At 38.1% G+C, this 144,179-nt stretch overlaps 1 protein-coding gene across 2 annotated transcripts; it reads left to right on the plus strand.

Moving 5' to 3' along the window:
• The first annotated feature begins 33,326 nt into the window (after positions 1–33,326).
• Positions 33,327–102,345, plus strand: LOC131074281 (bifunctional monothiol glutaredoxin-S16, chloroplastic). 2 transcript variants are annotated; one of them, XM_058010866.2, is made up of 2 exons: positions 33,327–33,951; positions 101,779–102,345. In XM_058010866.2, exons 1-2 carry the CDS (start codon positions 33,523–33,525, stop codon positions 102,295–102,297), a joined length of 948 nt encoding a protein of 315 aa, XP_057866849.2. In that variant the 5' UTR covers positions 33,327–33,522; the 3' UTR covers positions 102,298–102,345. The 2 variants fall into 2 exon arrangements, with proteins under 2 accessions (XP_057866849.2, XP_057866850.2); XM_058010867.2 differs by lacking the exon at positions 101,779–102,345 and adding an exon at positions 35,033–35,907 and having other exon boundaries at positions 33,337–33,951.
• The last annotated feature ends 41,834 nt before the right edge of the window (positions 102,346–144,179 follow it).

A 144,179-nucleotide genomic window follows, 5' to 3' on the forward strand; every position in this document is an offset into this window, starting at 1 on the left:
ATCATGAAGTATCTGTCACCTTGAATGCTTCTTGTTCTTATTGGTCCACATAGGTCTGTATGAACCAAATCTAACAAGTGCTCTGCTGAGAAGGACTTGCTCTTGAAAGTTGAAGAAGTCATCTTTCCTAGTTGACATTCTTTACAAAGAGCATTAACTGGTTTGTCTAGCTGAGGCAAACCTCTTACTGTCTTAGACTTGCTTACTTTAATAATATTGTCAAAATTTATATGACAAAATCTCCTATGCCAAAGCCAGATTTCATCTATTTTTGCAATCAAATAGTTGCTAACTTTAGGATTGAGCTGAAATAGATTACCTTTAGTCTATTTCCTGGCTGCAATCAATTCACCTTTGTTGTCAAAGATTTTGCATATACCATTTCTAAACTCTAGTGGGTAACCTCTATCACTAAGTTGTGCCACACTTAAAAGATTGTGCTTTAGGCCTTCAACCCAATAGACATCATCAGTGCTGCTCTTCCCATTAAGAGAAATAACTCCCTTACCTTTTGCCATACAGGGTGAGTCATTGCCAAATCTGACAACACTACCATCAAATTCCTTCATGGAAAGAAATTTGCTCTGATCATCGGTCATATGATGTGAACCACTACTATCAATGATCCAATCATCAGAGTTATCCATTCTGGATACTAGTGCCTTCTGATATGATACTTCTTCCTTAATTGCTACAAACACAATATCTTCACTAGCATCATCATCAGATTCATCATCAGTAATACCACTGTCAATAGCTACAAGAAAATCCCTCTTGCCTTTACCCTTGTACTTCTTAAATTTGTCTCTCTTGTAATCATTTTTGCCATTAGGGTAGTTTGTTGCTATATGACCAATCTTGTTGCATGTAAAACATTTTAAAGTTAGCTTACCTCTATATTTACCAGTGCCTCTAGGCAGACGTTTTGCCAACAATGCTTCAAGTTCCACTAAGTTGTCTTCATTATCAGCATCTCTGCTAGATCTAGATTCATAACTATGGCTAGTATCTCTACTTCTTCTCACATATAGGTTAGAGATAGAAGCTCTAAATGCAGATTATGATCTTTGTACACTACCATCATAGCCATTTAGTTCAAAAGTAGTAAGTTTGCCAATAATAGAGTCAAGAGTTACCTTTGTCTTGTCAATGTATTTCAGCTCCTGAATAGCTACAACTCGGATAGCATAGATCGGTAGTAGGGTTCTCAGTACCTTACTGATTATTGTGGCATCTTCCACTTTCCCTCCTGCACTCTTTATCTCGCCAATTATCTCTTTGATCCTTTGACCATATTGTTGGATGTTCTCACCTTCAGACATTCTCATGTCGTCAAACTTGCCTCTTAAACTCTCTTCTTTAGCAATCTTGACATGCTCATCACCGCTATAGATATCTTCAAGTTTCTTCCATACTTCATATGCAGTTGCATGACCATGAGCATCTACACATTCAACATCAAACAAAGAACTGATAATAGCTTCTAATGCCTGGTGATTTTCTTGTTGTTCTTTCTTCTGATCATCAGTTAGGGGTCCAGTAGGTGTATTATACTTATGTTCTATATGATCCCAATACTAACTACCAAGACTCTTAATGTAAATCTTCATTCTATCACTCCATATTATATAGTTATCTTTGTTAAACTTCAGACCTTCTTTCTTCATCATGATCTACAAGATCTTTTCCTCAAGCTATTAGGCTTTTAGATTAAGAGGACCTGAGAAGCTCTAATACCAATTGATGGTATAATGAAAGAATAAGTATCCGGTAGAATACTGAGAGGGGGGGGGGTGAATCAGTATATTGAAAAACTGATACAAAGTTCCCAAACTCAAACTCAGTCAAGATCAATATTCATAGGAATACTTGACATTAACCGGTTTAACTGTTATGACAACTTTAACAGTAAACACCTTCAATCTTGTAAACATCAACAATGTTTAATCATAACTCAACATATTCATCTCTCAATGCGTATACTTAACATGCCTTATCAAAAGTTAATCAAATCAACAAATAAGATCACAGCCACAAAAGCATTCACCACTTGACACAAATGTTTATACGTGGAAAACCCAAATAGGTAAAAACCATGATGAGATGAGACTCACAAGGATAGCTATCTGAACTCTTTCGAAGTTCACCCTGTTAGGAGCCAAAGCCTATTAAAGATTTACAATAAGTCCTGTTAAGAACTAATTTCAGTTAGGAATCATCTGGTTAAGGGATTTACAAATATGCCTTGTTAGAAGAACAATACCCTGTTAGGAGTAATCTCGTTGGAGGATTTAAGAATCCAAGCTAATGGACCACCTTGTTAGAGGATTTAATGAGTAACCAAGCTTGTTAGAGCTTACCCGATTAAGGGATTTTACTTTTTTTGTAATTGTTAGAAAACAACAGGTTTTCTTGATCTGTCTGAGTAGCACTATCTTTGCTTGATTAGATCCTTCTAAGCTTCAATCAGCCTTCACTCAAAGTGCAGATCCATTTAGTGGTTGGGAAACCACACACTCAACAAGTTTTATATCAACCTTGCCAACAACCTTTACAAACAACTTCATCGACCTTAAATACAAATCAATTAGGTTGGTAACACAACAAAAACCTAATTCTCATCATTGAGATTACAAACAAGTCGGTTCAATCTTGACCATTAGAAATTATAACAATCTCTTCACATTCTTCAAGACAATTCCAACCGCTACATGATCATCACTCCATTGGATTTTGTAACTCATCACACGTTGTACATTAAATGCAATCTACTTTTCTCCTTCCCTAGACAATAAGCAAGCGTGCCAAACCAATTTGAATTTATCCTCATACAATGATCACACGTGCCTCCATCATTACCACTCATCAGATAATGAACCAACAAACTTGATCAATTAGGGTTTAACAGCTGATAGGGTTTACCGATTACATTACATAGAAAGGTTTAACCCTTCACACTAGTTAAACTCACAAACTTTACCTACATCGGTTACAACATCTTGTACAACTCTCTTCTTACCGGTTACTAGCCAATATCAAAAATAACAATATCAACAATAACATGAATACCTTTTACCGGTTTAATTGACATCAATGACAACATATCATTAATGCAATCTCTTATGCAAAATGCCAACACACACACACCCCCCCCCCCCCCTCTCAGTGTTCTTGGATTCCAACAATTGGTATCAAAGCCTTGTGCCTCAGAGGAACTTTAACAGCTTGAGGAAGATCCTGAATTCGGAATCCATGGATATGAGTTTGGAGAAGGAACTTGAGGTAGCACTTGAAGATTATGATGATGAAAGGATGAAGAACTTGAAGTTACAAGATGAATTGAACTCTTCTCAGAAATTCATTCTTGTCCTAGAGGAGAGGTTGTCAACTGTTTAGGCCAAGAGGAAGGAACTTTTGCAGAACAAGGATAATGATGAGAAAGATGCCCTTAATGAGAGATGTATGAAGATGAGTCAGGAGAACATGGTTATGAGGAATGAAATGCAAGCTATAACTATGAGGATGTCAAAAGAGATTGAGGACCAGAAGAAAAAGGAAGAAAATCTTGTTTTATCTCTAAAAACAAATTTGAAGAATGTGGTAGGTTGGTTCATGAAAATGATATGCTGAGAACCGATTTAGCACAATCCCAGAGTAATGAACAAGAACTTGAGAGACAAATGATAATTTTGAGAGATCTGGCCATTGCAAGTGAGTATAAAGAAAAATTCAAGATCAGTTTAGCACAACTTGATGAATTATTAAAAAGACAAAGACAGAATGGAGATTCCAGTGGACTTGGATTTGAACAAGGACAGAGTTCTGAGCTGCAAATGAAGATCAAAACCGGCAAGGCAATTTAATGCTTATAAATTTAATGGTAGATGCTTTGTTTGTAATAAATTTGGTCAGATGGCTAGGCAATGCAGAAATAGAGCAAATCAGAACCTTGATTCTACTCTCGGATAATGTTATAAATGCAATAAGTATGGTCATAAGATAGAAGATTGCAAAATGAATGTTAAATGTTATGCATGTGGAAACTTTGGACATATGGCTAATCAATGCAGGTCAAGCAATTACACTGGTTTTAGCAAAGCAATTAAAAAGAACAATGTTACATGTTATGCATGCAATGAGGTTGGACATATTGCTAAGTTTTGTAGAAGCAGAAATCCACCGGTTGGTAATAATGGATCAAATGAGAAAGGAAAAGAGAAGGTTAATGAAATTCGGCAAGATCATACCCAGAGATGGGTCAGGAAGTCAGAAGAATAATCAGTAGATGGAAATGCACTAGTTACTCAACCGGTAGAGGAGGTTGCTCCTGCATCGACAGGAAACTCATCTAAGGCAGGTGCCTTAGGGGTAGGCAAAAATCATGAAGATAGTGCATGTGCCCCGGGAAGAGGTTCAGGAAGATGTTCCAGACATTGAAGATGCTTATCCAACATGGAGATGTTTGATCAAGATCCGATATCTTCTACGGGAAGTCATTCATATCAATGACCAATTAGGGTTTCTTGGAGGTTAACAGGATGAATTCACTTCATTTCTGATCACTTTGCATTCAAAGTGATTCAAAGGAAGTATAAGGAGATTCAGTGCAATCGATATCATCTTGAGCAATTTGAAGAGCTCTTTAGGGTTTTTCACCGGCACCTATTCACGGGTATTTATCTTTCATTATGGAAGCAGGATCATCATCTGTACCCATGTTTATTGCAAATCCTACTGTTGTTGAGGTCAAGGACCGTCCTAGGCCAATTTTCAAGCGATATCCTCATATCACTACACTAGACGACTCGATTGGAGCTTTTTCCCGTGTCCCGAAAGGAGTCGTGTATGTTGAAGATGTCATAGCTTACATTCACTGTCATATTGAGGATTTGGGAATGAGTGATATTAAGAGCATGTACATGAGTGAGTTAATGGGAGATTCTGGAAAGATTAAGCCTGAATACTAGCATATTGAGGATCTAGGGTTTACCGACATTATGGATATTTCAGAATTTGAAGATGAGATTGTTAGATATGTTTTGAGTAGAGTACATGGAGAATCTATCTGGTTGGATAGATCATATAAGATTTTGAAGGAGGCCATCAGGGCAATCATTAGTTTACCATAGGTTAAACAACGTCCCGAGAAGAAGGTTTCTAATGATCAGGTCACCAAGATCACTGGCACAACATCTGACAAGCGATCAATGAGGATTAGTACTATCACCGATAGAGATATCAGATTTGGAAGCATGGTCATTGGTTACAAGGTAACACAATCAAACCGACTGAATTCTATTCCTAGCTCCTGCATTTATGCAACTCGTAAAATGATGAGGGAGAATGAGAAGTTAGATCTATGTGACTAGATGTTGGATGAATTATTGATTAACCTAGGAAAGATCAAAGGAGAGAAGAAAGAACATTCTAGTATGGTAACCTAATTGTTTGTTTAATATTGTTTTTCATCAATGAGACTCCCAGTTTTGGGAAGAGACAATGGGCATTCGATATCTCGATAGGGAGGCAAATCAAACAATCAATTGCTACATTGGGTAGTCAGAGAGATGACAAAGTGTGGGGTTACTTTAAGGCATTTCAAAAGACTATGAATTCCTAATCACATTGCTGAGAAGTACTCAACCGAGATATGCTTCATGGTCAAGACAAATAAAACCTTGATGGAAGTTGTAAAGCCTCAGAAGATTTGGATTGAGGAAATGGGTTATGAAGTTGATGCACAAATTCTAGATGCTTATGCACAGATGCTAATTGATACACCTATAGATGAAACTGTAAAAACCTTTGGTACTGCTAAACAGAAAAAGCAAGAGGTTGAAACTGAGTTCAATCGAAAGAGAGGGAGAAGCAGGAGGGCAAGGCAAGTAAATTTGTTGAAAAGGTTTCACAGGATATCAAAGCATTAATTGATGTTGTTACGTAGAAAGGAAGGAAGAGGAAAGAGACATAAATATTCATTGAGCCAATTGCAGCAAAATCTGGATCTAATGATGACACACCCTTGGCATTCAAAAGGGTATTAAGGAGGAAAACTGAAGAGACTAAGGTAGAAGCAAAGAAGCAACTGGTTAGGATAGTTACTATCTGGGTAATGGCACAGAAAAGAGCACCAAAAGAAACACCTTTAGCCCCATCTAGTACTAGAAGAAGGATGACACTGATCTTGCACTTGAATTTGGTAATGTAACTATCATTCCACCCAATACTTGTGCAGAATTAGTTGATGAAATCACTAAATATGGTATGTTGAAGAATATCCAATTTTATTATGAACATTTAGATAATGATGAATAGAGAGAAGTAAAGGAAGCAGTTTTGTTGTATTTGGATATTTATAAGAAAGCTTTGTTAGAAATTGAAAACCAAATACCAGCACAGTTATATGACATATTAGATGTTAGAAGATTATTAGCAATGGAAGAGAACGAGCATATAAAGATTCAGGAGTTGTTATCTGTTTGTGTTTCCATTACTCCAAAGGAGATGGACAAGACACTTGAGGTTGTAGATAGAAAGATCTTTCACAACAAGCATAGAATAATTAGTCTTATGTTAGGTAGGGTCAATCAGATAATCAAGGAGACCCACAAGGCATGGGTTAAGTTCTTTGAAGAAAACCATGGTTTTTATACTTCACTGGAACCTAAGACAGATACTGCAGACATCTTGGTTGAAGGGAAAGGTAAAGGTATTGTGGGTACTTCACCCTCAATTTTGAAAAACATTAAGATAATAGATATAGAACCCCTAGTAGAGACTAATGTACATGCAAATGTTGAGATATCGACAGAATCAGAAAGTGTAAAGATTGAAAATGTACAGGTTACTAATATTGAGGACAATAGTCCTTTGGATCAGAATGTACAGGATGAGGACATAGTTCCTAGGGAGGAACCGACAGTTACTAAGATTGCACCAAGTGGCGAAGCCACCGGTGCAAGTGAGGAAGCTTTAAAATTTAAACCATCAGAGGAGGAGAAAGGGGAATCTGACAGGGAACTGATAGTTAGTCCATCATTGTTGTCAATTGGCACCTCGCAGGTTGAAAAGAAAAGCATAACCAAGATGAGTTCTACTGAACTCGTGATGATGGTTGCATAGAAAATGATGAAGGAAGGATCAATGGATAAAGGTGTTATTGATCAGTCTATCACTATCTTGCATAGACTTGTCCCAGAGTGAAAATTTAACAAAGATGCGAGCCCATCCGATAAGCTTAAGGTAATCACAAAGCACATTTCGAAGAACTTTTAGTATTTTCAGCAGATATCAAACCGACAGGCATTGGAGATATTTACACAGCCTAAGAGAGGTACATTTGATCAAATGATTGAGTCAAAGAGAAAGGCGATTAATGATAAGTTGAAATTAATTGATAATTGATTGAGGCAGTATACTAATATTTATAGAGCATGTTGTAACATAGGTTTACTTACAACTGAGACAAATAAAAGGATTAAGGATATTCAAGAAGAGATTGTAGGTATAGTTAATTCTTTTGATGGATCAAATTGTTTAACTACATCTATAGATGGTCAAATTTTGGTTTTGGAAGCCCAAGTTTTAGCTCTTGAGAGGGAAAAAGATAAAATCACGAGGAGAGCTCGCGGTCTTAGAGGATTGGTGAGTCCTCGGTTGGATTCATTAAGTGTACATAAGAAGGAATGTATAGATATGGTTGGTAAGCCCACACCCACAGAGCTAAATGAGAAAGAGTCATATGCTAAATGGACTTGAATCTATTTCTGGCACTCTCAAATCAGGTTGGGATACCTATCTAGAGCTTTTGGAGAAGGCCTGTCTGAAAATTTTCAAATATATTCAGCTCCGGTAAGGTATTTTGGGACATTCTTGGTATAGTCTTTTATTCTTCGTCCCTGTTTCGGTATTTTTTTGGAGTTTTGATGGCATTGATGTCAAAGGGGGAGTATAGGTGAAAAATATTCTAGAGGTATGGAGTATTTTGTTTAGGGGGAGATATTCAGCTCAGGGGGAGCAGGCTTAGGATGAAACCGATAAATGGAAACCATGATCATTTTTCACATGAGTATTGCCATCAATGCCAAAGGGGGAGATTGTTGGCAATTGACACTCAATTGGTTGGTTTCAATATGTTGTCATTGATAGCAACATGACAACTATTGGCATTGTGTTGTCATTGATGTCAACTGGTATAGCATAAAGCAGTACAACTGGTATGGGAGAATAGTTGGTATGTTGTTAGTGTTACTGTGGATAGTGAAGCCACTAGGTAGGCATGTTGGGGTAACCGATTTACATATTAGTATTGGGAAGAAGGAACAAGTTTGTGAGTATGCATTTTGATGCTAAATAAGCATGATAAGGGAAGTGACCAGTGAGTGATGTGAACCAGAAAGCATGACCGGTAGAGCTCACTGCGGTATGATCTAGTGAAAGGTTAGTAGTGCAACCGATATGCTAGTATGAGGTCAACTAACAGGACTCCCACCGAAAAAGAGAAAGTGTTGATAGAGTGTGTGTTGCTTCAGCAAGCAAAGATGACATGTGGAAAAGGTACTTGGACATATGTCAAGTTGGAGATGTATCCTCTCTTCAGTGTAGTCACATCATTACCGACAGGTGACATAGATCTTCCTCCATCGATGTTTAGTTGTTGATGTGCAGTTGTCTATTCCTCCTTTCCGGTAAATGGTAATACTTTGCCTATCCCACAACATACATGACATACATCATGACTCTTCAGGATAAGTTAGTCAGAGTAGGCAAAGGCAGGTGATTGGATGCATAGACCGGATGACCAAAGTGGAAGATGAGGAAGCCTCTAGAGTTTGAGATCAGAGATGTGCACCGAAATAACATGAGAAGACATGATGTGCTACCAAGGCAGAGAAGGAAGAGTTAAGATGGTGAGTTTGCCTCCTTGGCAAACCAATTGAGAGGAGAACTAGTCAAATGAAAATGAGGCTCTGCAGTTGCACACATGGAGTTACCGGTATGCAGATGGAAAGTGGTGTTGCCACAGATGCATAATGGATGGAGATAGTTGGCATGAAGATATTATGCACACTACTAGTATGAAGGTAGAAAAATGCAAATTGGTAAACGTACAAGGAGAATACTAACATATAGCCAAATATATAGAGAGACAAAGGTGAAGTGTTCTCAGTCTGATGGGGATGCACCTAATGTGTCCTCCAAGAGTGCTGCTGAAATCCAACATGGTTGATGACCGGGCTGACAAGATCCATTGACACAAGGAAGGAGAAGGCAAGGAGGTTAACCGGTAGGTAAAAAGGGACCGATAGTATGAAGCATACACCGGTTGTGTGATATTAGTCGGTGACCATGTTGGTTCGACATAGTGAGCTAAGGTGGATGTCGATAAAGGTACTAAGAGAAGACATACCAGCAGGGTTACTAAAGAATCGGTAGGGTTAAATGTCTAGTAGGTGTGCACCAGTTGAGTGTTTGGTCAGTGATCCTATCTAAACTAACGCAGAGGTCTAAGCTGAGATGGATATCGACAGGGATGCCACGTGGAGCTAAAGTGGCAATCTTGCAAAGGTCGGTGAAGTGTTGTGACGGTGAGGTTGTTGCAGAATTGGTTGACATTTAATATTGATTGTGACTGTTATGGGTCAAGTTGCAGAGGGGTTGCGGCTCGAGGCACGACGTATGAGATCAGAACTGTGGAGTGCACTGATTGATGTAGGATGTCTGGATACATATCAAAGTAGGTGAAGTAAACTATCAAACCATTTATGACGATTGACCAAAAGATGAGCCGACAGATTGCTAAAGATGGAAGGCATGCACTGGAAGGCACGATGTTGGCAGTGATGTACAGGCAATCATCTCTGAGACATGATTTGAGGAGATTTGATTGGATATGGTATGGCTCATTGGTCCAAGAAGAAACCCTAATCGCGCCAGTGTTCGAATTGGTGTTTTGGCAAGAAAACCTAGATATATGTATGCAGACCAAAGACCAGGGTATGATGATGCTGCAGGCTGAATGTTGAAGTGTGGAGTGTGAAAAAACAACAAAGAACCAACCACCCAGTGACTTCATAAAAGATCATATAAACTATGTGTTGGAGATGCAACTGGTGAGAGAGTACTAGCTGGTAAAGTCAAGGCCACAAGAAAAGAAGGATTTTAGCATGAATGCCAGATGAATGGTGAAGAAGAAAAGGTAGTGAACCGACAGTAAAAGATAGAAGTTGACAAGATAAAGGCGAACCGACATAGCAGAAATAGAGAAGGGGTAACCAATAGAGCAGAACCAGTAAGGCAACAACAAAAGAGTGTAGCAGAGAACATAAGACAAAGAGCTGTAGAGAGGCAGAGTGATAGGAAGAGGAAAGATCTGGTAAAGAAGAAAAGGAGTTATACCAGCAGGGTGAAGTGTATGCAGTGGTTGCAAGATTCACTTGTAACAGGTTATTACTTTTGTAATTAATGATATACATTGTAGATCACTAAGTTGGTTCTCGGTGTTGTAGCTCCTTTGGGTTGGTGCCCATAAACTATCAGGGGTTGGTGCTCCTTGGGTTGGTGCCCTAAAATTGTAATACATTGATTTTACTATGATGCTGAATTGGAGCAGTAATCTCCAACAACATTTCTCATCGATGTTTTTCCCATCTTGGGCTTTCCTCATATATACTGGTGTTATGGGATGTGCCCTTGTGTATACATGCATTTGCATTATCTTAATTTATCTTACCAATAGACCCACTAGGTATTAGGATGATAATCGGTATTCACACATGGGGTATATAAAGAGAAAAAGATTTAGAACCACTGATTCACCCCCCTCTTAGTGGTGCATTGTGTCTAACAACAACATGACAACATGTTATGACTTCATATTTTTGTTTAGTAGTGTATCGGCACCGGCACTGACACCGGTAGGTTGGACGAAATTCTTTGGTTACCGGTAATACAGGCCAACATGGTTTATATTCAGGTTATCGGTATTGGAGGTCGACATCATTTGGGAAGATCCGACATCAACAATTGTTTTTGATATTCATGTATTTATGTTATTGAGCCAACATGTATATTCATATTGTAATTATCTTTGTAAGCCGACATAAGGCATGATGAATTTTAAAGGGTATATAGGTCAGTTGAATAGATCATTTTGTATATATGAAAGGATATGAATATGTAATAATGTAATGGAGATGCGAAATATATGAGAGAAATCATGAATGTGAGGATATTTATGCAAGAGGATATTCTGGTAAGGGTTTAGGGTTTCAAACCGGAACAGACAGAGCTTAACCAGAATTGCATTCAAGCATATAAGATTCTATCATTGCAGTTCAATCATTTCTCCAGATTGTAGTCTGGATTTGTATGTAGTCAGTGAGGCTCCTTTTGTGATTGAGTAGTGTGCTCTAGGCTGTAAGCCTTCCTGCAAGTGCAGGCCCCCTATATTTTATAATATCTCTTCAATGGCCAGTGGATTGATATTGTGGGTCACAAATTCCACTGTGGTTTTTTATCTTTGAGGTTTTCCACGTATAATTCTCCATGTTATGGTACTCATTTGTGTGATTGGCTTATTGGTTGCTTTACTTCTTTCAATCTTATATGTACCGATATACCGGTTTGTGAATGCATGTTTTAATAAGGTTAAAATTGATCATTCTGGTAGAACATTGATTCACCCCCCCCCCCCCCCCCCCCCCACTCTCTCAGTGTTCTTGGATTCCAACATTGATATGTCCTCTTTGTAACTGGACTTCTCCATTCAATGTTCTAGCATAAGGAAAATTTTCTAGAATAGCAGGATTGTTTGTGTTTGTCATACTATAGAGGATTTGGAGCTGGACAGATGCATATTTGGATTTACCAAACATTTTTAGTCCATATAAAGAACTAAACACTCCCTAATAGTTTAATGAGCCATATTTTACTTTTGTACTTGACTTATCTCGAGCAACAACTGTAAGATTAGGGAAATAGGTGAAATAAACATGGTTCTTTGTTAATCTAGACAAACTTGACAATTGACAGCCATGATTGTAATCTACTTGCCTTCAATCACAGAGTGCTAAGTATGATACATGCCTAATATTTTCAGGAACTAATGACCCAATAGTGACTTGAATGGCAACAAAATGAATAAAATTTACATCTTTAAGTTGTCTAATATATTCTATTTCTTCAACTGAAAAAATGGACAACATCTTGGTTTGGAATGTTTGTTGGGGATCATATTCTAATGTTACTCAACAATTTTCATGCGAGGCACAACAAAATGCTTAAATGTAGACCTTGAAATAAAATTTGCTTAAAGGATTTGGGTTCAAAGCACTCTTCTTATAGACAAATTCTACTTTTAACTGAGGGGGTTTATAGATGCTTACTTGTTGTTCAATTGTATCTTTTGAAGTATTGATTTCTCGAATATCTTCTTCGATCATCAAGTCTCCAACCATTGGTTGGATGGGTGGAATATCGAATAATCCTTCCATGCTTGCTTCATTGACACATTCAACATCATCTTGGGTAGCAAATCTCTAGAACTCAGCGATTTCCTTTAAAGAGTGAGAAGTTAGGATAATCTAGAGACACTTACATGGATTTTACAAGAGAGATAAGTGGACTTTCAGAGTCACAAATGAACTGAGAAAAGAGGCTATTTAGTGGTTTTATTGTCTTAAACCCTAGTTCTCAATTTTCCCCACATTACAGATATAAGGATTTTTTCACAGATAAATGATGTTATATATTGATTAATGATTTGTGTGTTTTTGTATTTTCAATGTAAATAATTATGAGTTTTGTTAGATGCAAGTGCATACCATGTATTTGGGAGTTCATTTGTATGATGTGGTCAGTGATGTCAATTATATCGAGATAGATTTCCATGCATACTAGTATATTATAGATGTATTATGTGGTGTGTGTATTTATTATCAATGGCTTTAACTTTTTTTTCTTCAATTACAATCCATGATTATTTTAATGCATATTGATGCTCTGCTAAATGGACAAGGTTAGCAAATGACAAACAACACAAGACACAAGAAATCGTTAGTGTTAGTCAATCAAAAACTAATCTAAACAGGCATATCAAAAGAGATACTAAAATCATGAAAGCATATTTAACTAAAGAAGCAAATATGATGAAGCATCTCCAAATACCTCCTAACATGCTCTTAGCTTCTTCTCCTTTGTTCCTCTCCTCTCCAAGTTCCAAAATAGTGTAGCTCTCAGCAGCTTTTTGCACTATGGATGCTTATGGAGGATTGAGATTTGGGTATTTTGCTCAAAATGTAAAATGAAAAGCTAAAATACTAGATGCTATTAAAATGATTGATTTTAACTAAAATAACAAGATTTTAGTTTGCTATGCTAAATGCTCTCTAAAATGCCTATAGGTTAAATGCATACAAGTTTTCAGGATCTGGATTATGAAGAAATGGGCTCTATTTATAGGAAAAATGGAGCAATGGATGGTTGAGATTAAGTAATCTCAACAAGGGTCAGGATTGAATGATTTCAAATCCATGTGAGGGATTTCAACCCAATCCCAGGATGACAAGTGTTAATGTGAGATAGGTTGAGAGGAGAGGGAATAAGCATTAAATGCTTGACATGACTTTGGGAGTTAAAGTCAAGGTTAGTTGAATGAATAAACTCTTTATTCAAAGAATAAAGCTTTTATCCAATGGATAAACTCTTCTGCAAATGTAAAATTGAGAACAATAGCGCTAAAGTATCAATTTGCGAAGGTGCTAAATTGAGAACAAAAACGCAAGAGAATGACCTATGTGTCAATTAAAACATTCAAAAGTTAGTAGTCTTCAAAATGATTGCTCTTTAATTCATGTCAGGTTCACCAAATGATGTCATAGAAATGGGGACAAGGCAACAACAAAGTTCAATGTTAATAAGTTAGTTTCAACCATAAAAACAAAACAAAGAACTAAAAACCATTCCAAACATATCAAAAGAGATTTCAAAAAGCATAAAAGAAGTTTAACAAAATAAAAGAAAGGAGAAGAGCCTCCCTAAGATGCTTCCATGATGCCTTTCGATACTTCTCCTTTGTTTCTCCCCTCTCCAAGTCCCAAATGAGTGTAGCTCTCAACTTTTAGCACTAGCCATGAATGCCATATGGAGATTCAAAATGGTTGAATATGATAAGCAAATGCTATGCAACTGTAGATAGTGATGCTATGAAAAAGCTCTATGCTAATACCAGTATAACAACAATACTCTAATGCTTCTTTCTTTGTTTGAGGAGAAGGGTTCTATTTATAGAAGAAATGGGGAAATGAAGGGTTAAGATTGAACAATCTTAACAAGGGTTAGGATTGAAAGATATTCAATCCATGTGAGACTTTCAACCCAATCCCATGTTGACAAGTGTCACCATGAGGAGGCTTGAGAGGAGAGATAAAGAGCATTAAATGCTTGAGGGGACATGATGGTTACCATAGTCAAAGAAATAAATGCTTTGAAGAGACACATGGGTTACATGAGGGTTAAGTTAGGGGTCAAAGTCCTTAACCATGGGTGCAAGCGGAATTAGACATTAATGGTCATGTAAGAGCCATAAGTGGTTTGGAAGACTTTAGAGGTTAATTTGTTGAACACACAAAGCATTAATTGCTTTTCAAAGACTTTGGAGTCTTTGAGAAGTGACTCCAATTTGCTTAGGAATGTGACAATATTTAGGGGATGGATTAGGCTAATTAGGAAGGGGTTAGAAGAATCTAGAAGGGGATTAGATTTTGCAAGTGGATTTGGTGGGTGAGGGAAAATAGGATTTTATTAAAATAAAAATTCATTTCTTCCAATAAATGTGTGCAAGTTGCATTTGTAGGAAAATGCAAGTGGGGGGGATAATGATTTAAATAAATGTTTTTATTTAATTTATTTAAAAGAGGAATGGGGGGATTTAATTAAATAAATAGATTTTATTTATTTAATTGATTTGAATTTGATTTAATGAATTAATTAAAATAAATTGAATAATTTATTTAATTAATAGAAGAATGTTTGGGAATAAATTAATTAAATATTAATTTAATTAACTGATGGCTAGTGGATTTTTGAATCACATAAATAGCATTTATTTATTTAATTAAGCTGGACAGATTTGTGTGACTACACATATAATGAATGTAAAAGGAATGCGAATAAACCAATGGGATTCAATTCAAAGATATTAATATGGGTGTTTTAATATAATCTTAATCTAGTCATAAAATAATTAAGATATATCTATTTGCTTACCAATATAGCCACATACCCAATCCTAGTCTGACCTTAGATAATTTTGTTAATACTCCATAAATGTTACACATGATGTTGTATTATATTTCAAGTGTTTACAAATGATTAATGTTTATTTGTACATGTGTTGAGTGTTTGAAAGTGTTTCAAAAAGTTCTTGAATAGATTTACATGTAAATGATATTTTTGGAGTATCTAAAAAGGTTAATTTCATATCATTAGGTTTTAATTGGCTATGGATATGTCATTTAAGTTGGACATATATTGTCATTGATGTCAAAAGTGTGATGAAAAAAGAGTGTCAAGGAATTATCAACAAGTTGTGGTCATTGATGTCAAGTATCTGGAAGAATACAATTACTTCTCATGTCATATTAGACCTATTTGTGGTGCATTTTGAGTTGTCCTAGTATTATGGATTGTTGTGGAGATGGAATTAGTTGAAACATGTCTATAATTTTTTTTTGCATCTATTCATGTTGGAAGAAGTGATATGAAAGTTTGATCCAAAATGTTTAAGGTGAGTTACCTAGATATTGAGCTTAGTCTAGTAACCTATTTTGATCAGCATGCTTCACAACAGAGAGTTATGTCCTATAGTTTAGAAGGAGGATATGTCCACACATAATTCATCATTATCTAGAGTTACTTAGTGTTGGTGTGTAGAGGTATGCATGTTTGAAGTGACATAAATGTTATTGTGCTAGGGAATTACCAATTGTAAATTTAACATGATACGCCAGTAGTTTCTGGTGTCTGCCCCTCAAAGGTAGCATGCAAATGAACATTGGGATTAGATTAGGATACATTGGGAATAATATGGTGTGCTATATCTTATAGAGTAGCATGTGGACTATTGGACCTAGCCTATTACACCTTTGGACATGTTTGGTTGAGGAGTAGTTTTGTGGCTGACTTGTAAATATTATTTCTATGTTTTGGGTTGACATATGATTGTAATTGTAATTGTAACACATAAATAGTTATCCTAGTTTCATTTATAAATTTACTTTTGAGGATGCAAGTTATTATCATGTAAATATGAGGGTGATGTCATGTCATTTTAATTTGCATGTGCTAATATCAAAATATCATACGCTATGTGTGAGAGCATTTGGAGGTTGATCAAATCTAGTGGAAGCTAATTGATTAGATATGAAGGTCCTCAAATTATATTTTTGTATTTTGGTAAGACTATTGTCTTACGCTCTGAGTTGTATTTTAGATATTTGTGTCTCTAGTTTGCAATATATTTTGGATGGATATGATATGAGATCCCAAAAAGTCCCTCAATGAATCAGATTGGTAAGAAATTTTGTGAAAACAATGCCAAGGCTATGAATTCTATTATATGTGGTTTAAGTAATTCTAAGTATGTGAAAATTGTGCATTCCAAAACAACTAAGGATGTATGGGTCAAATTGCATACAATATACGAAGGAGATGAGAAGGTCATAGAAGTGAAACTTCAAACTTGTAGAGCTTAGTTTGAAAGCCTAAAGATGAAGAATGATGAAAAATGTGTAGCATTTATGCTTTGTGTTGATGAGATAGTTTGTTCTATTATAGAACTTGGTGAAGAACTAAAGGAAGCATTAATTGCAAATATGATACTTAGATCCCTATGACCAACATTTGATCCTAAGGTGGCTACAATTGAAGAAGATAAATATTTGAACAATTTGACTATAGATGAGTTGCATGGGTCCCTGACTGCTTATGAGATGATTTTTGACAATGACAAATCCTCAAGGAAGGAGGTTGCTTTCAAGGTGTCTAAGAAGAAATATGAGTTAGATTCTAATATGAATCTGATCTAAAAGAAGCAAACTTTGTCAAAATATTGCAAAGAGGTGCTAGTAAGTAAGGATAAGTTATCTTTCAAATGTTTCAATAGTGGTGAGACACGAAATTTTATGGTTAAATATCCCTATAAAGATTCTAACAATGAAGATCAATAGAATGGGAAGAATCCTTTTAATAAGAAGAATTTTAATAAGAATCAAAAAAGTTTATTTGTAAATGAGGATAGTGGATCATCTAAAGAAGAAGAAGATCAAGGAACTTCCAGGAATGATGGTGAAAGAGCTCTATTCCTGGAAATGGAGAATCTTGTTGGCAATACCAGAATGAAGTCCAAAGATTATGATGATGATTAGGTTGATCTTGTTGAAGAGTTGCTTTATGTTGGTAAAGAGATAAATATATTAAATAAAAGGATTGTTGAAGAAGTGAATGTTATTGAAAATTTACTCAGAAAGTGTAAAAGGTAGAAAGAATAATCATTGAATTAAAGGTTGAAATAGAAGAAGCAAAAACAATTGTAGTGTTGATAGAGAGACTGCTAAATAGAGAAAGGGATTGTAAAAGGATAGAGGTAGAAATTGTTGCCTTAAGAAAGGACCTTGACAAAGGAAATAATCAATTAAAACTGAAATTTGGAAAGAGTACAAGATGTTGGATTATATTATTGGAAGTCAGAGGTCATTGCATATCAAAATCGACATTAGTTTTACTAAAGAACAAAATGAACAGAGTGTTGAACAATCTACGAAGACAATAGTAGTGAATCTAGAATAAAAAGGATCTAAAATTTTAAAGGCTAAACAAGTTGTGACAACTGAACAGAGTAAAATGATGGATGTGTTAGACAACTCAGATAACCAGTGGACAACTGAGAGGGGGGGGTGAATTAGTTGTCAACAGATTATAGAACTTCAAGCATTAAAACCTTATTACCAGAATAGAAGATATAGCAGTTAAGCACAAATATAAGCCTTAGAACATTTACCAACCATGCACAAAAGATAACACCAAGATTTGTATGTGTAAAACCCGATAAAAGGAAAAACCACTGTGAGAAGCCTACCCACAGTCAGATAATACTTTTGCAGTAAGTATGTGATTACAAAAAGAGGGCCCCGCACATGTAGGAAGGCCAACAGCCTAGAGCGCACTGCTCATCATAAAAGGAGCCTCACTGACTACAAAAGTAATCCAGACTGTAATCCGGAAAGAAGAGTGAACTGCAAAAATAACATCTCCTATGCCTGAGTATAGTTCCAATTAAGCTCAATACTGGAGGTCTTAAACCTCTCTTACAAACCCAATTCGATCACCTATTATCGACCACAACATTTGTATATGATTACAACCTTATTTGCACACAGATAATTGCATATCCCATAACCATAACTGTGACCACAATCTACAAAGAGATCTTACATGATATATATACCAACCCATGACCTAAACAATTAGGTCGGCCACCAAAAAGATAATACAATAAATTCACAACATAAACCCGCAATCCGATGATCATCTAAGTCGGCGTGAGACTGAAACAATATGAACCAATCAATAAATCCAACCGGTAACACATCGGGAGCATCATCCAACACATTACATAAACCAGTCCATAACCTAACATAATAAGACCAGACCCAAAGTAGGTCGCCATAAACAAATCCAACACCACCAATCATCATGAAAACAAATAAGATAATCAACAACATCCCGCGAGCCATCTAGAAGCCGCGCCAACCCCACTTATCAAGTGAATAAAAATATATTTAACAAAGCTCTACCAGTAAAACCCTTATCGGTGACCAAAAGGCTTACTAGAATAAATGATAGCTTTCGAGTCATCAAATCCTGAACCAACAGATCATGATACGCATCTGAATAGCATGAATGACGGATCCAAACCAATTCCACAAAACCAAAGCATACCAGAGCATACCGGATCAATATCATAATCTAATCACTCTATCGGAAGCTGGTAAACAACCAAAATAGCTAGTGTTGACATCAATGACAAAACGTCAATGCAACACATAATCAATTCCTCCAAGTTTCCAACAATCTCCCCCTTTGGCATTGATGACAACACTAGATGTGAAAAACATCCAAGTGCCAAGAAATGTCAAACAAGTCTCCCCCAATGGAAGGTAGCCAACAAACTCCCCTTGTGAATGATATCTTTGTTAGGCTCTGATCTCTCTCAGTTTTTCACATGTATATCTCTCCCCCTTTGACATCAATGCCAAAATATGACATAAATATCAAAGATAAGTCATAAATCCTCTAAACCACACAACTGACTACTCCCCCTGAGTAGTAGCACCACCACATCAATTCGGAATGAATAATTGCTTTGTAAATACATACCAGATTGATGTCAATCAACATCACTCAAGTCTCTACTGGAGGGGCAGAAACTTCCAATCTATCTCTGAAGTACTCAAACGATTTCTTAACCAGAGGTTTAGTGAAAATGTCTACATAAACCAGTCTGACTTCATTTACTTCCACCTTCTCCTTCAGAAAGTTGTACTTGATAGATATGTGCTTTGTTGTAGAATGAAATACCAGTTTCTTTGATATATCAATAGCAGCAGAGTTATCACAATGAATAACTACCGATTCATTACAGTCTACCCTTATATCCTTCAACATTTGCTTCATCCATAGGACTTGTGTATAGTTAGTAGTTGCAGTAACATACTCAGCTTCAACAATAGATAAAGAGGTACATGACTTCTTCTTGTTAATCCATGAAACTGATGGTATGATGAATCAATAAGGATCTGGTAAACTACTGAGAAGGGGGGGGGGGTGAATTAGTAGACAACAAACTGACATAAAATTTTCACCAAACAAAACAACCTCTCAAGTCAAACTCAGAACTAACAAATTGCAATATCACAGTCAAGTAAACCGGTTGACTATAAAACAACTCTGAAACTCACAAAACCTTTTAACCAAAACATCCAAATACTTTACTGACAAAAGTAAAAGCTCATTTCAGATTGTTGTCGATCATCATATCACATCTAAGTGGATTTAGTAGTGTTAGAATATTTAATCTTTACTTAGCTTAGGTTTATTTTTATTTAGTTTAGGATATTCCTTTGGAATTCCTACATGTAATTTGTCCTCTAGTACATGTGTGAGGACAAGTCATTTCTTTTATTTTCCTTTATTAAGGAATATTAGATTTCCTCCATAAGAGGATGTGGACACGTGGCACACATATTTTATGAATGGTGGCATTCATAGATTTGGGAGTTACTTTGTAACTCCTCTCCTCATCTCTATTTAAGAGATGTCTCCTCTCTCATTTCTTCTTAATGACAATATTGTAAAGAGCTTCTTGCTCTCTCTCTCTCTCTCTCTCTCTCTCTCTCTCTCTCTCTCTCTCATTTTTAGGCATTGCCTCATTCATAATATCACAAGGGGTTTTTCTTTGCTTTTCCCTTTTCAAAAGTTCTTGTGCCTCCTTCTTCACATTTGGGTGATGCTCCAAGGTTATTGCTTTTCTCTTGGTAACAATTACTTCATCATAAACTTTCTTGGATTAATTTTCCTTTCCTTGCTCTTTTATTTCCTTTCAAGTTGTTAAGCAAATTAACCATATCAAACATAACCACAAAAACATTCACCACTTGACACAATGATTTTGATGTGGAAACCCAAATGGGAAAAACCACGGTGGGGATGAATACCCACAAGTATTCTGAACTCTTCTAAAGTTCACCCTGTTAGGAGCCAAGCATGTTAAAGCTTTACAATAAGTCTTGTTAAGAACAGATCTTGTTAGGGACCACCCGGTTAAGGGATTGACTATAATGCCCTATTAGAAGCAATACCCTGTTAGGAGTAACCTCGGTAGAGGATTTGAAATCCAAGCTAATGGATCACTTGGTTAGAGGATTTAGATAACACTAAGCTTGTTAGAGCTTACCCAGTTAAGGAATTTGACTGTTGTATATTCTCACCTTCAGCCATCCGCATGTCATCAAATTTTCCTCTCAGACTCTCTTCTTTGGCAATCTTCACATGCTCATCACTGCTATAGATATCTTCAAGTTTATTCCACACCTCATATGCAATCTCCAAACCATAGAAATCAACATACTCTGAATCGGACAAAGAATTGATAATGACCTCCAATGCTTGATTATTTTCTTGTTGCTCTTTCTTTTGATCACCAGTCATAGTTCCACTAGGTGCAACATATTGAGTACCAACATGTTCCCAGTATTGACTTCCTAGACTCTTGATATAAATTTTCATTCTATCACTACATATTTTGTAGTTTTCCCTATTAAACTTCAAACCTTCTTTCTTCATCATGTTCTTCAAGATCTTTACCTCAAGTTGTTAGGCTTAGACCTTAGAGGACCTGAAACACTCTGATACCAATTAATGGTATGATGAATCAATAAGGATCTGGTAAACTGCTGAGAAGGGGGGGGGTGAATCAGTAGATAGAAAACTAACATAAACTTTTCACCAAACAAAACAACCTCTCAAGTCAAACTCAGAACTGACAAATTGCAATATCACAGTCAAGTAAACCAATTGACTGTCCTAACAGAATAACAGTAAAACAATTCTGAAACTCACAAAATTTTTTAGCCAAAACATCCAAATACTTCACTGACAAAAGTAAAAGCTCATTTTAGATTGTTGCCACTCATCATATCATATCTAAGTGGATTTAGCTGTTAAGAAAATTAACCATATCAAACATAACCACAAAAACATTCACCACTTGACACAATGATTTTGACGTGGAAACCTAAATGGGAAAAACCACAGTGGGGATGAATAACCACAAGTATTCTAAACTCTTCTGAAGTTCGCCCTGTTAGGATCCAATCTTGTTAAAGCTTTACAATAAGTCTTGTTAAGAATAGATCCTGTTAGGGACCACCCGGTTAAGGGATTGACTATAATGCCCTATTAGAAGCAATACCCTGTTAAGAGTAACCTCGGTAGAGGATTTGAAATCCAAGCTAATGGATCATCTGGTTAGAGGATTTAGATAACACTAAGCTTGTTAGAGCTAACCCGGTTAAGGGATTTAATTATTGTGATTGTTAGAGAACAACATGGGTTTGTTGATCTGGTGAATAGTACTACTCTGCTTGATCAGTTCCTTTTCATGCTCCTATCTGCCTTTATACATACTGCAGATACATCATCTGGTTTGGCAACCAATCACTCTTACATTCAACCAAAATTGCCAACACTACAACAAAACAACTCATCAACCTTATAAGCAAAACAATAGGTCGATAACACATCACAAACCTAAGATCTCATAGAGATTACAAACAAATCGGTTCAAGTATGACCGTTGGATTACATAACAATTATTGCACATCATTCAAGACAACCTCGACCGCTCCTTGATCACCGCTTCATCAAACACTATAACTCATCACACGATTTCCATTACATGCAATGAACTTGCTCATTCCCAAGATAAAACCGTTATCTCTACGCGCCAAAAACCATTTGAAACTCTTCTCATACAACATGCATACGTGGCATAATCATTACCACTCATCATTTGATCATAAACCAATACAACTGATTCACCAAGCTCCATCGGTTAGGGTTTAGCATATCAATAGGTAGGGTTTACCGGTTGATCTCACTTCTTCTCTAGTAATACCGATTTCCTTCACAAGCTCACTTATCGGTTGCAAAACAACATTATTACAACATCATTACTAGTTATAATTGACATCAATGACAACATAATAGTTCATCAATGCAATCTTCATGCAAATGCCAACAATCTCCCCATTTGGCATTGATGGCAATACAAGTATCAATACCCTTGATTGCTATGATTGTGAATAGGAATCCTGGTTTACATTTTACCATGTATTCTCCTTCAACTGAGTCTCCATGTCTTCAACTGGTAACTGGCTATACATCTTCTCTCTGTCAATCATATGGTTCTTCTCCCCATAATCATATAGTTCTCACAGTCAAGTAAAGCGGATGTGCTATTCCAGTCATCAACATCTTCAGCCCAATCTGCATCTGTATATGCACATAGTATAAAGTCATCATCTTTAGGATACCACAAACCATATTCACTTGTTCCCAATAAATACCTGAAAATCCTTTTCATCGCATTCTCATGATTCTCTCTAGGATCACTCTGATATCTTGATACAATACAAACTACATTCATTATATCTGGTCTAGTTTGAGTCAAATGTAACAAACCTCCAATCATAGACTTGTACCTTGTAGGATTTACCGGTGTTGATGTATCTTTCTTTGTCAATTTCTCACTTGTAACCATAGGAGTACCAACCAGTTTAGAATTTTTTATACCAAATTTATTCAACAACTCTCTAGCATACTTAGTTTGACAGATGAAAATACCTTTATCAGTTTGAGTAATTTGAAAACCTAAGAAAAATTTAATCTCCCCAATCATAGACATCTCAAATTCATTTTTCATGTTATCAAAGAATTCCATACACAACTTATCCTCGCCTCCAAAAATGATATCATCAACAAAGACCTCAACAATCAATATGTCATCATCAGTGATCTTATAATATAAATTGATGTCAATATTACCTTTAGTGAAACCAAGCTTCAAAATATATTTATCCAACCTTGCATACCAAGCTCTAGGGGCTTGTTTCAATCCATATAAATCTTTCCTTAACCTGCAAACCATGTTTTTGTCATCTGAAAGTGAAAATCCATCTGGTTGCTCAATGTAAACTTCCTCTTCAAGATCTCCATTCAAGAATGCACACTTGATTTCCATATGATAAACCTTGTAATTCTTATGGGCAACATAAGCAAGAAATAATCTCACAACTTCAATCCTAGCTACCGGAGCAAAGGTCTCATCATAATCAATTCCTTCCTTCTGAGAATATCCTTTGCAAACCAATCTAGCCTTATTCCTCACAACTTGTCCATCTTCATTCAATTTGTTCCTAAAAACCCATTTAGTTCCAATAACATTCTTATTTTTAGGCCGGAGAAATAAAGTCCATGTATTATTGTTTTCTATCTGATCTAATTCCTCTTCCATAGCTTTCATCCAACATTCATCCTTACATGCTTCAATTATAGATGTCGGTTCAACTTGAGAAATTAAACATACCTCATTAGCTGCCAGCCTTCTTCTTGTCATTACTCCTTTGTTCTTGTCTCCAATGATCTGATCTTCTGAATGATTCAACCTTACATACCTAGAAGTCTTCTGATTTTTTGTTCCTCTGCTCTGATACCAATTGTTAGACAACTCAGATAACAGGTGGACAACTGAGAGGAGTGGGTGAATCGGTTGTCAACAGATTATAGATCTTTAAGCATTAAAACCTTATTATCAAAAATAATAGACATAGCAGTTAAGCACAAATATAATCCTTAGAACATTTACCAACCATGTACAAAAGATAACACCAAGATTTGTACGTGGAAAACCTGGTAAAGGAAAAAACCACGGTGGGAATCCTACCCACAGCCAAATAATACTTTTGCAGTAAGTATGTGATTACAAAAAGAGGGGCCTACACATGCAGAAAGGCCAACAACCTAGAGTGCACTGCTCATCACAAAAGGAGCCTCACTGACTACAAAAGAAATCCAGACTACAATCCAAAAAGAAGAGTGAACTGCAAAAATAACATCTCCTATGCCTAAGTACAGTTCCGGTTAAGCTCAATACCAAAGGTCTTAAACCTCTCTTACAAACCCAATTCGATCACCTATGATCGATCACAACCTCTGCATAATATGATTACAACCTTGTTCGCACATAGATAATCACATATCCCATAACCATAACCGTGACCACAATCTACAAAGAGATCTTACATCATATATATACCAACCCGGGACCTAAACAATTAGGTCGGCCACCAAAAAGATAATACAATAAATTCAGAACATAAACTTGCAATCCGATAATCATCCAAGTCGACATGAGACCGAAACAATACGAGCCAATCAATAAATCCAACCGGTAACGCATCAAGAGCATCATCCAACACGTTACATAAACTGGTCCATAACCTAGCATAATAAGACCAGACCCAAAGTAGGTCGCCATAAACCAAATCCAACACTACCAATCATCAGGAACACGAACAAGATAACCATCAACATCTTGCGAGCCATCTAGAAGCCGCACCAACCCCACTTATCAAGTGCATCAAAAGATCTTCAACAAAGCTCTGTCGATAAAATCCTTACTAATGACCAAAAGGATTACTAAAATAAATGATAGCTTTTGAGTCATCAAATCCCAAAACAATTGATCGTGATATGCATTTGAATAGCATGAATGATAGATCCAAACAGAAGCACACCTGATCAATATCATAATCCAATCACTCTACCAAAACCTACTGGAAGCCGATAAACAACCAAAACAACTAGTGTTGACATTGTAGGATTTTGCCAAGATCAAGAGGCAATGGAAAGCACAAATAAGAGAGACAATAGAATGACAAGAACAAAACTGTATTCTCATCAATATGCAAAATGATCAACTGGATTCACCAATACAATGAATATAGGCCTGCTTATATAGGCAAGGCCATATGGATGTATGAGTACACAAATATGACATGTGGCTCAATGAGAAACAAGGGTAGGTAAGAAATACTAAGGGTAGGTAGGAGAAATAATATAATATTCCACAAGAGGTGGATGACCCACCGAATGTGGAGTGTAACAACAAAATAAGACCACAAAAGGTGGAATTTCTCCTACAAGCTCTATCCCTATGTGCACACGTCTCTAAGTGTCCCAAATCCAAACTATGAAGAGATGCATTATCCTAAGTTAACTTAAGTAAGTGTAATAATATCCAAAATGAATATTTATTTACACCAACACCCCCCCTTAAGTGCAACTTAGGGGAATGAAGACTCAAGTCAACAATGCAAGATGGGTCCTGGCTACAAGGCCATGATAGGTACCCATGTACAATATGCAAATGCAAGCAAAACTATGCAATGCAATCTCTCACAAATGGAGAAAGGGAGAAAACCCAGTGGGAAAAAACTCCCCCCCAAAAGAGAGATGAATGTACAAAAGACTCTCAAAGAAGAAGGACAAAACCTCAAAGAGGAAAGACTCCCCCCCATAAGAGAGGAAGGAGAAGTCAGCTGACCCCCCCTAATGACACATCCCGCACCCCCAAGAGAGCTCACAACTGCTGGAACTTACTCTCGGTGAAAGGTTTGGTGAATATGTCAGCAACCTACTATGCTGTAGGACAATACTACAAATCAATGACCTGCTCCTGGATGAGCTCTCAGATATAGTGCATATGAATCTCAATGTGTTTGGTCTACTGGTGCTAGACCGGGTTCTTCGAGATCGCAATAGCACTCTGATTGTCACAATGTAGAACTGTCGGTCGTGGAGTGGTGAATCCAAACTCTGTGAGGATCTGTTGGAGCCAAATGGTCTCAGTCGCTGCGTTAACAATGCCTCGATACTCAGCCTCAGTCGAAGAGAGAGCAATAGCATGTTGCTTCTTTCTTTACCAACAAATGGGGCCCGAACCAAGGTGAAAACTGTAACCAGAAGTAGACTTACGATCATCAAGATCGCCAACCCAATCGGAGTCTGTGTAACCAACCAAGCGAAGTCCTGTGCCTGCTGCATAGTGAATCCCATAGTGATGTGTACCTTGGATGTAATGAAGGATGCGTTTGGCGGCTTTCCAATGAAGCTCATGTGGTTCCTGCATGAAGCGGGAAACCATGCCAACTGCAAATGAAATATCAAGGCGTGTATGAGTCAAGTAGATGAGACTACCCACAAGCTGACAATACAAAGTGGCATCAACTGGTGGAGAAGAACACTGAGCCTCAAGCTTGACTCCTGAAAGAAAGGGAGTCTGGGCAGGCTTACAATCAACCATATGAAAGCGAGCAAGTAGATCAAGAGCATACTTGGGTTGCGATAGTGTAATCCCGGAAGGTGACTGTGAAATCTTGATCCCGAGAAAGTAGTGCAAAAGACCCAAGTCAGTCATAGCAAATCTGTCATGCAAAGCAGATTTGACCCTGCTAATGATGGATGAAGTACTCCCTGTAATGATCAAGTCATCAACATAGAGCACAAGTATCAAGTGAGAGGCATCCTGTCGCAAAATGTAGACATTCGGATCGAAATGACACCTGGTGAACCCTGCGGAGAGAAGAAAGGAATCCATCTTGGTGTACCAAGCCCTGGGGGCCTGCTTAAGGCCATAGAGAGATTTCCTTAGTCTGCAAACCAAGGAAGTATCCTGGATGAAACCTTGTGGCTGCTCCATATAAATCTCCTCATCAAGATCACCATGAAGAAAAGCACTCTTCACATCCATCTAATGTACAACCCAACCATGAGCTACAGCAATAGCAAGTGTCAAACGAATGGAGTTCATCTTGGCTACGGGTGCAAAGGTCTCAGTATAATCAACACCTGCAACCTGCGAGAAACCTTTCGCAACAAGTCGAGCCTTATACTTATCCACACTACCATCCGCTGCAAACTTGGTTCGATAGATCCACTTACATCGAACCATCTTTCTCCCCTTAGGGAGATGGACTAGATCCCATGTGTTGTTCCTCATCAAGGAACTATACTCTTCCTCCATAGCTTGGTCCCACTCAAGAACCCCTGATGCTTCCCTAAATGTCAGTGGATCGGAAGCGGTAGCAATGAATGCATGTGGAAGATCCTGATGTTGTGATCGAGTTCTCCGTGTATCTGAAGGATCCCCAATAAGAGAACCCGCAGACTCAAGTGTCTGTCGAGCCCAACGAGGTCTAGGTGGAGGTGGAGAACAAGGCTCCTCAACTGCAAGTGGACCCTGCAAAGGTGTTACCCTGCGAGTCGGAGTTGAAGGAGTCTCATCATCTGAATCACTAACATCACTATCCACAATGGAGGAAGGTGGAGGAGGTAGAGAGGCTAAGCTAGGAGAGCTTTCCTCAAAGTGAACACTCCTCTCAATGAACACCTCATGTGTCTCTAGATCCATCAATCTGTATGCCTTAACACCCTCATGATATCCAACAAATATGCAAGGCCGACTCTGAGGTTCCAGTGCCTTGCGTTTCTACGGAGGTATGCGAGCCCATGCTGGACACCCAAAGACTCTGAATTGTCTCACAATCGGTTTCCTACCAGCCCAAGCTTCAAAAGGAGTAATACCTTGCAAAGCTTTGTGAGGAACTCGATTCTGGATGTGTGTGGCACAACTGATAGCCTCTGCCCAAAAGGCGGGATCAAGAGAACGTGCATGTATCATACAGCTAGCCATTTCTTTGAGAGTTCTATTCTTGCGTTCTGCAACCCCGTTCTGCTGTGGAGTGTATGCTACAGAATGCTGAAGATCAATCCCCTCAAATGTACAAAAATCCTCAAGTCTTTTGTTCACATATTCCCTTCCATTATCTGTGCGAAGAATCTTGACCACTTTCCCTGATTGCTTCTCCACACAAGTCTTGAAGTCCTGAAATCTGTCAAATACTTCACTCTTATGAATGAGAAAGTAGACCCAAGTGAAGCGAGAGTAGTCATCAATGAAGGTAAGAACATAGCGGGCCTTACTAAATGAAGGTGCTGGAAATGGACCTGCTACATCGCTGTGAACAAGTTGAAGAACTTCCAAAGCTCTCCACGCTTTCCCCTTATCAAACTTCTCTTCGGGATGCTTGCCCATGGAACAACCTGAACATACACCCTCTGAAAAACTGATTCGAGGTAGACCTGTGACCATGTCTTTAGTGCGTAGCTGCTGAAGATAGCAGTAGTTGAGGTGACCAAACCGCTCATGCCATAGCTTACTTTCTAAATTTGAATGAGTAAGCAAGGCCCTAGAAGGTGAACTTGGCACAAAGTGGGAGAATGAATAAAGCCTTGAGTTGTCATTGACTTGTCCCACTGCTACCAAGGCATCATCATCAAGTTCCTTTACCACAACTGAATCTGGTGTAAACTCAACCTTTTTCCCATTCCCATAGTGAGTGATTTGGTAGATGGAGAGAAGATTGGTAGACAAGTTAGGAACATAGAGAACATTCTCAAATGTTCCATCATCCATGTCAACTGAACCTTTCCCTTCAACCTCTACTTGTGTATCATCACCTATGTAAATGTGAGGTACCTTAGGTGGCTCCAATGAAGAAAACTGCTCCTTTGTAGAACCCATGTGATATGAGGCACCCAAGTCAAGTATCCACTGCTGTGAAGAACCTGTTGTAGCCACAAATGCTTGCCCTTTTCCCTTAGACTGTGAGGAAGAGGAAGGAGATGAATCCTTCTTTGTGTAGGCGGATGGCAAGTTGATGTTGTTTTTCTTAAGAAGATTGGTTAACTCATCAACTTGCTTTGCGTGGCATCGATGCTCATCATGACCATACTTCTTGCAATATGCACAAGTTGGTTTATCCTTCTTAGGTGGTGTCCCCTTCTTGGAAGAGGATGAAAAATCGCCTTGTGATGGAGGGGATGATTGTCCTTTTTCCTAGTGTGGCTTAGACTTAGAGTGCTTCTTCTTCTTGTTGGACTCTTTGCCTTGACTTCCTTGATTCCCTTGATTAGCTACCAAAGCCTTGGACTTTGAAGACTTGAGAAACCCCATGTTCAACAACTTAGATTGTTCCAATATTAACATTTATGTGAAAGCATCAAATGAAGGCATAACATAAGAACTCCCCACTGTCAAACGATGAGTTTGGAAGCTAGACACAAATGCTGCATATTCTGGTGCAAGCTTGTCCAACAAGTTGAATATCAACTGAGCATCCTTTTTGTCAATTCCATAATCCTTAAGCTTTGCTCTTAGCTCATTTGATTTGGTGACATAATCTTGGATTGTATCAAAACTTTTGGGATCCAAGTTGGTGAGCTCATTGTCAATCTGATAACCTCTGATTTCATCAACTTGACCATACAATTTCTGAAACATATCCCAAGCCTCTTTGATTGTTTTACACTTCTCAATGTGAAAAATGAGGTCATCTGATACATACTTGCGTAAAGTTCCAAGAGCCATGCAATTCTTTGTGAGCCATTCTAATTGAGCATTTGGATCAGCCTTAGGATCAGGTGGTGCTGTTATTGTTCCATCTATGTAATGTGTGAGACCCTTTTCCATTAATTTACTCCATACTTTAATTTTCCATGATGCATAATTATGTGGAGTTAAAGGTGAAAATTTATTAGGACTCATTGCAACAAAAATGGAAAGAGCACAAAGAGAGGCACAATCACACAAGTCACCCCCCCAAATTCACTCAATCAAAGAACCCCCCCCCCAAAAAAAAGTGATGATTTGACACTTTATACTTAGTGCTTATACAATGGGCCACTTGCAAAAAATGGCAAAGTGGACTTCTGATAACAATTTTACAACTGCCTCAATAAGGCCAAAAGAGTCTCAAACTGAAAATGCAAGAGATCTAACTAAGATCCAAGCAATTTACAAGTACCTAATAGGCCAAATAAGACCAATATCTGAAAGTACAATTTCCACTCAAAATCTCTGAAATATGATCATAGATTATGAAAGTAGACGAAAAAATATGTACTTTAAAAAAAAATGGCACCTGAAAAGGAGGTCGTATGAGCTCAAACGAGGCCTTTGAAGTTGCAAAATTGAGGATTGGACAGGTACAGCTAAGAGAATCCAAAAATTTTGAAACACCTGTGCACCAAAATCAGAAAATAACCACACCACTGCGAAGATCACGAAATGTTAGCCCATTTCAAAAAAAATTGCACCAAAAAAGGAGCAAAAATGAGCAAGATATGGCCTTTCAAAGTTGGATTGCAAAACTGAAAAGCCCAATGGAGAGGGGTCAAATTTTTTTCAAAAAGCTGCTGATGTGGCGCTGACGTCAGCAATTCACAATCTTAAATTTGATGGCCGTATGACCGTTGTGAGAACTTCGCCTCCCTGCTGACTGGGCATCCGTACTGTACGGACTGCTGACTGGGCAGATGACTGTGCTGTTGTACGGATGCTGACATGGCACTATGCAGGTGTATGGTTTTGACCATGGGCCAGTGGCCGCCTGCCATGTGGCGGACGCGGGTCTGTCGGTTTTGGTGGTCGCCGGAGAGGAGGGAGCGGTCGGAGCCGAGGGGGCCGGCGGCGGGCCGGGAGCCGAGGTTGCCGGCGGCGGAAGACCTGGGCGCCGACGGAGGGAGACCTGGGCAGCGGCGGGTACATGGTAGCAGCGGCGGCGGGGCGCGGTGGAAGCCGAACTGGTGAGCGGGGCCCGAGGACGGGTACGGGCGGCGGCGGCTCCGACATCAGGTACGCCTGCGACCTGCAGCACACGCAGAGTACGGGGGGGTCTGCGGACCCCCAAAAAAAGCAAAATTTTTTTTTTTGATCGCTTTTTTTTTTTTCAAAAAATAATTTTTTGAAATTTTTTTTGAAATCCGTACGATAATAGCCAAAATGGGGAAAAAAAAATTTCTCACCAAAATAGGTCGACTTTATAGTCAAAATTTATGGAAACGGCCTCCTGGATTCAACGATGATGTCCAAATCGCTGTATGACACCCCCAAAAAATGAAGATCCAAATCCGAAAATAGAAGCCTCCAAAGTGTCTCCAAAAAACTGATCGATGAAGCCCCAATAGCTTTGATACCATGTAGGATTTTGCCAAGATCAAGAGGCAATGGAAAGCACAAATAAGAGAGACAATAGAATGACAAGAACAAAACTGTATTCTCATCAATATGCAAAATGATCAACTGGATTCACCAATACAATGAATATAGGCCTGCTTATATAGGCAAGGCCATATGGATGTATGAGCACACAAATATGACATGTGGCTCAATGAGAAACAAGGGTAGGTAGGAGAAATAATATAATATTCCACAAGAGGTGGATGACCCACCGAATGTGGAGTGTAATAGCAAAATAAGACCACAAAAGGTGAAATTTCTCCTACAAGCTCTAAACCTATGTGCACACTTCCCTAAGTGTCTCAAATCCAAACTACGAAGAGATGCATTATCCTAAGTTAACTTAAGTAAGTGTAATAATATCCAAAATGAATATTTATTTACACCAACAGACATCAATGACAAAACATCAATACAACACATGATCAATTCCTCCAAGTTGCCAACAGGATGATGGTTTCACTCAAGTCTAGATGGGCAATAGTAGATCCGGAAGCAAGCACTAAGAGGACAAGGTTTCAATACTAGGTTGAATCATTCTTATTCTAGTTATTATTTTAATTGCAAGCATTTTGGTCATAAGATCGTGGATTGTAGGAAAGGTTTGATGAGAAAGAATATTTTTGTTAATATAAATGTATTTGATGCATTATTTGATTTCAATGTCATTTTTCATAAGTGCAACAACTTTGGACACATTGCAAGAAATTTTAGAAGGAATTTTGTGAGCTATCTTATGCCCAAAATTAAGGGAAATAACACAATGAATCAAAGTAGTAATTATTTAAAGGTTTGGAATAAGAAATTGAAAGAATAGAAGACATAGAAGTTTCTAGTGGCTCACACTACACTTCCTGCCCAAAAGGAGAAGAATTTGTGGATCATAGACAATAGATGTTGAGTTCACGTGAATAAGACATTAGTAAGTTCATGAATTTCAAGAAGTTTGATGGAAGAGATTGTACCCTTGGTAACAAGTATGTTGCTAGAATAGGGCCGCGACTATTTTGGCTCCAAAATGGACCTTTTGTACAACGTGATAGCGACGTGTTAGTCAATTGCAACCGTTTATTGTAAAATCGACAGTGTAAAATGTGCGACTAACACACATGTTAGTCAATCCGTACTGCCGTTTGGCTATTCTGGCTCCAAAATGGACCTTTTGTACAGCGTGATAGCGACGTGTTAGTTAATCACAACCGTTTATTGTAAAATCGACAGTGTAAAATGTGCGACTAACACACATGTTAGTCAATCTGTACTACCGTTTTAGAGCCAGAATAGACACGTCCGCTAGAATAGTTGTTAAGGGTACTTTTAGTCTTGATGGTGATAGTACAATAACCTACAATGTCCTATATGTATAAATTTTAAACATAATAATAAATATAATAATTTTTTAAGTAAAATAATTAACAAACATAATATCTTTAAACGTATATTAACTGTATTCCTCTAAAATAGATGTATTAGTAGTATTTTAGATAGAATAATAAAAAATATTATTTATTCGTCCGAAGAAGATAGGCATAACAAATAATTTTTTCACAATACTTCCTTTTTTTAACAAAACTATAAAGAGAAGTACTGAAACTGGTTTATTCGCTAATCACCTTCTCCTCTTTGTCAAATCACCTGCTTCTCCTCGTCGATCCATTTAACGTTCACAATTTCTTGCACCCACAAACAAACTCCGTGTTTAGCTGTAGTAGTTTCTTTAGCCTTTCCGTAAGTCCCAAATCAGGACCTGCCTAGTTTCCTGTATGGCAACAATTACAGGGTTCAATGCCCACACTCCCTCTCTACACATTTTCAATGTCACACATGCAATGCTTTCTTCACCCACTTCTACAATCTCCGCGCTTGCAAAGAAACACCCACTTAATCATTCTCCCAAATTAAGCAACTCTCAACCAGCCCATTTCCGTGAAAAAACATGGAGTAGCGGAAAATATAGCAGCAAGAGGGAGGGCAAGATAATACTCTGTTCAATAAATAAGCTTGCAGAAACCGAGTCAATTCCTTTAGAAGAAAATCCAAGACATCTAGCTGAAAAGCTTCCATCTGCTACTGGTGTGTATGCCATGCATGATAAGAATGGAGAGCTTCAGTTCATCGGTATTTCTAGGATGGTTTCCAACAGTGTCCTCTCTCATATTCGAGATGTCCCAGAGCTATGCGGATCAGTAAAGGTACAGCTCCGTAACCTCCGTAAATTTTTAGTGCTCTAGTCTTAGTTCAAAACATATCTGTTAGGATAGCCTATAATTTTTTTCCATAATTTTTTTCGTTTCTCTATAGTCAGGGTCATAGATATACCCTGTGTATGCGTGCACATATAGAAGCAGATAGAAACATACACAATATTCAAAATATTTATGACATATGACCTAGGGGCCATAAAACCTAAACGCCTTAGAGGTGGTCGAGCCCATCTGTTGAGCTCGTCCTGAATGAATCTATGCCCTATATGGATGTATTCAGGACCATTGTATTGTAAGAGCTAATAGGCTTGACTTCCTTTTGACCTTCGTTGATGATTCCACTAGTTGAGGGTGTAGGCTTGTTTCAACTTGCGAGTTATCTTCTTATGCTTTTCACTATTATGTCTTAGAAGGTGTGAATTTTTATAGATGAATGAGTCTCATTCTTTTCTTGTCAATATTAAATTTTGAGGCCTCAACAGCAAGATATAGACATGTTTAGCTGCATGGGTGCTGCTACTGATAGTTCTACTTAGGGTTGATCTTCCGATACATTGAGCACAACAATTGCACTATGAGTCTGTTGGGTTTGACAATTTGTGTGGTTCTGGTTCATGCTAGTTGGAAGAAGGTAGGGCTTAGGCTTATCCTCTGCATGACACTAGGTTAACAAATAGGGCCAGGGTGTGTTCAGTGATTTAAAGCTTAGGGTGCTACGGTTGGCTTGCAGTTAGGTTCATTTTAATCTTTCCAAATACAGGGCAGCCCGATTCTGCTTTAATGTCAGATTCCAATGTGTTGGAAGCCAATAGTCTTGATAACTTTGACAACTTTACTTGATTCTATTTCATTAAAGAAGCCAGTTGGTGGTTCAGTTGGTCAGCATGTTTGATTCCTGTTGGATTCAATTGGGTATGTGCAATTACTAGGATCCAGAATGTGAAAATTTTAAAAAATTCAGATTATGTTACCTATGGCTCATAAAAAGTAGGATTTTTGGATCCTGGGATTTATTTGTAATGTAAAACTAGCATATTCGCCACCTCATTTTGCACCAGTTACTTTACAGATTGCTCTTGTTGATGCACCTGATCGTGCTGCTTTGACTGACGCATGGAAGCTTTGGATGGAGGAGCACATAGCTGTTAATGGAAAGGTTCCTCCTGGAAATGAATCTGGGAACAACACATGGGTAAAGAAGCAGAGACAAGCCAAGCCTGATCTTCGACTTACACCTGGTCAACATATGCAGCTAACGGTGCCTTTGGAGCAATTGATTGACAAATTAGTAAAGGAGAATGAGGTGGTAGTCTTTATTAAAGGTTCAAGAACTGCTCCGCAATGTGGTTTTTCTCACAAAGTCTTGACAATATTGAATGAGCAAGGAGTAGATTATGAGTCGGTTAATGTTTTTGATGAAGAGTACAATCCTGGATTAAGGGAGACTATGAAGGTATATAGTGGTTGGCCTACATTCCCTCAAGTGTTTGTTCGAGGAGAGTTGATAGGAGGTGCTGATATCTTATCTGAGATGGCAGAAAAAGGGGAACTCCAGGACCTTTTTAGGGTTAAGAAATAGAGAAAGAAGTTTTTATGTAAAATATTGGAAAAGAAGCATGCAAACAAGAGAGGGATTGCAATCGCTATGTTGAACAATAAGACATTTTGTTGTTTCGTGATCAGTTATTTCTCAAGCCGCGACAATCTTTTCCCTCAGTTTGCCAGTGTCTGCTACTAGCTACAGGGTGTAATAATTTAATTAACAGTACAGACTGCAGAAAAATGAAATGTCAGTGAATCCTAGATTTTTTACTAATGAGCACTTGGCATCTTAGGAGCACTTTTCTTCTCCATAAAAATATACTGCTAGTGAAGTGTTTATACTTATTGGATGATTTTATTTATAATAAAAAATGTAATAAAATGTTGATATGTAAGGTGAAATTATTCTTTCGTAAAATTTCTTTTATGAGGAATTGAATTCCAGAAGTTTTAATGTATGAAAGAGACTCACAGGGGATTCCAGTTATACACATTGAAGAGCACCGATTACAGTTATCTAATTTCAGTTAATGCATACACATTGTATATATGTTGCTGTGTTACATCTTCAAAGTTGAAAGCGTACAGGGAAAAATTGGCTTCTAGACTTTCGTTCTTCAAGCACAAGTAGTGTAGATTTGTACAGGAACCTTGATTTGTTAGTGGTTTGATTTTTTTTTTTCACCTTTCAAACACATTCTTTGGAGCTTTGGACTATTTAATAGGAAATGTGAATTGGGTGCAAGATGGCTCAAGACAATATCACTAATCTTATGAAACTTGTAGAAGCAGTTCTCATCGGTGGTTGGGAAATTTTTATCCCAAAAGGTTATTTGCCACAAACTCTTAGATTTCAAAATAATTTTCATGGAGGATAGTTGAAATTTGTACACCATTAAATCTGGGATTGTCAAAACTGATTTTATAATCTTCATACACATCAAGACTTTAAAAAAATCCTCCAAAAGATGCCAAAATTTATTTCTGTGTAGTTATCAGATTGAGCTTTCCACTGCCTCTGAGAAGAGCTCAAACAGAATGCTGATTCAGAATATAGTAGTGACATGGTTGTTAAATTTAAGCCTATGAATAGACTTAAAAATTTAAAAAAAATGGAAAGTGGTAGGAAGGAATCCTATTAACTTACTTTTAATGTGCTGTTTGTCTGTTGATTGGGATCTGCATGCTGAATGTGCATTACTTGGGTTGCTCTGCTGATTGCGTGCTGACAGGGTTAGCTTGAATAGCAAACATATGGCCTTGACACTCAGACACGTCTTGGCCAAATCAAACCATTTTTTTTGCATATTTTACATTTGTTTCCACCTAGGCCATAGGAACCAATCAGTCGGGTTAACACCCTGCTCTTGATCTCGAGCACCTTTCCATTGGCAGAGAGGGACACTACCAGCATGAGTGCTGGAAGCCTTTAAGATGTGTGCATTCCACCATAAAATGCTGAGATGCACCATGATATAGGTATAGAGTGAGTGAAGTATGCCACTCTACTGATTCATTGAGTGAAGTATGCCACTTTACTGATTCATTGACAGCAAGAAAGTATGCATGGTATACAACAGTAAACGAAATCCTGTTCATAACTATCAATTAGGTCTTAGATCATGTGATAGCAGATGGGTGTGGACTAGGACATCTGGCACTTAGAAAGTTGATTTAATCATTTGCCTCATAGATGTCGTCAAATCTTCTACTGAAGTAAGCATACCAAAACCCAAGAATATGTTTGTGGGGCTTGAACTTGTGATACTCAAGCAAGTGGCACATTACAGTGAAGTGGGTGGTTTATGTCATTAAAAGATTTGATCTGCTCTTGAGCACTTTCCGCGTACCTAGTGGCTGCCGATATGAATTTTTATGAGCCCTCGGGGTCTTAAAGTACAAAAATTTGAAATGCAAATTTGGGGCAAGAAAGAAGGAATATTATCTCAAGTAAATATGGATCACTGGTGATTTCTTGTAAGAAATCTAGAAATGTAACTGGATTTGTTCCATGATGAATTGAGGTATATTACTTCTTGTAGAAGCTTGATATTGTCAATACAAACAAAATCTTGTGCGAGAAGACCAATTTGAGCCCGATTCTCTTTGAATGAACTCTTCTTTGATCCTTGAGATACATAAAATGCAGATAAAAAATCAAAATATACCTTTTTCTTTTGAAACAATGATTGGATATCTCTTTATAAGAAAATCCTTTGGTGTACAGAATTGTGCCACAAAAGACATATTGGAGGTAATGTTGTTTTCACTGCTGGAATACAGCTGCAAACCTAGGGACAACCAAGTCCATATTGAACATTAAGTGAACTCCACAACCATAAGAAAGTATGATTGCCAGCTAGGTCTCAAAAGATACCCAAGGGAAGAAATATCTTTTGTAGTATTATTTATAGAAATAGAAAAAGAATGAATTGGATAAGATGGTACCATTCATGCATATGACACGAGGGAAGGCCAACCAAGTCAAGGTGCATATCCCAATCTTATATTATTATAAGTCTTATGTATAGGCCCTTGCCTACGCTTACTAACCCAAGTAGTCTCAACACACAAGGTACATAGTAAGGGTACAAGATGACATAACCTAAAGGTGTACCGCATACAATAGTAACTAAATGACACTTGTGAAGATGGGTTTTATATTGTAAAAGGCATTCTGAAAGAGACTGGTACATTTGTATTGAATGTTCCAAGCTCTAGGATGTTTATGGGATTGGAATTTCATCTGGAACTGCTTTTCTCTATTTAGAAACATGATTTGATAAACACAGTGGTTTTTATAATTCATAGGAAAGATCTAAAAACCGAAACTTTCTGAATTTGGAAAAAACTAGACTATTATACTATGTAATCCAGTAGATTAAGCGTTGTTTTCAATACCCTTATGATGATCAACTCCTAGTATCCTTATAAAGATGGACAAGACCAAATCTTAGTATCGAAATGTGGCAGGAAAACCAGCTAAATTAGCTTGACCCTGTTTGGATGAGAGAATTAAATTGCCCAAAAATATTTGGGCTTCATTTTTACACAAAGCAGCAGCTAGCTGAAAGTTATTCCTTGCCATAATCTTTTGAAAGATTTTCTTTTCAGCATTGTCCTGTGGAAGTGGGGATTATCAAAAAACGTAGAAGTCTAAACCATAATTGCAGTCAGAAGTGTTGCTGTTAGGCATATATTGAGGCTACAGAGCCAACCTTCCAATATGATGCAAAAGGGCTAAATAATGGCATGAAGATAATAATATGGCCAATATTCGGTTGCCTTGTTTCTGGAGGAGTTGGCTATGACATACCTGACTCAGAAGATATTCATGAGCTCTTAGTAGCCTTGTTTCTGGATATAATCAGTTTGCAATGATTCACTAAGTTGTTTGGATGTAAGGATACTGATTGTGTCAACCCTGTCTGGGCTTCCCGTTTATTTATGATTATGAAAGAAGAAATAGCACTGAATTGGGGTGATTCAATCTTTTTTAAAATTAATTTACAAAGACAGTTTAAGTCTGCTCAAAAAGGGGGATTTTTTATATGGCATGTTATTTAATTGATGCTATTTGTGCTGCTATGGAATTTGGTCCCAGTTTACCTTATTGGTCTTTTCAAAATTTTATATGCTCATAAGCATATAGTGTATTGGCAGTTAATTTGTGATAATTTCTATCCTACTATTTATATTGAAGTCTATGGAAAGCAAATGCCAAAAGAAATAGTAGAGGATTTGAGAAAATTTTGCGGGTTCATGGATTTACCTAGAATGCATAGTCATTAAAGTAAAAGGATGTCTTCAGGTGACACATGGATTGCTGACATAACTCTATCCTTTGTTTTTGGTTGTATTGAGAGTGGATAGACTTTATTTGAATGTTATGCCTGCAAGTTTTTTCCATTGGGACCTGGAGGCAAGAATAATGGAATTTTTAGTTCTTTTCCTACATGTTAGAAGGGCAGTTTAATTATGTGCATGAAGTATACCAAACTGATGACAAATTTAACCAATGTGCTTCGTATGATGATGATGTTGTTCAAAGGATCAAAGAAGCTAAAAGATATGTGATATGCTGTCACCATTCCTGCTACTAAACCAGGAGCAAGAAGAGAAAACAGATGAAGAGTAAGGGAGAATAAATCTATGCTAAAGAAGGAGGCTTTTGAAAATGCACTACTGGAATCTCTCCTTTCAAGAGATGATTATAATAACAATGCGTCTGTTCACAGGCTGGTAGAGTATGGTTAAAGTCTGGAAGATATGGAAGAGATTACATCTGACGAATTTAATTATCAACTACAATCTGAAGGAAAAGCTTTTGGGAACATTTATCAAATAAGAGATACTGCACCACATTTGTTTAAGCTTCAATCTTATATACAACATCTGTAAGGTCCAATGCCTCTCCCTATTGAAAATTCAATTGAGAAAAATTGCTGTATGTAGTATGAACTCCTGGAGCTATATCAAATTCTTGGATAATTCAGATGCAGGTTAAACAAGTTGGAGAAGTGGTAGCTATGGAAATAGAAGAAGACTTATTTTGGGTATCCAAGAAACAAGAGGGGAATCTATCACCTCAATTGGGAATGCTTTAAAGGATATAGTGGTTGATAAAATTCAAAGGTTGACAAAGTAAAATGATAATTTGCTTGAAAGAGGAGTCATATAAGTGCCCGCACATTTACTCCAGTCAGCTAAGACTAGCATAAAGTTTTTTTTTCAAAGTTGTCGTTGAGTAACAAGCTTTATCAGATGAATTGCTGGCCCTTGGTACAAACATAGATCACAAAGAAATGAAAATGAAAATGAAAAATGTGGATTATAAATTGGTTTGAATTTCTTCTGTTTTTAAATATGGTGGATTGACAAACCAAATGTTGCTGACAAAAGTGGAGTTGTATTGTTGTAAGATGTTAATTCATTTCCATCTGGGTGATATCAGTCTTCAGAGGAAATGGTTAAATTCTTTTTCTGATGCAAGCTTTCAGTTAATTTTGCATGCACAACATCGTCTAATTACCCTGGACCCAAGAGGGGAAATTAAAATAATGGAGTTCATGATGAAGGCAAATACTTGAGATGAGCAAATTAATTAAAATTTATAAACGATTCAATAAGTAGCTACAGACTTGATTGGTAGTGCCCCTTCTTTCTATGGCCACATTATGTGGGCTATGTCACTGGGATTTTCCCTTGGTTTTAGAAGCAGCCTCTATACATAAGTATGCCTTGTTAGGATTTGCACCAGGTACAGTCCAAAAGAGAGGTTCTTAACATCTGTAATTTCAGTGCAGAAGCTCTATAGTTTGAAAAGGGATGCATATGCATTATAGCATATAAAACTAGAGAAGATCATACATTTTGCAAAGCAAGACAAACTTTTCTAAACTATTTTATAGGACTGAAGGGTGATCAAGAGGTGACATGGTAAAATGGAGAAACAGAGAAATTTCTCTACAATCAAAGTAACAAAGAGGAAAACCTCATAGACTACAAGCATAGACACCAAAAGGGTTCTTGAAGCACACAAATTGCAGGCTTCCAGCTTTAGAAGAAAAAATGAACTGGTTTTATAAATAAGGAATCATTATTCATGATACATATAATAAGACTGTAAAATTGTTTTGCGAAACTCTATATCTTCAGTTTTTAGGTTATAAAGCAAGTTTTATATGTGACCATATGCTGCAAGGGCTTTGTGGTACCTATTTAATAATTTAGAACATAAAGGGCCTAAAAGTTTTAAGAGGAGTAAAATGACAGAAAATTACGTGACTGAGATTTTCTGAGTTTTGGGGCAGCAAAAATCTTTTCCAAATTTTGGAATGTCTTGGGATGGCTATCAAATAATATGAAAAATTAATATTTGCATTTATGAAGTACAAAGAAAAACAGAATTTACTTCAAAGACAAGATGCTTAATTTGTAATGGCATCCCATTGGTCGAGTAATTCATTTGATAATCATAGTATGATCTACATATCATCAATCAAAGTTACAAGCTTGAAACTAGGGGTTAGTTATCAGAGGTGAGAATTGCAAGTGATAGATTTAAAAATCCCAAGACAAGGAATGCAGAGCTGGTTTGAGCAGCAAGCCCAGAAATCAGAACCGTCATTAGATGGAAATCTTGGAAATGGCTCCTCATTGTTGCAAATGCTGGCTCAACTGCCTCTTGCAGTGGGACCCTGTTGACATGTATTTTGTACACTATCAAACACACAATAAAATACCCAAGGGTACCTTATCCTCTCTTGAGTAAAGCCTCTGAATGCTGAAGATATCGCGAGAAAGGATCAATCAGGGTGACTTCAAGGTTCTTCGTTGTAGGATCTCTACGTGTGGATAAGCACCAGTGGTCGTTGTGAATGCTGTTTCTTCAAGGGGCCTTACGTTTTCGAATTGCAGGAACAAAAATTTCCTAAAACTAACAAATTCTCAAAAAAGATCAAAAGATAGGGTTTGCAAGAGATGAATTCTAATCTAATCCTAAGAATGACTCAATGTAGGCTAGACTTGGTAAAATTCTACCAATTTCAGTATTGCCAAGGAATTACAACTCTACTGGAATTGATGCGATCTTCTAAGGTGATTAGTGATTTTTCAAATCATCAAGAATTATATACACTACCATAAAGGTACATATCAATAGTTCAATAATGATTGAAGGTTCAAGCAATCCAAATATCTCCAGTTGACCACACAAGGCGTCCTTACAATCAGTAAGAAGCTAGTGGTTTGGAACGTGAATCTCACCAAAGATCAAGCCCAACACTTAGTCCTTCAAACTAAAATGCTACTTCGATCGAGAATGATTCAAGAAAATAAACAACCATGAAAATAGCCACAAGAATTGCAATAAAACACCATAACTTCAATATTTTATTGATTTCAAAGCCAAAATGGACAACAATTGCTTGAAATTCTTTCTTCAATGCTCAATCTTGCTACAAAATAACTTTCTTCTCTCCAAAAGCTCTAATCTTCTAACTTCTAACCATCCAATCTCTAATATCTAAATTGCAAATGACAAAAAGAAAATGAGTGAGGGTATATATAGCATCCTCAATTACAATGAACGGCCCAGATCAAAAGAAGATCAACAGCTGAGATTCTGACACCTAAACCCTAATTAGGGTTTGTTACAAAAAGTTCCCCTTTTAGTTGAACATTATTAAATGCATAGCCAAATATTTAATTGGCACAAAAATCGAGGGAACATAGACCAATGAATAATTAAGATGCCACATCATTTTATAACAACCTCTCTTCTAGAACCTTATTCCCCTTCCAATGTTCTTTCTTAGCATATGCAATGAATCTGGACACAATTCCTTCAATCTCAGCAATAGGAATCTCGGGAAGATTCCTCATTCGTTCTTCCAAGTGGATAACCTGATCAAAGGCCTTGAGAAGAACCGTATCCCATCCAGGTTCGAGTTCTTTGATCTTCTCAATCAGGAGCATAGTAGCGAACATTAGATCCCGTTGCTCATCTGTGATGACATTCTCATCTTTGCAAAAGATGACCTTGACTCTTTCTTCCAACTCTTGAAGGTCCACATCTGTCTCAACTTCGATCCTCCTGCCAAGAATGGTACATAACATTTCAAACACCTTATCCTGAATTGGATGGATGACGCCCTCAACTTGATTGCATTTGGTGCTGATGTCCTCAAAAAGAACCTCTTTCATCTGGAGTAGAGTTGACCACTGAAGTAAATTATGAGCTCCTCCATCCATTATCTTTTCTTGTGCTAGGATCTTCCTTGGTGTTTGCCTGATTACTTGCAGAACAGGAATGATAACATCTCTAGTGTGAGCGAAAGCGGCTACCGTTATCATCAGGTTGTGGACGATCTCAAGGACCTGGATAGCTCGGTGGATTGTCTGCATCATTCTTGTTGCAAATTCAATGACAACTGTGTGGGATTTGTCAATCCAAGAGCTCATAAGCTGAACCAAGCTCTTGACTCTCTCTGCCTCGCCAACTGATTCAAGGGGAAGTGCTTGCACAGGAGACACTGCTGGATCTTGATGTCCCAAGGGCTGATTGAGATGGCTAAAGTAGCCTCTCCAAGCACCTCTCTCTCTCTCAAGCTTTCTATTCTTTTCCATTTCTTCCTTAAGCTTGTCTTTAAGTACTTCAAATGAATCGGTTGCCTCATCCAGTGCCTGCTCAGCATTGAGTGGACCAAGCTCAAATGTTTCTACATCATACTCTTCTGCGAGAATTTCACCTTCATACTTGTCCACTGTTGGTGTAGCTATCTGCAACTTCCTGGACCCTGTCTCATCTCTGATCACTTTCGACATCTTGGTGGCCTTCTTCTTCTCCGTTACTTCCTGAGAATTTCTTACAAGGCTCTCTAAGTCAATTACATTATCTTCATCCTCAATCACAATCACCCTTGTCAGTCTCTCCTTCAACCAATCTGGAATGGCGGATCTCGTCTCTCTAACTTGTATTTCTTTAGGCAATGGTTCGTCTTCTCGGAGAGGAGATGTCACTTCATCATCATTCTTGTCTTCATGTAGCTCATTGACTTGAGGAGATCGACTTGACGAATGCTGAGGTGCCTTCCCCTTTTCAGGTTTATCATTGTGTACCATTGACTCCATAGATTCATCCACCTCAGGCATCGTCATCTCTTGTCCTTCAACTTGACTTGTCCTTTTCTCATGTCGAGATGATGTACCTGATGAGCGATCTCGATTGGCCTCTTGCTTCTTCTTGGAGGGCTCCCTTTTCTCAGGTTGTTCTTTCCTCTTCGCGCCTCTAGGATGAGAATTGTCTTCGCTTGCGCTTGCTCCTCCTTCTGGTCTTTCCTCCAAAGTAAAAGTCATTGGTACGTTTTGCCTCTTAACTTTTGATGTTGTACATCCACCCATCTGCGAGTACATGACAAAACTGGAGCCATCAAAGCTCTCAAGTCTGTAATCTCAGGCTCGTTCCAATCTATCTTCACTGCTTTGTCTTCTCTGTCATAGGATGATTGGAGATGTCTGCCACTGTCTTGAGCTTGATCGGCCACTCTGTAAACTTTGCATTTCCTGATGAAATCTAAAGGTAATCTGGAATGCATCTTTCTTTTCACTTCTAAATCACTTGAGAGATTCATCCAAAAGTCTTCTACCTGAAATTCATGCTTGTACTTCATACCATATGTCTCTTCTATATACCCATAAGGATCAAAATTCTCCCTTAAGGCAAAGAACGTGAATGAATATGAGGCCAACTCCCTCTTTGCATCATCCAAGGCTAGGGCATTAGGACATACCTCAACTGAATTCCCCAATATGATGGGCACGGGAATTCCATTTCTATGCCTGTGTCTGAATGCCTTCGCATAGTCTGCCAACTGCCTAGTCACCTCAAGTAGCACTATCCTGTCTGTCGGATACCTCGGCAACATGTAGGGAGGTGAAGGACACCCATGAACTCTGATATAAGTAAACTTTTGAAACTGGATGAACCAAGCACCATACCTCTTTATAAGTTCTTGTGCATCCGGAGATAGTCGATTGTGAATCCCGCCTTGCAATATCCTAGTGATGTTCATCGTGAAGGTATCATTGACTAACTTGTAGTCACTTCTTGGTGGATGATGCAAATGAACACAAGAGTCACAAACTCTCACTTCTCCGGGTCCTCTTCCGATCACTCCTCTGTGAGTTAGTCCTGCATATTCGAAACTCCTGATCAAGGCATATATGACGTATGAGCTCATGTGAAATGACTTGGTAGGCTTTAGTCTTCTCAACTGTACGTCCGAGCAATGGCTAATAATTCTAGCCCAATGAATCGTTCCTTTTCCTTGAACTATCACTTGGATGAAGTAGAACATCCACTTCTCAAAATAGAAGGCTTGAGGAGCCCCTGTAACTCGATTGAGCAAAGTTATCAAATCTCTGTACTCCTCCTGGAAGTCGATCCTATGTGGTGTATTGGGAATCTTGCTCAGGCGAGGATGACTTTTGAGTAACCAATTCTTATTGATGATGCTCAAGCAAGTGTCTGGATCATCTTCATACATCGACCTGGCTCCTTCTAGGCTTTTGTAAATCATATCTTTATGCTCTGGAAGATGGAGAGCTTCACTTATAGCCTCCTCCGAAAGGTATGCCAAAGTGTTCCCTTCCTTGGATACGATTGATCTTGATTGTGGGTCATAATGGCAAGCACACTCGATCATCAGCTCATGGCACTGGACTGCTGGAGGGAAACCGGCCGCCTTGATGATGCCACTTTCAATTATTCTCTTTGCGACAGGTGATGGCTTGCCAATGTAAGGGACCTCTCGAAACTTCTTCACACTAAAGTTTCCCAAGTTGGTATCTCCAATGTTGCTCCACTTGGACACGATCTTGGTCTCCAATTCTTCATTCCTCTGATCTTCCTTCATGAGAGCTGGACGACTAGTAGATGCTCCTGCCTTTGGAGTCGCCATCTTGACACCTACACAACATTTCATAATGAGTAACATATTTTGAAGCGAGTAGCAATGAAGATTAAAAAGGAAGACAAAAGATATTAATTAGGAAACTTCATGATAAATCTTGAGTTATCATTTCCTAATTAACTACGCAATTTTCAAAAACTTAAAGTTCAAAGTTCAAAATTTCAACATTGGGACTAGGATGATCTCGCCATACCTCCACTTGAGAATTAATTCTAAAAAATGATGCAAAAAAAAGGTGAACTTTGGCTAGGCAAAATGTAGATCGAAGTCCTTCCTTTAGCAAAATGCGCCTCCTTTAGTCTTCACAAGCATCAACTCCACCACCTTTAGTCTTCAACACTTGAGGTAAATTCGCCCCAACTAGACCAGATTTCGCACCTCCTTCCTTGTTCTCCAAGTTCGCACTTGAAATAATGAGTGAATGATTGTTTAAAATTGCTCAAAACACCCCTATTATATAGGGCGTTCACCACTTCACCTCCCCATAGGCCGACTTGGCAAAATAGGCCAAAAAATAAATAAATTTGCAAAAAAAAAGAGAGGCCGACTGAATAAAATAAATAAAAATAAGCCTCTAAGCGCCCTATTTTCAATTTTAATTTCACAAAAATTAATTTTAAATGCCTTAATAATAAAAAATTCGATCTTTTGAGGCCCAAAATTAATTTATTAAATGCCATGCGCCTTTATTAAATGCCAATTTAATTAATTTTTTCAAATATTTCGAAGTTGGCAATTTTGGCATCTAATGCGATTTGGAGGATATTAATGTTGAAATAAGGTAAAAAATAATGAATGCCAATGACTTTGCTCTGGTCCCTTGGAGAGGGACAGGAGCGCTTTTCTCAATCTAGGCCTTGCATTCCTCATTTTCACGTTCAAAACTTCATCTAGGCATTTTAAAATGGCATTTTTGATTGGAGTCTTGAGTTTAATTTACTTGATCTTTAGAAGGGACGTGACTTTAAGACCTTTTCGCCCTGGACCCTGGGTGAGGGACAGGAGCGCTTTTTCACTTTTGTCCTCAATCCTTCATCTTTCATTTGTTGATTCTCGTTGTGGAGTAAGCAATGATCTCTTTCACTTGTTCCATGCATGCTTAACTTGTTACTGTAAGGCAAAATAGGCTCTCCCAAGATTTTCGCCCTGGTCCTCCAGTGAAGGACAGGAGCGCTTTTTGTATTTTAGGCTAAGATTCTCAAATTTTGAAGTCAAATCTTTGTTCACCATGCTTTAGAAGATCCTTCCCATCTCGCACAACCTTGCCTTAGCATAATCTCGGAGGGAAATTGTTGATTTCATAAAAATCGCCCTAGTCCTTCAGTGAGGGACAGGAGCGCTTTTGAGTCCATTGCACAAATTCTTGATCACATTAATCTTCAAATTACTCTCCAGGCGTAGAATATCACGTTTCACTACTTCTTGAGTCTTGGTAATAAAAATATCATTTCAAAATGCAAGGTAAATGGGCATACTTGGAGATTTCGCCCTGGTCCCTTGGAGAGGGACAGGAGCGCTTTTGCCAATTGTCATCGAAATTTGCAACTCTTGCATCTTAATTCCACCTCGAAGCATTTTAAACATTATTTCAAACTTGCGCCTTGACCTTGATTTGTCCAAACTTGGAGAGAAGAGCTAGATAATATGTTTTTCGCCTTGGTCCCTTGGTGAGGGACAAGAGCGCTTTTTGTAAATTCAAGCTTGTCTGTCCTTTGCTAGCTTTCCAAATTATCTTCAATGGGCTAATCATGTCTTCTTCCATTCATTTCAATCACAAACTTGCCTTGGCTTTGCAAGAAATTTACACTTTTTGGAAAATCGCTCTGGACCCTTGGAGAGGGACAGGAGCGCCTTTTTATTTCATGGAATATTTCCTTGTCTTTTAAACCCTCAATCGCGTCTAAGGCATAAAACATCATTCGTCCTTCCCATCCAAGTCAAGTTTTGCCATAAAATCTCAAACAAAGAGGAGAAACTTGAAAAAACGCCATGGTCCTTCAGTGAGGGACAGGAGCGCCTATTGTCACTTGGGTTGATTTACTCCTTTGTAGACCACTTAAATTATATTCAATGGACAAAACATGCTTCCCTTGACCTCTTCAAATCGTAAAATCACTTTAATCTTGCAAAAATAGTGCAAATTTGAAATTCAAGCTCCGGTCCTTCAGTGAGGAACCAGAGCGCTTTTGACCTTCTAGGCAAAAACTCCATCATTTCATTGTTTTCAATCAAGTCTGGATACTCTATCACGTTCATTTCGTCGTCCGCCATGCCTTTGATGTTTCAATTTGACCAAACAAGGCCAGGAATGACTCTGCTAAGTCCTTTCGCCCTGGTCCTTCAGTGAGGGACAGGAGCACTTTTCCACTTTATCCTTCAAAATTCATCATTTTCATGCCTTCAAAATCTTCAAAAGTATCAAGTCACGTTCGATCATCACTCCGGGAGACCCTGCACAAAACAAAATAGAAAAGTCAGTGACAAATATGCATTAAATAACATTTCGTCCTGGTCCCTTGGGGAGGGATTGGAGCGACTTTTTCCTTTCTGGCTAAAATATTCAAAATTTAAGTCTCGAAACATTTCACAATGCAGAGTTAGGTCATTTTCAAGGCCAGGAATCAGTTAGCAAGCCTCTCAAAACAAGAAATTGTACATAGAATAAATTTCGCCCTGGGCCTCCAGTGAAGGACAGGAGTGAAATCTCTATTTCAGGCATCATCTTGCCCCAAAAAAAAAATGATCAAAATTTACCTAGGCAAGAATACACAATTTCATCTTCAAAATGCTAACACTTAGACAAAATTTGAATTTTCCCTCAAAAAACCCTGACTAGACCTAACCTGAGACCTATCTGACCTTCCTGACAGGTTTACCTTACTTTGACAACCCCAATCTTCAGGAGGATGCTTAACAAATTCCAAAATTTGTCTGGACTCAGCTTGAATAATATCCAAAAGAAACCCCTAAGGTTTAGCCCTAGCCCAGACAGACCACTCACTCACTCAAAACCCTAAAAGCAGAGAGAAGAACAGGCAAAACAAAAGCGAAAAGAGGGGGTCCCCATTCTAATGGGGCAATGTGTGAAATGGTCACAACAGACCCCAACCATTCTTGGTTGCAGATCTTACTTCTCATCAATCTACTTTGGCTTCTTAGGCATTACAACCCAATGTGCCGCTGGGCATTCCTTCTATTCATGTGTCTAGTGATCAATGAGATGCAAGATACTTTGTACAAGAAGAAGATTCTTTGCTTTCCCAGCAGTAAGGCTATTTCTCTTAACATGCTATATAACATCTGATTCCTCTCCATAGAAGAGGAACTAGAAATTTGCAAGGGGAGGCAAAATGCAAGTTTATACAACAATCCTAGAGGCCCATGTAACTGCCACCAATTAACTAGCTTGTATCATGCTAATGAATGTCTTGCTATCTTTGCAAACTCTTTTATCCATCAAGTAAATCTGATTCACTTATAGCTTTGATTAACAAACTTTCTTCCTTGACACTACATTTTCTTTAAGGCCTTCAAGAAACCCTTCTAACTTTCTCGATATCAATTGGAACAACTCTACCATGCCTCTCCACATATCATTTCGGATTTCACTGCATATGTGGTCATGTGTGAAGGGGTGCTGGGCCTCTTCTGCCTCTGAATGATAGGATGGACACGCATGTGGTAGAACCTTTGTCACAGGGTTCGCTGAATTTTGCCCATGAAATTTGAAATTCAGCGAACTTCAAAGGATTGCTAAAAAAATGTTGAAATTCGCTTCAAATTCATACAGATTAAACAACATAGCTTTTTTTAACAATTACATTTGAAAAAAATGATTTCTATTGGCTTTTTTTCCCCGCTTCATAAGGGTTCGCAAATGTTTTTATCACCTTTCCAAGATTTTGCCTTTATCTGGGTTTTGATTAGTCTTTCCTGAAACTGCATCTTCACTATCACTATTACGTCAAAATTATATTTAATATTCACTATCTTTAATAATTGATTCTGCAATGTTTTGTATTGAGCTATTCAAAAGTTTCTCTCGGCATAGCTTGAAACCATAGGTTAAGTGAAAGTTTTATTATTATTAATTTAGGAATTATTATAATTAAACTTTAATATTTTAACATGTAATATAATTATATTTAAAGTTAAATATTTTTAATTATTAAATAATATTATATATGTTTAAAATATATTTATTTATTTTTTCGGTAAAAGGCCTAAGCCATATTTTATTAATTAATAAATATTATTACAATCTCCGCTCAATGTGGGCGCTAGTAGGAAAGAGCGGAGAGGAGAAAACCTCCGGCCTTGCCTGGGACCATAGGTCCAGTCAATTGACTATTTACATACAATCTTTAACAGATTCTACACTCTGGCTAATTAAAAGCCCTTCATAGATAGCAACCTAGTTCCTTGTTGCCATCTTTTACAAATTCTGCATTTTGGCTGATCAAAAAGCCCTCCATAGGTAGCATCCTAGTTCACTGTTGTATTTTAGTTCACTTCTGCCAAATTTCCTAGTTCACTGCTGCCATATTTGCCATCTTCTGATTATCCTGTAAAAACATGTTTTCAAAACAATCCTTCTGCAAAACCACTTTGTTAATTGTTAGTTCCAAAGATGAAGATCCAATATTATTTCTGCATACTTACCCTTGTTGGCCATACTATGAAAGATTACCCTGTCTACAATAATATTAGGGGTATAAACACTGGTCAGCAAAGGGATGATAATAACACAACCTATCTAGCCTATACTTCTTGCTCTTACCATGGTAGTCTAGACTTGTAAATGTTTTAAATGCTGAAGTGAACCAATATGCCAACTTTACTTAAGTACTCCCTGTTATTGTATTCTAGTATGTGCCTGATTCAAAACTTCACTTATTATATGATTTGAAACTGTCAACAAGTAAGTATCTATCCGTGTGATAAGAAGGTGGGATCAACGACATAGCGTTTACTATCGGAGGCATGGAAAAAAAGTTATCCCGATACTCGATGAGGTTATCAATAGAGCCTATGCCAATATTGGATGAAACGGATACTTGTTGGCTGAGTCATCAGGTCATCGGAAAGCACTATTCTATATTACCTCGATACTCGATGTGCTGGGTGGCCAAGGTAGTGTTGTCGACTGGATTAACTCCGATGAGGCGCTACAGTCATCAGGGTAACTTAAGCCATCGGGGAGAGATGTTTCAGGTTATGCCGATACCCGATGAGGAAGACAAGCCTGGCATAGAGAAGGAGGCTATCAGAGTGTTAAATGTTTAAAATATTATATGTAAAGTTTAAGATTATATATATAAGATTTAATATTATTTAATTTAGAAGTAATAAATTTAATTTTTATGGTTTTTTTTATTAAATATATAGTATATGTCATGTATATGATATTAAATTAATTTTTAATCTACACTGATTTTATATGTTTTTGTATGAACAAATCTAAACTTATCTATCAAAACTATTTTGATCATTTTGTGAATATTTTATTTCTATTTTAAAAAATTAAATTTATATAAGACGAATTCAATGTCTAATTTTTTACCCCTGTCGAACTTATCTGAATTTTATTGTTGCCAAACTCGAATTCGAATTCGAACCTTGTGACTTAGGGTAGAACTATTCTGTTAGGTCTCTCTCGCATATGGCAGCCTTTGTCTGACAGGTTGGGAATGTCAGAAGCTGTGTTAGATAATATTGAAAACAAAGAATACCATAAATGTGATGTATCTTAGATCTGACCAAAATGCATCATTGACCACCATCTCCTTCACCCACTTCTCTTGCTTTGTCTTGGATTTCCTGTTAATGTTTTAGCAACACAGAAATCTGAAACACAATACACACAATTTATCTTGGGAAAACCCTCCACTTGAGGGTGAAAAACCCAGCCCACTCAAAAATGAACTTTATTATATCTCTGAAAATGAATACAACTGTTGATAGTTTCAGATTACCATCAATCTCAATAAGATAAGTTTGATTCTCCACAAATCAATCTTGACAATGAAGTCAAATGATACATCTCTTATACATTCTATAAACCTTCATAACTCTAAAAATTCAGAACACAGAAAACATATAATATATCTGATCTGACAGACTACATACACAATATTCTCAACTTGCTACAGACAAACAAGAGAAGCCAACAATATATCTATACATCTGCCGAAGAAGAAGAGCAATGAATATAAAGAATCAGAATTGCAAGTGAAGAGACACCACGAAGGAAGAAGAAAAGACACCAACAGTTACATCTTCACCGACAGCCATATGGACATGAAGAGTCACTGGCAGAGAAGTGAAGAGACTCCATGGTGGAGAGGAAGAGTCACCGATAAGAAAGTGAAGAGACTCCACAGTGGAGAGGAGTTAGATATTATCTTAGATCTCTATCGCAGCTATAAATCTTCAACACTCCCTCTTAGCAAGAGAGAGATCTTCAAAATGTCATCACATGGCAAGTACACATAGCTGCAACCAAAATAATGTCAACAAAAAAAAATCTCATCACAAATTTTCTCAAATAAAAAACGTTATGTCAGCATAACAATATTCACCATAGCTACTCCTAGAGGGTGAATCAGAAAAACAAAAAATAAAGTCATGAAGTCACACACATGACTTCCACCATGGCTACTTCCAGAGGGTGGATCCACCATAGCTACTCCTAGAGGGTGGAACAAGGGATTTCACCTCGAATTTCTCTCGCAGAGAAGAACTCATTAACCAAGGGATTTCACCTCGAACTTCTCTCGCAGAGAAGAACTCATTAACAAGGGATTTCACCTCGAACTTCTCCCGCAGAGAAGAACTCATTAACAAGGGATTTCACCTCGAACTTCTCCATCACAGAGAAAAATGCATTAACCAAATTTTCATGATGACGTGGCTCCCTTTGAAGCTGAAATGTCAGGCTCTCTCTAAAACTGAAATGACAAGCTCCCTCTGAAGCTGAAAAACAAGCTCCCTCTGAAGCTGAAATCAATCTTCTGACCTCTTCGTCCAAGGTTACTTCTGATGATATGTCAGACTCCCTCTGAAGCACAGGATCTACCTTCAAGCGGTTAGGCTCTATAGAAGGAACCTTGCTCTGATACCATGTTAATGTTTTAGCAACACAAAAATCTGAAACACAATACACAAAATTTATCCTGGGAAAACCCTCCACTTGAGGGTGAAAAACCCAGCCCACTCAAAAATGAACTTTATTATATCTCTGAAAATGAATACAACTGTTGATAGTTTCAGATTACTATCAATCTCAATAAGATAAGTTTGATTCTCCACAAATCAGTCAAATGATACATCTCTTATACATTCTACAAACCTTCATAAGTTCAAAAATTCAGAACACAGAAAACATATAATATATCTGTTCTGATAGACTACATACACAATATTCTCAACTTGCTATAGACAAACGAGAGAAGCCAGCAATATATCTATACATCTGCTGAAGAAGAAGAGCAATGAATATAAAGAATCGGAATTGCAAGTGAAGAGACACCATGAAGGAAGAAGAAAAGACACCAACAGTTACATCTTCACCAACAGCCATATGGACGTGAAGAGTCACCGACAGCCACAACTACACCGTCAGCCACATAGACATGAAGAGTCACCGACAGAGAAGTGAAGAGACTCCATGGTGGAGAGGAAGAGTCACCGACAAGAAAGTGAAGAGACTCCACAGTGGAGAGGAGGAGTTAGATATTATCTTAGATCTCTATCGCAGCTATAAATCTTCAACACTTCCAACATCAAGTCCACTCTTGTTCATAATAATTGCTAAGGCTCTGACAACAAAGTATCCTCTCCAATAAAATGTAGGATGCAAATCTGATTTAACTAGTTTGAGGAATTCCTCCCTCAAAATGACCAAATGGTCTTAACAAGGTGTGGTGATTGCAAATAAACACTTGCAGCTCCCTTGCATTTGCCACAACCTTTTTGAACACTCAATTTTACTAGTGTTGTTGAGTGCATTGTTCATGCAAATCTGGTATGTAATAGTAATTTGAAGAATTCTTTCCACAAGGAGGACCAAAATTTTGTGCCAATAAGGTGTGGCAATCAAAAATGAATATTTGCATCTCCCTTGCATACATTACAACCTTCTTGACTACTTAATTTTACCAATGTTGTTAAGTGCATTGTTTATGTCATGGATATGACAAGGGTTCTAATAGATGTGCTTGTAGAAAAACTTATTTTTTCTCTCTTGCCTTGAATAGGTATGCTGCATTGACTGCTTGCACTGTATTGGAGGGACCTATTTTGACATTTTCACACATCGCCCCATTGCAAATGTGGACCCCCACTTTTTTCTGCTTTCTAGGTTAGTTGTTGCGTCTTTAGCTATTAACCTTGTGCTTGGAAGGGGTGTAGTATCTTAGGTGGCTAGGAGGTAATCGAGTCAAGTCTCTCTCTTTGGGATGGAGTGAGGTCAGTTAGTTCTCAAGGCTTATGAAGTGAATGATTCATGATGATCATTCCATTTGATCATCTTTTGCTTGCTTAAACGGAGATGAAATGCTAGATTTGGCTAAGGCAAACTTGTTTTAGAGAATCAATACTTTGAGAAGGATAGGCTAAAGTTCAAATCACCATGAAAAGTGCACAGGAGAAAGGGATTAAGTTAGTGAAATTGTTATTTTGGGATCACTTCTAGTTGAGCCCAAAATCAGCGAACTTTGCTTAGACACTTCCAGTTGAGCCCAAAATCAGTGAACTAACATTCCAGTTGGGCTCCAAATGTGCGAACTAAGCCTTGTGCATTTCCGTTGCTTGAAGACGATCACAATCTTGCTAGTACGTTGCCAAGAAGTTGTTACAACCCTAATCAATAGCAAGTCAAGGAAGCGAATGTGGTAGCAAGTTGATCAATCTATAATGAACCACTTCCAGTTGCCGTCAAGAAGTGCAAACTTCTTGTGATAGCTTAAATCGCGACCTTACCTTGACACTTCCGGTGCCCATTTGAATTTGCGATCTTCTACTTGCAACTTCCAATCAGGCTCTAAATGTGCGAACTATCATTTCCAGTATACCCTTGAAAGTGCGAACTAACACTTTCGATGCCCATCCAAATGTGCGAGCTATCATTTACCACTTCTAGTTGCTCCTTCAAAGCACGACCCATCACTTCCAGTGAGCAAGCAAATGCCCAATTTTTTCATCAACAATTTCTAGTACCCTTGCAAATCAGCGAACTTCTAGTACAGGCCCAAAAGCCCGACCTTTCACTTTAAGCACTTCCGTTACGCAAGCAAAGGCGCGAACTTTACCTTGACATTTCCTTCGCCTTCCACTTCCACTTCCTTCTATTTCCACTTCCTTCCACTTCCACTTCCACTTCCACTTCCTTTGCCATCTGAAACCAACATAAATCAGGCCTGAGGCACAAAATCAGACTCAAATTGATGAGAATTAAGTCAAAAGGAGAGAAATCAGACTCAAAATCGGATGTTTCCATGATCAGAAAATTCATTTCTAGATTTAGAGAAAGTAGTAGGAAGCTTGATTAAGTACTTTATGCAATGTCTTGATTCAAATTATGTTTGTTTCCAGGTGTGATGCAAGGGGGATGAACATGCAAAGGAACGTGAAGAGGGTCAAGACTTCAAGGCGTGGAAGGAATATCACTCACGTGCATGAGGGCTCATCAGCTCACATACAACATCAAGATTTAACCACATAAGCAAAGACAAGGGCCCAAGGATGGCATTGCAACACTTAAAGTCTCAAGCTCATACAAGGCAGCTGATGGGATCATCATCACAGACTATAAGGCAAAAGTAGGAGTCATCTACATCAAGGGGAGAACAAGAAAACTCCAGGCTTGGAATGAAGGATTTCCATTGCATGAAGAAGATAACATTATACAAGGAAGATCAAAAACACTCAAGGAAGAAATTTTGCACAATCTTGAATTTATAGAACACAGGTTTACTACTGAGAGGGGGGGCGTGAATTAGTAGTAAAGAAAACTTTATCTTATTATCCAAATTATTAAAAGCTCTTAAATTGAATCTTTATATGAAAGCATCAAACTAAAATCAAAAAAGATGCAACACACAATAAAACCAATGCACAAGAAGATACATGGAAACCCAAGATGGGAGAACCACGGTGAGAAATGTTGCTAGGATCTACCGTCCTAATCCAGCCTCACAGTTAAAATGATTTACAAACTTTTTGGGGCACCAACTCAAGGAATTACCAAATCCCTTCTGCTTAAGAGCACCAACTCTTACAATCTAAGCACCAACTCAGTGTCCTTAGGCACCGACCAAGGAATCTTACAAAATAAATTTTACTGATTTGCAGTTTGCAATTGTACAACCTCACAATTATAAAGATGTAAAAATAAGAACTATACAAACCGAATGATTTCACTCTTCAAATATTTTAGTTTGAATTAAACAGCATATCATTAACAATCTTTGGATAAACTTCCCACCAGCAACAGAAATCCTGTTTCACAATCTCAGATAAATTGTTAAGACTTTTATAGAAAATATTCTGCAAATATGTGAAAGATCCTGTTTATATCAACTTAGCACAAAGTAATCCGAACCACTGCTAATAGGCACATCAATACATACAACTGGTTTGATTCAAAACACACATCAAACTTGTTGACTTCTTCTGAAATTGATTGTCTACTTACAACACCTTCTGTGACTGTGTAATCACCACATCCTTTCTCTGTTTCCTGTAACAACTTCAATAAAACTTCTGTATCATGGGCACATATATGAATATAACCACCTTCCTTTTATACAGACTGATATAAAAGAACATTCTTCATGCTTCAATAAAGATATAATGCGGTGCTCATTGTTTTAAGGTTACGACTTAATATTTCCGGCTTTTCACGTGTTTCCACACTTTACAAAAAATATCACAGCTCATCTCAAACTTTAATCGACATAAATAAGAGCCTCTTATTCCTATTGATGTAGATGGTTGAGCAGTTAACCGTTTTAATAGTTACAACTGACTCGTAACTCCTTACTAACCATTGCTCTAAAATTACTTCTTCCAAAACAAACGAAAGCAAAGAAGAATGAAAGATTTGGTTTGTAATTTATTATGGTTACAACCGACATTGACATAATGAAACCGATGATTTGACTTAATATCACTGATCAATTTTTATTCTTTTCAATCAATGATTTTCGATAGGAATAAAAATCCAAGATTTCTATTGCTGTTCCATAAACAGTATTATCTACCTGATTTGAAAGGTGTAATGGGTGAAAAATTAGGGTTTCCACCACAAGAAGGATGAAAACCACTAATTTTTGCTTGGGGACTTATTACATTCAAAAGAGGGTTAGAATCCAATAGATTCGGTTACAAACTAGCAAGGATTAGGACTGAATACTAATTGGATTAATTAACCTCTTTTGTAAGTTGGATTGTTGAAATTAGGGTAAAGTGCTGGAAATGGGAATGAAAACACAGAAACAGTGAGCTATAGTCGTCGGATTGAGCCACACACTTGGATATGAGAAATATAAGCAGGTTCGGATCTGATCCTCGAAGGAGCTCCTAAAATGTCGGGACAGTGGTGCTTGTCGCCCTGGTCCTCCGAACTTTTCGCACTCCAATGGGGGATCAATTCATCACTGTAAATAATGCTAATTCTGAAGATCGCAGCTCCGTACTTGTTTCCTACACACAAAAAGAAGGGGGAATAGGTTGAGAATAGGTGTTTGCCTAAGTTAAACCCCGATTTAGGAATTAACCTTGATTGAAATATTGTAAATATTAAAATAAATAATGGAAAGATATACTTCAGATCTGCAATGATTGATAATGATGCTTCGCTTCTTGAATGTAATCACATATGTTGTATGAAATGGCATGAACATGACAAAACCCTAATCACACACACATGTTTGCATATGAATGATGTAATGTTGCTCCACAATTGATGAAGAACGCAGCCTTGAAGATCTTTAGAAATGCTTGATGATGAACACTTGAATGCTTGAATGCCTTGTAATTATAATTTTGCCCTTCTATCCCTGTATATCGAAATGAGAGGGGAAAGCCTCCTTATATACTTGTCGAAAAACATGTTAATTTTCCAACATAGGCTAACACAGGGCTAGGTTTCCCGCTCAAATTCGGAAATGTTAAAGGAGTTCAAAGTGGGGCCCAAATAGGGAGAACCAAGGCATGGCGCCATGGTCCCAATGAGGACCAAGGCGCCATGCCCTGGTCCTACCCCATTTTAGGGCCAGAACTAAGGGGCCATGTGGTGTATGAAGTGAAAATAAGGCAATATTTGCATGATGTAAGCATAATTAGGTCTTAATCAAGCATTGGGGGACAAACACTAAGGTGAGGGCCCCGAATGTGCACTAAATTGTAAGGGAGTACAATTTAGGACGCTACAAAAGGTAAACTGCAACAATATTCTGATTGTGTCAATTTAAAAAAAAAGATTTGATGCTATCATATGAGAATCACTGCACATAAGCTTAATACATAATTGCAACGATCTTGTGTAGATTAACGTGTACGCTTCTATAGGAGAAACATTTTTCATGCTGTGTGAACAGGTAACACAAAATCCAAAAACTTGTACAACTGAAATCAATACAAATTGTACAAGAAAGTAATAGATACAGTAATAAAATCTGCAATTACTTGACATAAATGACAAGATTCCTAACAATCTTCCCCTTTGGCATTGATGTCAACCTTCCAATCTCCAAACACTTGTTCAAATAGTAAATTGAAACCACCGCAAGTTTGAAACAACAACCCGAAGTCAATGTCAAATCTAAACATCCCAACTGAAACATCATCAAAATATCTGCAACAAATCAAATCTAAACATTCCAACTGAAACATCATCAAAGCAAGCATCTGAAATCAATGTCAAATCTGTCAAAAATCTGAACATTCCAATTGAAACAGATCAACCACTCCACATTTCTCCCCCTTTGACATCAATGACAAAGGGTAGGGTTGATGTGTTTTTTATGATCGCGTCTAACACAGAATAAAGTTGCCTAACGGTCACTTCACTCTCTCTTGATCAAAGTACGATTGCATGCTAAGATTGCAAGAAGTTCAAACAATCGACTCCAAGGTTCCTTCAATGTGTGGACGTGACTCAGTTGGCTGATGTGATTGCTGGTAATCCAAGGGGCCTTACGTGTGCATTGTTCTTTCACTTCTTTGCTGTGGCTGGAACTCCATCATTGGATATGGCAATTCTGCGATGCTATTGCTTCGAATGGACTAAAATGAACTGAAAGTAAAAGGGAAAGGGTTTAGAAGGATCTAAATCTACTCCTAAGGGCAGTGATAACAATGGATAGTGCTTTGGTGGACAGATTCCAAATAAACCAAGCTCTGCTTCGCCAAGATCAACTACAACTCTGCAAGAACTGGTGCAATCTTTTGGGGATGCTAGAGGATTTTCAAATCGAGAAAGTGCATTTGAATACCCAAAACGGTGCAATCCAAACGACTATCCACAATCGAACTTAGCACGAATTTAGGGGGCTCAGACTAACTTTACATTGCAACTTACAATCAGCAAGATGCAAAAAGTATGAACCAGGGAAATTCATCAAACACCATTACATTTTCCATTGAAGTCAAAGCATTATACTACTTCTACTCTAAGCAAGGAAGGTGAAACCATGCAAGCTTTAAAAAAATAATTGAAGTGGACACCATCAGAGAACAATGTCTCACTATTATTTTCTCAAAAACTTATCGCAACAATTTCATACAAAGCTCCCCTCCCCCTTACAAATGAGGGGGGTCATCCCTTTATATAGGCCTCAGGCCATGATTACATGCAAACCCTAATTAGGGTTTTCCCTAAAAGATTCTCCACTCAAGATGCAACAAGGTGGGAATCTCCAATTAATAACCCATCATGCCCATATACAATTAATTCAAAAGCGCCTAAAATAGCATCCATTGCGCATTAAATGCACCACCTCCTTCAAATTCGCCCAACATGCGTTGAATATTCATCCATGCAAAAATTACCCCATTATGTCATAAATGCTCCATCATTTCCACATGCGGCGGCTGCATGCAAAAGGAATCTGCCATAAATTCAACATGCAATGACCAGGTTGCCATTTGGTCAAATATTCCGGCAATGAATGTGCCACCATACTGCCATGCGTTCAATAGATCCTCGCCATGCAAATGGACTCTGCCGTCGTATATCCGCTCCTGCACATCTGGAATTGTTGGAGAGGGAAAATTCGATTCAGGAAGAATTTTCTTGAAGTCTCCTCAACTTTCCTTGCTTGAAGAAGGTTTTTCATCAATTCTGCACATTTCCTATTTTTTAGGAAAATTTCCAAATTAGGGTTCCACGGTCCAGGAGAGAGAAAATTCTCCTACGAATCCAAATCTGTAAAACTTTTGAAATTTGGATGTGATTTGATGCCCGAGAATGGATTTTTCAAATTCTTCCCTGGAGGGGAAATTTCTTGTTCAGTTCATCCCTGATTCCTTCCTTGCCTTAGAATTTTATGTTCAATTCATCCTTGGGTGTATTTCTTCCTTGCTTGGAATTTTGTCCCAAAGGAAGGAATTTCCAATACTTAGCCAAATTTTCATCTTTCTTGGAATTCTGTCCTGAAGGAAGGAATTTCCAACACTTAGCCAAATTTTCACATTTCCAAGAATTCCGTTGTGAAGGAAGGAATTTCCAACACTTAGCCAAATTTTCACCTTTTTCAGGAACTCTGTCATGAAGGAAGGAATTTCCAACACTTGATCAATTTTTCACCTTTCTTGGAATTATGTCCTGAAGGAAGGAATTTCCAATACTTAGTCAATTTTTCACCTTTCCTGGAATTATGTCCTGAAGGAAGGAATTTCCATTACTTTGTGAATTGTCCATGTCTCCTTTTCAACATCCCTATTTTTAGGGATCCTTCTAAAATTTAGGAGTCAGTTCATTGGATGGAGAATTCTGCCACGATTCCGAATCTATAAAATTTTCCACTCTGTCGAGACTCAGTGTCTAAAAATAGCAAATTCAAAAATTTGCCCGAGGGGAATTTTGTTTTTTTATTCCTCCTCGACTCCTTAGATTCCATGCCTTAGGCAAAATTTCAATTTTTTAGCTTGGGCGGAATTTTCATCATGTCCATGGATTCATGGATTTTTCCACTTGTGAATGCTTTCTTGAATTCAGCGCCCCAGCCCGGCCTTGGGCGCATTTTGGCTTTGTCCATGGACAGACGGATTTTTCCACTTGTGAATGGCATCTTGGTTTTGGCGCTCTAGTCCAACTTTGGGCGCATTTTCACTTTGTCCATGGATTGACGGATTTTTCCACCTGTGAATGGCATCTTGGTTTTGGCGCCCCAGTCCAGCCTTGGGCGCATTTTCACTTTGTCCATGGACTGGCGGATTTTCCCACTTGTGAATGCCTTCTTGGATTCAGCGCCCCAGTCCAGCCTTTGGCGCATTTTGGCTTTGTCCATGGATACATGGATTTTTTTCACAAGTTCCAAGCTCTTCGTCGGGATATAGATATGAAATATAACATTTAAGTATAAGTGATGCCACTTATACTTTAAGTTATATTTCATATATATTGTCAGGATGTTTGAGAGTGGTTTCAGGTCCATAGGAATCATAATGCAAATTCTGGATTTTGGAAGATCTTCCAAATTTCCAGACTTAGTCAAATTTCAGGCCATTTTCGGATCAGGATGACATTGGTGGATTGATGTGAATTTCTGGACTTGGATGATTTTGCATGCTTTCGTCTTCTGGAATAGGAGTTCCAAACCTAACCATTTTTTTGACCCAAATTGTCTGCCTTTTGACTCTTCCGGATTTAGAAATGGTCTTTAGGAATGTTCAGTCTTCAGCGTCTTCAGAGATATTCAGCTTTCAGTGTTTTCCTGTGAAGATCCTGCCAAAAATAGATTTTCCCAAATAGTAAGTGTTTCAAAATGTCAAGGTTTGGGCAAAATAGGTCAGAAAAGCACTTACTAAAAATAGAACTTACTAAAAATAGTAAGTTTAATTTTTGGCAAAATTAGACCAATCTGGGACTCAGTAAAATCCCTAAAAAATAGGAACTTTCTAAAAATAGAAAGTTGCTCCGTTTTGGCTCAAATTTTACTGGGAGGTTCCTTGAAGGGTCCTAATTCTAGTTGTATGTTCAGTTTTTCCAAAACCCTACCAGAAACCCCTAAAATTCACAAAACGAGTCCAAGACTTAGCCGAATTCGCTCAAACAAAAAGCAGATTTAATCAATATGACCCCCAAACACTTGCAAAGCAGAGAGATTGACAAGACTGCTGTGAAAAGACCACAAAAACGCAAGCCAAAAAACTGGGAGGGCCTAAAAAGAAGGGGGTCCCCATTTGCAATGGGGCGATGTGTGAAAACGTCACAACAGGTAGGGGACAAACAAGAAAAAAAAGCAACAAAATGTACTCCCCCTAAGAAGATGCTAATTTGTGATCAAAATTAGTTTAGCAAAGCCACTACCCCAAGCTGTGCACGAAGATGCTCAAAAGTTGTAGTAGGAAGAGGCTTTGTAAAAATATCGGCCAATTGATGCCTTGTAGAAACATACTCAAGACAAACTTTGTGATTTGCAACTCTCTCTCTCAAAAAGTGATTTTTATAGCAAAGTTTTAATTCTTGGACTCGCCATAGACTCAACAAACCAAAAAATTGGACTCGAACTCGGACTCGTGAAAGACTCGTAAGAAAAAACCTCACAGTTTTACAAAAAAACTATAAAGAAATTAATGCATTTAGAGAACATAAGAGCCATAATTGAAACATTACACATCATATGATCTCCAAACACTCAATATTTGAGATTTCATTATTCATACTCATAGTTTCAAACTCTAAAATGTATAATAGCAGCACAAGTTTATAAATGTTTTCAAAATTACATATGATGATATGTCCAACTCCAAATGTGAAAAACAACAATGAACAAACTAAAGAGAAGACTACATCTTCCTCTTTGTATTTCTCCTAATATAGCTCAATTTTTCAGGCCTTGAGCTAGAAGTAGTAGTAGTGGGTATTGTGGTATGTGAATGGTGAGATGATTCTTCTTCTAAATCAAAGTCCTCATCTTCATCCTCATCTTCATCCTCCATTTCATCCAATCTTGCTCCTTTTGCTTCTTCTGCTGCTCCTCTCTCTATTTCTGCAAGTTCTTCGGTAAAGAGGACATCATCACCATCATTTTGTTCATTCACGGTCCAATCACCATATGGATCAATTTCATCCAAGTCAATGGCCTCACGTGAAACATCCTCCACCTTTCTAGCTGGAAGGCGAAGGTTGTACCGAATGAAGACAAGATCATTGAGCCGCTTTTGTGTCAATCTATTTCTCTTCTTGTGTGAATGCTCTCAAATACACTCCAATTTCGTTCACACCCAGAAGCACTTCATAGCTGAGACAAAACACAGACGGATATCTTTTGAAGATTAGGTGTGCCAACACCATAATACTCCCCCATAAATCTCCAAAAAACATTTAGAAATATTAGAATTGAGAAAAAAATGTAACAATCAAGTTTGTAGTTTTTTTCTTGCAGTATTGAACTAAGTTACTAAATTTTTTACCTGGTTGTTGTTTTCCTCACCTATCAATTGCTAGTTGTGATGAGAAGAGTCTCCCCTCTGCACTCTTGTAGATCTTGAACAATGAACATTTCCAAATTCATAAATAGATAGTCAAAGTGTCAAACTCAAATTCAATAATGAACATTTCCAAATTCGTAAATAAAGATAGACTGATAGAGCAATTGCAAATGTCAACTCTCACCTCCAACTCATCAAGAACCTTGTCTCTCAACTCAGGATTAGGTACCTGTTGTCATTTTTATGACACTCTTGGTCCATCAGTAAGAACCGATCAGAGATATGTTCCATGGACCAGCGTTGCCCTAGCTGATCAAGGAGAAAACAATGAAATCATGAAGTATGGAGTGTTGTCTTGCCGGACCCCCCCAGGTTCCGAAGTTCCCTCTTCGTTTTCTTCTTTCCCAGAACTCCAGAACCCCGAGGTTCCGAAGTTCCTTCCCTTTGCTACCTCTCCTTTCTTTTCCCAGAACTTCAGAAACCCGAGTTTCTGAAGTTCCCCCCTTTCTTTCCCCTCCTCTTCTGTTCCCTGGAACTCCGGAACCCCGAGGTTCCGAAGTTCCTTTCTCTTCTTCTTTGCTTTCTCGGAACTTCGAAACCTCAAGGTTCCTTTCCCTTGCCTTCTCTGGAATCCCGGAACCTCGAGGTTTCGAAGTTCCCTCCTAGCCTTTCTTCCTTCCTTTCTATGGAACTCTAGAACCCCGAGGTTCTGAAGTTCTCTTCCTTTGCTTCCCTTCTTCCTTCCCGGAACTCCGGAACCCCGAGGTTCCGAAGTTCCTTCCTTAGCCCCTTTTTCAGTTCCTCGGAACTCCGGAACCTCGAGGTTCTGAAGTTCCCTGCTGCTCTCCTTTCTCCTTCCCGAAACCTCGGAACCCCGAGGTTTCGAAGTTCTTTCCTTGTCTTCCCCACTTCAGGAACCCGAGTTTCCGAAGTCCCCAAACTTCTTTTCGGCTAGAAACACTTCTGGATGGCGTGATCAACACTCAAAGCTTTAAATGCTCCGACAGCTTTGGCAGTTTATGCACCTAATTTTGTGGAGCCATAGGGGTGCATTTAATGTTTTTGGTAGGATTTTCCCACTTCGGGAACCTGAGTTTCCGAAATCCCCGAGACTTCTTTCCGGCTGACAACACTTCTGGATGGCGTGATCAACACTCAAAGCTTTAAATGCTCCAATAGCTTTGGCGATTTATGCACCTTCTTTTGTGGAGCCACAGGGGTGCATTTAATGTTTTTGGTAGGGTTTCCATTAGGAGAGGTACGGGGCCATGCTTGTTGTGGTGACTTATGTCATGTCTGCATACTCTGACTTTGGAAGGTCAGTCGATCCACCCTTCTCAGGGTTGCCTTTTCAGGGTATGGCTAGGTTGCTTGCATGCATAGAAGTCAAGTGCATGCACTTCCCTGCACTCCTAGACTGACATGCAGGGGTCATGATCACTCTTGTAACCATTTTTCTATATAAAGGCTGTTAAGCCTCATTGTAAAGGGTTCTCTCCCTGCTGGCTTGAGCTATTCTATGCTCTCTCACTTCTCTTGTATTATTCTGTATTTTGCAACTGTAAGTTGGCCATTGGCCTTATAATTAATTGAAATCACCATTCTTGCCTTCTTTCAAAATGCTGTGTATGTTTCCTTACCTTCATCATAGTTGTATGTTTTGTGGCTCTTCTCTCATTTATGTTGTGTTAACTTATTTCTGAGTGTGGCTTGTGGGAAACCTTCTCCCCTCTTGGCATTCAGCGAATTCTAATCTCCATACATGCGTTGGGGTCACTCATACAACTGAAGTTTGTGCATCTACTGGGTTTTTCAGTTGATTCTTTGTGTCATTTCGAGTAGGGAGAGAAACAATCTCTTCTTGGTGCATCATCTTTTGTTTTAAGCATTTCTCTCTTCCCTTTACCTCTGCGATTTGTTAGGATAGGCCTATTAGTTAGTTTTGAAGTGTTGAGTTGGTTCAACACCTGCACTTGGATTGAGAAGGAAGGCGACCTTCTCCGGAGATTCAACCCCCTTGCGTGAGGTCCCACATTTCGGGGTTGTTTCTATGTTTCACAAGGTTGCTGAGTTGATAGCCAGCAAGGGTGCGAGCTTTTGTGATAACAATTTTTGGCACGCTCGGTGGGACTTAGCTCGACATACATGCTAAGGATTCAATGCTAATTCTTAGTGTTTCAGCCTTTAGAGGTAGTCACCTTTGAAGCATTTGGGGACTTTGCTCAACAAGCCGAGTTTCTGTTCATGACTAGTTCCTAACTCTGGGACCCCGGAACCCCTAGGTTCCCAAGTCACCAACTCTGGAACCCCCAGGTTCCGAAGTTCGCAAGTCCAGAACCTCGGAACCCCCAGGTTCCGAAGTGCCTAAGTCCTCAACTCCGGAACCTTGAGGTTCCGAAGTCATGCAGTCCTAAGCCCAAGCCAACTGAAGGTTCGGTGTGTTCTTTAGTTCATCAAACCTTTGGAGGCAACATCTTTCAAGCACCCGACGACTCTGCAATCATTTGGTGGATCTGTGGTATGTTATTAGTCTCTGGTTGAGAGGGTCCGTTTGCTCTTCCAAGCGTTTTTTAAAAAAAGCTCCATCTCTTTCAAATACTTTAAAACGAGTTCATATCATGGGTGTAACTTCTATTCACCCACATCCTATGAGAATGCCAACCATTTTTCCCCTCCTTACCAACAGGACCGAACTAGGACTGCTCCTAGTTTCAACCCAAACAGTTTCACTTCGGTAGCAGGTGGGTACTTTTCTAATGCTTGCCACCCACCCACCCTTGCTCAGCCTTATTGGCAGCCCAACCAGCCCCAAGATGACGAAAAAAGGCAAATTGCAGAAATCAAAAGTGTGTTGCTTGATTTCACCAAGCAGTTGGAGGAGTTGAAGAGGCAACAAGAGTGGAATTTGCAGAAAGATCAACTTTGTTTATCAGGCTCAGCTTCAACAACAGTAGATGGGAGCCCAAAGACAACATAGGGAGTTCCTTGCAAGGCAGCTTGCCTCTGCTAGGAAGGAGGAAATTAAGCAACGAGTAGCCATAGAGATGGGGCTCATACAGGAGGAGTTTTCTGCCCCTAGGGTTCTTAAGTTTGAAATCCCAAGCTTCAGGCAGGGGAGACCTCCCAAGCTTTCAACTACCCGCCCTAGTTTTAAAATTCCAAGTTTCAAGGGAGCTCCAGCTGTTGTTATACAAGAGCCTCCTTCTCAGTGCCTTTTGCAAAACACCCCAGCACCTAGGCCCTTTCCTGATGCTATCTCCCTTTTTAAGGCCGGATGTGTTGTATGGAGGACGGATGGTTCCCATCGCCATCATGACGACGGGGTTCAATAAACCATTGGTGAGTCTTCATATGCTCTAAATGAGGGAGAATCGGCGATGTTGCAGGAGGATATTGAGAATAATTAGTTGCAGCGGCAGGTCATTGAACAAGAGGAGTGTGAAGGTAAAGAGGAGGCCACTGTCCTCTCATTTGACAATCTTCCTTTCTTTATTGATCATGAGGAGAAGGATATGTCTACACTTCCCTCGGTGGTAGCTCTGGAGCAACAAGCTAGTGTTGAGGAAGGCACAAGGGGCAATGGTTTTGCTGCAGATTGCATGGTGGATGGATCGTGCCATGAACCTGAGGTTGTTGCATTATGTTGCTTTGAGGAGGAAACAAAAACAAAGAGACAATCTGAAGATTTTAGATCTTCTTGTGAGGTGTCTCATAAACCTGAGATTTGTGCTGATGAGTTGGATATCAACACATGTGATTATGATGTATGTTGGTTCTCCCCTGTCCCTGAAAGTGATGATGTTGAATATGATGTCTTCATTCAAGGTGAAGATGTTTCTTTTGGCATTAGGGATATTGTGCCTAAGCTTGAATGTTTCACTTGGGACAACCATATCAAATATGATGACATTGAGCAACAACATGTTGGCCATGCCAACAGTCTTTTGGTTGCTCAACTTAAAGTATACCCGAGCTTCAAAGTTTCCAATTTGATGTGACATTTTTCAACAGGAGATGCGTACCACTAATCCACCTGAAAATCCTCCCACCACAGGATATGAAATTGTTCCAACCACGCAATATGGTCAAGCCATGATCGTTGAAACCTGCAGATATTCACAAGAAGAAATTAGTCAAGTGCAAAATGGGAGATTTCCTCCAGAGTCAGCCAATGGACCGATGGTACCACCAGGATCTCAATTTCCGCCAGCATCTGCAAATGGGCCTGTAGAGGATTCAGAGTATTATTTTCCACCATTGAACGACAGTGTCCTAGTAGAAGGAATAAAGGAAGTGTTTCATCAATCATCAGGAGGAGTGAACCAAAGAGTTTATCACAGGAATCAGAGGAATCCTGAACCTTTAACAACGTCGATCCCTCCAAACAATTTCTCAACTCCGCCGGATCCCCAAGCTAGTAACGTTCTAGAGTATCCGCAAAACACTCAAGAATACAGACAAAGAAATATTACACCTCCCGCAGGAAATGAAATGAAAAGATTGGCCGCCTTTGTGTTGGATGAACTCAAGAAAGTCAAAGTAAGTCTACCACTCTACGAGTTGCTCAAAGTGTCAGAAATCAAAGATGCAGTGATCAATAGTTTGAGTGAACCTAGTACAACAAGGTCAAATGTTCAAGCCACTATCAATGTGACTCAAGAGGAAGCCGACTCCCAAGAACAATCCGAACAAAATGAGTGCATGGTTCAAACTATAACCTTCCCAGCTAAAAAGGAAGACATTTTGGAAGGAAAAGTATTACTCAAAAGGGGCGAGACCAGGAAAGCTCAGCCTACAGTCAAAGAGAACCTCACCACTAACTTGGTTCTTCCCGAAAAGGAAGTCGCAATCAAGAAAGATGTGGTTAAAAAAGGAAAATCTACAAGCAAAGCCAGTCACTCGAAAGAGGAGAGCCCAACAAAGGATGATCATTCAAAGATTAATCAAGTCAAACATCAAGAATTAAGTGAGGAAACTTCGGTCCCTTCTCAAGGAAAGGACGAACCGGCACCATTCCTGTTATCAGTTAGGATATTTGGAAAATTATTACACAATTGCCTTTATGATTCCGGAGCCTCAAGCAATGTCATGCCCCTGGTTGTTTGTCAAAGACTTGGAATAACTCCCGCTCCTACTAAGAGGAAGGTCACTCAGCTTGACAAGACAGAAGTTCCAGTCATGGGAGAATTGAACAACATTCACATGCAATTGGCCGCAGATCCAAGAGTCCAAAATTTCATAGATATATCAGTAGTGGATATTCCAGATTCATATGGGATGCTCCTAAGTCGAGATTGGTCCCGAAAATTGAATGGATATGTATCGACCGATTTCGCACACATGTGGCTACCATGGAGAGGAGTCCCGAACCAGATTAAAATTGATAGCACCCCAAGGTTGAGGTTGATGATAACTGAATATGGGGAAGACAACGAAGTCCTATTTTTAGAATCCGACCTGGGAACGTACAAGCCCAAAGTGGAGGAAATCTTGATGATACAAAATATGCAAGATGAAGATACCCAACAAGAAGTCATGGAATCAACAGAGATAGTTATTGAAAGTGATCAAGGATCCGATCAAGAGGACGAAGGCATGTTTGAAAACTTCAGAAGGTTCGTACAAAGAAACATCCAGCAAAGTGTGCAACTTGGCAACCTAACCTCCGTCCGAGATTTGCTTCTTCCGAATTGGTGTAGAATTCACAATGCCGTCCACTCAGAATTATCTTGTGCTTTATGCCAGACCGCATTGGAGCAAGTAAACAAAAGAGTCCCACAGACACTACTTATGGAAGAAATTCAAGATTCAGAGAATGAAAGCTCTACTGAGACTGAGAGTTCTGTAGAAGATGAAGTTTCGTCCGACACATCAAATGAAAGTCGTGAAAGTCCAGAAACAGATAATCAAGAAAATCAAATATGGACATTAAGATTCGACGGATCTAAATCCAAACAAGGATCTGGAGCTGGATATGAATTGATTAGTCCAAAAGGAGAAACATACCTTGCCGCTCACAGATTGCAGTTCCCTTGCACCAACAACGTAGCAGAATATGAATCCTTGATTCATGGATTACTATTAGCCATCCAAAAAGGGGCGAAGATACTGCAAGTATATGGAGACTCAGAGATTGCAATAAGGCAAATCAGGAAGCAATATGTTTGCCATGACAAAAGATTAACCAAGTACAGGAATCGAGTCTGGGATCTAATTGAAAGTTTTGATGCTTTCAATATCAATTCTATATATAGACACTAGAATCAAGTGGCTAATTCCCTTGCACAGGCCGCCAGTTCATTAATTCCATTAGCAATGGAAGGATTGAAGAAGTTTACAATCGAGTTAATATCAGTTCCTTTAGTCCCAGATAACATTACCAATTTCCAAGTTTTCGAAGACGACAAGCACATACTAGACTTCCTAACCAACACGGACGTCTTCTTAACACAGATCATAGATGAAGATGAGGTGGGTGAAGCTGAGTTCGATGCTGAAGGAGTCCTGAACTTAAAGACAAACACTATTCCAAAAGGAATGGTAGAATTGGAAAGGATTTTTGATCCTGACAAGTTGAAAGAAAAGAAAAATCACAATGTAGAAGGCAATATGTGTGATGCAATCGATCTAGGTGATGAGACACAAGTTAAAAATGTCTTCATTGGAAAGTCCTGCACAGCGACTGAAAGAGATGGAATTCTGAAAAACATGAGGGACTTCCCAGATGTCATCGCATGGAGCTATGAAGATCTCAAGACCTACGACACTGCAATTATCACTCACACAATCCCGTTGAAGCCAGGAAGCAAGCCATTCAGGCAAAGACAAAGACCCGTTAACCCTTTGTTAGAACCACTGATATACCAAGAAGTAAAGAAGTTACTCACAGCCAAGATCATCTTCCCAGTAAGACATTCGACGTGGGTCGCCAACCTGGTACCTGTTAGAAAGAAAAATGGAGAGATCAGATTGTGTGTTGATTTTAGAAATCTCAACAGAGTGTCAGAGAAAGATAATTATCCGCTACCATCATTAGATGAAGTATTGCAGATCGTCAATGGATCGCAGATGATGTCCTTTCTAGATGGATATTCAGGATACAATCAAGTCCTAGTCGAACCTGAAGATCGACTGAAAACTGCTTTCACTACCAAATGGGGAACGTTTGCCTATAAAAGAATGCCTTTTGGACTCATAAATGCCGGGGCCACATTCCAGAGAGCTATGGATATCGCTTTCAGAGATTTAATTGGTAAATGCATTATTATATATATGGATGATATCACAGTTTTCTCCAGACAGAGAGAAGATCATGTGGACGACTTGAGAACAGTCTTCCAAAGATGCAGAAGATACGGTGTCTCCCTCAATCCGAAGAAATGCATATTTGGAGTCACAGAAGGAAAGCTTTTAGGACATGTCATTTCAGAGAAAGGGATATCTATCGATCCTGAAAGAGTGAAGGCCATATCTACTATCAATTTGCCAGCAAGTAAGAAAGAGCTCAAGTCATTTTTCGGCAAGATCAACTTCGTCCGAAAGTTCATTACCGGATTTGCCGAGATTGTCAGACCATTGAATGAAATGTTAAAGAAAGATGCAAAGGTTGAATGGACTCCACAAGCCAGAAGGGCATTTGAAGAAATAAAGGCTGCCATTTCAGAGGCACCAGTGTTGATCAGTCCAGATTATCTCAAGCCCTTCTATTTATATTCCTTCGCTTCTGATTACACTTGTGCCGCTATTCTGACCCAGAGAAGTGAAGAAAGGGATGAGAATCCAATTGCATTCATGAGCACCCCATTGAAAGATGCAGAACTTAGATACCCAAATATTGAAAAGCAAGCATACGCCCTAGTAAAGGCAGTGAAGAAATTCAGACATTACCTCCTGAGAGCCAAAATTTATGCAATAGTGCCCGATGCAGCCGTCAAGACTCTTCTCATGCAAAATGAATTAGGAGAAAGAAGAGGAAAGTGGGTCGCCATTATCCAAGAATTTGATATTGAGATCCAGCCCATGAAACTTGTCCGAGGACAAGCATTGGCTCAGACATTGGCAATTGATGGACCAGGATTAGTCCAGCAAGTTTATGAATTAGAAGATGTCACTCATGATGAATGGTACAAAGATATTGTGACATACTTGCTTAATCACAGATGTCCTGCTCATATGACACCTACACAAAAGAGAGCATTAAGATTAAAGTGTCAACATTACATGCTTCAAGGATCTGTTTTATACCACAAAAACTATGAAGGAGTATACCTGAGATGTGTTGGCAAAGATGAAGCAAAGCAGATAATTGAACATTTCCATTCCAAGTTTGGAACCGGACATGGAGCCAACCTCGCTACAGCTCACCAGATCCTAAGAGCAGGATATTACTGGCCTACGCTTTTTAAAGATACATTCAATCATATCAAGACTTGCCACACATGTCAAGTCGCAGCTTTTAGAAAAAGAAATCCTGCCATGCCATTGAATCCAGTGATTGAAGCCAGACCATTCGCCAAATGGGGAATGGACTTTATCGGTGTTATCAACCTCGCATCCTCAGCACAACACAAGTACATCATTACAGCTACAGATTATTGTACCAGATGGTCAGAGGCACAAGCACTTAAGGTTTGCTCTACTGAAGTTGTAATCAAGTTTCTAGAGGAGAACATAATCACAAGGTTTGGATGCCCTTATGCGTTGGTTTGCGACAATGGATCGACGTTCACATCATTGAGATTCTTAAATTGGGCTTTTGAGTACGGAATAACCCTCAAGTTTTCATCAAATTATTATCCTCAGGGTAATGGGTTAGCAGAATCCACAAACAAAAATTTGCTCAGCGTCATCAAGAAATTATTAGAGAGAAGTCCAAGAGAATGGCATACCCAGTTAAGATTTGCTTTATGGGCAGACAGAATCAGAACGAAGAACGCATTAGGCATTTCGCCTTATTTTTTGGTTTATGGCCAAGACCCAGTCTTCCCCATGCAACTCAGGATCCCGACTTTGAAATTTATTCAGGAGTACATGGAAGACACTGATGCAGTGCAGGCCAGATTGACACAGTTGATGAACCTGGAAGAAAAGAGAGACCAAGCATTAGAGAACTTTGCGAAACACCAAGGAGTGGTGAAGAGATGGTTTGATCGACAAGCAAGAGTCAAGGCATTTCGAATCTCAGATCTCGTCCTGTATTGGGACAAAGCACATGAAAAAAGAGGAGAACATGATAAGTTTGATAAGCTTTGGAAAGGCCCTTATCAAATTTCAGAGATATTGGGAGAAAACGCATTTAGGTTGCAGACTTTAACTGGAGAGGACATCCCGTTGCCTGTCAATGGGAGATATCTCAAACATTATTTCCAATCCTAAAATGCCAAGGCCTTCCCTTGTACATAGTTAGTTTAGTTTGCTTTCGTTGTTTCTCGTTTTCGTTTGTTTTGTTTCTCGTTTTGTTTTAGTCTAGGTGTTTTTTGTTTTAGGTTAGTTGTTTTGTCCTGAGGGGTATCCATTTGACAGTGGGTGATTTTGTTATGTAACGCTCTGACTTCCCACTAGATTGTTGGTTGCATTTGGAAAATCATGAAGTCTTTTGGAACAACAAAGGGAGTTTCTTTTTATGAAGCTTTGAGTCGGGACGTATTTGCATTGGAGTAGATTAGCTTATTGAACTCACGTATTTTGTCCTCCAGTTATTATATCTTCACACACTTATAATCTCCGAGTCATTATGGTTTACAAGCGAAGCTGTGATCAGTGAAAAATCTAAAGTCTAGCTTCAGCGCCACCGCAATCCTCAAACCCTAGTGAGTTTTCACTACTCACAAGCCAAAGGATTGACAGAACTGAAAAGTAGTATCAAACGAAAAGATGAAAAAATCAGAAAAATCAAAAGAAAAGAGATGAGCTAAAAGAAATATCAAAATTGGCTAAAGGGAATTTACGAGTAACTCCATCGGGGCTATAGACGCCCGACTGGCAATGGAGCAATGTTCGTGAGCTTGCGGCGATAACCTCGTCGGGACTATGGACGTCTGACTGGCAGCAAGGCTCTATCCAGGTTGCTCTTGGAGTTTAGACGAACTACGTAGCTTGTCACAGGGGAACCTGAAGACCATGATTGTCTTGTTGAGGGGAATTAACACATTTGCACACACATGGGTAACTGTGGACTTGATACTTTGTCTCAATATGATGGTCTCTTCTTGTAAGTGTTTCTTAACTCCTGGTTTTGTTGAGGGAGGTTTTCTGAGTTTTCCTTTGGAAAGATTGATTCCCAAATGTTTTGCAACATTTCTCAGTGGTGTCGCCAGATGTTGTGACCATTTCACACATCGCCCCATCGCAAATGGGGACCCCCTCTTTTCGCTTGTTTTCGTTCGTTTTTTGCTTTCGTTTTTAGGATTTTGTTAGTCAGTTCGTTGTCTGGATTTAGGGTCAAGCCTTAGGGTTTTAATCTCTGTCTTTTCAGGCCAGAATCCAGTCGTTTTTGAGGGCCTTTTGAGCTTCCTTTTCTAGGATGCAAATTTTGAATGCAATGAATTCGCCAGAATGGTCTAATTTTCAATTGGAATGTTGATGCAGAGCTTAAATTTGTCTAAGTGTTGAGAGCCAAATGTGAATTTTTGTCCGATTGAATATTTTGACCTTTTTGATTTTTGATCCTGGGCATTGGAAATGATTTGTTTTTGCCTTGTGAAGTGTTAAAATGTGTAAAATCATGTTATTTTGGCCTGTAGGAGCAAAATCACTCCTGTCCCTCAGTGAAGGACGGGAGCTCGTTTTCAAATATCTCATTATTCCTGCAGGGTCCAGACAAGTTTCGAGTTGGAAGTGATGGAGAACAACGAGATCTTTCCATTGAATATAAATTGAAGATTTTCATGAGCACAGAAATGCCTCCAGGAGGAAAATCGCTCCTGTCCCTCAGTGAAGGACCGGAGCTACAAATCAAATTTTGCCTTGTCCTTGCGAGATTTCGACGACTCGATGATTTGAAGACGTCCAAAGGGAGATGCTTTACCAAATGAATATAATTTGAGATGCAAAAATGGAGGAGAATGGTCCAGAATGCAAAGTTCGCTCCCGTCCCTCTCCCAGGGACCAGAGCGATGTCCTTCATTAGGCAAAATCCAGGCAAAAACCAAGGCAAGTTTACGTTCAAAAGCAAGAGAGAGCGTGAGATGAACTCATTGAATGCAAATTGAATATTTTGAAACGTCCACAAGGGTCCCAAAATGCCCAGTTCGCTCCTGTCCCTCAGGAAGGGACCAGAGCGATTTTTGGTATAAATGATTTTCTGGCTAAGTTACAAGCAATGTTAAGGCATGGACGAATGGAGTGGAGTATGACGAGTCCGTTGAATATAAATTTAGAACCTGACAAAGTGAAATAAGAGCCACAAAAGGAGGATCGCTCCTGTCCCTCAGGAAGGGACCAGGGCGATATAGTGAATATATTGCTTTTCACTCAAGTTTGAAACCGATCCAAGTCAAGACAAGGTGGCAAAGGACATTTCAAGGCGTCTTCATCAAGCACAGGCACTCGAAGGTCGTTATAATGGAGAGATTTGCACTCTAAGACCTAGATCGCTCTTGTCCCTCAGGAAGGGACCAGAGCGATGTTGGATATATTGGCCACTTCATGCAAGTTTTACGTAAGGACAAGATTTTGCAGGGTCTTAGAAGGTCCATGGTGCCTTTTGAAGATGGTATATGGAGATTTTGAACGTAAAATGATCATCATTTTGAACATGGAGACCATATCGCTCCTGTCCCTCTCCAAGGGACCAGGGCGATTTGCTTTGGACTCTTTATTTTGCTTCAAGTTCAAACTAAGTTAAGACTCACATCGCTCCTGTCCTTTGGACAAGGACCAGGGCGATCCCATCAAAAACACTCATGTTCCTTCAAAACGAGGCAAGGCGAGGATGGGCAAGGCAAAGGACGGCGTTTGGAAGACATCACAACAAGGATCGAAGTTAGAAGTTGCCAAGGTCAAGGAGAAAACATGGATCGCTCCTGTCCCTCTCCAAGGGACAAGGGCGATGATCCCTTTAAACGTCCAAACACGTCATGAAAACAAATGGAACGAGCGTAGAAGAAACAAGCAAAGATGTTATTCGCTTCACAATGAAAGATCGAAGGTCGAAGATGCATAGTGAGTGTGAAAATATGGAGATCGCTCCTGTCCCTCTCCAAGGGACCAGGGCGATAAACATCCAAAAGGCACCCATGAACGCATGCAAGATGATCTAATTCGGAGGACCCATTAAAATGATCGATATTGAACGTGGAGATGAAGGAGTTGAACGTAAAAAATGCAAAAATCACGACCAAATCATGGATCGCTCCTGTCCCTCTCCAAGGGACCAGGGCGATGAGGTACGTCCCTTTCATTTTCATAATGTTTTGGCGCCAAAATAAATATTTCAAATTTCCCTTAAATGCTAAGTTCGATAAAATTGAAAATCCATTTAAACTAGCATTTAATATGGCGTTAAACATTTATTAATTATTTTGCCTTTATTTAAAAAATCGAAATTTGCAAATTAAAAAACATAAGGCATTTAATAATTAATTAATTAATTAATAAAAATCGATTGCAAGCGCTATAACTGTTTTATATCCTCAAGTCGGCCTAAGGGATGAATGCAATGCAAGCGCTATATATGGAGGGTGAGAACTATTATTGTCATATCATTATTTTTATCCTTCATGCGAATTAAGGAGAAGCGAAGATAGTGCGAAGTATTTCATGTGTGGTGCGAATTCAAACCAAAGGTGGCGCTAGTCTATCAAAGGGTGGTGCGATATTTGAAGACTTCATTGGAGCGAATTTGCCAAGGATCGAAGACCACGTCAAAGGGGCGAAACTTGGAAGATTTGTTTGGGTGAACTTGAAGGTCCATTTGAGCGAATTGTCAGAGGTGCAATTGAGGATCGCGTTTAATCCAAGGGTGGCGAAGTGGATTTTCTTGAGGAGATAACATTGAAGACTATTTATACCTCAATTTTGCCTAGGCGATCTTTTCCTTTTTGCATTCTAGAGTTAGCTCTCTATTGAGGTATGGCGGTTTGATTTTATTGTTTTATTCATTCATCGTCATATTTTAAGTTTTGGAATTTTGAATTTTTGAATTTCTAAGCTCAATCGTTGTTTTTTAGGAAATGATAACTCTAGAGACTTATCATGACGTTTCCTAAAAAAAATTCTCTCTCTAATCAACATTATTCATTGCAAAATCTAGTCCTTATATTGAAATGTTGTGTAGGTATGGCGACCCCAAAGGCGGGAGCATCCACCAGCCGCTCAGCTCTCATGAAAGAAGATCAGAAGACCGAAGAGGTGGAGACCAAGATCGTGTCGAAGTGGAGCAACATTGGAGATACAAACTTGGGGAACTTTAGCACGAAGAAGTTTCGAGAGGTCCCTTACATTGGCAAGCCATCACCTGTCGCCCGGAGAATAATAGAGAGTGGCATCATTAAGGCGGCCGGTTTTCCTCCAGCTATTCAGTGCCACGAATTGATGATCGAGTGTGCCCGTCACTACAGTCCACAGTCCAGGACAATTGTGTCCAATGAGGGAAACACTTTAGCATACCTTTCAGAGGAAGCTATAAGTGAAGCTTTCCATCTTCCAGAGCACAGGGACATGATATATAAGAGCATTGAAGGAGCCAGATCAGTGTACGATGATGATCCAGATGCTTGCCTAAGCATAATCAACAAGAACTGGCTACTCAAGAGTCGTCCCCGTCTAAGCAAGGTACCGAACACACCGCACTGGATTGATTTCCAGGAGGAGTACAGAGATTTGATTACTATGCTCAACCGAGTTACAGGAGCACCTCATGCCTTCTATTTTGAGAAGTGGATGTTTTACTTCATCCAGGTGATTGTTCAAGGAAAGGGTACGATACATTGGGCTAGGATAATTAGCCATTGCTTAGACGTACAGTTGAGGAGACTCAGGGCTACTAAGTCCTTCCACATGAGTTCATACGTCATCTATGCTTTGATCAGGAGTGTTGAGTACGCAGGACTACCTCACAGAGGAATGATTGGAAGAGGACCCGGCGAGGTCAGAGCTTGTGAATCCTATACCTACTTGCATCATCCGCTAGGGAAAAACTACAAGTTAGTTAATGATACTTTCACGATGAACATCACAAGGACGTTGCAAGGAGGGATTCACAACAGGTTATCTCAGGATGCCCAGGAATTCATCAAAAGGTACGGTGCTTGGTTCATTCAGTTTCCCAAGTTCACTTACATTAGAGTGCATGGATGTCCTTTACCTCCATACATGTTGCCGAGGTATCCGACAGACAGAATTGTGTTACTTGAAGTAACAAGGCAGTTGGCAGCATATGTGAAGGCATTCAGACACAGACATCGGAATGGAGTTCAGGTACCTATTATTTTGGGTAATTCAGTCGAGGTATGTCCTAATGTCTTAGCCATGGATGACGCAGAGAAGGAGTTAGCCTTGTATTCTTTTTCATCTTTTGCTTGGAGAAATAGTTTTGATCCACATGGACATTTAGAGGAGACGGTCGGTAGAAGATTTAGACATGAGCACCAAATTGAAGATTTTATGATGAACCTCCTAGATGATCTTGAAGTGAAACGAAAGATACATTCTAGATTGCCTTTGGATTTCATCAGGAAATGCAGGATTTACAGAGTGGCCGACCAAGCTCAGGACAATGGCAGGCACATCCAGTCTTCCTATGATAGAGAAAGTAAAACAATAAGGTTGGATTGGAATGAGCCCGAGGCCGTGGATTTAGATGATTTGATGGCACCAGTTTTGTCTTGTACTCGCAGATGGGTAGACATTCAGCATCAGAAGTTGAGAGAACAAGGCATAGCTATGTCTTTTACTTTGGAAGAGAAACCAGCCGAAGGTGGAGCAAGCGTGAGTGAAGGCAATCCTAATCCTAGGAATTCAGGTGAAGGTAACCTTCGATGTGCCAGTGAGGGCAATCTCCATTCGAGAGGTTCGAAGAGAAAGGAAAGATCAGAAAAGAAAGAGCCTTCCAAGAAAAAGCAAGGTGCCAACAAAGATCAAACACCAGGTACTTCTTCCAGACCTGAGGATAGAACAATTCGAGTGGAAGAGTCCATGGAGTCGATGGTACAGAATGACAGGCAGGAGGAAGGACAGGCACAGCATGTTTCATCAGATGGATCTCTCCAAGACTATGATTTAGAAGAAGATAATGAAATAACATCTCCTCCCAGACAAGAAGAAATAGTACATAAAGAAATTCAAGTTCAAGAGACAAGATCGAATATCCCAGATTGGTTGAAGGAAAGATTGACTAAGGTGATCGTAGTTGAGGACGAGGACAATGCAATTGATTTAGAGAGCCTTGTTGGACGTTCACATGAAGTAACAGAGAAGAAGAAGGCTACAAAGATGTCCAAGATGATTCGAGATGAGACTGGATCCAGAAAACTGCAGATAGCTACACCGGCATCAGACAAATATGAGGGTGAGATCCTAGCAGAGGATTATCATATACAGACTATTGAGTTAGGACCATCCACAGCAGAGCAGACAATGGATGATGCTACCGACACATTTGAGGCATTGAAGGACAAGCTTAGAGAAGAAGTAGAAAAGAATAGAAAGCTTGAGAGAGAGGTCGGTGCATGGAGGACATATTTCAGTCACATCAACGAGCCTTTGGGACGTCAGGATCCAGTTAGATCACCAGTGCAGGCATTGCCCCTTCAATCGATCAATGAAGCAGAAAGATTCAGGAACCTGGTCCAGCGTACATGTAGTTGGATGGATAGATCTCATACAGTGGCCATAGAGTTTGTTACAAGGATGACGAAGATCATTCATCAGGCTATCCAAGTTCTTGAGATTATCCACAGATTGATGGCAACAGTAGCTGCATTTGCCCATACCAAGGACGTTATCATCCCTGTCTTGAAAGTAATAAGACATACATCCAGAAGAATTTTAGCGCAGGAGAGGATCTTGGAAGGTGATTCTCACAGTTTATTTCAGTGGTCAACCTTACTCCATATAAAGAGTGTTCTCTTCGAGGACATCAGTGTTAGATGTGGTCAAGTTGAGGAGGTGATCAATCCGATCTAGGACAGAGTATTTGAGGTACTTCGTATCATTCTTGGCAGAAGGATCGAGGTCGAGACAGATGTGGATATGCAGGAATTTGAGGATAGAATCAAGATCATCTTTTGCAAGGACGCAGATGTTACAGATGAGCAGTATGATCAGATGTATGCCACCATGCTCCTGATTGATAGAACGAAGGAACTTGAATCTACTTGGGACGCAGCTCTTCTAGATGCATTCGATCAGGTCATCCACTTAGAAGAGAGTATCAAGAATCTTCCCGAGATTCCAATCACAGAAATCGAAGGAATCGTGACAAAATTCATTGCATATGCTAAGAAAGAAAATTGGAAAGGGAATAAGATTCTAGATGAAAGGTTGTTACAGATGACATGACATCTTATTTCTCATTGGTTGATACCTCCTAGGTTTTTGTGCCGAATTTAATATTTGGCTATGTATTTAATATTATTCAGTAAAAAGGAGGTCATTTGTAACAAACCCTAATTAGGGTTTAGGTGTCATGATCTTGTTCGTTGATTTACTTTCAATCTGGACCTTTCATTGTAACTGGGGATGCTATATATACCCCCATTTTTCATTTCATTGAGTAATAGTAATAGTTGATGTAATAGAGAAGAGAGATTAAAGCTAGAAGCAATTTTATTTTGTAGCAAGATTGAGTCTTGAAGAGAGAAATTCAAGCAATTGTTGTACATGATGACTTGGAAATCAATAAAATATTGAAGTTATGGTGTTTTGTTGCAAATTTCTTGAGTTATCTTCATGGTTGTTTGATACACTTGAATCGTGCTCAATCGAGGTAGTTTGTTAATTTGAAAGACTAAGTGTGAGATTTGATATTTGGTAGGATTCGCAATCCAAACCACTAGATTCTTGCTGATTGTAGGAACGCCTTGTGTGGTCGACTGGAGAACACTTTGAGTCCTTGATCTTCAATTATCATTGTGTCTTGGATATGTACCTTCATAGTAGTGTCCTTGATCTTTGATGCATTGAATACCATTATATTACCTTAGAAGATCGCACTAATTTCAATTGAGTTGTTATCTTATGGCAAAATTGAAGTTGGTTGAGTCTTGCCAAATCTCGTCCATGCTAAGTCATTCATAGGGTTAGGCTAGATTAGACCTCTTAAACCCTATCCTTTTGCTTTTTTTGAAAGTTCCTTTAGTTTAGTAAAATCTTCGAGCTTTAGAATGCGTAAGACCCCTTGGAGGAAACAGCAAATCACATCATACCACTAAAAAAGCTTGTCCACACGTGGAGACCCCACTAAAGAACCTTGGAGTCTACCTAACTGATCCTTTACGCGAATCTTCAGCAGTTAGAGACTATTTTCTCAAGAGAGGATAAGATGCCTATTGGTATTTTATTCTGTGTATGATTGTGTATAAAATACACGTCAACAGTTCCCTGGAACTCTGGAACCCTGAGGTTCCGAAGTTCCCTGCTGCTCTCCTTTCTCCTTCTCAGAACCCCGAGGTTCTGAAGTTCTTTCCTTGTTTTCCCCACTTCGGGAACCTAAGTTTCCGAAGTCCTCGGACTTCTTTCCGGTTGGCAACACTTCCGGATGGCGTGATCAACACTTAAAGCTTTAAATGCTTTGACAACTTTGGTGACTTATGCACCTTCTTTTGTGGAGCCACAGGGGTGCATTTAATGTTTTTGGCAGGATTTCCATCAGGAGAGGTACGGGGGCATGCTTGTTGTGGTGACTTATGTCATGTCTGCATACTCTGACTTTGGAAGGTCAGTCAATCCACCCTTCTCAGGGTTGCCTTTTCAGGGTATGGCTAGGTTGCTTGCATGCATAGAAGTCAAGTGCATGCACTTCCCTGCACTCCCAGACTGACATGCAGGGGTCATGATCACTCTTGTAACCATTTTTTTATATAAAGGCTCTTAAGCCTCATTGTAAAGGGTTCTCTCCTTGTTGGCTTGAGCTATTCTATGCTCTCTCACTTCTCTTGTATTATTTTGTATTTTGCAACTGTAAGTTGGCCATTGGCCTTATAATTAATTGAAATCACCATTCTTGCCTTCTTTCAAACTTATGTATGCTGTGTATGTTTCCTTACCTTCATCATAGGTGTATGTTTTGTGGCTCTTCTCTCATTTATGTTGTGTTAACTTATTTATGAGTGTGACTTGTGGGAAACCTTCTCCCCTCTAGGCATTTAGCGAATTCTAATCTCCATACATGCATTGGGGTCACTCATACAATTGAAGTTTGTGCATCTCCTGGGTTTTTCAGTTGATTCTTTGTGTCATTTCGGGTAGGGCGAGAAACAATCTCTTCTTGGTGCATCACCTCCCTTTGTTTTAAGCATTTCTCTCATCCCTTTACCTTTGCGATTTGTTAGGATAGGCCTAGTAGTTAGTTTTGAAGTGTTGAGTTGGTTCAACACTTGCACCTGGATTGAGAAGGAAGTCGGCCTTCTCCGGAGATTCAACCCCCTTGCGTGAGGTCCCATACTTCGGGGTTGTCTCTATGTTTCAAAGGTTGCTGAGTTGATAGCTCAGCAAGGGTGCGAGCTTTTGTGGTAACAATACCATCTTATCAATGCATGAAATGACACCTGCCATGACCTCCTCATCAACCCTAAATGAATCAAAGAAGTAGAATTTCGGGTTCAAGAAGTAGGCGAAGGCATGTATCGGTTGGTGGAGTTGGTTTGTCCACCTACGATTAATGATGCGCCAAAGGATTTCACATTTTCTTGTATTTCCACTATAGTAATGTGAAATGGCCTCTTTGGCCCTATCCATGGCCTCATAAATGAAACCATTGGCATGTCCTCTCTATCCACCATACGAAGAACCCTTACCAAAGGTTGTCACCTAAAAAAATGAAAACAAATTTTAAATTAGTACAAAATTAACCCCTAAAAAATAAAATCAGCAAATAGGTTATCTTGTATAAAGTTTACGTTTGTGTTTGTTACTTACTGCAGTCAACCCCTCTCCACTTTTGCTGAATCCTTCATAAAAAACAATGCCTACAATCTTCTCTGCTTCAGTTCTTTTGGAGTATGCAGACCCCCACCAAACATCAGACACAAACATCTGCTTAAGATGAGGAATGGCACCAAGAATGCTCTGCAAAGTGATGAAGTGGCTAGCAAATTGTGTCACTCTAGGTCGCACAAGGTCCTTGCCATTTGTGTGTTTTCTCATCAAAGCAAGCACCCGAGTATGGTTGTAGATGAATTTGGTGACACTTCTTGCATCTTCAACCACCTTTTTCACCCATCCAATCTTCACAATGTCCTCTAGCATCAAGTCCAAGCAATGTGCAACACAAGGACTCCATGTAATCGTAGGATGCCTCTCCATAAGCATTCTACTTGTAGATACATATGCAGTTGCGTTGTTCGTGATAATTTGGACAACATTCTCAACTCCAACTTCCTGAACCACCTCATCAAATAGATTACACAAAGTCTCTGCATTTTTTATTTCATTTTAGGTATCAATAGACTTTAGGAATATCATTGCACCATTTGAAGCCACCAAGAAGTTGAGACGGGTCCTATTCCGTCCATCTGTCCATCCATCAGATAAAATGCTGCATCCTTTTCTCCTCCAATATTTTTTCTGATCATCAACCACAACTTGTGTATTTCTTACAGCTTGCTCTAGCAATGGCCTATTGAAGTCATGCCCTGTTGGGGCCTTAAACCCCTTACCCGCAACTGTTAATGCATTAACCAAACCTTCCCAATACACATTGTTTGCTGCATTGAAAGGTATATTATTGTAAAACCAAAAGTTGCTGCTGCTATCTTTGCTTGTTCATACTTCTCTCTATTCCATCCTGTACCTTCAAGTGAAGGTTGTGCACTTGAAACATTGTGTGGTACAAAAAATTTAGGTTCTGATCTAACAGGAGTGCCACTAGCCTCACCCTCATTGTCACCAAAAGATGAACGTGATTGACGACCATGAGTGTGACCAATGGGACCTTGTTGATGTGTTTTTTATGTACATGGGAACACAGAATAAAATACCAAGGTATCTTATCCTCTCTTGAACAAAGTCTCTCATATGCTTATGCTTCGCGATCAAATGAGACAACTCCAAGGTTACGAAATGTCAGGTCTCGACTTGTGGATAAGTTCAGTGGTTTGATGTGATAATGCTGGAATCACAAGGGGACTTATGTTGTACATGAATGCACAATCTTATCATGGACCAGGATAGGTATGCCGATAACTTAGGATTTGGCAATGAAGCTTCAGACTTAATTATTACTAAAAAAATGGGCAAAAGGAATAGGGTTCAGGAAATCTATTCTAAGCCTAGGAATGTGGGAAATAATGAACAAATCTAGTGGAATCAAACCAGGCAAGGTCTCACAATCAGGTATTGACACAAGCTTAGTGCAATCGTCTAAGGTATACTTAAAGATTTTCAGGTTATCACCATCAAACATTGACACCATCCAAGTTGATGCTTGTCAAGGGACTCGTAATAGTTGAAGTTAAGCTTACTTAAATTTCTAGTTGACCACACAAGGCGCACTTACCAGCGGCAAGAGGCTAGTGGTATGGATTAAGGATTCCACACAAATGAATTCAACAAATCTTTCATTCAATCTAACATACATGAAAATAAATTCTAATCTAAATTCTAATCTAACTTGGAGGAATTGAGAACCATGAATGCAAATACAACACTTGAAGAGCAAAATCACCAACAATTGAACAATGATTATGATTCAAATAGCTGCAGCATATACCAACAATTCTACAAGAACTCTCCCTTACAAATGAGAGACAATGAGGTTTATATAGAGCTTCAAAAGAAATGAATGGCTCAGATTGATTCAAGATCAACGACCAAGATTACAAGATAAAACCCTAATTAGGGTTTGTACAACCACCATTACATTGGCCAATAAGAAACGAGGGTAGGCAAGATAAATAATATTTGATGTAGTGCCATGTGTCACCTATTCCCTCCTTGAATGAATGTTGACTTGGTACCCTTTGATTGAACGAATGGTGACTAGGATGCCACCTCAGCTTGCCTTGCACACTTAATCAATTTGCCTTGTACATTCTTCATCTTCACAATGTTTGGAATCCTTTATGATACTTTGCATTCCATCTTTATGTTAAGGAATTCCATGAACTGTTCCCTCCTTATGTTTGGAAAATTTCCCAATCTTGGAATCCTGAAATATTTCCTTGATGCACTTTGATATTGAAATTCCTTGATGTAGTTTTGGATTTCTTGATGTAAAATCCTTTGTGTTCATTTCTTGAACTTGCTTTCCTTCATTTGTTCACCGTCAAAGTGAAGTCTTCTTCATGATTGATCTAGTCCTCATCTTCACCTTCTGGAATCTCTATCCAGAAATGCCCATCCAATCTTTGAAGTATTGATCTTCCTTATTCTCATTGCGTGCATCCTCCCTCACCTCAAGCCTTGATCATCATGCTTCCTTTCCTCGTAACAGTCCCGTAAAACAAATAAGCATTGAATCAAACACCAGTATGATAAACTTAACTTCAACCTTGGTGGGAAATTCATCCGCATATGGACTGATCATTCCTCAAAACCATCCGCATTATCCTTGTCCATTTTTCACTTGGTGGAAATTTGATGCCTATCTGGACAACTTCCTTCCTTTGTAATTCCACCCTGCAGTGGAAATCCAACCCTCATCCAGACTCACTATCCTTGAAAATCTTGTGTTGACTAGATCACCATTCCATGGAGGGGAAATCCGGACACCATCAGGACTTTGTTCCTGACATTTGTCCTAACATGTGATAGGTAGTCTTAGAAAATTGTAACACCAACTTTGGAAAATATGAAGGTCAGGATTGAAATCTGAAAAATTCTCCTCAAGAAAACCAATTTTCAGACTTAGGATAAGTTTGATCATAATTGCTAAGTCTGAAGACATCCATGTAAACTTAGAAAATCAAGTATTTGGAGCCCAAAAATGAATGTCCAGGTCTGGAAATATCACTTGGAAGTCTGAAAACACTCAGAAAGTGACTTTCTTTTATATCGAAGTTGTAATAAAAGTCTGATTTTCTGAGGAAAGTCTGAATACGCCCTCCAATGTCTGAAAATACTCAGAAAATGGTGTATTTGAAGTCTGATTTTCTGATTCTTAAGTCTGAATACACCATTTGAAAGTCTGAAAATGGCTCCAAAAAGTCTGAAGACACTTTGAAAATGATGAATATCAATGGCTGGAAGTGGTCACAGCCATGTCACATGCTTGCATTTGAATTATTTTGACCTTCAAAACTCAGAAATGGTCACATCTGGGCACAACTATGTGGCTGGAAATGAAGTTTCAGTCTGAAGACAACCTAGTATACTCAGAAAAATGTCAAAAATGGTGCTCAAAAGTATACCACAATTCTGAAAATGCTTGGAAAAGGGTGTGGAAAAGTCTGATTTTTAGTTCTTAAAGTCTGAAGACACCCTTCCAAGGTCCAACAATGGCTGCCGAATGTTTGAAGACAACCTGCAACTTCAATAAATCAGTCATTTAAACTTGTCACAGTCATAGGAAACACCTGTATTTGATGAATTTCACCTTCCCAAAGTGAAGTTTGTCAAATCTGGGCACAAACAAAGGGTTGGTAAAAAATATCTAAGTCTGAAGACAAATCTGAAAATGGAGTTTCAGACTTAGATTAGCAATGAAAGCTCCACCAAATGCCCAAAAGACTCATAAGGAATGACGCCCAAGTAAAATTTTCCAAGTTGGCAAGTGGCTAGAAATGAAAATCAATCTGAAGACAACCTGCAACTATGGAGTTTCAGACTGTAACAACAATAGCAGCCCTTGAAAATGCACTGAAAACTCCTCCAAACAGCCCTTAACCAAAATCGCCTTAGTATGGATGAGCTGGGCAATGAAGAATAATTTTGAAAATGTGTTCCCAGCCAACAATGGAGGTCAAATCACTCCTAGCAATGGCGCCCAACAAGGTCTGAAAATAATCGCAGCCCCTTAACACTCAAAAATATCACCAAGATTCATCAAGATATAGAGGAATCAACCTCCCAAATAAAATCGAAATTTTCCCAATCTTGACGCCATTCCAAAATTCTGAAAATGTCTTCAATGGCAGCTTGGATCTGCAACAATGGAGGTTGTAACAGCCAAGCTGGAAAAAATGGAGGAGGAAAGAATCCTCAACCCAACACTTCACTTCAGCACTTTGCAAAAAATTCGCTAATAAGGGAGAAAAATCACCTTTCATGGAGACACCTGGCAGATTTAATAATAAAATAATGCTAAGGCTCCTCTCTTATACTTGCTTTTACCTCTTACTTTCACCACACAAGCAATGTGGGATAAAACACTTGCTTAAATATTTGCTTGGTAAAAACCTAACTTGCTTCTAGAAGGTTCAAATATTAAATTATTATTGCAGGTTATTAAATTTTGCTTTTAAAATTTTAAATAATCATTAATAATTATTTAAAAGCAATTAAAAATGGGGCTTATTAAAATATTGCAATTTAAGTCCAAATTAAGCTTCCAGGGGAAAATCGACTTGGGTTGGGATTGAAAAATCCCTTTAAAAATCATTAAAATTGTCAAAAATCCCCCATAAGGGAAAATCGATCCTAGCTTGGATAAAAATCCATGCATAACTTCATAAAAAATCAGTGTTCCACGGGCGTTGGGGATGGGGGGACGGGGGGACGGGGGGGACGCGTTTTCGGGACGGGGGGACCAAGGGCCTAAATTTGGGGACGGCGGGGGGACGGCGGCGGGGGGGTGGCGGGGTGGTGGTGCTCATATATATACATATAGTACTTGAAAAACTAGTTTTGAAAAGATGTATAACAATATAACAGTATAAGAATTAGATTTCAAATGAAACTATAGGAAATACCAAGATTAGTAGATTACTTAGATTAGTAATACTAATTGCTAAATGCTAAATAAAATTTGACAAATGAAATTGTCAAATTGGAGATTTCTCATTTCTATCATATGAATATCGAAAAAGGAAAACGAAAATACGAATATCTGATGCCATTGCAAAGTCTATAATAATAAAGATGATTACATAATTCATCATTACAATGAGTAGCCAAATACAAATACGTGTAGCAATAGCATTACAAAAGAGACTAGAGTCAAAGACAAAATGACAAAACTCAAAATGTAGCTAATGGAGGCCTCTAATCATCTGCGAACTCCTCCTCACTGGAACTGCTGGACTCTGCGAAATCATCAAGGTCCCTCAAGCTCACACCAACTAGCCCTGTATCTGAAGTGGTAGGATCATCCTCATCAATCTGTGAAGGCTCCTCTGGCTCTACATCCCATCGTGCCGCTGGACTCTCCTTGTACACGAGTGTCTTGCGGTCTATGAGACGCAAAGCACTGTGTACAGCCACAAGCTTCTCTGCTCTCTTAGAGGTAAGTCTGTTCCTCTTAAGAGAGTGGATGAAGCTATATGTAGACCAGTTCCTCTCAGCAGCTGAAGAACTGGAAACCTGGGATAGCAGACGGATGGCTAAAGTGGTGGTCAAAGATTTCGGGCCATGACAAGTCCACCACAAAAGTGGGTCCTCCTGTGCCATAGTGTCTATATCCATCTTTGCCGCATCTGAATAACCTCTAAGAGTGGCAAATCTTCCCCACTCAGTGCGCATTGTGCCGGCATCTCTTGAATCAAACATCTTCTCTATGCACCTAAAGAAACCCGCCTTCACCTCATCATCCTCAATCGGTGTCATTCTACCCGGTCTAGCCTTGTACCACTTAGGATTCAAGGCAAAGGCAGCCATATGCAAAGGAGTGTTCAACTTGTACCATCTACTCTGAATGATAGGCCGGATTTGCTCATTGTAGAATGCTAGAGAGGGGTCCTTCACTCGCACAACAACCCTCATCTGGTCAAGCATAGAGTCAATGCACTCATACACCTCTCCAAGGTTAGGTGCATCCCCATCCCCATATCTGATCACCTGGAATACTGGAGAAATGATGGAAACAATGTATTTCGCATCAGTCCAAAACACATCACTCTTCACTATCTCCTTCACCCTTCTCCCCTGCTCTGTCTTGGCCTCAGCCCACCTATTCCACTCATTAGTCATAACCATGAGTTGCAATGCCTCTTGCAACTCAATCATTCTCTCCAAGAGAATGAAATAGGATGCATATCTAGTGTCAACTGGTTTCAAGAACTCTTTCTTCGCGAAGGTCCTGAAGAGTGCATGTGAAGTGTGGTGGTTGCAGATAAACATCTGCACATCTCTCGCATCGGTGACCACTCCTCTAATCCAGTCAATCTTCCCCATGTCCTTGAGTGCATTGTTCATGGCATGCACACAACATGGGGTCCACCAAATGTGTCTATAGGCTGCCTCAACGAGTCTCCCTGCTGCTCTACACACATAGGCTGCATCTGTCACTACTTGGACCACATTTTGTGGCCCAACCTCCTCAATAGCTTTCCTGAGGACCTGAAACTGGAAATCAGCATCTTTACGATGCCCTGTACAATCAACTGCTCTAAGGAAGTATGGGCCCTCTGCACATGTGACCATGACGTTGATGAGTGGACGATGGCTAATATTCGTCCACCCATCCATAACTATGCTGCAACCTGATGCCGCCCAACATGCCTTCATCTTCTCCATCAAAATATTGATCTTGGAATAGCTTTAATCCAAGATCGAGGTCCTCATTTTCGTCTCCCCTGGTGGCACATAAGATGGTCCTCCCTTGGCCACCATATCCATCATCTTCCTATAATAAGGAGACCGTGTAACATGAAATGGAATGCCATTGGCAAAGAAGAAATTGCCAATGGATTCATCTATCTCATCTTTCAGCTGCACATTAAACATATCAACAATGGGGTTGCTCTGTGGTGTATGCAACCTACGTTTCCCAGCCCTGGTAGCAGTAGAAGTGGAAGTAGATGGAGATCCAAACATCATTCCTCCCGCCTACGAAGCATGAAAAGTATGTGGCACTGACACATTCTGGTTGTCGTGAAGTGATGCCCTAGCAGACAAAGTAGTAGGCATTGAAATATTTGTGTCATCTGGAACCCCCCAAAGCCTGTTAAACTCAATTCTGTACTGTATATTTTTGGGTTCCTCCAAAAACTTACAATGTTTCACGCCTTTTCCTCTCCAAAATAGAAAGTGTGCATTCACCCTGCTAATGCTACCGAACCATTCTCTGTCACAAATATTGCACTTCCACTTCCTTGTTCCCCCACTTGAATGTGATGCATTGCCTTGTACTGATATTTGTGAAGCAAACTGTTTTAGAGGAGACTTAGGATCAAAATGACCCCTAGCATATGGTGCCAACAACTCTGAAGGGCAACCTGTACTAGCTGGTGCACTTGCCATAGAACTAGATTGGGCTCCAGGATCAGCCCCATGGTCACCCCCCTCATTTTCAGGTTCATATTCTGAATCATTCTCACTGTGAGAATGGATTTCCATGTCATCTTCACTCATGCCTTGGGAGCTCATTGTGAAATTGACACTGCATTTCACAAAATAAAAATAAAAATAAAATCAGCGTTGTTTAACAATATATTTTTAAATTTTTTTCCTATTCATCTCAAAATGAGATTTGATGTTGAATCTTGAGGGCAAAATGATGAATCATTTTGCCCTCAAGATTCAACATCAAATCTCATTTTGAGTCTTGAGATGAATAGGGAAAAAAAAACCAAAAATGACATAGAACAATGAAAATCAGAAAGTAAAACAAAAAAAAAACAAGAAGAAGTTGAAAAACCCTACCTTGTGCTTGAAAAATCTCTCCAAAATGTAGAAGAATCTTCTTCTTCCTCTTCTTCTTGCTTCTTCTAGCTCCTATCATGCTTGCAGTCACTTTTCTCACCCCTTCAATCAATCTTCTTCAATTATTTCCTCCTCTTCAAGTTGCTGGAAAAAAAATCAGTTTTCCAAAATGAGAGTGAAATCCAAAGTAAACATGTTTTTGTGTTGTTTTGGGGGGGTAGGGTGGGGCCCACGTCCAATTAGGGTTACCCCTTAACCCCCCCCAAAACGCACATGGCTTTAAAAAAACTTAAAAAAATAAAAAATCTGGCTTTTTTCGCGTGGGAACACGGGAGACGCCTGGGCGTCTCCCCGTCCCTCGAGAGACGCTTGGACGTCTCTTGAGGGACGGGGAGACGCCCAGGCGTCTCCCGGGAGACGCCCAGGCGTCTCCCAGGAGACGCCCAGACGTCTCCACGTCTCCCTGGGAGACGCCCAGACGTGGGGACGTCCCCACCTCCCGGCGGCGTTTGGGTGGCGGTGGCGGGACGGCGGGGGACGTCGCGTCCCCGTCCCCCCGTCCCCGAGACGTCTCCGATGGGGGGACGCGCCCAAAAATGGGGGGGACGCGTCCTCGTGGAACACTGTAAAAAATGCACACAAAACTCCCCAGGGGAAAATCGATGGCAGTCTGGATTGAAAAATCCATACTCCAAACTCACTTTGCTTGGAAAAATACTCCCTGGTGGAAAATCGACCTTAGTTTGGATGAAAATCCGGACTCAAAATTCATTAAAATGCTCTTAGTGGAAAATCGACCTTTGTCTGGATGAAAATCTGGACAAAAATCCGCAATCACTTGTCACAAAACATCCTAGTGGAAAATCGACCCAGGCATGGAATCATCCTTAACGTTGTCCGCACTCTTGGTGGAAAATCGATGGTAGTCTGGATAAATCCTGACAGCCAAATTTTAGCTCTTCCAGGGGAAAATCGACTTGGGGATGGATAAACAATGGGGGAAAATAGTAGCCAGTATGGATTTCAGGGGAAACCCATGTGTAGTGTGGATTTTGAGTGGGGGAATGGGTTGGGTAGTCTAGAATGTGAGGGGAAAAGCACCTCTAGCATGGAATTTGATCCTCTAACCCTTGGAATATGGATTTCCCTTAGGATTTTATCATTTTAACCACTCAAAATCACTTAGAAACTTTAAATTTAGACTGGACTTGGGCAAATTTTCCAAAAATATGAGCAAAACGCTAGGAAAATATTGGAATAAAGTCCGAAATCAATTTAAATAATACCTTAGGAGCGAGAAAACAACTCCAAAAGGTCTTGGAATACCTTGGCACTTTAAAATCACTGATGCGCGTGTTTAAAAACACGTTAACGCTCAAAAGGTCAACACTTAGACAAAATTTAGGATCATTAAAATATCAATGTTTGCAACTTGATCCTATTCAAAATTCAAAAAACCCCCTCATCGGCAAAGGCAAACACTAGGAAATTAGGCAAAACTTCTACTCTAAAAAGCGAAAAGTGGGGGTCCCCATTTGCAATGGGGTGATGTGTGAAGACGTCACAACAGACCTGAAGTGGACAATGTGGGATTCATTGCAGCTGCGATGGCTTCTTTTGTTTTTTGCCTTTATTTCTGTTGCATATCATGCTCAACAAGAAGGGCCTTCATCTCTCTAACAATCTCTGGAGTTGATTTGGGGCATACATCCACACCATATCCAGGCATTTGTGCAAGGTGGTATTTTAATCTATTGATTCCACCAGTCATTTATTTCGTACATTCGGTGCAAGTGACCTCCCCCTTTTTGTTTCCTGGAATCCCATACTTCCATGCTTTATCTTTGTCGTGCTGACCTTGGGGTTGCCCTTGGAGCTGAACTTGCCATTGTTGATTTAACATGAAAAAATTAAAAAACAACGGGGTTTTGTGAAAAATCAACAAAAAAAATGATAATGAATCATTTGGGAAAAATAGCATTCAAAAACAAGAAAAAAATATAAGGAAATAAGTTAGGAAAGGAAATAGAAATTTTTTTGGCAGCATATCCCCTTGTTTTTCAAGATTTTTTGGATTTTCAAAACATAGAAATGAAAAAAAAAAGAGAGGAAAAATCCTTTCCTTGATCTCTTTTGCTTATTTAATCTTCTTTCCTCTCCTCCTCTAAACCCTACAAACCTGTTTTCACCAAGAAAGAATGCCAAATGAATGAAAAAAATTTAAAAAAACCACTTTTTAAGCTTGCTGGGCGTGTTTTCTGGGTTGCGCGAGTCCATGCCAAAGACTCGCGATTCCTTGGCGAGTCAACTCATGAAGCCAATGGACTCGCGAGTCCGTGGTGAGTCCACAAGTCTTAAAACTATGGGAAGCATATCAGATTGATATAAACAGCAGACCTGTGCATTTAAAGAGGGAAACAAGTAACAACATTGATTTGATTCTGTCCAAATTATCACAGCAGACTGAAAATACATAACCTGCAATAATTCTATTTAAAGAGGGAAACAAGATTGAATTGAATCTGTCCAAATTACCACAACAGACTGAAAATATATAACCTACAATAATCCTACAAGTATATTGGCAAGATTTAGTGTCCTCCCAAAAGGGGACATTACAAGTGGTATCGGAGCATGTTCCTGCCAGCCTGAGGGAAATTAGTTAATGCAATTAAGTCAAGGAATTTTAAGGGCTATTGAAAAAGAAAAGAAGAAAGGCAATTACGTAATATAGAGGCAATGTTTGATGGTGAAACAAAAAGAAATCCAAGTAAGAAAACAAGGCATGATGAGGAAGATCCTAAAAGCATTCAAGTAGGAGAAGAAGGGACAATGAACAAATGGAGCTTTGTGGAGGAGCCAATCTAATAATTATGGCACCCTTACATCCTCAAGATCTATGGGACATATTAAGTAAATGTTTGAAGCGTATTGTAAAATGTTTATGACACATCAATGAGCATACAAAAGGAGAAAGATTGGGGTTAGGCCCACTTTTTGACTCGAAATGGATTGGGAGCAGAAGGATTGGGGTTAGGCCCACTTTTTGACTCGAAATGGATTGGGAGCAGAAGGATTGGAGTTAGGCCCACTTTTTGACTCAAAATGGATTGGTAGTAGAAGGATTGGGGTTAGCCCACTTTCTGACTCAAAATGGATTAGGAGTAGAAGGATTGGGGTTAGGCCCACTTTCTAGCTCAAATTGGAACAGGAGCAGAAAGATTGGGGTTAGGCCCACTTTCTGGCTCAAAATGGATTAGGAGCACAAGGATTGGGGTTAGGCCCACTTTTTGACTCAAAATGGATTAGAAGGATTGGGGTTAGGCCCACTTTCTGGCTCAAATGGAATGATAGGGTTAGACCTACTAAAGGGACCTAACAACATGTGTATTTGTTTGTATACTCCGTGACTGCATATATTCATGTGTATGCTCCGTGTTTGCATATATTCATGTGTATATTTTGTGTTTTTATGTGAATGCTCCGTGTTTGGTTCATACTTGATATGTTCTAGAGATATGAATAACTATAAAGATATAAGTTGCATTTGAGGTCATTGATGGGTGTCATTTTTCTAATCCTCATCTTAATATTTGTTAAGATCACTCATGCTTTGACACAGAGAGATATCCAAAGTATGGTGCAAGAGTTGGGTCAACCAAATTAAAGAAGAAATTCCAATCTCCAAGGATTGATTTATTCAGTTCTTAGAAACCTACATTGCGTGACGACAAGCAATTTTGGGAAGGGTGGACTGTTCATATTCAATTTGTACATTATAACAACATTAATAATGAGATTCATTGTAGCATGGACAATATTTGGTTCAATCTGCAATAACACCATCAAGTCAATCACACAGTGAGCCTCTAGGGAGGGTTCTAGGTAACAATCTTGAGATTGATCCTCTCCAATATTTGCCCCAGAGCTGGGAAGGGGGCCTAACCCCACCTTGCTGCCCTCAGAGCGCATCATGAAGGGTTTGTCAGGAGCTAGGAAGGGGGCTTAACCCCACCTCAATACTCCCATGAGCTGGGAAGGGGGCCTAAACCCACCTTGCTACCCATGAATCATAGCCACTCATGTGGGCCTACCTCGTTATTCCCAATGTAACTGCCAAGAAGTGATAAGATGGTAAAAATATACCTCTTTGGTATCAACTAGTAATGGATAATCCTTATCAGGATTGAATCACCAGATTTAGAATAAGTTGTATATCTTATTACTGGGTGGCTGATCCCAGTAATTAAATTGGTCCTTTGCTGATTAATGTATATATGAGATTATTGCTGAATGGTGCTCCTCATATTAATTCTGGAATTGATTATTCCTTCCTTCACTTCTCTGTCTGATTCGATGCACTTGCATTTTTGCATATTTGAATATTTCTTTCTTTCTTCTTCGATTGTTTCCTTCCTTGATCTCCTAGATGGTTTGATGCTCCTATCAATTACTTGCTAATATTCAAGTCTCCTGTGATCTGTTCTGATCTCTTCAATATAAAAATCAGATTCAGACTTCCTTATTCCAATTTTTGATTCCTACTGGATGCTTTCAACAAATAACGTTCCCTCCTATTTATATCTTCATGATGGGAGAGACATAACCTTTCATTAAGTCCATTCCCTTGCAAGGGTCGACCCTTATCAATTAACAATTTCTTTCTTTTTATAATTATTTATTTTCCTTATCTCAGGTCGGCCAAGTTCAGTTCCCTTTCTTTTTATTATTATTTATTTTCCTTAGCCCCTAGGTCGGGCCCCTTGCATTTATTTATACTTAATCACCTAAATCTGCGATTGCAATTTATTTTGCCCTAGTCTCAGGCAGGGTATGACATTTCACAACCATATTGGAAGGGGAATCACTTTTCAAAAAGCTCACATTTGAGCTTTTGTATAAGGGATTTGGGTGGCCGCACTTTATCCCCTTGTTTTTCTCCATTTAATCACTTAATTCCAAATCCTCATTTTCACTTGAATAACTCTTCTTGACTCTTAAAGTAGAAAACAACATGAATTAAAAAGACACAAATTCAAATTGCAATTGCAAGCACTACTTCATAACAGTAATCTATTTTTGGGCTTTTTAGGGCATTGGGAGTACAAAGAAACAACAAACTTTTTTAAGGCAATTTAGTACAATGCAAGTACAAAAACTTGAAAAAGAATCTATAAAACAAGAAGTATAACTTGAAAAAGAATCTATAAAACAAGTAGTATAGCTTTAAATATGCAAACATAAAAAACAATTAAATATCCCCAAACAATCTTATCAGGTATATTTGCTAAAATTAAAAATATCTCAAGCAGTGTGCTCAGATTTGAGAGTTTTCAGATATCCAAAACACAAGCCATACTAATATCCAGATATTACTTCCATTCCATTTAGTGTTTATATTCTCAATAACTGGTGATTGAATCATGCAACTGAGACATAAAATTAGAGGTAATAATAGACTTTGACTGTCATTTATATGACCTTACAGAATTGAAGGAGTACAAATTTCCCACTCAGGAAGCGTTCAACTATAGGTTCTGTAGTCTGATTATTGAAAACGCAGTCCAGGTTACACAGTACACCTTCCACATATCTTATTTAGACTGAAATAATGCCGATGCAAGGTCTCCCGCCCATCAATCTCCGCTTCTGATTCCTTCAGGTCTGCCTCTGCCCACTCTTGCTTTGCTGGTGTCAAATGACATACAGCAAAGGAAGAATAAATCGCTCCCTTCAGGTCTGCTTCTGCCCCTCTGAGGTCAACTAGCCCTTTTCTCTTCTCTGACCTGAAATCAAACACAACCTACAGTGACTTTCGAGCAATGAAAAGCAATAGAAATGAAGAGCACGTCTTACCTGTAGGTGCTCTCTTGGAGTTCCATCCCAGACAGCTTTGTGTGCTCACGTAGCAACAGTGATAAACATAATACCCCAAAAGGTCACCGTGATTCCAGACATATATATATATATATATATATATACAATATCACTTAATGTCGGGCTTAGGAAAACTGCCACCAGGTTGGCTAAGAGAAAAAACTGCCAAAAACTTAAAACATGTCAGCCTAAAAGCCGTTAGCCAAATTATTGAATAATTCTATTTAGATAGAAAGCTGTTTCTGGATTAAATTGTGTACAAGATTTTTGAATTAACGTTTCGGATCACACTCCATAATCTATCATTATGATTCTTTTGGTTCTCTTTATCCTGATGATGGATCACGGAGTGTGATCCGAAACGTTGATTCAAAAATCTTGTACACAAATTAACCCAGAAACAGCTTTCTATCTGTTCTATGGATTGTGGAAATCTCTTATCATTAATTTTATTTATTCAAGATTTCAATTTATTATTAATTTAACTAGATTAATAAGGAAAGGTTTAATAAAGCAATACGGGTGTTAACTAACACCCCAGGCTGGCCGACCAGCCCCTAACATGGGTTCATCACAAACAAGAAGGTTTTTTTAGTTAAAAAAATCATCATTTTATTCAATCACAGGTGAACAAAATAAACAAAATAAGCTAAACAAATTGAGGTTGAACTAAGTTCAATCACAATGTGTTACTCATTAAATTTATTTAGCAAAACCATTTTTTTTTGTTTCTTTTGTTGTAACTTTTTAAATGACACAAACATTGCAAAGAAAAGCGTGGACATACATGGCTAATGGTGAATTAGCCTTTATAAACTCGCCCTTTATCTTTCTTCCAACTTTGTCTCTTTTCTTCTTCCTCCAAATGTAAAATGTGAAATTAATGTGTTAATTTGTGTGTTTTAGGTTGGAGTGCCCCTCATTTAACCTTTGTGTTTTTGGTTTTAAAGTGTTTTTTGTTGTATGAAATGTTTGCAGGCTAGAGGGGATGACTTGACATCCTTGGGATGGTTGAGGGACACCAGGTACACTAGTGCATCCCAATGGTGTTCAAAAATGGGGTATGGGGCAGGGATTTTTTGTGCCCATCACTGCACCTCCAAAATGTCCCCATTTCTGAGGACGAATTAAACAAACCTAGGGTTGTGTCTCCAAGGTATGTTGTGGAAATTTCTCATGTGCTGTCATATCTTGTAGAATAGCCTTTTAGGCTACAAGTAAGAATACCACCCCTTCTTCCGAACACATACATAAGCTTATCTTATGGGATATGAATGCCTTATAAGAACCAGCTGTTATGGTTGGCTATTGGAGGTACCATCTTCATGATTATAATGAAATTGTATTAAAAAATCTAATAGAAACTCAACCCCATGGCACGTGTCTAGTGTTTTTTTACTCCCATTAGATTCCAACCATGCACTCCATCTTCATGATTAATCAAACTGTGTACAAAACTCTTAACAGAATTTCAACCTGTGACATGTGTCTGTTTTTTTTTTAACTCTCATTAAATTCCAACCATGCACTATGATGAAGTGCTAAGATCGAAATATTATCCCTCTTGCACCTTAAGATCCTTTGTGCTCTGATTTATGCCATTGGCAGATAACACTATCCCTGGCCACTAGTATGAAATACTAAGGAAAGTTCCATATATTAGTTATTAAGGGATAATGCTAAGCATTGAATTGACTTTCTACCGGACTAGTGTACAGAATGCTATGTCATATCAAGTTTGAGCATAAGTTCTGAGAGATTGATATAATCAATTATGGTTTTGAATGCAAGTCATCCTCCAAGAATTCCAGAGCATTTTAGCTATAGACTAGGGTATCAAATGGTTCTTTAAAATGGTTGTCACAATCTGTGTAAAAACAATTACCCTTAAGTCCTCATGCTACTCAAATTATTTCTGATAGAGGGATAACTTTGCATAAAATTGATGTATAGATGCATATATAGAACTTGTCATGAAGAATGTGTCATTACACCAGAAACCAGCATACTTAGGGATCTCAATTCAGCATAGCGAAGGATATGCATGTATAGAACTGCGACTATTGGACCTATCTGTAAGATGAAGGAACATCCCCAAAAGGGGACATTACAATATTAGTTATCAAGGGACAATGCTAAGCATTGAATTGATTTTAGACCGGACTAGTGTACAGAATGCCATGTCATGTTAAGTCTGGCATAAGTTCTGAGTTAATAACCATTTATGGTCTTGAATGCATGCCATCCTCCAAGAATTCCAGAGCATTTTAGCTATAAACTAGGGTATCAAATGGTTCTTTAAAATGGTTTTCACAATCTGTGTAAAAACAATTACCCTTAGGTCCTCACACTACAATTATTTTTGATAGAGGGATAACTTTGCATAAGATTGATGTATAGATGCATGTATAGAACTTGTCATGAAGAATATGTCATTGCACCGGAGACCAGCAAACTTAGGGATCTCAATTCAGCATAGCGAAGGATATGCTTACCTTTTACTTGACAAGTTAAACTTGCCTTAGGATAATCAGTTTTCTTTCCATGGTTCCAAAATAACAGAGGAAGTTGTTCTGTGGCCTAGACTGAGCATTTTACGCATAAGCCATATTATAACACTAGTATTGTTCCAAAGTCACAACAGGTAAACTGTGTTGGAGACTTTCCATCCAATGATTCAAAACTAATTACTTTTCCATACCATCACAACAATAAAATCTAGGTCTGGGAGACCACAATCCATGTATCATAACGTGCTTTCAGAAAGAACTCAGTTATTCTCCATTAAACTCAAGATCAGTTCTTCGAATTTTCCATCAAAGAAAAGTAATATTGAGTTGATTGACAAGGTTCTTCTAAGTTGTAAATAGCTATATATCATAAACGCACAGTTGGCCATCAATCAATTGTCTATAACAGATTATAAATCATTACAAGTTTCACTGCTAAAGAATCAGAACTGCATTTTATATATTGGAGATGTTCATTGATTATTAGGGTTTTCCATACTTCAGTCTATCTGATATGGGGAACTGAGACTATTGGACCTATCTGTAAGATGGCAAGATAAAAGGTTTGCTTCTTCCTCAAAGGTTATTATTCTTAGTAAGTCCCATATAATAATTGTTAGCATTTGAAACAGTAGATGATTTTTTGAGGATTTAGGGTGGATTCCAGTTGCCGTTTGTCAGTCCTCGGAAATTGAAGAGATAAGCACCATCTCCTTGTTATAAAGGCTTTGTGCTTGAAGAAGCTTCACAGTGAGAATCGAGTCTAGAGGTATAAATTGAGTTCTACAAAGACCCTTTTTTCGTGCAGTCTTGGTGTGCTTGATGAAACAGGTTTTGCTGTAACTATGCTGTGCTTCACTTTTATTTTTATTGACTCTTGCATCAACATCTTGCAATCTCAAGGGTGATATCAATGTTGGATTAGCATCAATATTAGGTGTCAAATCTGTCAATGACGAAAGAAGGAACTCAATCTAAGGCACAGGTTGTGGCAGAATTTTCTCAACAGCCTGGGCCACGCCACGGATTGTTTTGATGTCGGAAATCAGAGCATATATTGACAGCCTGGCAATTCCAAGATTCTTTATCACTTATCAATGGGGCATTATGTAGTTTCACAAACAATTATGTAGAGCTGTAGAATTAGAGAGTATTTAGATTGCAAATTATTAGTGTATAAATGACAGAAGTCATCTTTGTCAAGTTCATAATTTTTTCATGATTTGTTGAATGATCCTGTTTAAGGATAAGTTTGTATCACTCCGTGGAGTTTGTATCCTGTTTAATTGGCCAAGTTCATATTTGGGGGTATATGACAGTCAGAATTTTGGAGAGCAACCGAGTAGAGCTCTGCATAGAAGACTGATGTAATTACTTACGCAGATATTGACTTGTCCTTGTAGAAAAATCAACTTTCAGCATAGAGATGCCTAGGGATAGTTTCAAAATGTTCATTTGTTGTCATTTTGAAGATACGAAGATTAGTGTGCCTGAAGACCCTTTGTTTCCTAAGGTCGACCCTGAAATATAGATTTCAAGTATTCAACCTTGAATTTTGATTATTCATAATGTGTATGCCGAATTGGATATACTCCTCTATGATGTACAAGTTGACATTACATGATCAAATGGTTAGTTTTTCTAATTAGAAATGCACTTTGGTTTTAGGACTACAATGAGAAGCAAAGATTACACTCTGTTGGGATGAAAATGATTGTTCATTTACTAATTTGGTGGGAGAGTTGCATCTTAAATAGAAATAATTAATAGATAAATCCTTCATTATGATGGACAGTGACATCATAAAATGGATAGTATGGTTTTACCAATTGGAAATGTACTTTAATAGTTAGCAGTACAATGAAAAGCAAAAAATATAGCCAGTTGGGATGCAAATGATTGACCATTCAATTTGATAGGAGAATTATGTACACACCCACCATGCATAAAGATAACTGTATACAAATCATTTGTAAGGAGAAATAGTAATTAGTTTTTATCATCCATGTCTTTTTAAGTATGATATATCAAAGTCTTTCATTTGGTGCTGCATTATATCAAATAGTTTTTGCAAGCTTCTATTGGAGCAATAAGGAGAGGCCCTAAACGCTATATGGTTATATAGTGATCTAGTTACAAAGGCCATTGAACCCTTGAAAAGGATTTTGCAAATAACTTTAGTCTTAATATTTGCAAGCTTCTAGTGGAGCAATAAGGAGAGGCCCTAAATGCTATATAGTGATCTAGTTACAAAGGCCATTGAACCCTTGAAAAAGATTTTGCAAATAACTTTAGTCTTTTTGGTAATAGACAAGTTAATGATTTTTTATTTCATGTAGTTTTTGTTCTTGCATTTATTTGTATTTTTTTCAATAGAATGTAGTGGAAAATATTCTTTTCAATAGAATGTAGTGGAAAACTACAAATGCAAACTTGATCTAGATGGTTGAGTCTATTTCTTTTTTGGGTATGCGAAATAAGTTGTTACAATTAGTTATTTGATTCCTTGCATTATAATTTCTTTTGAGTATAAAAAGTAATTGTACTTATTATTTATTTGGTTCTTTGTATTAAGAATTCTATGAACAAGTGCTAATCAAATAACAATACTTTAATATTATAAACAATATGATTTCTTGTTGGCTCTAATTTTATTTTTCAACAATTGTTTTCATTAACAAACAACCATGAGTTAATTATATCAACATAGATAAAACATGATGATTAATTGGAAAAATTAAATTGTGATGATTATGCTTTGATTGTATTTAAATTGTGAAGTTCTATTGAGGGCAAATTGTTTGTTTTGAAGCTTGATTTAATTTGAGTTCTTATTTTATGTCACTATGCAGATTGATGCAATTAATGAACTTGACCGCACAAAGTTGATCGATGCATGGAAAGTTTGGATGGATGATTACATAATGGGTGTTGGTAAGGTTCCCTTTGGAAATGAAGCATGGAACAACACATGGAGGAAGAAGGAGACGCCTGTCAAGGCTGATCTTCGACTCAAACATGATCGTTTTGCCAATTTCACACTACCTTTGGAACAAGCAATAGATAAATTGATCAAGGAAAATGACATATTGGCATTCATCAAGGGTTCAAGAACAATGCCTTTATGTGTGCTTTCTAGTAGAGTCTTGGTAATACTTTATGAGCAAATGGTGAATTACGAAACGATAGATGTGTTAGATGAAGTGCACAACCTAGGTTTAGGAAAAGCTTTAAAAGCTTACACAAGTTGCTCTATATTTCCACAAATCTTTGTGAATGGAAAATTTATTGGGGGTGTTAATGACTTAGATGAGATGGCAGAGAAAGGGGAGTTATATAAGCTTTTTAAGATGCAAAGAATGCTTTATTAAGTGAATAAAGTGCACAAATAAAGGCAAACTATGTTATTCTATAACTAAGATGATTTCTAGATGCAAATTTCTCTCAAGAATTTTTTTAGGGTGAAATAGAGTACATGAAGTAAAATATATAACATGGATAACATTTCTGTGTAGCATCTTAGTCAACTTGAACCATACAATTGCATGGATCAATCTTGACTTCCAATTTTGTATTATATTAAGAAATTTGTTCCTAGCTTTGTGCATATTCTATTTTCCTTTCATCTTTGTCATAACTAATAGTAATAACTACTTTTTTGATTGATTAAAGGGAGCAAGATTTCACTGATGGACTCTCAACTACTTAAATTGTGGATGTGAAGCTTAAGTTTGAACTAAGTACTTTTACATTGTTCTCTTGGTCTTCAAATCTAAATTCTAATAAATTTCATGCTTTGAACAAAGAGTTGAAGAAAAATTATCTGCCACTTCTTAGAATAACATGTTTTTTGAGAACAATATGAAGAAAAAAGGTTAAATCAATGTTCTAGGCCAAATGCTGTGCTACCTCATCAAATTGGGTAATTAGGAATTTAAAGTAGAGACCCTTCTTTGATCCATAAGGATCCCATAAGTAGTCTACAACAATTGAAGGCTTTCCAAATTTAAAAAATGTGTAGGTACTCACTATTTCGACATAGTCAAAACCATTAGTTTCACCTAGATAGCCATTTAAAAAATGTAGGGGTGGTTTTGAAAATTGCAAGGGCAATTTTTACATTGGAATGTAATATTTCACCATGATGTGAAGGATAGTAATTGGAAATGAATAGTCATGCCTTTTGAAGTTCTAGTACACTTAGGAGGTAATGCATAATAAATACTTTCCACAATATTTAGAAGGGCATGGATAGGACATTGGTGAGATTTGGAGGTTTGAGCATATGGAGTGTACACATGTAGTGCTAGTAAGACTCAATTTTTAAACAAAGGAAGCTTGCCAAATGGTAAAGCAATTTTATTGTTTTAATTCTCTACTTACAACTTGTTTTATAGTTAACAACATAAACTAGGTAGATGAGCTATTGATTATTATTGGTGTTTTTTCCTTCATCTTGGAGGTTTTCTAGGCTAAAAATGTGTCAAGTATGTGTGTTTGAATGCCATCATGATTGTTGTTGCATAATCAAAGCTACTTCTAGGACTAATATGAAGACTATTCTAAGAAGAGTTTACATTGAAATTGTGGCAATTCTTAGTTTTGGTAATTGTTTGATGAAATTATAGACCATTTTAGTATCAAAGTAAGTTACTAACCATGGGGAATTGAGTGGAAATTAGATTGTGTGATAGCGACAAGTTTTTAAGAGAATCACAATTTCTCTATTTGCAATTTGTAGAATACATTTGAAAGCACAATTGTTCACCTTGGAGGGCCACAAGGAACAATCAATAAAAAACCAACAACTGGTAACTTAATAATAGAAGCACATGACTTGACAACAAGTCCAAATTGCTCAAGAACAATAATCCATGAACATATTGGTGTGTGCCCTAGCCAATAAATCTATCATTGGAGTTGAAGAAAAGTGTGAGGGTAGCAAGGAATTTTTTTGGATAGAAATATGTTAAGAAGAGGGATAAATTTTAAAATTTGTCCATTAAGGCTAAAATGATACCTTGTGTTAATGTGTTTACTCTTCTTATGAAAAACTAGATTTTTAAATAGTGCTATTGTAGAGCTATTGTCACAATAGATCTTTGTGGCTTCTTTCTATTGATGCATCAAGTCTCTCAACATTTTTTTGATCTAAACTGTTTGACACTCTACCCCAATTGTTGCTACACTCTACTTCAAAAGATGAAAGAGTGACAATAGGTTTCTTCTTTGGTGTCCACTGTCTTCCACCTATTCCAAAATGAAAAAAAAAACATAACTAGAAGTGATGTATATCTTATCAACTTGAATTCATTTGATCTTGACTATTGGATTCCAAAATTATTTGTTCAACTCACATAATTTAAAATACTTTTCCCTGTTTGCTAATGATAATCTTTTGGAGACTCCATGAACTTTGAAATAAGACTAATAGCATACATTATGTGTGGCCTTGTGGTTGTTAAATACATAGACTACCAACAAGCTATTCATACAAAGTTGGATCAACTTCAAATTCTTTATTAGACTTGCTCAATTTCAAACCCGTCACAATTTGTGTTGGGGCTCACTTGTAATTCATCATTTTAAACCTTTTCAAAATACCATTTGCATACATGGATTGAGAAATGAATACATCATTCTCATTTTTGATTCACCTCAACGCCAAGAAAATGCATCATAAAACCTAAATTGGTCATTTCAAATTCTTTTTTCATAGCTCCTTTGAACAAATAAATAGACAAGTCACCCATGAATATCAAATCATCAACAAACAAATATACAATTATAATTTCACCTCACTCATTCATTTTTGTATACAATATTGGATCATCGCTACACCTATTGAAACCATTTTGTAAAATATAAGAACCAAGTTTTCTATACCAAGCTCTTGGGGCTTGCTTGAGTCCATAGATAGCTTTCTTTAATATGCAAAATTTGTCTTCATGGCCTAAAATATCATAGCCTAGTAGCTGCTCCACATAGGCTTCTTCTTCTATGAACCATTTAAAAATGCCGATTTTACATCTATGTGATATAGTGCCCACTTGTTTTGAGTTGCTATTGCTAGTATTGTCCCCATGGTATGTAAATAGGTTACCAGAGAAAATGTCTCATTGTATTCTACCCTTGGCTATAAGCCTTGCTTTTTGCTTTTGCACATCGCTATTTGCACTCAATTTAGTCTTCTAAACTCACTTTGGTTCAATCACATATTTTCCTTGCCGAAGACTCACTAACTCCCATGTTTGATTCTATAGAATCTATTTCTTCATTCATTGCATGTACCCATTTTTCATCTTTAACTACATCTTCAAAATGAATTGGATTATCTATATGTGAAAATAAAGCAAAAAGAGAATTTAAACCTACATTATTTTCACCTTTATTTTTCTCATAAACATCTCTAATACTTATATATTTTCTGTCTCCTTAAGCTTGCCAATGCAGGATTTGATGTAGTGCCTCTCCCTGATTCATCTTGCCTTTTGGTATATCAATAGATCATATTTATATAGCTTAGCCTACTTCATGATGATTTGATGGTATCATGCTATGTACTAACCCTATTTCATGATTAAATTGGATATGAAGATGATTATGGTAATGCTTGGTTGTTGTGACTGTCTTCCACTGTGTTGTGATGGGGGACGATGTCATACCACTCATTCATGAGCATGATATGATATTGCGATTCCCTTTTACTTGTCTGTTTATTTCATGCTATATGTTATTGTATATATTGTTGTACGTGTATTGGTGGTGACAGGTTTGCAAGTACTAGACATCAACTCCACCTGGCTTCACTGGCTTGAGCGTGTTGTCCTCATTTTTGTTTTAAAAAATGAAGGACCATTATATGAAATTTTTGTGAAAAAATAAAAATTTTACTCTATGGAACGCTTCTCGAGGCATAATTTTGACTAATCCTTGGATTGGCTTAATCATCAGTCCATCCTCGAACTACGTTTCAAATTTTGTCGCATTATGGATTTGTTTGCTATGTCTTTCCTTCAATTTCGGGTTTTTTCTCCCTGACTGCAGGTGGGAAATAATTCTTGAATTGCAAGTTTTAATGATTTCCATTGTTTTGGTCTTTGTAGGGAAATTTTTGACTAATTACAAGTGCACTTTATTGAAAAACAAAAACTTGTAATTTGCTTTTTATTTCCCCCTTGATGCTTTTTGGGTTTTTCAGTTAAAATAGGGATTTTTTGGTTAAGTTACAAGTAAACTTGTAATTCTTTTCTAAAACCCCTACTTTAATGGCTTTTGCATGTAATAGGGATTTTAAACTCCTATTACATATGTGCAAGTTATTAAAACTTGTTGTAGGGATTTTATTTTCCCTTTAAAAGTAAATCTCTCTCCAAAATCCGATTTTGCCTAAAATTGAAATAAAGTAACATTTAAAACTTGTTATATTGCCCAAAAAACCTGATTTTCTCTCTAAAGTGCATTTTGGTGGATTTTAAACTTGTAATTTCATTTTTAAAACCCGATTTTGCCTTATTAATGAAAAAATGCAATTTTAAACTTGCTATTTTATCCAAAAAACCCGATTTTCTCCAATACATGCAAAATCGAACTTGTTCATCTTTTTAAAAAACCCGACCAAAAAGAAAAACGGATTTGTTGAAAATTTCAAAGAGAATTTCGTGGAGATCTTTTAGGAAGGAGAGGTGTTTGGGATTCCATCCTATTCTCATGCATTTGCAGGCAGTTTTCACGCCATTTGGGGTTTACATTTACTGGTTTTTGGTCTAAATCAACAAACACGTGGTTCCTTGGATCCATGTTTTAGGCTATTTTTTCTCCACAAATCTGCAAACTCATAAGGTGTTTTTGCCTCTCTTACCTAGGCGTTGAAGTAGGGAGAAGTTTGAGTCGTTCTTTGGGCCATTTAAGATGCCTTTGATGCCATGCTTTTTACCACGTGATCCTTCCTAGGCTGCGTTTTGGAAGGTTTTGATGTCATGTTTTCATCTCTTCCTTAGGCGTTTTGCTTTGGGACTCTTAGGCATTTTGGCCCTCCAAACTTGCATTTGCTGCCACGTTTTTCAGCTTATGGTGTTTTGGTAAAAAACGTGGCTAGGGTTTTCAATTGCGGATTGTCTCTATTTAAGAGCTATTCTTCTTTCTTCCAAAGATTGATCATATTTTAGAGAGACATTTTCAGATTGAAACAAGGTATGATTTCTTTTCTTTTCTTGTTTTCTTGTTTTCTTATTTTCCTTTCTAGTTGTAAATTTGTAAATATGTTGTTCTTGCCCCAAAAATCAGTTTTGTGAGAGAGTTTTTCTCCCTTCATAAGCAATTTTTGAGTTGCATTGATCTTCCCCATTTTTCCTCTTTACTTGTTTTTGGGATTTTAAATCCCGATTACAAGTTGGATGAAAATCTTTGTTCTTCCCTTACGGTTAAAAGAATTTAACTAGTTTTAAAAATCCAAATGCATGTATGCTCTTTCCAACTTGTATGCTTGCAAAAATTTCCCCAAGATTCGAAATTGGTCAAAGTCAAGATTCCCCCCTTCCCATTTATTTCCCATTTTTCTCTCACAAAAGTCATGAAGTGCAAGAGTTGAAGTTCTTCCCATTTGAAGAAGGAAAAATGTTAGTTGCAGCTGATTATGATGTTGCCTTAACACTTTTAAGTCTTCATCACAGTATTCCAGGTTGTCCTTCAATGTCAGATTTGCCGTCATCTCCAATTCCAAAAAAGATGAAGTATAAATATGACAAGTACCAAAATGAGGTTTCACCTTCTCAAGTCTCTTCTCCTTTGGATCACATAAGAGATACAGAGATATGGCATGTGGACATGTCGAAACTTGTCAAGAGGGTAGAGGATTCGCAAGATAGCAATATGCAGTGGCTGTTGGACAACCATATCCATCATGCATCTTTTTTCCCAGTGGCTACCCTAGAACCTAAATTTGTTCTCGCTTGCGCCCATCACTTTGACAAGGAGACAAGAACCATTAACAATGATGATGGTGAAGCAATAATCCGCCTTGACGCAGACACAATTGAGAAAGTCTTCAGAATACCTCCTGCACCTGTTTACATGGAAATCTCCAAAGATAGTGCAGTTGAGTACTATGTGAAAAGGGAGAAGGACTACAAACGTCATATCAATAGGTGGATCCATGAGCCATGAGCCGCCTTCTCAAGGTAGGCCAAGTTGTACCGTTGTGACTTCAAGTGGGAGATTGGGGACATCATAACTCTCCTCAGTAGGATAATGGGACTTGAACATTCTAATGTTTTTGAGCCATGGATGTACCAGTTTATCATGTTCATAAGGCAGTCTCATCACATTTCATGGGGAGAAGTCATCAGTGATGCCTTGTGTGAACAACTTGTAGCAGTCCCTTCTATAACTCTCCTCAGCAGGATAATGGGCCTTGAACATTCTAATGTTTTTGAGCCATGGATGTACTAGTTTATCATGTTCATAAGGCAGTCTCATCACATTTCATGGGGAGAAGTCATCAGTGATGCCTTGTGTGAACAACTTGCACCAGTCCCTTCTACCATTACTTTCTACATGAATTGGTATTTGGTGTACTTGGCAACATTACTCAGACATTTCCCTGGTCTTTCTACCAAGGGTGATCACTCGCTTATACTGGTATGAGAATATTATGATCAACTGCCTTTGAGACCTAGCAGATTGCATTTCAGAAGGGTTCAAGATGCATTCTTCGGCTACTTTATGTGTTAGTTTGACAGAACTCTGAAGAACAGAAGAGTATCCAATGAGGCATGAAAAATAGTGAATGAGTATGGATGCCCGTTTCTTCAATTCCCGACCTTTACTTATATGAGAGTCAGATGCTATAGTGGGCAGCCATACATGCTCCCTAGATACCCAGCTGATAAGATCATTCTTATGGAGTTGATAAGACAAATAATGGCCGTCCACACTCATCAGTTTGTCAGACGTAAGGTTGGAATGGGGATTTCCACAACAAACCCATTGAAAATTGGCCGGTATTCTCTTGTCACATCTGTTGAAGCCAAGGCCATGGAGACCTAAATGCAGGAGATTAAACTCAAAAGGTTTAAAGCTAGGGAAAATTTTGACTACCAGGGTATGAAGGAAAAGATCAAGAAGTCCTTCGTGCACGTGCATCGTATTGAGGATATCTGGGTAGATCTCCGTACATAAGTCAAAATTCTGAAGATGGATTACTGCAAGCTCACTGTTGAGAAAGTTGTTGATTTGAACTTAGTGGATATTCCACAAGGGATGATTGATGATGGGCATGTACTTGATCCTGAATACATTTCACGAAGGGTTGAGGAAGCTCCACTTCCTTTAATCCAATGGTCACACAAGGAGTGCACATCCATCCTTGAGAGATTTCAACCTATCTTGGCTAACACCAACTCTTGGATAAAAAGTAATGGTGTTAGACTCATTAAAATCAAGGTTGCAAAGGAAGATGATTCTACTGGGCCTCTTGGACGTAAGTCTGAGATTCAAGTTGATAACAAGGAAGGCGCATCATCTTCTAGCACCGGGATCAAATTGCGAGTTAGTTGGGCAGTAGTGCTTCCCCCTGAGGAGGAGATAATTCATGGGAAGGAAAAGTCACATTTCCATGTTTAGATGATTGATCTTGATAATCCAGACGAAGGGCAACAATCTGATGATGCTCCTAAGTCTCCATCTTCGGATTCGCCTCATGAGATCCCTTCCTTAGTTTCCATTGAGACACCCCTTTCTCCTCCTAACTTAATGGTGGAGGAGTCTCCTCAGAATGCCATTCCTATTTTAGCATATGACCTGCCTCTTGATCATCAACAAGAGAGTGTGCTGGAAGTTCTTGAAGATACTCCTGCTTGTATCCAGCTATCAGAGATCGATACCTCTACTTCTAGTTTTGAAGAATTTATGAAGCAATCTTCATGCCCATTGGTTATTGAGCAGACCGTGGTCACCATCCAAACAGATACTCCTCCTAGGATGACCACGGTTATTCAAACAGAAACTGCTTCTCCTTTGCCTACAACTGTTACTGAAGGAGAGTTGATGTCTTTACCTCCATGGCTTAGTTATTTTACTCCAAAAAGGAAAAAAAAAAGAAATCTCACCTGATGCCTTTGATTATCAGCAACTTAAACAGTCTAGACCCAAGGTTGCTAAAAAGGCCAAGGCTATCTCTAGGGTAACTGTTGACAACCACAAGATGAAGGTAGCTGAAATTGTTGAACCCATTGCAGATAAGCCACTTGAAGAGATATTAGCTGCTGATTACAAAGTTACAAGGATAAAATTGGGTAAGAAAATGCATGAGGTGATCAAACATGATGCTCAGTTTTCTGTAGCTTCACTGGTACAATGGTATGATGAACTTCTAGCAAAGAAAGACAAGCTAGAAGAGGACAACCGACAACTTATGGCAGCTGTTCATAAAATTACAAAACCTGCTGCTGAAGGGAGTAACCCCACAAGTTCTTCCGGTTCCCAAGAATCAATTCGTGGAGTTGAAAGGGCTGCTCAGAAGGTACAAGCATTGGATTCCTGGGTTGATCAGCTTCATGATCTATGTGCACAAGTGATGAAAGACATTTTTCAGATGATGTCTAAGTTGGAAACCATTGAAGAGAAACTGGATCAGACTTCTGATAATTTCAAAAAGAATCTGGAAAGTGTTGAAGATAGTTTGACAATCGGGCGTACCATGCCCCAACAATAGTTGAGTGTTCTACAGGAGCATGGCACCATCTCTTCCAGGGTCATGTACTTGGAATTTGAAGAGCTTCTGAAAAATAAGGCTCTTGTTCTTAAATCCCTCATTGAGGAGATTGGTGATGCAATGAGATTAAGGGGTGAAGTTTTCCAAGATATTGTCTCTCATTGTGAAAAGGCCTCTTGCAACATAATAAGTCAGGATGGAGAGCTAATACCAGAAGAAGAAGTTCTTGTAGATTTGCAGATAAGGATTCATAATGAATGGAGGAGCGATCAATTCTCAGCTGCTTCAATTCAAATATTGATGAAACACCAAATATTTTTGCATGAAATTCAGTCCATCTTGGAGAAGGACAACTCTACGCTCCTCCGATGCCATGATACCATTGTGAAGACCATGGTTGTTGCCAAGAACACCCATGAACCGAATCCTGATGAACTACAAATGATCATCCAGAAGTTCAAAGGATTCATCTCTTCACGTGCTAAAACTTAAGTGTTTTTCAACACTTAGTTGTATTTTTCCAGATTTGTAATCTTTTAGTTGTAGTTTTTCTTTGGACAAGTTACATGTAAAAGCCTTTTTGTAAAATGCAAGATAAGTCATTACTTGCACTTTTGTAATTACATGTAAGGCAACTACAAGTTGTGTTCAATTAGGACTGTAGTTGGAATAAGTCATAGTTAGTTATTAAATAAGTCTTAGTTAGTTATTGAATAAGTCTTGGTGGTTGAGAGAATCTCTCAAGTTAGTTAGGATCCTCCCACCTTTTTCTCAAAGCTCCTCTTCTATAAACACTTGAGGGGTCTATTGTAATTTTTATCTTTTTGGAAAGCAAGCAAAAACTTTGCCAAATTTACAACAGAAGTCTTTGAGCTTTCATGTGTGAATTCAAGAATTGAAAGGAATAGAAGGAAATTGCTCAAGCTTTCAGTCTTTGTGCTACATACTTGAGTTTGTGTTCTATATTATCTTTCTTGCAAGTGTTTCTTAAAGAGCTTAATCGCATTTGATTTGCAGTCTTTGTGCTGCAAGTATTTGAGGTTAATATAGATTAAAATAAATATTTTGTTGAGAGAAGCTGTAAGTCTTTGTGCTTACACTTATTCTTAAGAGAGTTTAGAAGTAGATTTTGTGAGAAATAGTTGAGAGTCTTTGAGCTTATACTACTTCCTATTGTTTTAAATAGAAAAGAAAAAGATATTCCAGTCTTTGAGCTGTTATAATTTGTTCTTGATAGAATTAGTATAGAAAAGGGTAGATAGGACTTCACATAATCAAGTCTTTGAGCTTGATATTGCTGTCCCGTCCCGAAGGAAGTGACTGAAGTCTTTGAGCTTTCAAGAAAATTCATTTCCTTTCTTTCATTTCATTTCAAAAGTTGTTACCGCTATTTTATATCAAATCGCTATCACTTTTCTATGAAGAGAAAAGGATATTGTCTTTCTTGAAGGAAGAAGAAAGATTGCTATCCCATCCTATTTTATTTTCAAAGTTGTAGTTAGATAGGGGGAGCCTTCCCTTAATTATGAGAGTTTTACTCACATGCTGTGGTTGAAACCACAATTTTGTATATTTCCCCAAGTGTACAAAATTTTCAACCAACATAGCGTGTCCTCATCCCAATGGCAAGTTGATTGGAGGTGACATGAAATCCCATTCTACACTTTAGGTTTAAGTTGATATCCTTGTTAGTCTGGTATCTTGAGTTGAGTTGTCGTTTAGCGTCACATGGTATTTTGTGTTACCTCTTGTTGAGTTGTCTTGAGGAGTTGTTATTATTGGTTAATTAAATTATTAATTAATTAATTGGCTCACATGGTTTATAATAATAAAATAAACTAATAGTTGATAATAATATGTAATATTAATTTAATGAGAGATTAATATTATTGGGATTATTATTGATTAATATTTATTTATCGATTTAATTTTTTTTTGGATATTTATTATTTATTGTTTAATTATTTTATTAATTAAGTCTTTTGGAATTATTATCCATTTATATAGTTGAGGCTTTAATATTAATTTGGAGTATTTATTTATATTACCCTTGGTTATTTTATTATTGGGATTTTATATTTAATTGTGCCCATGGTTTAATTTATTATTGGTTGTTTATATTATTATTTTCCTTTTTTCATCTATTGGTGTTAATTAAATATTATATTCCTTACCTACCCTATTATTCTATTGGTTAATTTGTGGGGGTAAGTAAATAATATTATTTTATATTATTTACCTTGATTTTGGAAAGAGGTTGGTATAGAATATAGTTTTTGAGAATTTTCTGATTGGTTGAATTCTTTCTATAGTTTTGGTTTTAATTTTTATTTATTTTCTTTTTTTGTGCGTTGCCGGGGGTTGGCTTCTCTGTGAAATCTGAGTATTGTGGGAGATTTTGGCTTGCTTGTGCTTGGATTTGATTGATTGAATCTTGTTGGAATTGGATCTTGGCTCTTCTTTGGTTTTCATTTGCCTTAGCTTCGATTTTTAGGTTGGTTTGATTTTCTCTCTCTGCAGATTTTTTTTTGGAAAAGATTGTCTTCTCTATGCTTCCTTACTGCATGTGGAAATGGGCGAAATATTGTTGAGAATAACATAAAAGAATATGGTTTACATATTTATTGTAAATCTTGGGTGGATAAATGTATTTATACATATATATGTGTGTATTCTTGTGGTAGTGTTTCTGTAGCTTGCCATGAAAAGCATATGTGAGGACTTTGTGCTTTGTATCCTCCTCATCAACCCTGTAGAATGCTTGGGTCTTTTCAATTGTATCATTGGTGATGGTATTTCTATCTTTTTTTTTGTCTTTGGGCTATGTTATGTGTGTTTTGGGCACTGTCTTGGAATGACTGTGAGTATGAGTTGTCGGGTATGGATGTTCAATTTCTCTTGTGAGGTCTTGATGTTCTAATTTGGTCTTGCTTTAGCTTTATCTTGGTCTTACGCACCTTTCAAGAGGGAATTTAAGTCCTTATGTGTGTTTATGATCAATTTTGGGTGGATCCGTAACTTACTTCCTTCCGTTTTTGTCATTTTTGGTCTCTGTCACCATGAGCTACATAATGTTCTATATGCACTACAAAATTAGTTGTATGCGCTAAAAGTTGAGTCCTATGCGCTATTATGAACCCCTTATGTGCCTTTGTATGCGTTACATGCACAATTTTCTCTATCTTCTAATGTTGTAGACTTTTTCATGGATGCGCTAAAAGAAGTGCTCTATGCGCTACGCTTTCCTATGGATGCGCTAAACTGCCTTGTTTTGGTATTTTGGTACTTTTTGTTAGTCTGTGATGTATTTTTAGGTTTTGATTTTTTTGTAGAGGCATTTGATGATTTCCTTGTGGTTCTCATAGTGGATTGCGCTTTAGTTTTGGCTATTTTATTGTTTTTTTAGCTCCAACAAGAGGAATTTATACCTTGCTATTGAGGTTTATGTCATATTTGCTCCAACAAGATGAGTGTTCCTTGCTGTGGAGGATATACATGCTGCTCCAGTGAGAGGACCAGTGCCTCGCTGTAGAGGTGATCTACAATTTGACTATGCAAGAGGATTTATACCTCGCCTTGCTTATATGCGTAATTAGTTTCATGAGGCTCTTGATTTAAATGTTGGTTTTATGGCTCTTGTCATATTTTAGATTTGTATATGTGCGAGATTGATGTTGTTGATATTCTTGTAATGGAGACCTTGGTTAATCAGGGTATGTTTTATTGAGAGTCCTCATTCTTGTATATGTGTGATGTTACCCTAAGACCCAAGAGCATGATTAGGGAGAATGGACTTCCATGAGTCTGCCAAGGTCACGAGGAATGGACTGCTAGGATTCCTTGAGATATGGAGCCGGGGTCTAGACCGTTGGGATAGCTCATTGGAGGTTTATTGTAATAATCAAGTGATAACATAATAAATCAATCGTAGGTGGGATGGATAGTAGTAGCTCATCTTAATAAGATAAGAAATGGATTGGGGATGCCCCATCTCATGGCCTGGAGTAGGTCAGAGTGAGGTATGGGAAGATCTGGTAACCGTATAAACCAAACTCCCTTGATTTCCTCAAAGGTTGAGAGGGTTCTGCATGTGTATCACGGATGCGAGGACTAAGTTCTAGGATATCCTTTATTGTTGGTGATAGCATGTGATGACACTCTTCCCTACATGTGGATCCTAGCTCCTTAAGCTTTGTTGTCGTGATGCCTCTGGAGGTCTTATGTTTTGTTGAGCTTTGTTTTATCCACGTGATGTGTGGAGTGTTATCTTTTGGTTGTTAGGTGTCAGCCTAGATCTAGAGTGTGTGTGGGAACTTGTTTCATCTCCTAGCACGTGTGCTGGTTCCTTATGGTTACACATGGTCGAGTGGTTTGATGCCTTCTTCCATTGGGATGTTCTTCGTTGGATGTGGATTCCTATCTCTTTAGCTTATGAATGGATATTTGTAGTAGATTGATGTATATGATTCAATGGCACATGTATCTTGTAGAATTCATGATGTAATTGTATTTGTAGTTGAGAGCTATGCTCCTTGATATAAATGGTTGATGTATATGTAATGGTAGATGATGTATTAGGCCATGACCATAATACTTGTAAGTTAATGTAATGTTGTATCATGTTGTATCTTGGATAATGCTCATTAATGGAATTGGTTCTATGGATATGCATTTAGTATTATGTGAATCTTTATGGTGATTAAGGCAATGGATTAGTAATGTGGAAATTAGTATTGGAAATGGAATAATGATGCTAGGATGTTGAATAAGTGATTGGGATTAGGAAAAATTGGTATTGGTGCTTTAAAATGAATCTTATGGGTTTAATGGGATTTGCATTATTAATGGATGTATTCACGATAGATAGACTAGTGAGGTATCTTATGTATGCATGAAAAGATAAATGTTTGTTGAGTTGAAATGTATTGGTTTATGGTAGTAATTACGATGTTATACTTATGTTGATATGTTCTTGCGATTGGTTGTCGGAATTTCGATGAACGCGGGCACTTTTTCTAAAAAAACACAAATGTCATTGCCAATTCCTTCTCTGTCGAAACCAAATGTTGCATTATCGTCGGAATTCCGACAAAATTGGGCATTTTTTCAAAAAAAAAATCAAATTTGATCACAATATACTTTCTCCGTCGGAAACCTCCGTTGGAATTTTAGGCCAAATGTATTAGTGGTTGGAGAAGATTCTCTCAACTATCAATCCTAAGCTAGAGTATTACATAGCTTCTCTTAGCTTGGTAATCATGTACCAATAAGATTGGGAAATAAGGTGACATTTTTGTTTGGTTGTTCAAGTGGGAGATTATTTGGCTGCAAGTTTAATTATAGTCATCTTTTGGCAAGATTCAATAAAAATTCTTCATCTTCCTTAAATTTTTCTCAAGAAGAACTTGTCTATTCTGCCACTGTGAATAATAAAAGATGAATACCTGCTTTTCTTCTGAATGCAACCATAAATTGGTAAACCACATAAATCTACATGTTTCGTTTTTCTAACTACTTATTGATGTTAAATTAAACTTCAATTTGCTTTCTAAATCTTAACCAGTGTTCTCCAAAATTCTAATTCAGATTGCAAAATAAAATTTTAGTTCTATTAGAGGCATTTGACGTAGAAGGATTGGTCATTGATAAACCAAACTAATTTACAAAAATAACATTGCTCTAGAGATCACAATATAGGGATTCTTGGTTGCTTCCCCTTGCAAAATTATGTCATGGCTGGTAGAAAAATAGTAATCTTGAATCTCTGATATCCAAACAACAAAAGTTGAATCATACTCTGCACTAACCATAATTAGATGAAAATAAATATAGATGCACTATGGAATGAATATCTCACCACGTACCAACTACAGAAGAAAACTGTAAGACACCCCTTGGAATAAATGAGTGTTATCATGTATGGGTAGAAACAAGTCCTTAAGAATTAAAAGTTGAAACAATAAACATTACAGAACAACAAACTCATCCTTGATTACTTTATTCTTTAAAAAAAAATTATTTATACACGTTGTAGACACCTAAAATTGTCATGTCTAATTAAATAAATATTTTATTTATTTAATTATTTTAGCCTAATTCTTCTATTAATTAAATAAATCTTTATTTATTTAATTAATTCATTTATCCTCTTCTAGCCTTATTTCTTATTTAAATAAATACCTTTATTTATTTAAATTATCCTTTTCTTAAATTAAATAAATATTTTATTTATTTAATTGATCCCTATTCTTCTATTAATTAAATAAATCTTTATTTATTTAATTAATTCATTAACCTTTTTCTACCCATGACACATGTCATTCATCTCTTAATTCATGCACTACCTACCCCTTTCATTATTTTATTATTTTCTTTTACCTACCCTCTAATCATAGCCAACCTTCTTTTACACCTCTCAATCTTATCCCTCCATTTCTTATAGTGTCTTCTATATAAGGAGATGCTTCCTTCATTATCTAACCCTAACTACTTGATCAATTGACTACACTACGCATTGCACTTTCATATGCGATCCTACTTGCAACCACATTTCCGTTCTTTGTTGAGCTCTTGTGCACATAAAATCTGAGAGCAAATATATCAAGCAAGATCAATGGAGATAGGAAGAATGGAGATCCAAACCCTATTGGACATGTGATGGTATAATCTTTGTGATTTCATTTGATTTGCATTGTCTTAGGTAATCTTCATATGTTATGGTGGATCTTTGTTGTTGTTAGGCTAGGGTTTTGTGGTTGAATCCATTTAGTCTTTCAATATTGTTATTATTGTTATCCATTTTCACCGTATATAGTCAAACAGTCAGATTTGGTCACAACAAAACAACTTCACAGATTGGAAAAAAAAATTGCACAAATTTTGCAGAACCGCGTCTGTGTCTGACATAATAGCGTCTGTGTTGTATAACCGCGTTTGTGAAGGGAAGAAACGCGTCTGTGTTCTCAGAATCAACATTGCATTTTACAAAAATCTCAGAAATGCGTCTGTGTTAAATAGAACCACGTCTGTGTCAAGAAATCGCGTCTGTGCAGTATACAGTCGCGCCTGTGTTCAGAATTGAAAAACTTTTACAGTCCAGCAAACAAACACAATCAGTTTCAGAATGTTTGAGATTCCTAGGTTATTTCTCCAAGGTTTTATCTAGCATTCAACCTGTCTTTGGGTCTCACACAGTCCATCATTGCTTTACACCTTACATTACATTCACATTTGTCTAAACTTGAGTCAAAAGGTCACTTGCTTGTCCTCATCATACTTTGTCAGCACACTACATACAATAACACTTTGCTAAGTTGTCCCTCATCAAGGTCTATCACCTTTGGGTCTCATTTGGTCTTACTTAGAGTCAAGGTCAACTTACCTCATCAAGAGAAACTATACTCTCTTTGGAAGTCACACCTACTCTACTACATACATATTTGGTCCTACATTTTGGACATTGCAAGCAAACCTCAGATTCATTTACATTCCATCCAACTCTTGGTCTTCCATACTCGCTCCATTTTCATCTAGTCTCACACATCTTGGTCAAGGCCTAGTTCATGGTTGAAACTCGTTCCCAAAAATCTAGGAGAGAAACTAAAGAGGCTCAAGAGTCCGCAAACATAAGTTCCTATGAGTATGACAATGATATCTTTTTCAATTTTGATCATACTACATTATCTGTCATGAATGCCTATAGAAACATTCCAAATGTTGAAAACATGGACACTACAAACAACAATGATACACATAATGACAATATGGACAACTTCTCCGTACATTTAGCAAAAGTGGAAGACACCATTATGAATCCCCATTTCAATAGATTGGTTGAGGAAATAATGAGGAGAGATAGACAATACTTTTTACAAGTGATGGCACAAAGTGGAGCCAAGATCCCTCATGATTTTGACATGTCTCAAATAATGGAAAATCGACCTTTGCAACAAACTCACTCCAACATGGATCAAAGGAGGCCTCATAGTGGAGGCAATAGAAGACCACATATGGTGCCCGAATCACCATCATCTTTGTTTTAAAAACCAGAGGTCTCACATACACACGGTCAAACATCTGATACACACCTTCGCAGACCATTATGAAAGTCTTATGCAGAAAGATATGCTCAATCACATACCAATGCTAAGGATAAACCACCAAAGCAATTGGATGTTCAAAGGCATGCTCAAAATTTGGACATAAGGAAACCCCGTGTCAAATTTGGGGGCAACACATTAGAACATGACATGCCTGTGGAGTATGGTATACATGGACAAAACAGATATTTCGTTCCTCAACATGAATCTATACCAAGTGGTCCATATACGCAGCATCATTATAGACCTCCTCCATATGATCATGTGTATGATCAATATCATCCATATATGCAACATGCTCCTCCTTCAATTGGTGCCTCAAGCATGGGATATGGTCCAAGAAGTCGATCTCCACCTAAGAGCAATTTGGAACAACAAATCAGGGACTTACAAAAGAAAATGGAGGACATAAATACACCAAAGCCAACATACACAATGAGAGACATATGTCCTTATCCATTCGACAAGAGCATTCCAATGCCTCCATTTCCTACACACTTTGTGACGCCTAAATTTGATAAGTATAGAGGAAAAGGGGATCCTAAGGCACACATAAGACAGTTTTTCACAACTTGCATTGAGGTAGCAGCAGAAGAAACATATTTGATGATATTATTCCCACAAAGCTTAGGTGATCAAGCTATGGAATGGTTCTCCCAACTTCCACCTAGAATTAAGTCATGGGGTGACTTAGCAGAGGCATTTATCCAACATTTCTCCCACAACATAGAGACAGACATATCTGTCACTACTTTGTGCAACACCAAGCAAAAAGAGGGAGAGTCTTTTGCATCATTTTTACAAAGATGGAGGAATCTAGCCAGCAGATGCTCTTGCGAAATTCCACAAAAACAAATGGTAGAGATGTTCACCCAAAATGTTAACAAAGACATTGGTTATGACTTAAGGAAAGCTTGTTTGTCTACCTTCAAGGATGTCATTGAAAAAGGATTAGCGACAGAAAAGGTCTTAATTGAACAAGGAGTCATTAAGATATTCAAGGAAAACAAAGATGACTTTAAAGGAAAAGATAAGCCAAGATTTTGGAACAAAAACAAGAACACAGTCAATGATGGTGTTGTTGATGCCAATACAGTGCGACCCAAATTCATTTTTTCGGGATCAAGTTCTACAAACAATCAAGTGAACACTCAAACAACTTCTAGATCACGAAGGAAGTATACTCCATTGGGAGAACCACTTGAGTCAGTCTTCAAGAAGCTAGTGGCAAACAAAGTAATCACAATTCCAGATTTTCCTCCATATGAGCCAAAGGTCAAACCAAATTGGTGGAATGATGATGAATATTGTGAATTTCATAAGAGCAAGGGTCATAAGATAGGAAATTTTCATCGACTGAAGAACATCATACAAGATCTCATTGATAGAGGTGACATTGAGATTGAAGGACACTCATCCAATCAAGAACAGGAGATGTTTAAGGAACCATTCCCAAAGCATGACAAGGGAAAAGCTGCAGCCACAGATGACCAAACCAACTATACCAGAGCATCTTATAACTATGATTCAACTATCAATCACATCTCGATGGATAATTATGTCTCTACCATTATCATCAAGGACAAAAACCCTGAGAATTCTACCCAGAGACCCAAGATTGTCCTAAAAGGAATTGGATCTTCTTCCGAACCTACCTCTGAATGTCATGTTACAACCCATCGAGGTAAATTCACTTTGCAAGGTGCTCCAGCTAAAAATACCACTTCTTCATCAACCAAACTTGAGTATGACCTTGTAGAACAGTTAGGGAAGACACCTGTGCTTATTTCCATCCTTGAGCTTTTACGCATATCCCCCGCACATAAAGCTATTCTTGACAAAATCTTGAGAGACACTACCGTTCCTACTGATCTGAATGTGGACCAGTTTCAAGCCATGGTGGGATACCTTTCCATTCCACACTCTCTTACATTCACAGAAGCTGATGACGCCTCCGTAATGCAGCCACATAATGCACCTTTACACATTGAAGCCTTCATACACAAACATCACATAAAACGAGTCCTGATAGATGGAGGAGCAGGTCTAAACATTTGTACATTAAGCACTATTAAACAATTGAGATATTCTAATAAAGCTGTGAATTCTACAAACAAAATCACCATCAAGGCATATGATGATGAAGAGCGTTCATCCAAAGGCACAGTCACCTTACCTCTCAGAGTTGGGCCGGTAACAAAGGATGTGGTTTGTCAAGTACTTGATCTTGATCTCACATACAACATATTACTAGGACGTCCTTGGATTCATGAAATGAGGGCGGTCCCATCTACATATCACCAATGCATCAAGTTTCCTCACAATGGAGTTGAAATAGCAGTTAATGGTGATCCTAATCCATTCATATATTGCAATAACTTGAGATCGAAAACTGAGACGATCATTCCAAGTAATCGCGAAGCTGTTCCTTCTTCTGCGTACATTGATCCTGAATCATTAAAACCTTCGACATCAAAACAAGGTGAGCTTAAAGGGAAATTCTAGGACAAGGGCATGGGTGAATACACTTTGAATCAGACCATGTACTTACAACAAGTCATGAATTCACCAAAAGAATATGGACGACCACATCCTACTAAGCGAGTATCTATCATTACACTTGAATGGGATCCTACAATCTTCCAAAAATGGGGTGAACTGGAAGAGGAAGACTTATACAAAATTCTTTACAACGACCTTGAAAATGATACACAAGATCACATCAGTTTACCATGTGAGAAGTATGGCAAAGGGTTCAAGATTCTAAAAAAATTTGGGTATGATGGCAAAAGTCCTCTTGGGTTAAGAAAGGAAGGCATCATTGAACCTTTACAACCTAAATTGACATTCAAAAAGGAATGCTTCAAAGGACTTGGTTTCATGACTTCCAAGGTTCATACTCAAAAGACAGAAGAAGCATTACAAATCAAAGCTGCCAAAATTCAATAAGAAAATCGCTATTCCACAGACTCCAATGAATGGGAATGGGGTTCAGACAAATCCTCTAGTGACTATGAGCTCACCGAGACATTCAGAGAACCAAGTGAACCAACAGAAGAAGAGGAATTTTATGAAAAATTCAAAGTTGGTCAAGAAACAACCCCTGAGGATTCCGCACAGCCCTTGTCTCTAGGTCCTAGGTTGAAATCACATAGAATGAGAACACCTGTCCTAGAATGTGCTACTAGTGATGATAATTTGGATTCATTCACGATCGAGACTAATGAGGAGAGTGCCAACGATGACCTCGATAACTACCTTGACATACCGGAATATAACTGCATTTTCACTCTTAGCCCTGCTAACTTCGAAGACATCAAAGGCCTTCCCCTTGTCCACCACCAACTCATTGACTGGGATCATGAAGGACCTGCACAGTTTGACACATTCCAAAATGATGAAGCTTTTATTGACTATCTTGGCATACAAGATGATCTTCCCCCTGGGGACCATAAAGCGGGATACACTATAGAGCTCAATAGCGTGGCATATTTTGGGGAGGGTGTCGGACCTTCCAGTCGCAAAAATATAAAAATAAAAACAAACCAAGGGTCTTATGGCGAAAACCACACTGTGGCATTGCCTGACCCCAAAAAAATAAAAAGAAAGGACGGGCGAAAACCTCTCTAAGGCACTCGAAGATGGAAGACTCGACATTCTCCCAGCATCATATGAGGAAAAGTCATCCATGTTGGTAGAGGAGACTATCAAAACAAACATTGGTACAGAAGAAGCTCCACACAACATATTCTTGGCTCAATCTTTGCAAGAATCAGAAAGGTCAAAATTCATAAGTTTCTTCACAGAACGACAAATCAACTTTGCATGGTCATACGCTGATATGCCTGGATTGGATCTGGATTTGGTAATGCACCATTTGACAGTTAAATTGGGGGCAAAACCAGTGAAACAAAAATTAAGAAAGATGCATCCACAAGTGGCAATACTAGTCAAAGCAGAACTTGAGAAATTATTGGATGTCGAATTCATACGCCCAATTGATTATCCTGAATGGATCTCCAACTTAGTGCCTATCAGTAAACCAGACCGTAGCATCAGAATATGTACAGATTTCAGAGACATCAACAAAGCTTGTCCTAAGGATGATTTTCTGTTACCAAATATTGACTTGATTGTCGATCTCACAGCAGGTCATGCGATGTTATCCTTGATGGATGGATTCTCTGGTTACAATCAAATAAAAATTGCATCCGAAGACCAGCACAAAACAACATTCACTTGTCCTTGGGGAACCTTATGCTGGAATGTCATGCCCTTTGGGCTAAAAAATGCAGGCGCTACATATTAAAGAGCCATGACTACTATCTTTCATGACCTCATGCACGTTACTGTGGAAGATTATGTTGATGACCTCTTGGGCAGATCAATAGACAGAGATACACATTTGGACATACTTTCGGTCATTTTTGATCAGTTGAAAAAATACAAAGTAAGATTAAACCACAAGAAATGTGTCTTTGGAGTAACCTCCGGGAAGCTCCTAGGATTCATTGTATCAAAAAGAGGAATCAAAGCCGATCCAGCAAAGGTCAAGGCCATCCTAGAGATGCAACCACCAAAAAATATCAGTCAACTTCAGTCTTTACAAGGGAGACTTCAGTCCATACAAAGATTCATAGCACAACTTGCAGATAAATGTAATCCCTTTCAGCACTTGTTACATAAAAACATGAAATTCAAATGGGATGATAACTGTCAAAAGGCTTTCTAGATACTCAAAGATTATCTTCTGAATTTGCCAGTTTTGATGCCACCAGTTCCAAATCAGCCTCTGTTACTATACATATCAGCTACTCCAACAACACTGGGGGCACTCTTAGCACAACAAGTTGCTGAGGGCAAAGAAAAGGCAGTATACTATATCAGTCGCACATTGGTGGGATATGAGCTAAACTACACACCAATTGAGCGTGCATGTCTCGCCGTGGTCTTTTCTTTGCAGAAATTATGACATTACATGCTAACTCATAAGACTAAGTTGGTTGCAAGGATCGATCCATTGAAATACCTTCTCAATAAAGCAACACTTACTGGGCGACCAGCCAAATGGGTGATGCTCTTGAGTGAGTTCGACATCGAGTATGTGGAGAGAAAAGCAATAAAAGGACAAGCTATTGTAGATCAGTTAGCGGATGCTCCCATGATAGATGATGTTCCTCTAACTTCAGAATTTCCAGATGAATCCATTTTAATAGTGTCGCACGCGAAGCCTTGGCAACTATACTTTGATGGCTCATACCCACATCATGGGGCAGGAGCTGGCATCCTCTTCATAACTCCTCAATGGGATTCTATACCAAAATCATACTGCTTATCATTTCCTTGCACTAATAACATAGCGAAATATGAGGCATTAACAACAGGATTACGGATTGCTGTTCAGTGGAAGATCTAGGAACTTCGTGTTTTTGGGGACTCTCAACTTGTAATCCGTCAAGCAACTGATGATTACCAAACAAAGGATGAGAAATTAATGCCTTACAAAAGAATGGTGGATGACCTAAAACAACATTTCACAAAGATAGACTTTGAGCAGATACCAATAGAGCATAATTGAGCCGTAGATGCCATGGCTACAATTGCTTCACTGATCGATCTACCTCCGAATGAGACCCGCTATGAGTTCTTGGTGGATAACCTTTTGGTTCCTTTATATGAAATCACTCCTACTGAGATGATATGTATCGTTGGTCCTGAGTCCCAGTTATATGGTTCCATTTTCACATACCTTCGTGACAATACCCTACCTCCTGATCTATCCAATAACCAACGTCGCACTTTCATTCGCCAATCTTCTCAATACGTCATTTTAGCCGATATCCTATACCGTTGAGGTCTAGATGGCACTCTTCTTAGATGTTTAGAAAGCGACGAAGCTCAGATTGCGTTACGTGAAGTACATGAAGGGATATGTGGTCCACATTCTAGTGGTCCTACCTTAGCCAAGAAACTCATCAGGATTGGATATTACTGGCCCAATATGGAAAAAGACTCATATCAGTTTGTCAAGAAATGTAAGCAGTGTCAACTTCATGGAGACCTCATCCATGCGCCAGCACAAGAACTTCAACCAATTGCGACTCCTTGGCCCTTTTGTCAGTGGGGACTCGATCTCATAGGCAAGATTCACCCTCCATCCTCCAATGGTCATAAATTCATTATCACTGCCATAGAGTATTTCACAAAATGGATTGAAGCCGTGCCTCTCATGCAAGTCACTGGAAAACAGATTGCTACATTCATTCTCAACTATATCATTTGTCGGTACGGTATTCCTGTTTCCATTATCACCGATAATGAGCATCCCTTCAAAAATCAGGATGTTTGTGAACTCTGTGACTGCTTCCATATTTCCCATTGTTTCTCCACACCATATTACCCCCAAGGTAATGGTCAAGCTGAGGCGTCTAATAAAACAATCCTTAAAATCTTAAAAAAGACAGTCGACGACGCTGGCCATAATTGGCATATCCAACTTAATCCCGCACTTTGGGCCTACCGCACAAGTGTTCGCACACCTATAGGAGCTACACCCTATTCACTTGTCTACGGTGCTAAAGTCATCTTGCCTATTGAGGTCGAGCTACCCTCTTTACGAGTCTCTTTGCAAGACATTATCAGTGATGAAGACTATAGGGTCTCTCGCTTACAAGAACTTGAACTATTGGATGAACGACGACAAATTGCTTTTAATCATCTCAAGGCTTATCAACAACGAATGAGTCGCAGCTACAATCATAAAGTCAAGCCTCGCACATTTGAGGTAGGTGATTTGGTTATCAGAGAAAACCCCAAAAATCAACAAGACAGAGAGAAGAAGGGCAAGTTCGAACCAAACTGGCTTGGTCCTTACATCATTACAGCAGGACATGGATCTGGTGCATATCAGCTCTCAACCATAGAGGGTGAACCTTTAGAGGATTCTATCAACAACATGCACCTTCGCAGGTCTTACACATAGCTCTTCGAAATATCCTAATTCAAAAATACAAAAAAAAATCATAAAACAAAAAATCGTTACTTGGTGAAAACCTAGCAAACAGGCGCCTTGTGACACAAAAAAACATTGAAAAATAAAAAAAAGTAAAGAGAAACAATTTCGTCCAACGGTGAAAACCACTTCGGTGGCGCCCTGGGCAAGTACCATGGTGAAAACTGGGTCACCAGCGCCATGCGTAGAGACATTGCTCCTCCCTCCTTCAGGATTCAATTTCATCCTCTCACTTTGCACACACTCACAACCTATCCATTCATAATAAACTTACCCATTCCCATCATGGCTTGTTATTGATATACACAAGATTGGTTAGCCATTCATAATAAACCTCCCTTTTCACCCCTTTCCATTCATAATAAATCAGCTCCTATCTGTGGCTAAGGCAAATCCTACGTCTAGTGATGGGTGTGGAACTGAGAACATCACATGTTTCGAGGAGTACAGTTTCTTCCACTTTTCTTCAGTCTATTCGCGCACAATCCGCAATAAAACAACACTTGCATCGCCAATCCGCAATCACGTTCCGTCTTCTCCGCAATAACGTATCGGTTTCATGGATTCAGTTAGTTTCAGATGAGACATAGTAGTAACAATGGGCTTCAACAAATCAAATCTTTTAGCAGACTCAGACAACATTATGGTTCAATGTGATCTATCCTTTTTGTGAAAGTAAACATTGTGACCACAATCAAATAAGACTTATACAAGTGACAAGAGACACTAACCTTGAGGACTACAATGGATATTGGTGTCGAGTCTTGGTTTTCTTTTGATTTTTATCTTTTGGTGACATGTCTTTTAGCTTTTCCAGGATGTCTTTGACTAGAGATTCTATCTCTAGGATGTCTTTGACTAGAAAGGCGAGGATGGGGTATCGTCACCTATTTTTCTTTTGCTGTATGTGGATTGTCTCTTAGTAATGCTATGATTAGTCCAAGGATATGAGGACATTGTGAGTGTAGTATGAACTGGGGCATTCCTTGTTTGTAACTGTCTTATCTCCATGCAAACAGGTAGAATGACTTTCTGGGTCGAACATATGCCTCGATTGTCATAACCTACCTGCCATAATAAAGCTCAATGATGATAACGCACAAGAAGCTCTTTCACTTTCATATCTTCTATCTTCCATCCCCCCTTTTGATTGACTTCCATCGTCCTTCTCGGGTCCGCGTAGCCTGCTATCACATGACTGAGTATAATGACACGCCAAAAAAAATATCTGCATTTCATGGAGTTTCACCTGCATTACCACATATAAGAATTTCATACATACATATAGATATCACAATTGCATCACATCCTGCACACAACACATGTTAGCACATCTTACATTTTCATCACAGTTATCTATATTATCATATTCATCTGCATTTCATACATTCACAAGTGCATGCATAAACATATAAAACATAAAAGAACAAAAATATTGCATTTCATCATGTACATATTTGCATCCATATCATAAGCATCACATAACACATACATCATGAAACATCTCATCACATAGGTACACATGCATATAGCTGCCGCAAAGATGAATCATCTCATATATATATATATATATATATATATATATATATATATATATATATATAAAGTGTCATGATACAATGATGTCAAAAAATCATATGGCTACAAAATCACCCGAAGGTGTCTACATCATCATACAAAAATGATGCAATACTGATACATAGGGAGCCCTCTATGGCTATGATGAACTCCCTCCCTTGGAGCCGCCTGGCCTTGACGGAGTCTGAGCCCTAAAAGGACCCGCCTCAGGATCATCTCTCTTGCCCCCTCTATCTAGTGGTGGTGGAGGACCCATAACCCCACCGCTGGACGCCTGTCTCCTCTGGCTCCCTCCCGTAGCTGTCGCTGTCTGTGATGGTCTATGGAAGCTCCTTGCCCGCTGATCTGGTGGCACTGCACCATAATATAGATCCCGCCAGTAGCCTATCTCCTCTCCTGCCTGCAAGACATAGGCATATCCAGCCCCTGTGTCCTCTGTCGCCTGCCTCCCATCCCTCAGTGCTGTCTCAGCCTCAGTGTAGCGTTGTATAGCCTGATCTTGCTCCCGCTCAGTATCTCTGAGCCACCTCCTGAGTCTATCTCTCTCCCTCTCCAAGTCCTGAATCTCATCTGCCTGTCCCTGGCAGATCTCCCTTAGCTCAACCAGCTCATCCTCCTCCGCCTTAGTCCCCTGTGGCTCTACTTGTGGCTCCCCCTATATGGGTGCCTGTCCCTGTGCCTGTGCCTGTACCGGTGGCTGTACCTGTACCTGCCTCTATCCCTGTCCCTGCACCTGTCTGGGACCCTGTGCTGCTGGCACATGTAGTGGCAATCCACTGCGACCCCTCACAATCCGAGCCTGTCTGTCCTCTCCACCCTCCCTCCGCGGCGCCACCCTCCTCTCTCCAAATGCACCCCGCCTCCTCCGTCGGCCTCTACCCCCATCATCTCCATCATCATCACCATCCCCACCACCATCTTCGTCTAGCGGCTCTCCTGGATATGTCAGGCGTGGGAATGGATGCTCGGCCCAATACGCTGTGTAATCTGCATCCATGCTGGCATCCTCGATCTCTGGCCACATATCTTAGGGTAAGGGCATCATCTCCACTAGATGTGTAACAACCTGATCATATGATAGCAACAGCCCAAAGTGCGCTTGATCCCTGACCGTCCGCACGTACATGCCTGAGCCCCATGGCATCCGCTGGATCCTGCCAAACTGCCTGCCCACCCTGTCAACCAGCTGCCTTTCCAGTACATAGGGAGTTCGCCCAATCAGATACCTACTCCGGAAGGTGTAGGGTAGCTCTACTGCATCATCCTCCCACTGCTCGCATCCCAGGTACGGCCTCCATATAACCATATCAATCTCATCTATAGCTCGCCGCCAGTACTCTAACCTGCCAATCTGTGGCTGCGAGGTAATCATATCGTACAAATGCACGAAACTACGTCCGTGACCTCTGCCCCTGAAATGTATCGGTCGTGTCACCGGTAGATGCTCATAGGCCCACACCTGTAACAATGTGACTCCGCAACCTAATCCCATTGATCTGTGGTACACAAACTGATGAAGCTCATAGTATAAGTGTGCCATCACACACGATCCCCAGGCATATCTGGTGTGCTGTGTCACTAGTGTCTCCAATGTGCTCCCCCAGCCCACAACCAATCCTCGTGTTGCTCTATCTGGACACAGGAACCCACTGATCACTCCTCCTACCACTACTGGTAGTGCCAACCCTATCGCCGTCATGGTGTCCCATGCCACGTGTCCTGCCCTCATCTCCAATCCTAGATCCTAGAACACTCGTCTCAGGGCATCCCTATCTCCATCTCAATCGTAAGGAATCAGCTCCCCATCGATCGGTATCCATAGAATCCTATATACATCCTCCAGGGTGACTGTCATCTCCCCCATCGACAAGTGGAACGTGCAAGTCTCATAGTGCCATCTCTCAGCCAGTGCAGTTAGCAAACCCATGTTCGCCCGAAACTCAGGCACATACAGAATATGTCTCAGACCCATACCCTCAATGGTAGCTATGTCCTCGAACGTCAACTCAAGTCGCAACCTCTGAGTCGATGGAAATCTCTCCCATGACTCCAGCATAGGCAAATACTCCTGTAGTCAATCAAATCAATCATGTCAGTCATAGTGGCATTCACTGTTCATCACAAAATGCTACTTTTTTTATCTACATACATATGGTACTCTATCCTAGTGACACTCACTGTTCATCACAAAGTGTTGCTTCCATCCTAGTGATACTCCCTGTTCATCACAAAGTACTACGTGTTTTGCACTCCCTGTTCATCACAAAGTGTTGCTCACATTTGCACTCCCTGTTCATCACAAAGTGCTACTCATATTTGTACTCCCTGTTCATCACAAAGTACTCTCTATGTCTTGGTACTCACTGTTCATCACAAAGTGCCTCGACCTATCCTAGTCTTCTCTAGAGGACCTGCTTGAGTGTATCCTCTCAACAGCTTATCCAATTGACAACGTATGTTCATCACAGAACTACCGATTTGACCTAGAAGACATAAATGCACATTTTAGACATAAACGCGCCTTCATGACATAAACGGGCTTATAGACTGCATAGATGTGCCTGCTCTGCACATACGCGCCTGAAAAACATAGACGTGCCTATGCTCTGCACAGACGTGCCTCCCTTCCACATATGTGCTTCAATTTCACAGACGCGCCTGCATGACATAGACGCGACCGCATCCTACACAGACGCCTTTTTCGGCATAGACGCATTTGGCACAAACATAGACGCGCCTAGCCAGCATAGACGCGCCTGGCACCAGCACAGACGCGCCTACACGTTTTGGACACTTTTTGACATTTTCTTAAAGTGCATTTATTGCACTACCTAGCATGCATTTATGACAACAATTAATACAACAAAGTACAAGGAGGTTTTGTGGTACTTACCGGCTCTCCTGCCTCTGCTGGCCTCTGAAATCGGTGAACGCGATCGAATCTGTGAACCATTGCCATCGCTGCTGACTGCTGCTGCTCTATTCTCGCTTTGCACTCTGATCTCTTGAAGGTGTGGATGACAATGAGGATGTTTTCCCCTCATGGTCTATTTATAGACTGCCCTAGCCTTAGTCCCAGCCCTCATTTCCCGAGTCAGTCTTCGTTATCCCGTGATTCTGTCACTTTATCTGATCAGTCCATTCTAGCCTTTCTTTCTTATCGAGAGATTGTCTGTGATCTTTTCAGACATTTTTCATCCAATCTCTCGAGGGGGCATATCATTCCCATCTTGGGGCAACTTTGTATCAGTTCATCTTATCTTCTTTGAAACAACGCAACAAGCCGCATTGTCTCAAAGAGGGGCAAAATGTAGACACCTAAAATTGTCATGTCTAATTAAATAAATATTTTATTTATTTAATTATTTTAGCCTAATTCTTCTATTAATTAAATAAATCTTTATTTATTTAATTAATTCATTTATCCTCTTCTAGCCTTATTTCTTATTTAAATAAATACCTTTATTTATTTAAATTATCCTTTTCTTAAATTAAATAAATATTTTATTTATTTAATTGATCCCTATTCTTCTATTAATTAAATAAATCTTTATTTATTTAATTAATTCATTAACCTTTTTCTACCCATGACACATGTCATTCATCTCTTAATTCATGCACTACCTACCCCTTTCATTATTTTATTATTTTCTTTTACCTACCCTCTAATCATAGCCAACCTCCTTTTACACCTCTCAATCTTATCCCTCCATTTCTTATAGTGTCTTCTATATAAGGAGATGCTTCCTTCATTATCTAACCCTAACTACTTGATCAATTGACTACACTACGCTTTGCACTTTCATATGTGATCCTACTTGCAACCACATTTCCGTTCTTTGTTGAGCTCTTGTGCACATAAAATCTGAGAGCAAATATATCAAGCAAGATCAATGGAGATAGGAAGAATGGAGATCCAAACCCTATTGGACATGTGATGGTATAATCTTTGTGATTTCATTTGATTTGCATTGTCTTAGGTAATCTTCATATGTTATGGTGGATCTTTGTTGTTGTTAGGCTAGGGTTTTGTGGTTGAATCCATTTAGTCTTTCAATATTGTTATTATTGTTATCCATTTTCACCGTATACACACGTAGCTAGATATTATTGACAACCAATTAGAGCTACTAGGCAACAAAGTAGAAATTAACAAAAAAAAGAGTGAAACTAAAACGTAAGATTTGTTGGAGCATAAATTCCAATACCCTTCTTAATGCTACAACATTAGATGGATAATAATGTAAAAAATAATAATATAAATACATTATGTAGAAGCGGTTATTTGAAAATGGTTTTTAGATTAGGAAGACTTATTCAAATAGTTCTAGGTATAGTCATTGGGTCGTAATCATCATTGGACACCATTTGCACATAAAGTTTCTATCATCTTTGTAAATGTATGATGCTAAACTTCTTAATTTTGGTTCTCCCTTTGAAGTAGGACACCAATCCTCATATGTTTACATTTTATAATCCTAATGAGATATAGTTTCTTTAATCCACAAACACTTCAAACTATTGAACATCTATTTATCCTCTATTGCATCTCTCCCTAGCTTCAAAGTGCCGACCTCTTCGAAAATAAAAGGATGGTGAAAAATTATTCCAAGCAAAAGAAATACAAAGCAAGGGCATCAAACCACCCTATCAAGATCCACCAAGTGATCTAACTGGAGAGACAAATTCAGGGGTATCTGACTCTTATCCTCAACATTCTAGTTATGCATGTGATCAGAAGCCCATTTGGCCAGACAGTTTGCAACACCATTCCACTCCCTAGGAATATGCAAAAAAGTAACAGACTCCAAAGAAGCACTCAAATGAAGAATTTGGTTAACAACCAAAATATATTGCTTTCTAAATCTTAACCAGTGTTCTCCAAAATTCTATTAGAGGCATTTGACATAGAAGGATTGGTCATTGATAAACCAAACTAATTTACAAAAATACCACTGTTCTAGAGATCACAATATAGAGACTCTTTGTTGCTTCCACTTGCAAAATTATGTCATGGCTAGTAGAAAAATAGTCATCTTGAATCTTTGACATCTAAACAACAAAAGTTGAATCATACTCTGCACTAACCATAATTAGATGAAAATAAACATAGATGCACTATGGAATGAATATCCCACCACGTTCCAACTACAGAAGAAAACTGTAAGACACCCCTTGGAATAAATAAGTGTTCTCATGTATGGGTAGAAACAAGTCCTTAAGAATTAAAAGTTGAAACAATAAACACTACAAAACAACAAACTCATCCTTGATTACTTTATTCTTTAACAAAAAAAATAAAATTATACACATAGCAAATGATCTTTTTATAATCATGCTAACTCATTTGACAACAAACTAAAACTATTGCTAGTGAAATATAACTGGTTGATAGTTAACTAGTTATTATTGACAACTAATTAGAGCTACTGGACAACAAAGTAGAAATTAACAAAAAGAAGAGTGAAACTAAAACCTAAGATTTGTTGGAGCATAAATTCCAATACCCTTCTTAATGCTACAACATTAGATTGATAATAACGTAAAGAAAAACAATATAAATACATTATGTAGAAGTGGTTATTTGAAAATGGTTTTCAGACCAGGATGACTTATTCAAATAGCTCTAGGTATAGTCATCAAGTTGTAAACATCATTGGACATCATTTGCACATAAAGTTTCTATCATCTTTGTAAAGGTACGATGTTGAACTTCTTAATTTTGGATCTCCCTGTAAAAAAGGACACCAATCCTCATATGTTTGTTTTATAATCCTAATGAGATATAGTTTCTCTAATCCACAAACACTTCAAACTATTGAACATCTATTTATCCTCTATCACATCTCTCCCTATCTTCAAAGTGTTGGCCTCTTCAAAATAAGATAAATGCCTCAATAAAAGTCACAGTGACTACTCATATTTAATGGTTCTTGAACAATGGTCATATTTACTAATTCTTTTTTAGTTTCCCTTTAAGAATTTCCATTAGAAAACAATATCAAAACTTTTAACAATACCTTATATCTCTCAGCTTCAACTACTTACAGTTGTAGCAGGCTTCTTCACAACAATCTTTGGCAACTCCTTTTTCACCTCAGGATACAGTAGCAAACACAAATTTTGCATATGATATTGTTTTCTTTGTGGCTAGCTATGCTCCTTCCACTGTGCCACATTGGCTGTATCTTGTCTCGTAGCCAATTATAGCTCCTCTTGATTGCTTTTGGATGAGTGTGAACATTAAGAAATCTATACAATAGATAAACATAGAAAAATTATCACATTGTTAAAACAATGCTCTCAACAATCGTTTTGAACATTTGTACATTTGAGAAACAACATAGACTTGCATCAATAACATATTGAAGTAAAGACTACTACAAAATGGCAGGTTTCAAATGACAACTCTGATACTAAATTGAAACAACAGATAGTAATAAGCTTTGATTACTTTATTCATCGATAAAAATATATATTTATATATGAAGACCCAACAACTTTGGTAAGCTTTAAACCACACACACTAAGCAACATATTAAGTCTAGAGAATGTTAGTCAACTCTGAGTGTTTAACACTTTTAAGCCTAGAAGTGTATTCTTAGTGTGACCACACACATTAAGCAATATATTAAGCCTAGAAAATGTCAGTCAACTCTTTGTGTTTAACACTTTTAAGACTAGAAGTGCAAGCTTTGTGTGTGTGATTTAAGCTGTTCCAACAACTTTCCTATAATTATGTTAACTCATTTGACAACAAACCAAATTTATCACTAGTGAATTATGATTGGCTGATAGTTAACTTAATCTTATTGACAACTAACTAGAATTGCTGGACAACAAACTAGAGATTAATAATCACGACTAATACAAATAGCTAATAGTTGTTGGAGCATATATTCCAAAATGAAAAATGTTCAAATGAAGGCATCTGGAGAGAGTCGAATATTTATTGTTTTTTACATCCCTCTGATCATAATCTCAGAGACAAGTAATTTATAATCTGATTTTCCAATAGCTTTAAGCTCGTTTTTGGAGGCACAATTTGAAGCTTTCGTAAACATGCTTCTCTGCATTAAAAACATATCAAAAAGCAAAACGAAATCAAGGGTTAATAATATTTTTCAGTTCGTGCTTATCTTATAGAAATTTTTGTATATTATGGGGAGCCGTTGAGTTGGATTTCAATAATTCAAGATGTGTTATATAGTTAACATACTTGAAAGGCAATTTTCTTGGGATCATCTATGCGTAAGTATGCGCGCTAGTTCATGTAAGATACCAAATGTGAAGGAAATAAAAAAATACATAAATTGATACAACAATAAACACAAAAATAATTTTTCTATTGATTCAATGGATTAGCAATACAATAGCCTCATTATATAGAGGTCTTGAACAACTCAAAAGATTGCTAAAAGTAGAAGTGGACACATGGATATTTATGCAAAACTCTAGTTTAGACAATCTATTTTAATCTCATGCAAGATTGTAGTTCTTCTCATGTGATGTGAGAGAAATTACAAGAATATTCAACATTATCCCCCTTAATTTTGATCACTAATTGATTCAACACAACACCTTATATTTGATTTGTCTCTCAATGCAACAACATCTTATCTATGACTGGCTTCTATGAGCTTCACTCATACTTTTTCTTTTGACTTCTACAAATTTTTCTCTTATAGTGGTACCTTGTATTGTGTAGCAATTTGTGTTTGCATTGTAAATTCTTGGCTACAATTGCTTAAGGGTCCACTTTTTCTCTCTTCCTATAGAAATCTTCAATTCACCTATTTCTAAGGCTTGGATCTAATTTCAAACACTTCTCATTGATGGCTTAAATTGATTAAAATTCACAATCCATGATCTTCTTCATGCAATTCAACCTTTTCTATCTGTGATCTTCAATCTATGACTTTGAATTTGGTGGTTCCAATTCCATGATTTACAAATCAACTTTTTCTAATCTGTGATCTTTTAATCTATAACTTTGACTTTGGTGGTTTTTGTTGCCCTTGGTGCTATCTTCTTTGTCTACAAAAAAATTGTGATCCTTACCTTTTTTAACAATGGCTTTTGCTGCATAGGCCTAATTAATAAACCCATGCCTAATTAATAAACTTGCAAGAATAATCAATCAGCTTGTCAATTAATCAATTCATTAATAAGCCCCCATAAAATTGTAAATTAATTAACCCGCCAAAGTAAAGCCCCCCACCAATTAATAATCTTGCTAGAGTAACAATTAATTAGCTTGCTAAAGTAACTAAAATAGTTCTAGAATCCACAACCCCTATAGATCCCATGGCACCCGTTACCCTTGTAGCTCTTATAGTGTCTGTTGTTCCACCCTAGGTTGCTACATCCACTCCTGCACTTTGAATTTGGTGGTTCCATGATTTTTTTTCTAATACGAGATCTTTTGTAATCTCCCCTTTCTAGCATTCATAGCATGATGTTGTCATTAGCCTATTTACCCATGGTCCCATAGGCTAACCCGAAAATTAAAGGGACTTAGAGGACATTTGGCCTAGATAGTTTTAGTTGCATGCCATTTTGAGGGGTTTTGAGGCAAATTTGGGCACACTTACTATTTATAGTAAGTCATTCTGGACATGGTTGGACATCTAGTGGTAGTGACATGTCGATGGTAATTGTTTAAAATCAACAAGAAGATTTATTTATCATTGATATGATTTATTATGCGTTAATAAAGTTATTTTATAAAGTTAAATTTAGTTATTTAATTATTTATTAATGCATAGTCTATAGATGTGGGAAATATTTAAATAAAAGAGTTCCCCTTTATTCTATAATACATTAGAGACATTAAAAAAGTGGTGAAGGAAAATCATGTTACATGGTATAGGGAATACTAAAGAAAAATCGATTGCGATAAAATATGGGCCAAAAAAGCAATTGTGAGAAAATAGGGGCGAAAAAGAAAAAATCTTGAAATTATAGGAAAGGGCAAAAAGGGTGATTTTGTTTATCCCACATTGACAAGAGGAGTGAATGAGATTTTAGAAAGGGTTATAAAAGAGATTGAAGAGTCCTCTTTTATCATGCTGGGTTGAATAACGAATTTATGAAATTGTTTGGAGAGTTCATCTTCAAGGGCTTGGAAGACAAAATCCCTCTTTGCTTGCAATTCCTACGCTGTTGGAAGACAGTCTGAGAATTTTTGTGGGCATCAAGGTAAAATTTGATTTTATTATTAGTTGTTCATGTTCTTTGAAGGATTTATAGACTTTCAAGGGGTTTGATTTGAGAAGTTGGGACTGTTTTTTGGATTAATATTATTGAGACTAACTCTTCTTGAGATAGCTTTACCAATTTACCTCCTCCTGTGAGTTTTGTGGAAGTCGTACAAGCTGGAAAGGTGTCATAATGATCCGGGACACCATTGGGAGGGTTGTACATGACCAAGTAGCTACTAAAAGCAACGTGCCGGGTTGTATTTAACTGGGAAAGGTGTCATATAGGTTTGAGAACACCAATTGGCAACCACGTTTTTGTTTGCAACAATTTTGAGAAGTGTCGTACCACCTAGGAGCTGCATAATTAGGGTTTATGTTGACATATCTGGGCATTTAGACTAGTGGTGAAGACCGGTCAATGCTACAACAGATAAGAGTTTGACTGAACTTCTCCTTGTTCATTGAATGCCAAGTTTGGACGTGGAAATAAGACTAAATTATACCTACCAGTGTTTGAAGACATATATGGTCGGCATTGATATTTACATCTGATTGTAATGTTTGGACATATTTAATGATATCAGAAGTGAGGTTAGTTTTGAATACCTAAGTTGGAATTTGGTTTATGTATTCTTATATATCTTTCTACATAATTCTATTTGCATTTGAAAATAAACCATAAACTCAAAATAAAATTAGAAAATCAGACTTCAAAATGAATTCATTCTAAGTGTTTGACAGAATGCCAAACAATCCATATTAATTAAACAAGGGAAAAGGGATAGGGGATCTTACATCTTTAATCTATAACTTTAACTTTGGTGTTTTTTGTTGCCCCTAGTGCTATCTTCTTTGTCTACAAAAAAATTGTGATCCTTACCTTTTTTAACAATGGCTTTTGTCGTTTCCACAACCCCTACAACTCCTGTAGTGTCCGTTGCCCCTCCCGAGGTTGTTGCGTCCACTCCTATAATGACTTCCTTGCTTGGTTTGGGACCTTCTCTGTTGGACATATGCTGGATTTTGTTAAGTGTTGTCATTGATGTCAACACTGTATCCTAGTTGGAGAATATCCCAGTTGGATCTATCTCGGTTAGTCTTGGTGATCATTTTGGTTTTGGCTATGATTCTGATCCGATATGATCAGACCTTTGGAATTAGTTTTGGATGCTTATTCTGATGGTTATATGCTTGCCATATTCTGGTGGTTTCATGGTTTGGTTATCGCTTTTGGTATTTCCGGTTACTGACTTGTTCTTGGCTTTCTTGGCTAGCTTTTGGCTTTACCGACTTCTGGCGTTCCTGGTTAGCTTTACCGATATGCTATTTTGGTGACTTGGTCAGTGGATTTTGGGTCCGACTTATGGAATCGATTTCTATCATGTTGTTGGTGCTTCTTGATCATATCCCGAGCATTTGACAACTTTGCATTGGATGGTGTGCTATTATGGTGGTCCTATTTGGATCCGGTTAAACTTTCACCGAGGGTTTCTACCGACAAGTGAAGCATGTTGGATCTTGGTCTCAGCGGAATCCCCGACGGATATAATTGTTTGGTTACTTGATTTAGGTCCATGCTATGTAATGTAAATCATAATATTGGTCCGGTGATATCATGTGATGTAATTTTTGTAATTATGGGTTTAGGATTTAGCCGACCTTGTCAATAAGGTTGATGATCTATATTTATAGGTGACTTATTCATGTAGTTTGGATATGGATAGATCAATGGTTATGGTTGGTTAAGTTTACATTATCAGAGAAAAAATTAAGTGCGAATAAAGTCATATCATTTAGGTGAAGGTTGGAAAGGTTTTGTATTGTAGAGGAGACATCAGTGCTTAACCGGAACTGTATCAGACATTAGTAGATGCTACTTTCATGGTTCATTGTTTTCTGGATTGTAGTCCGATGATTTTGTAAGTCAGTGAGACTTCCCTTTGTGATGAGCAGTGCGCTCTAAGCTGTTGGCCTTTCTGCATGTGCAAAACCCATTGTAATTATTCATAATACTAATGTAGAGTATTCATCTGATTGTGGGTAGGGTTTCCCACCGTGGTTTTTCCCTTTCTGGGTTTTCCACGTCAAAATATTGGTGTTATGTGTGTTGTGATTTCATGATATATATTTCATTGTGTTGTGCTTCGGTATAAGGTTTATAATTGAATTAATTGCTGTTATTGTTAGTAAATTGATTCACCCCCCCTCTCAGTTTACTGCCGGTATCAGTGCATTCCAACAATGCTTGGGGTGACCCTTTCCAGTGGGGTTGGGCCTGGGCCTGACTCCATTTTAGTGGGCGGTGATGCTGCTCCTATTGATTCATATGGTGGTCATGCGAGGACTTCTAATGGTGGTGGTCTTGCCAAGGATATTGTGGGTACCGAGGTTCCTCTTGGGCCTTTTCTATTGTTGGTGGGTGAAGCTTTGCCCATGTTGCCATATCTGCGGCTGCTTGTCTTCCCATGGGGAAATATCACCCCCTTCCTAGTACCAAAATGTCTCTTGATATGGTCTGTGGCCAAGATGTGGTTGAAAATATTGATTTCTACCAACGTTGTGGGTTGGTGTGCCGATTGGCTGGGTTCTGACCTTCTCTCCTTGATCTCCATCATTGGGTGAGTGATTCTTGGAAGCCTTGAGTTGTTGATAGAATTGAGATTTACCCTTGTGCTAAAGGTTTTTTCATTGCTTCCTTTGTTTCTTTTGATGATAATGACATAGTATTGGGCAAGTTGTGGGCTTGGTAGGTTAACTCTATCTTGGTCAAACCCTGGACAACTTCTTTTAACCTTCTTACTGAACCACTCAATCTGCATTTGGTATGGGTTCACCTTCCCAATATTCTCCTTCATTTCTAGGAGCATTCTTATTACGAGGCCATTGGTAACTCTATTGGCTGATTCTTGAAGGTTGATGATTCCATGTCCTCCATGGGTCATTTCACCTTTTCTCTCATTTTTATCAACATTGACATCTCTATACCTCTCCCTAGGGATGTAGTTCTTATGGTCAAAGATGCTTCTCAACGGGTCACTTAGCTTTGGATTATTCTCTCTCATGATATAAAGGTGTTTCTACTTGGTGGAAAAATGCTACTGCTGATCATTTGACTATCAAGGCTTCCGATTATGATTCTGATACTCCTCACATGCAGATGATGACTCCAATCGGGATGAGGTTGTGCCTTTTACTGTGGTTGAGGCCTTTGTTGTCCCCCTAGTTGCTACTGGTGTAGCCTCCTCTACCATTAAGGATTCTACTCCTGTTGCTCCTATTCTACATCAACGGTTTGCTCTTGGTGAGTCTGTTTCTGATGTTGTTTTGCTGGAACAATCCACTCTAGTTGTAGACATAAACTTTGAGGGGATCTCCCTGCCTGATCCTTCTTTTGATGTTTCTAATAATTATATTGCTTGGATTGTGGTATGACATAGGCAAAAAGGTAAGTCTCCCCCATCCCCACCCTCCCCCCAACTCATCCGTGTCAATTTTTGGGTGTTTCTCCCAACTCTTGAGTCATGTCTGTTTGGGTTGTTGTTGGTTTGGTAGGCCTTTAATAGTGGTCTTTTTACTTGCTATTAAAGGCCCATCCAAGATGATCTTGTTTAAGGTCAACACCCTTGTTTTGATGCCTTTCTTTTTTGCCACCTACAGGCTATTTGTATATAGGGCCAACATCCTATTTTTCTTGCTTCTTTTAATAAAAACAATGGCTTTATTTGTTGTGATCTCATTTTGCATGACTTCCTCCTTTCGCACAACCTTTCTATTAACATGTAGTGGCCCTTCAAATTCAGATCTAGTGATTTTGTTGTCTTGTAGCCTCGTTGATGCAGTTTCTTTAGCAGGAACTTGGGCAACATCTTCTTTACAAATTGGATGAATCAAACAAAAATGACTTTATCTTGCAATTTAATTTGTTCATTTTTCTTCTTCCTTCACTGACTTCTAAAAAACAACCACACCTTTGATTGACTTCTTTCTCTTGTTGCAATGACTTTCAACTATGCAATGATAATATACTTAGTGATTTCTTCCTCCTTTGCCAACAATGACTTGGGTGATTCTTTTGTTTGGTGGTGGTTTGCAAGAAATATCTATGATCTACTTTTTAGGAGTTCCTCCAACTACCTTTCTCTTTACAACTATGATTAATTCCTTCCTTTTTATAATGGAGTCTTAAATAATAGTAAATTAAGATTTCTCCTTTTTAAACTGTGATATCTTTAGTTTCCAAGGATTCTAGTGACCTCAAATTCTTGATTGTAGGAGGTTTTCTTGCTTTTTCTATGAATTTTCTTTCCCCTTATGCTAAGTTCACAATAATTTACTTCTAAGTTGCCATCTCCACCTTTCAAACAACAATAACTAAAAAAAATGATTTATTTTATCTGTTGAGTGATCTATTTTTTTAATAGTGACAAATTTAACACTTTACACAATCTTTTGCTTCTGCCAATTTTTTTGAAGTCAAATAACCTTTTCTAATATACTCTGATATCAAATGAAGTTTATTCTTAGATGTACGTGTTAATTTTGCATGCCAAATGTATGGAGTAAAACACTAGTTTACTATCTATATTTAGAAAATGTAATCTTTATAAACGATTGTCCTTGTGCCATTTAAAACAATATGTAATGAATAATGACAATTCACATGAGTTGAAAGGGTTCAATTTATAAAACTTTGAGATAATCTTGTGAGCCCTTTTAGAATCAAGGAGGAGTATGTTGACAAGTGATGCTTGCATCTCACCACCATTCAACTCAACTTCACTACCATATGTAGTTTTGCATGTTTAGATAGTTAGTTTACATTAGTTTATTTTAGATAATAATTAGCGGTTTTTATTTTCAAGTTTTTATGCCAGTTAAAAGGAGTTTTGCAATGCATAATAGATTCTATGATTTTTTGTTTATTTTAATGGTCTACAAGTTGTTTCTTGAGGCTGCAACCTTTATAAAATACTACCTTATTGTGTTACTTACATAGGCTAGAACAACATCTCTATATTGAGAGGAATCATGATGTAATCAAAAGTTTAAGTGAATAAAACATTTTTGTTTGTTTGTTGTTGCAAATTTCTTTTTCTTTTGTATATTGTTTAATTATGTTTCAAAAGCTATAGAAGAAGCTATTAGAGATATTATTAAGAGCTACAATGAGAGGAGGAAGGAGTTCTTGTAGAAATCTTTCCTTAAAGGGTGAAACTCAAGCAAAGTATATCACCAAAGGATTAGAAAATTTTACCACCACCTACACACACATTACATTAGTTTTTATAGTATTGAAAATTGCACACCACTACAATTTCACACTACACAAAACCTCTCCTTTAGCAAGAGAAAAGATATTGTTGATTTATGGTGCAATGACATAGAAATATCAATTCTATCAAAACATGTGCTTTATCCATTATATTATGCACAATTCAATAGATCAGTGGAGTGCTTATCTTCTTGGAATATACCAATATATCACCCTTATCAACTAGGTATGATCTCATAGATTCCATCAAACCTTCCATGTTTAAATCAAAACCTTTTCCTTTTGAAAAGAGGAAGCATAATCTCATTCACACTTTGTGCAATACACAACTCTCTTGCATTCTTTAAAGATTTTGGAAGAATCCACTATATTACAACGTTACAACACTCTTCTAAGCTCTTGCATGGAACCCATTTGCACCATATTATTGAGTACAATCCATGGGTATATAGAGTACCATCCTTGGGAGATCATGATAGCTACCAAGAGGGATTTTCATGCTAGGCTAGTTGTATCTTCTGTACTATGGTAATCTATACTTGTGGTTTTGATATTTTTCTATTATCATAATATCATTTAATCTTTTTATTAGTAGCATTATTTCTTGCACTATCATTTTATCTCTCAATCTATCTATATTTCTCACTATTTGTGGAGGTCGAAAGATCAAAATGAGAGGTTGAATAAGAAAAGACCCTAAGTAGCCACCTCAACATTTCTCTTCATCTTTTTGTGTGCAAGTCCCTCAAGGTTTCTTGTAGTATTGGTGAAATTGGTACACTTTTCCTCACTCTTGAATATTTTAAATCAATACATATGTTATTTAAATATTTAGTAATTTATGTTATTTGTCCCACTATATGCATCTATTGTAGAAATATTTAAATAAGGAGATTTAGTATGACCATAGGAATCTTGGAGTGCTTTCATCTTCTAAGGTTCTAAAGACATGTGCTGATATCCCCTCCATCTATTGTTGAGCTTTTGATGACACTTGTTTTTCCACATCATTGGCTTCTTGTGATTTTGTGTATCAAGACATGTGCATTGTCTTCTAGATATGGCTACATGAGATGATCATGTGATAGACATTACAAGTTTACATACCCCTAGTGAGAAATTTGATGAGATCCTCTTTGGTCACAAAAATAAAAAGGAACAAAGCTTTGGCCACAACACTTACACTAACACTACCTTTTAACATCCAAAATCTTTAGTCCATTTCCTATCTTGATCCACATTTGGTCTATAAGCTAGAAATTTACCAACAAGGTAACATCCAAAATTTTTATAGTATGTTTAACAGATCATCTGGGACCTACACATTCAAGCCATCATCTAATTTGTAAAATTTGAGGCCCATCTTTGATAGAAGTCCTAATTTCATTGTGGGAGATCTAAAGCCTACTAGCTTTTCAACATAAGAAGTAGGATAAAAGGAGTTAAGGCCAAAGGGTGGGGAGCTCATGTCCTTGTCCTTTTATTGTCTACCTCTCATCATAGAGGCTCGAGGGGCCAAGACTCTCGAGGATGAGTATGAAGCGACAACATTTGGTAGGGGCTCTTGATGGGGTCCCCCCTTTGTCGCGACCATTGATAGAAAACCCTCAAATGTGTAGGAATTTCAAATTTTTAGAGTGCATGCATTACACATACGATTCGTAAGTTTAAAAGAAAATAGAGTTGGTAATCCAAAGAATTGAACTTATTATCTCCTACTTGTTTGATTCCTATTTATAAGAAAATGCATGGAAATAGTTTATATTTTTACATTGTAGATTATTTAGAGTAGTTGTTTGAAAGTTATTTATGAATGTTGGTAGTGAGTGACAATGTTGGCTTTGGTTTGCACTTACCAAAATAAAAATTAATTTATGATTGATTCTTGCATGTAGTGGCAACATATTTTAACCACTATGGATGAAGTTTCCATCCTATTTCTCAAGTGATTTTGTTTATATTGTGTTTTGTTTTTTATTTGGTTTTTGAGTGTTGTGAGAATTAAACATAATAGGAAAATGTTGGCATTGCTTTTGTATAAGTTTGTATTTTACATGAATGTTCAATTAATTTATAATTAGATGTATTTGCAATGTATTAAAGTGCGAATTAAAAAGATTAATATTTTCAGTAACAAGCAAATATGATTATATAATAAGAGATTTATTTTTATTAAATATTTTAAATAAATTTGAAAGTGAAAAAAAGTCTTTTAATGTTAGTTAAAAAAAATATGAATTCTTATATTTATGGATATTGAAGATGGATCATGGAGTATGATCCAAAATATTGATGCAAACAAAATCATACACAAGGAAATCCAAAAATAAAGTAGTAATAGATATATAAGATAAATTACATAATTTGTTTCATGAA

Source organism: Cryptomeria japonica, chromosome 7, assembly GCF_030272615.1.
Source record: "Cryptomeria japonica chromosome 7, Sugi_1.0, whole genome shotgun sequence".
NCBI lineage: Eukaryota > Viridiplantae > Streptophyta > Pinopsida > Cupressales > Cupressaceae > Cryptomeria > Cryptomeria japonica.

Excerpts from the sequence above, each read along its gene's own strand:
- LOC131074281 (XM_058010866.2), top strand. The coding sequence starts at position 33,523 with ATGGCAACAATTACAGGGTTCAATGCCCACACTCCCTCTCTACACATT. Across the intron at positions 33,952-101,778 it reads AGCTATGCGGATCAGTAAAG|ATTGATGCAATTAATGAACT; the intron begins GTACAGCTCCGT and ends GTCACTATGCAG.